The sequence below is a fragment of the Electrona antarctica genome, assembly GCF_951216825.1.
Source record: "Electrona antarctica genome assembly, chromosome: 5".
Taxonomy (NCBI): Eukaryota; Metazoa; Chordata; class Actinopteri; order Myctophiformes; family Myctophidae; genus Electrona; species Electrona antarctica.
In genome coordinates this window covers 55089277-55233455 of record NC_136810.1, presented here as the reverse complement: position 1 = coordinate 55233455, position 144179 = coordinate 55089277, and the positions used below count along the sequence as shown (strand labels likewise).

General features: G+C 43.2%; 3 protein-coding genes across 4 annotated transcripts; all 3 read right to left on the bottom strand.

The window, feature by feature from the left end:
* Positions 1 to 7768: 7768 nt before the first annotated feature.
* Positions 7769 to 11570, bottom strand: LOC306924052 (sal-like protein 1; the record flags this gene model as incomplete). The annotated part of the gene is made up of 3 exons (XM_079502393.1): positions 7769 to 7987; positions 8475 to 10540; positions 11045 to 11570. The coding sequence occupies 3 exons, from the start codon at positions 11568 to 11570 to the stop codon at positions 7769 to 7771; spliced, it is 2811 nt and encodes a 936-aa protein (XP_079358519.1).
* Positions 11571 to 28607: 17037 nt separating this feature from the next.
* Positions 28608 to 64728, bottom strand: rbl2 (retinoblastoma-like 2 (p130)). Of its 2 annotated transcripts, none has more exons than XM_079501885.1 (22): positions 64403 to 64728; positions 63799 to 63929; positions 62711 to 62911; positions 61563 to 61627; positions 59964 to 60092; positions 53961 to 54121; positions 53133 to 53197; positions 52213 to 52384; positions 50355 to 50518; positions 47087 to 47199; positions 45786 to 45892; positions 45496 to 45633; positions 40899 to 41063; positions 40112 to 40235; positions 39001 to 39261; positions 36677 to 36870; positions 35951 to 36127; positions 34196 to 34267; positions 32284 to 32374; positions 31206 to 31450; positions 29642 to 29812; positions 28608 to 28796 (listed from the first exon to the last, which is right to left on the bottom strand). In XM_079501885.1, the coding sequence occupies exons 1-22, from the start codon at positions 64541 to 64543 to the stop codon at positions 28623 to 28625; spliced, it is 3261 nt and encodes a 1086-aa protein (XP_079358011.1). In that variant the 5' UTR covers positions 64544 to 64728; the 3' UTR covers positions 28608 to 28622. The 2 variants fall into 2 exon arrangements, with proteins under 2 accessions (XP_079358011.1, XP_079358012.1); XM_079501886.1 differs by having other exon boundaries at positions 40124 to 40235.
* Positions 64729 to 67937: 3209 nt separating this feature from the next.
* Positions 67938 to 101077, bottom strand: rpgrip1l (RPGRIP1 like). Its single transcript, XM_079501884.1, has 27 exons — positions 100995 to 101077; positions 100309 to 100409; positions 99336 to 99480; positions 97345 to 97495; positions 96674 to 96854; positions 95862 to 95967; positions 95636 to 95779; positions 94820 to 94925; positions 93904 to 94050; positions 93389 to 93462; positions 91621 to 91760; positions 91417 to 91523; positions 91254 to 91304; positions 90201 to 90380; positions 86702 to 86819; positions 85648 to 86103; positions 84852 to 84994; positions 83473 to 83842; positions 82324 to 82634; positions 81567 to 81662; positions 80857 to 80925; positions 80207 to 80471; positions 78555 to 78664; positions 72941 to 73127; positions 71308 to 71392; positions 70325 to 70461; positions 67938 to 68648 (listed from the first exon to the last, which is right to left on the bottom strand). Exons 2-27 carry the CDS (start codon positions 100391 to 100393, stop codon positions 68500 to 68502), a joined length of 4113 nt encoding a protein of 1370 aa, XP_079358010.1. The 5' UTR covers positions 100394 to 100409; positions 100995 to 101077; the 3' UTR covers positions 67938 to 68499.
* Between the last annotated feature and the right edge of the window lie 43102 nt (positions 101078 to 144179).

The following is a 144179-nucleotide window of genomic DNA, read 5'->3' as shown; positions in this document are numbered from 1 at the left end:
TATAAAACGTCTTAATATAAATATATAAAATATAAATATATAAAATATAAATATATAAAATATAAATATATAAAATATAAATATATAAAATATAAATATAAATATATTGGATTCCCAATCCAATATACTAATGTATAATATAATGGATAAATATATTGGATTATATTGGATATAAATATAAATATATAAAACGTCTTCTGAAAGAATATATATTCAAAGATCTGTGCCACATTTTCACGATTTTTCAAAAATAGCAGACCTACAAGCTCGTAGCGCGCCACTCGGTGGCGCGCTATGAGCTTGTAGATCTGCTATTTTTCAATAGCTAAATAATGCTTAGTTAAAACAACCAAAACGGGTTCCCGTCCAGAATGGGATAATCACAATGTTATCAACGGACAGTTGGGCCCTGCAGAGGGGGAGAGAGAGAGAGAGAGAGAGAGAGGGGGGAGATTTTCGGCCCCCCGGCCCGGCACAGATTTGGCAGGGTCTTTCTGTTATTGAATATTTCCATTGTCAGTGCTAACAAAAGTGCCATGATCGCTGTGTTGAAACGCTTTACAAAGGAAATGCCATCTTGCAAACAGCGTGCTGACCCCGGCAGTTTTGAAGTGAAATATGCAATGATTAGAAAAGCGACCATTGTTCCGTCAGCAATGAGTTTTTTAAGTCATTCCGGACGGGAACCCCCTTTTGGTGTTTTAACTTAAGCATTGTGTTATACTTTAGCTATTGAAAAACAGCAGATCTACAAGCTCATATAGCGCGCCACCGCACCGAGTGGCGCGCTATGAACTTGTAGGGCTGCTATTTTTGAAAAATCGTGAAAATGTGCCTCAAATCTTTGAATATATATTTATTATATTATTACATTACATTTTAACTCAAATCTTTGCTTCTGGGGAGGTCCCTGGAACATATTTTCAGATGGGGGGGCGGAGGCATATTACATCTAATTTTTGGGGTCCTTGACATGAAATATTGAGAACCACTGATATAGAAACATGAGGTTTTTCAGAAAAAAATACATTTTAGAAAGACATTTTTTAAATTTCGACGTCAGGCCTAAATGCGTTAAAGTAAGCCGCCGCCGGGAGTATTGTGTGTGTGGCCGGTACATCCCACACACACACACACACACACACACACACACACACACACACACACACACACACACACACACACACCGTGCTTCTGTTATGTAGTGGTAACAAAACACAGACACACTAAATGCAAATTTTAAAACAATACCTATGAGACGGAAAGGGCTGATATGTGATGTCTGATTACATTCTGTAAATATCCAGGTTTTTCTATACACTTTCAGCAGTGAATATATAGGATAGTCCAGTTTGGAACAGCTCGTTCAATGTTAATTACAATTTGTAATAAAATGAGTCATAATGAATCAATGTTTTTCGGGTATGGCACCCTTTTTTTCCCTTTTTCTTAATATTATAACAAAGATTTCTGTGGAGGATAAAGTCAAGAACAGCTGTTTCAATGTTAATTACAATTTGTATTTAAAAATAAATCAATTGGGATCTGCGTGTGTGCGTCTGTGCGTGTGTGCATGTGTAATGCATGTATATGATCTGTACATGACTGTCAGTGTTGATTTCGTCGACTAAAACTATGACGAAAAATGTCCGTCGACTACCTTTTTTCACTGAGGAAAACTAAATGGAAACTATATGAAAACTAAGCTATGATGACTAAAACTAAGACTAATATATTGACAATTTCGTCAACAAATGAAAACTAGACAAAAATGTTAGGAAGGGACTAGTGGACAAGAGATCCAGTATAAGTCATTTTACACTTGGTTGCAACGTGTCGCGCTGCGACGCGGTGTGAGCTTGTAGATCTGCTATTTCCAGCAAGTGTAAAAACAGTCATTACGACGGCATCAAGGCCCGCCAAAATACATTTTAGTCGACTAAATCAACTGCAGATTTAGTCGACTAAAATATGATATTTAGTCGACTAAAACATTCCGGGTGACTAAAATGTGACTAAAACTAAATTAAAACTATTCAAGAGACTATGACTAAAACTAAAAATCTAAATGTGCTGCCAAAAACAACACTGGTGACTGTATGTAATGGTTTAACCACATGAACCCGGGGCCTATAGCATCCCTATTCTGGGCCTATGCCATAATAGCATAATATATTCTGTTGAAAACAGTTGAACAATCTGCAGAAATAACAGATATACACATCACAAAATGTAGCTCGACGATTTCGACTGAAAATATCCGGGGCATATGTTGGATTTAGGTGGTTAATATCAACAGTCTTTGTATAACTGCCTATGTCGGCCTATACGTGTCTGTCTGTGTGTCTGTATGAGATCTATATCTATGAATGGCTTTGACAGGGATTTGGTTTGGGCTTATCCTTGCTGTACACCAGCTGATTACTCATCGTTCCGATGCTAACGGCAGACAAGGAGAGATGGGTTCACTTTTTAGCCCCCGTAAGCTGGCTATACTGGGACTGGGACAGATATGTACAGTTGGGTGCCACCGATATTGTCCCTTATCATTTGACCCATTTAGGCCTGACCTCAAAATTTAAAAAAATCCTTCTAAATCCTCCAGTTTTCTGAAATAAATATTTTCACGTTTTTTCAAAAATAGCAGACCTACAAGCTCGTAGCGCGCCACTCGGTGGCGCGCTATGAGCTTGTAGATCTGCTATTTTTCAATAGCTAAATTATAACATAATGTTTAAAACACCAAAAGGGGTTCCCGCCCAAAAGGGGTTAACTGTCCTTTTGCGCAGATCACGCAAACCTCAGCAAAAAGAAAAGGACAATATCGATGGCCTCCAACTGTAATAGGTTGTGACAGAAAAGGGGTGGTGTCGTTGCTCTTTGACCCCCGAGGAAATGTGTCATGATGTAGTATAGCATATTATAACTATCTATGGAACTAAAACATGTGTTTCTTGATTGCATATTGTTCTATATATGAATGTACAAATAAAGTTATTGTTGCCAGCAACCAATCACCCACTTTGGGTGTTGGCCTGATTGACGACACTCCCTGATCCCTTGTCCCAATCTTTATAAATATCTGGTGTAACTCCTTGTATGTCATTCCCTGAAGAAGGCAACTTGTTGCCGAAACGTTGGGAATTTTTTTTTGATGGCATCGTGACTACGAGCTGTGCGTCCTCTCTCCTTTCTCAGTCATAGTTGTATCTCCTGCGGTCAGCACCTCCCCACTACTGGTGTGCGCTCCTATACCTTCCTGTTTGTTTGATTTATATACAGGCATTTCAAACGAGTCACACACACACACACATACACAGAGGTTAATTGACGTTTAACACTTACTGAGCGTGTGGAAATGTGTTATTGAGGGAATAGGGAGGGACAGATGTCACATGTGTAGAGGTATAAGGCTGGATCATATGCCCTACACTACAGGTATACTGACGTGAAGTCACCTGTAGGACTGTCTGACTTATAGGGCATCACCAGTGTTTTGAATTTGACACAACATAACTCTCTAATACACTAGGGCAGTATTATGCGTGTGTTAAGTACCAGGTCTTATTACTTAACTTAAGACCTGGAGGCGTGATCAATGCCATTTGGCTATTCTGAGTGGCCAAACAGCATTGACCACCAAAAGGGGTTCCCGCCCAAAATGAGTTAAAGCCACACACAAAATGGGTTAAAACTAAATAATGTCATCGTCTTTCTATTGTCGTGAGGGCATTCGGTTCACGCAAAGGTAGCAGTACAGTACAGTAGTGCATGCACCAAGGCATGCATGCACACACACTCTAGAAACACCAATGGGTCCTCTGGAGAAACAAAATATTATTTTATTGTGTGTATATGTAAGAGCCAAAGTGGTTACAATGTGTAATTCACATGTTTTTTGTATTTCACTACAAATACAGTGTGCCCCACCTGTGGCTACGTGTCATAAGCCTATCTCACAGAATTTCCCCGCCCCCTTAATACGCCCCCTTTCGGGGTTAGTGGTGATAGCGTGACGTCACTCCATAGACGCTACATGTTAACAGAGGTAATTTAAGAAGTCTACAACTTTTGTTTTTTCAAGGTAAGGTTTGTTCTATCTGTTCGAGCTGATTTACCATCTTGTTTGCTTCATAATAATATTGGTCTGTCACATTTTTACATTAGAAAATGTACTCCAGAGAAAAAAAACGTGTAAATGCTAATGTTAAATGACACCACTATTTACCGGAAGTGGGCGTGGAAAGCGGGCTGTGAGATAGGCCTATTACAAGCCTGCTTCAAACTGGTGAATGTGGCTATTGGAAATTTTGGAAATATTATTTTTTGGAAATGAATGCCACTACAGTATAAGTGTATAATTTGTATCAACTGTTACCAGTATATAGGGTGTCACGAACAGGAAGAATGAGTGTAATTCGTTCTAAGTACAACCACATCATCTACTATGCAGATGTTAAACGAGGGGAGAGATGATGGACTCTATCCTTTATCAAGCCCTCTATTAGGACACAAGGCTTTTATGAGGATTCCACAGCTGCACAGTTACACAGTCCCAATCTGTGATTACCCACTGGCTGTGATATGAGGTGATTAGCGGTGATTTTGTGCACCTGCACCATGTCACCACTCCTTTAAAAGGAACCTACATTCAGTCACACTCCACACTGATGAAGGCTGGATAGCTGAAACGTTTGTCCGTATTTGTTGAAATATGAAATAAACTATTTGAACTGCAGTCTTGGTGTGTGAGACCCACTACCTTTATTTTGATTTCACAGCTGAGCCATTTCTGAGTTGAGAATTTTGAAAAAGCAATGTTTGTTAAAAGTGCATGTAATAAGCAAGCAACTTCTATCATAGCAATAGTATAAGAATAAGTTATAAAACTGTTTGGGATGACCACCACACACACTCGCGCACGCACACACGCACGCACGCACGCACAGACACACGCACACACACTGATATGAACTCTGCTGCTATTCTCCCTTTGTTTTCTATTTCTGTTAACTTAAACATGTAATTATTTGTTAATGTTACCGGCAACATGCCGAGTTATAACTTGTACGCAAAAACATACTGATAAGCAAGCAATGCTACAGTAAAGGGGCTTCGTTCTCCAAATGTTGTTATGGCACTGCTAACAAGAAGCTTGTGTCAATGTCCTGAATACAAAATAATACAAAACAATGCTGTGGTATGTTCTTATAAACTGGACTTGTGGGAACCCCTTTTGGTGTTAGCATTATGTTATGCTTTAGCTATTGGAAAATAGCAGATCTACAAGCTCATAGCGCACCACTGGCGCGCTATGAGCTTGAAGGTCTGCTATTTTTTGAAAAATCGAAGAACCACTGACATAGAAACATAGCTTTTTCAGAAAACTGTCAGGATGTAGAAGACATTTTTAGAATCTGATCTCAGGTCAAAATGGGTTAAAACAGACAATAAGAGAACAACTATTCGTTGATGATTACTATATTTCGTAACCCATTGGCTGCAAAGAAAGTTATCTGTGTGTACAATGAAACAAGATTGTTGTCTTATGTGTGATGAATTAATTGATCTAATAATTATAGGCAAAGCTCTCTGTCTACTGAGCAATCTTCGTTCCGACTCTCACCTATCGTCAATCATGAAGTGTGGGTCACGACCGAAAGAATAAGGTTGCGAGGATACAAGCGGACAAAATGAGTTTTCTCCGACGGGTGGCTGGCATCTCCCTTATAGATAGGGTGAGAAGTTCAGTCACTGCTTCTTCGTGTGGAAAGGAACCAGCTTAGGTGGTTCGGGCATCTGGTTAGGATGCCTCTCGAGCGGGGGGGGGGACAAGGATTACAGGTGGTATTATAATAGCCTACAATATCTGGGTACACATCTGTGAGAATTCAATGGCTATAAGTTTAGAATATAAACAACTAAGTATGCAAGACAAGTACGTATTTTTCTAGACACTGTTATGTGATTTATTTCCTCATTATGGAGCATACTATAGCCAATAGTATGCGAATCATGTCAATCATGTAATGTTGCAAAACTGTTCATTACAAAGCATGAATGAAATGAAAAAAAAAAAAGAGTATAAATCGGTATAAAGTTACAATTGACAAAAAAAAATATATTTAACTTAACTAAAATCGCCACAGCTCTCGAGCTTCCCCCTAGGGAGGTCCTCGATGCACGTCCCACTGGGAGGAGACCCCAGGAGGCAGACCAAGGATATACCTCTAAACATGGCCCTGGAACGCCTCAGGATCCCCCAGGAGGAAGTTTTACTAATGTTGCTCTGGTGAGGGAAATTTGGAGCTCTCTGGTGGAGCTGTTGCCACACGCGACCCGACTACAGATAAGCGGTTGAAGATGGATGGATGAATGGATGGATGGATGGATGAATTACTGTAATATTGATACAACAGAACAGAGCAGAACAACAGAACTCAATGCTGTTCACAATTATGACTAATATAAATGTACGGTAGTAAAATCTCTGCATTATGAAAACTGCAACAGGTCATACACTTATTTCCAAAATGCATGTAAATAATATATATTATAATTTATAACAAGTAGGCTTACAGTTGCTCTAGTCTACAACATACTTCCAATCGTCTCAGTCAGCAACCAGTGGTGGAGACTCAGTAACTACTGTAGCCTACTTAAAGGGGCATTCCACTAATTTTCAACATTTTACTATGTCATTAATATACCTTAGACTGTTGAAAATGAGTGGAATGCCCCTTTAAGGACAGTTTCATGGCACTTTTACTTTACTTGAGTATATACATCTCAGAGGCAAATGGTGTACTTTTTACTCGACAGCTTTAGATACAAGTCACTTTACAGATTTAGATTATTATTATTATTATTACAAAACCTAAATTGAACAATTACGGCCTGTACTTCAGCTATTCAAAAGTTCACAATGCGTGTATGACGTGTTGTATGTCTATTTTCATAAATTGTTTGGTACTTTTTGCACTTTTTTTTTACGTCAATACTTTTGTATTTTTACTCAAATAAAATGACCATCCCCAAAAACAAATATTTCCATGAATTAAAAACTAAAATCAATTATATTTTCAGTAATTTCATGAAGAAATCAAAGAAAAATCTAAGAAATTCCATAATTTCAAAAAACAAATGTTTAAAGATGGAGTGCCATGATTTTTTTCCACCCTAAAACATGATCATCAGGTCTTATTGTTATATAAAGAGGAATAATGTCGTTTTTATGTGGGCACGCCCACCAGTTCATTAAGTATGCCTGGTTTGCCTGGTGGGTGGTGATGGATGGTGATCCACCTGAACTGAAGCCGCACCCACAGCTGTAGTTGTATGATAAAGGGGGAGGGGTTAGGGGAGGGGCTGATAATGTGATGCCACTATATTACTGTTTATTTCATTGGCACGTTTGACTGTCAAGGGTTCAGCCTCCAGGAAGAAACCCTAAATACAAAGGGAATACATCATTGCACATAAAAACGACTCCAGGGTGTCTAATGAAGTACTGTCACCTCATAGACACATGAAAAACTGGAAAAATACAAAAATTGTGGCACTCCATCTTTAAAAAGTAGTGAAAATAGCCGATCTACAAGCTCACAACGCGGTGTGAAGCGACGCGTTGTGAGCTTGAGGTCATCCCCGGGGCAAAAATCTAATCTCTCATTTGGGTCTTGACCTGAAAGGTTTGGGAGCCACTGCTCTATTGGACTGGACAGGTAGGCTAGTCCTCTACTCTGAATGACAGAAATATCGGTAAATATCAATGGTGTTTGTGGTCAAACTTGTGGAAAGAGCTCCTCCAGCGGTTCCAGTGATACATGGACTCTCCGGTGTTGCTCATGACCGCTGCTGAATTCCTCTGTGGTGGTTCTGGCAGTTTTACAGCGCGGCTTCCTATCAGCACCAGTGGTCCGTCTAGAGACAGTCTGCGGCCTCTCCTGGTGGGGGCGCTGTTCCACATGTGAGTCCCCATATGGACCTGGAGGAAGAGGGTAATCAATAGTTTTTTTTATCCAAAGGAAACCATTGCCGTGACGTTCCGTGTTGAGCTAAATCCAGCTGGAAGATATTGGACAAAAACAAAAAAGGTGTATAACAATAACAGACAACATAATGGTGTACAATGAAGAAGAACCAACAACCCAAAAAAAACAGGAAAAACAATGAACCAAAACTGAAAAACAACGAACCAAAAGTCTTAGTTATTTGGGACCAGGTAGCCTACCATAATTTAAAGGGGAGCTAAACACTTGCTGCCATCTATAGGTTAAAATCCTCTAAAGGGCACTGTGATGTAATCAAGTTAAGCAACACAGCTGCACCAAATACAATTAATACAAGGTGTGTTAGATGTAGGCCTAGCCTACACGCGTGTGGATATTTTCTATCTTTAGATGGCAGCAAATAAACTTTTTTCATAAAAAGGTGTCGACATTTAATATCACCAAATAACCCATGAAATATACCTTTAGATTTCCCTTAGTTGTAAAAGCCCGTCCACAGACGTTGCAGGCAAAGGGCTTCTCCCCGGTGTGAGTCCTCTCGTGTATCTGCAGAGCGCTGGAAGACGAGAAGGTCTTCCCACACGTGTGACAGTAGTGCTGTTTGGGCGTGCGTCGAGGCGGCGGAGGCGGCGCAGTGGTATGGACCGCAGGCGTCGATAACAAAGAGTTTAAAGACATGCCGGAAGAAGTGACCGTATCATTGCCAAAGGAGGTTCCAAGGAAACCATTGGCCTCTGTCTTGACGACTGGTGGTGAGCTCACAGACAACACAGAAGGATTGGGGTTGATGGATACATGGTTGGGATTGGAGGCTTCAAAGAGCAGGGAAGGCAGGTCCCTCATTTGGTGGGTCAGCATGTGCTGCTTCAGGTTTCCTTTTGTGGAAAATCCCCTGTTGCACGCCGTGCAGATAAATGGTCTTTCCTTGGTGTGACTTCGATAATGGATGTCCAAAGCACTTTGGCAGGCAAAGTTCTTCCCGCATATGTCACAAATGGTGTTCTTGAAGATGCTCCTTTCACGGAGCAGCGCGTTTGGGGGGTCCTTCAGGTGGCTAAATGGTTTCAGGTCAGGGGGTCCACCACCGCTGGTTCCAGTGAGCGTCAAAGCGCCTGTAATGACCTGTGGCTGGTGTGGTACCAAAAAGCCAGCTGTCTTATTATTATTATTATTATTATTATTTGGAGACAAAACATAATTGGAGGTTAAGTCTTGATGAATGGGAAGCTCTAGTGGACACTGATCAGACAAAGCTGGTTTCGTGTGGTATGTGGGGAAACCTTCTTTGCTGGCTTCCTCATTCCTTTCCATCTTAATCCAGTTAGTCTGACTCTGAGGCTCCCCGTTTGGCCCTTGGAAGTTGGCTTTCTTGTGGTCATCATCAAATGCACAGTTATCATATGGAGATGGAGACAAGCTGCTCGACATTGAATGTAACACCCCGCCCTTTTGTGGGCTCTCTGTGTTATCATTGGAGTAGCTCCTTGGGTCACTCAAGTTGTGTTTGACCATGACTCCATCACCACAACCAATTGCATATTTCTGGTTTAAAAGTGGGGCATTTGGTAAGTGGCCGTCCATATGCATGCGGATGTGTTGCTGCAAGACCACAGCATTGGTGAACTTCCTTTGGCAGATGGGGCAGGAGTGCTGGATCCTCACCGGTGGCGTAGCGTGGTGAACGGCTTGGTGCGTCTTGAGGTTTCCTTTGGTGGAGAAGGCTCTGCAACAGACTTTACAACGGTGGGGACGCTCCCCCGTGTGGGTCCGGTAGTGCATCTTAAGGGCACTCTGACAGCTGAGTATACGGTGGCATATGATGCACCTATTCGATTCAGATGGCTTCGTGTCAATGTTCTCCACCAGTTGCTGGAGTTTTGAGGTCACAGAGGTTCGCAACGGATTGATTCCTTTGAATGAATTGGATTGAGTACAGGTGGATTGAATGTCATCAGATGCAAGGTTGGTCGATTCGTCTAGCTTGGCGTTCATCTTGGAGACAATGTCCAAAGGAGGTTTGATATCTTCACATTTAAGGTTCACCATGAGCGAGCCTCCTTCCCCAGTTCTTGCCAAGTCAGTTGTCTTTGGGGTTGCATCAAAGTGTTCCCTTTGACTACATGACGTGGGCATTGATCTAGAAGAGAGATTCTCTTTCTTGATGAGTGAATACAAGCTGGTTGATCCCAATAGAGCAAAGTCATTTATGGAGGACAGTGGTGGCTTACTGTCTAGCAAGCATGTGGATGTTTTCTCTGGTCGCATGATCATGCCATAAGGAATACCATTGGTGGTCGGGATATTATCGAGGTGCTCTGGAACAGGGTAAGGGTTCATCTGGATGTGAGGATACCTCTCCTTGTGTCTCTGAAAGTGGACCTTTAAGTTCCCCCGGGTGGAGAACCTGTTTCCGCAGATGTTGCATTTGTACGGCCTTTCCCCGGTGTGCGATCGCAAGTGGATTTGCAATGCACTGTCACTCCCAAATATTTTTGCACAAAATCTACATTTGTGTTTGAAGAAAGAGTCTTTGTTTGGTGTGTTTTGTTCAGAAAGGGGCAGCTTTGTTGTCTTCTCTCTCTGTTGGGCCAAAAATGTCAATGCATCCAGGTCTTCAACGATGGCACTCATGCTTGGTATTGAATTGGAATCAGTTTGTACACTGGTGGAGTTAGGTTGAGATAAGCACAAGCTATTTGAGGTCTTGCTGACAAAGCTGTCACTAAAAGCCAAAGAGGACATTTTGGCTTGGGACAAAACACTGAGTTGGGGATAAGTGCAGCCGGAATGCATGTAATGGTTTTTGTGAAGCAGTTTGCGAGCTGTGGACGTCAATATCTTGCCAACACTTGGTGAGGGCTCAAAACTAGACGGCACATCTCCACTGCCAGGATGGCTTTCAGGTAACTGCTCTGCTGCTGTCAAATGCTTGAATTGAGCTATTTTAGCAGACTGGTTAGCCAGGCACTGAGCAATGCCAGCAGCTGCAGCTAGTTGCTGAGACAGGTGAGAACTGAGGAGAGTCAGCTGACCGACATGTTTCGAAGACGACGGGTCTTGAGCGGAGCTCGAGGGAGTCTCTTTTATCTCCAGCTTCTGAGAGGCAAACATCAGCACCTGGTGACGAATCTGGTCAATCAGCTGCAGCTGCTGGATCTGCTGGATCTGCAGGGCCAGGAGCTGCTCCACCAGAGAGGAGATGCCAATCTTACCTGCACTCCCGCTGTGATGATAAGCGTCCAAATCCACCTGTTGCGAGAACTGAGCCACGGCCACTTTCGTGCTCTGCAGGTTTTCAATGACGACGTTGCTGTCTGACCATGAGCACTTTTCAAGTTCAGGAGATTGACCGAGTCGGGGAAAGGATCCCGGGAGAGTCGAGGTGCCAAATACAGACTCGGCCACATGGTCAGAGCCACTGCTTTTGCCACTATCATCTTGGCTACTGCTGGTGCTACTGGGACTGTCCAAGCTGCCGTCATGGCTAGTCCTCCTACGAGGGTAATAAATGAAATCCACGCGACCCTCATTTTTGTCTTGTGATACGTTGTGTTCCATTTCAAAGTTTTCGGCCACATCAGCCTGTTCCCCTGTTGGGCTGCAGGGCGGCGAGGAGCCCGCAGGGAATATTTGCCCATAGGAGAGTGGATTGGCATTATCACTCACAATCACAACCACTGAATGGTGAGAGCTGCAGTCCGTCTGATGCCACTGCAATTCTGCTGATGAGTTAAACTCAGCACAGCATCTGGTGCAGACATAAATACTGTGATCCATGAAATCCAGACCCAAACGGCCATCATCTGTAGGAGATAAAGGATGATCAATTTACATATAGTCGAACAGTATTGGATTAAAAATAATAATAATATATATTTTTAAAAAGTTGAAAAGTCAGAGTGTTAATTTAATTCTGAAAGTTACAGGTAAATCTTTACAAAGTTCCGAGTTAAATTAACAGCTGTGTACATAATTGTTGAAGTGAAATAGGGCTAGGCTATACATAATAATTGAGCTCATTTGTTTTTGCATTTATTATGATTATTCTAAAGCCACATTATGAATACATTTTGATAGGATCTAATTATTAGACAACAAATAAGCAACAATTTATCTCTTGCCTGTCCAAAGCTTCTTTAAAATGACCGCAAAATGTATCAATTAATCATATGGTTTCAGTTCAATATTAATACACTTAAAGGCATTTCAAATCATAGCCTAATACTGACACACCTTTACTGGAATTAGCCACGTGCATACAGTCATCATGTCATGCTTTATGCGGTGGAATGTGTAGCCTACCACACTAATAAAAAATAATTTATATACACCGACCTCTATAGTTTGTTCCTATATTCTTCTATCTCATCTCATTCATAGATGAAAACTCGACTGTAATAGTTGTAGCCTACTTCAAAACAAGCCAACAAGCCAACTTCCAGTCAAAGTTCTTTAAAAAAAATGATTTAACATCACAGCAGGAACCATAGCAAGCATATTTTCTCCCCAACTTTTTTACGCAGCTTTAAGAAATAATGTTAAAACTTACCGATGTATTCCCCACAGCCGGACAAATCATCCGATTGGATATGTTGCGGTTTCGTTTGCTTCCTCCTGCGCGACATGCTTGTACACTGACTCTCACATGAGCGCTCATAGACAGAGAGAGGGAGGGAGGGAGGAATCGCGGCTACTACATGCTGTAGAGTTGTGAACGTTTAAATCCACACGCCCAGTCTGTCGTTCTGTGTCCGAGATGGTCACTCAGCTCAGCTCTTGTGTGATCTTTGAATTAATAGCCTGCCATTTTTCGAACTGGGTGCGTGTCGTTTTTAATGTCCCACCACATTGCATTAGCCTATTTGTTTGTGTATCCTTAAAACGTCTGTAGTTGTCAGTTTTGTTATATTGCCCCTTTTACAGATAGTTAGCCGGTAAACGTGAACAACATTATGATTTATAGACTGGTGGTGGAGCTCAGCTGCTGTAGTAGGCTGAAAGCTGTAGGCCTATAGGCTAAAGCGCATGATAATAGAACATTTCCTACACAGATTTATACAGGCTGATGCAAAAGTCCACTTCAGAGGCTCTATAGCCTACATCCACGTATGATAACAGCATCCCTAGGTTAGCAAGGAATATCACCTCTAGCCAATGTAGCCATGTTTTGTATGGACAGTAGGCCTATAGGTTGCTGCCTTCAGGAAGGAGATATATGCTGTTCCAGCATACAATAAGGTCAGACTGAAGAGGTATTTTTGTCCATCAGTCGACTTTGAGGCTTAATCAGGATTTTGGCCAGGACTAGACTGAGCTGTGGACATTGCTCTCTGCCCTTATGTTTCTACGTATGTAATTGTATTTTCTGTATTTTTTTGTCCTGTGTTATGTCAAATGTGTACGTATATGTGTTGCATACAAGGGTCGCAAGACAAATTTCAGTGCAAACTGACAATAAAGCACTATATTTTCTTTATGATAATATAACATTATAATATTATTGCGACCGAAGGTTGCAGATAACTATGAAACCTTGCCCCCAGGTGCAGGTCATCATGACATCACGTGACATCAGCCCCCTGGTCACCCCAGGCAAGCCCCCAGGTGCCCAAGTCATCGTGACATCACGTGACATCTGTCACAACACCTAACTCGCAATCCCCGTCACTCACCAATCCCCATATACGGGAATGTCCCCATATATGGTCACGCATTGTGATATCACGTCTACGTCTAGTCACGGTCTCCAAGACATGCTATAGGCTATGGCCATGAACCCTTGTCCATACCGGTTTTCATTGTGCATTTATTGGTCAAAGTTCATCCCATGCCAAAGCGACCGCACTCGCCCAGCAGTCTGACGTCACCCAGGCGGATGCGTGCACACGCCGATCTGCCCCAGCAGTACGACCTCCACACTCTCACGGAGGAGACTGCCGAGACTAGTCAGAGACTAGCTGCTAAGCAGAATCTGCAACCTCGAGAGCGGCGCCATCGTCTGGCCAGGGAACGCCAGAGGCGCCGCCGTCGGATACTAGCTGCATGCCGGGCCTAGACGGGCCTGCCCCACAGTTATTTGTGCAGCCGCGCCAGGCAGCCGGCGAAAACTAGAGTTCTTCTCAATAGGCCCGAAAATTAAGGCCTGGCCCTACCTGGGCCCTCGATCATCAAACCCTGTATATTCAATACACTGCCCCCGCTGCCACCCATAGATCTCCATATATGGAGCTGACCTGTTCTGACATTCCATATCTTGATGTGACCTTGATCACACCCTGTACACTCAAGATACGCTCCATGGCCAGTGCACGCGATTTACTGTAGGCAAAGTAAGGCATTTGCCTTACTTGTTTACGTTCGAGCGGATTTTTGTGTATTATTTGCTATATATTTTGCCCTATTCAAGGCTGACAGACGGTGTATCAGACAGGAGAATACACTATTCTCTCTGTGAATCTATTCTCTCTGTGTCCTGCGTGTCTGGAAGGTTTTTGGGTCTTTTCACACTCTATTGTGAAACGTGTCTTCTGCAGTAGATGCCTGTATGGCTGCATCCCGCCATGAACCGGTTTTCACGTCACGACATATAAACACCACACAATCGATGTCCCGACCTCATTCTTCATTTGATTCTTGAGACAGCAGAGACACGTGATGGCACAGGAGAAAGAAAAAAGTTTGTCTAGGGCAAACTTATTTTTGACGTGAGGACGCCTACACCTGTAGGCGTACTAGGCTATCACCGCTAAGCTTACACCACCACCACCACCCCCACCACCCGCACTGGGGGGAGAACCAGAAGTCCCTCGTTTGTTGCTTTTGCACGCTTCTGTCGCCGGTCTCCACAGAAAATTGGGGATCTATAATAGCTATGATCGAGGAGCCACCAACTCAACCAATCAATGGGAAATGTAATTACGAGCAAGGGAGCTAATGATTATGACGTGATTATCAGTGTTTGTGGTTCAAGAAAGTACAAAATAAAAGTGTATGTCGTTGTCATGGTTAATGCATTTACCAACCATCTAATTATTGTACCCTATATATAAGCTAAAACATAAATATAAATAGTATTTTGGTAACTTGTCATTTTTTCAAGGTTATTCAATTCTCTCCACTCCAGCTGTCTATCAATCTGGGGGGGGGGGGGGGGGGGGGGGGCTGCCTGGTCTGCCTACCTCGTATTGGCGTTGCCTTACTCATAAAGAGTTCCTGGCTCCGCCCCTGCCCACCATGCCAAAGCGCCAGCGCTCACCCAGCAGTCTGCCATCACCCTGCAGCAGATGCGTGCACGCGACCTCGCCCTCAGGGCGTCTTACTGGTATAAATATATATTTATAAAATATATATATATATATATATATATATATATAAAATGTATTTGAATTGAAACCTTGAAAAATCTGTTTTCATTGTGATACAATAAATATAATTGAATTGCTTGATCACTAAAATAAACTCTTTATTAAAAAAAACCTGAACACGGCTGCCGTGTTAAGTGGTCAGATGGGTGGGCCACGAACACTTTCGAGATTTCCAAGTGGCAATTGGCAGACCAATACTGACCATGATACTGACTGACATCATCAGTGTCATGGTCAGTACATGGTCAGTATCATGGCAGTCGGGTATATATATGTCAGGTCGGTTTCATGGTCGGTTTCATGTATCCTACGATATGTCAGTATCGAATCGTGGTCAGTATCCTGTCAGTATCGTGGTAGGTGTGCTGTCAGTATATCATGGTCAGTGTCATGTCACATGAAACAATTCAGAAACCATTTGACAGCAGAGTTAATGAAAAAAAAAGTCTTGGATGTAATGAAGAAAATGTAGGTACCCTCACAAAAAACATGCAGTAATCCTGGTCTCTAAACTGCCTCCCCCTGGCCAGCCGGGGCGCCTGATGGAGGGGAAAGGAACTGGTTGGGATAACGTGTTCCTTCCATGCACGTGTCCAACCAGGGAAACTCCCCTCTGTCAGGTGCAAAGGAGCAACTTGGACACTCAGGCATGAAGGAAGCATGAGTTCAAGTCCGTTGCTCTCCCCAGGTTGGCGGAGGGTGTGTAGAGCCCAGGATCACATTAGATAATTGACACAGGGGGGAAAAATGGGTTACAAAATCGTGGGATAAAAATTATAAAAAAAATTAAAACAGAAAATGTGCTCTTGAATATATTAAACTGCAACCCCAACTAAAAATAATGTGTATGATACGCAATGTCATACTTAAAGTAGGCTTAAAAAGATCACCGAATAAGCTGTACTTATTTAACTGCAAAGAGTAATATAAAACACCCTGTATTGTTCACGCGTGCAACGCTCAGGTCATTTAATGACCATGAGATAGTGCTATTCCTTTACCTTGGCAGGATGGAATTCACCCCCCTCGCTTTGAAGTCGGGCGAAGGTGACAATTACTGTCCACCGGATCCTTTGATTCACGGCTGATTCATTTCTGGGCTCTAATGCACAAATACATATCTGTCTGTCTGTCTGGGCTCTTCTCTTGCTCAGGTACAAGAGGGGCGGCCGGCTGACTGAGTGGGATCCAGGTGCGCTCACTCCATCCTATGACTCACCCCCCTCTGCCGTCATTAGATATGATGAAGACACAAACATTCCAGCAGGCCCCGGGGCCTTAGTAACAGACTGAAGGGCCAAAACCACACGGTGAGTCGTGTGTGTCAACAATAAAGTCCAGCATCCTGTTGCCAATACTGGAATATGATATAATAATACGGTAGAATATACATGTGAACTACTTGTAGTGTGTGTGTGTGTGTGTGTGTGTGTGTGGGTGTGTGTGTGTGTGTGTGTGTGTGTGTGTGTGTGTGTGTGTGTGTGTGGACTGTGCGTGCGTGCGTGCGTGCGTGCGTGCGTGCGTGCGTGCGGAAGTACTCTCTTGAGGTTTAATACACTGGACTGAGACTGACAAAAATAACCTTTTCTATCAAACTGAGCAGGAAAATAAGTTTCAAGAAATGTGCGGTTGTGCGCTTTCCATAAACATAGCTGGTTCCAAACTGAAATACCCCTCTGTCTTGTCAATAATCATAGATATAATTTCATAGACAGATTGACAACTAACACAGTTTTTACAGAACATCCCATAAACATGGTACAATACCAGCAGGACGTCACATATACATGCAGTGCAGAGGGATAGTGCAAAACATACTGTGGACAAAAGACCACTCATGTCTCTCTATAAGCACGCTCGACAATCTACAGTATGGCTTTGTTGGTTCTTACAGCGTGACGGGATCCTCAAATGGAGAAAACAGAGTATAAATTCAACGGCCTATGTCATGTCAATTGTTTTAAAGAGATGCGTGTCTGGTGATGCCAGATGAGTAATACAAGACAATTATACGTAACAGCAAATGTATGTATTGAGTCATTTTGTTAGATTTTATTCAACTGTCATCGCTTCACGTTCACACGACCCTTAGACCAAGCAGAACAATAACACGGATTGTCTGGAATGGACGGCATTCAGGTCATTTTTAGCTGATTAAAAATATTATATTGACGAGTTCTCGAACTAAAGTACACAACCGTAACATGTTGACCCTAAACTATAGAGGACAACAGAAGTCAGGGGAAGGATTCAATCCTCGAGCGAAAGGGATACATACATGCAAGTCCAAAGATGAATGTCTTGGCCTGTGCCGTGGCTCAGCGGTCCAGGCACCTTGGCTGGTAACCCAGTCTGGCAGTGTGCCGCGGGTTCGACTCCCGATCCCGACGGCCTTTACTGCATGCCATCCCCCCCCCTCTCTCCCCATTTCCTGTCAGCCTACTGTCTGTCCCTCCATAAAAAATATAAAAATAAAGGCGAAAGCCACAAAAAAAAAGAAAAAAAAGATGAATGTCTTCACCATTTTAACGTGCACTAGTCAGTGCACGTTAGTAAAAAATCAGTTATATTTCACTTTTACTTAATTACTGTTCCAGTAAAGTAGAAAGGAGGTTTTTGTTAAGCTTCTATGCCTTTCCCCACCTGCCTGCATGGAGAAGAAAAAAAAGAAAAACTTCTAAGGGACTTAGAAGACTGTAGAGATGATGTCACCTGACGGCTGTTGATAGATGACACCTTGATCAGGTTCTGCCCGTCCTGTTTATGAAACAACCAAATTGAACCGTACCTCGTGACATAAATGCCCCGGACAGCCATTGTGTAGCTCGCCTTTTAGCATAACAACAACACCAAATTTACGGTTTGTCATTTTTGAAGTATAGACATGAAGTTTGTGGCATAGTAAATCATGCCTTGGAGATGAAGCCTAGAGATGGCTCATAGACAGTGACAATTTGACAAACAAGATGTTTCCATTTCAGGCAACTCTAGGTTTTATACGGTGCTGTCAATATTTGATGGTCAGTCTTAAAATCGACCATGTTCACAGCATTACGCTTGGGATCCATGGGCCGCTGGAGGCGGTTGTTAGCGTATGGAAACCAATGCTTTTAGGATTTATGAACGAGATGCCACTCAACATGGCCTGGTAGATTTACCTGTCCATATAACAAAGCTTTCGATACACATGTTAAACTTTCATATGTATGCATGCAAAAAGGAAACAACTTGCAACTTTTCTTTGTAGTCTCTTATAATTAGGAATGAATGAAAACATCTCCATACCAAAACCCCTGAGAAGTTACAACCTTTGCACAATTGTTTCCCCGATGTGCGTGTGTGTGTGTGTGTGTGTGTGTGTGTGTGTGTGTGTGTGTGTGTGTGTGTGTGTGTGTGTGTGTGTGTGTGTGTGTGTGTGTGTGTGTGTGTCTGTGTGTGTGTGTGTGTGTGTGTGTGTAATACCAGACACCCCTTACCAACTCGCCCCGGACGTACAGCCGGCGGAACTGCACGGCCTGGTATTCCTAAAGTAACCTATGGAAATTATGCTTAAAGGGGCATTCCACTCATTTTCAACATTTTACTATGTCATTAATATACCTTAGAGCTGTTGTGTGGAAATAATAAAAAAAAGTCCTCCCCATGCTGTGTTTCCTAGAACTGGAGGTCTGAAAAAAATCAACATGATGGTGAATCACATCTTGATGACAAGATGTGATTCACCACGTTAATGATTTTTTGCACGTTTCTGCACTGAGGTTACCAATTACCAGAAGTATATATATTTTTAGCACATGAACCCTAGCGTCCCAATAATAGGAGAACATTCCATATGGGCACTTTGGGTTCTTTTTAGCTCCACAGAACATTTCCCTGCTAATCCGAATGAAATAAATGGTGTCTAAAAAGATTAGTGTTTTATTGTTGGTGAGAAGGGCAGCTGAAAAGTGCAATTGTGTGTAAAGCAGCAACAATGCGCTAGATTGGCTGTCACTCTGGGGGGGGTAGGCGACCGGAAATATGCCAATATAACGGCATAAAACTGCCCCAAAACGGCTCCAAAACAGCAAAAATGTTGCGTGCGCGTGAAGGGGGGCCCTTCGAGCTTCAGTGCCCAGGGGCCCTCAGAGGTGTTAATCGGGCCCTGGCAACTGTGAGCTTAGATGTGTTATTTTCCGCAAAGAGATCAAGAGCAGCAGGGGTGCCCAAAAGGTAGATCGCAATCTACCAGTAGATCACAACAGCTGTGCAGGTAGATCACATGATGGCACTTACACCCGCCTTCTAATGAGAGCGCAAAATCTGTCTTGGAAGAGCCACCCATCGACTAATCTAATATACGGCAACCTTCCCCGTGTTTCTTCACTGGTCCGATCCAGAAGAGTGCAGTTTTCCGGCCACTGCTACAGTCTACAGAGCTGACAAGAGGTTATATCTTCCCTTCTTCTCTGGAGTCCTGCCTCAGGGCGGACCAGAAGTAGAAAGCTGCCGTTCCCTGATGTCATCGCTAGGGACACATGCTTCAGTAGGCAGGAACTGGGGGTGGCAATGAAGGACGTAGCATTGTGGAATCCATGATCTCGACCGCGGTCGAAAAATGATGATGAGATCACATGACATGCCCCTAAAAATATATAATTAAAATATATATATTTTTAATAAATGGCATCTGCCACTTGAATTTATGTGACTTGATTGATTGACATCAAAAAGGGCGTGTCCGCTCAAATGTCAGTAGCATTACAAAGTTATATACAAAAAAAAGAAAACCTACCAATTCCGTTTCCCCGCTCTATTATTCCATGTGTGTTTGTCTAATAGAGGGTATGCGCGTGACATCATCATCAAACCCGGAAGTTATGCAGGAATGCCTAATGAGTGGCAAAAAACTACTTTCTGGCCTTGACAGCCCATACATCCAAACAGAAAAGTCCTATTTGATTGCATTAAACAACGTTAAACAATGTTAAACTCACTTTGCATGTTGCTTTGCTACTCGATTTGCCATTCGATGTGCCATTCACTTTAAGCATGCGCATACCCTCTAATTCTTTTTTGTTTTTGTTAAGATTTGTTTTTGGCTTTTTGTGCCTTTATTGATAGTTACAGTGAAGATAGACAGGAAAGAGGGAGAGAGAGAAGGGGAGAGGGGGAGAGACATGCAGCAAAGGTCGTCATGAATGGGACTCGAACACTCAACGTGCTGTCAGGCCAGAGCCTATATGTGGCATGATGCGCCTGGACCACTAGGCCAGCGGGCGCCCCATATCCTCTAATTCTATATGAAATGCCAGCGCTGCTATTCCAAAACCTCCTCAGGTAAATTTTTAAACCATTTTCAGCAATGGGATTATTGGGATAATATATATTTTTGGTGGGAATCTTGTTGAGCTGGTCATTTTGAAAGGAGCTCTCAAGTAAAAAAAAAAAAAAAAAGTGTGGGCACCCCATGTAGAAAGGAGGGGGCAGAGAACAGCCCCCTGCAGGGGACCCCAAGCAATGAAGAGAAGCCTTTTAAGTGTTTAATCTTGTCACAGCGTGTGGGTTTACACACACACACACACACACACACACACACACACACACACACACACACACACACACACACACACACACACACACACACACACACACACACACACACACACACACACACACACTACAAAGTTATATACAAAAAAAAACCCTACCAATTCCGTTTCCCCGCTCTATTTCCCATTCCATGTGTGCCCCCTCAGGTACCTTTTTAAACCATTTTCAGCAATGGGATTATTGGGATAATATATATATGTTTTGGTGGGAATCTTGTTGAGCTGGTCATTTTGAAAGTAGCTGGAAAGAAGTCAGGCCTGGGCCGGCCTAGCGGACGTCCAGGCACCTATGCTGGTATCCCAGCCTGACAGCGTGTCGTGGGTTCGAGTCCCGATCCTGACGACCTTTGCTGCGTCTCCCCCCCCCAAAAAAATCTCTCTCCCTCTTTCCTGTCAAACTACTGTAGGCTAATCTATCAATAACGGCAAAAAGGCCCAAATATATCTTTAAAAAAAAGCAGGAAAAAGAAGCTCTCAAGTCAAAAAAGGTGTGGGGATGTAGAGGAGAAAGGAAGGGCAGAGAACAGCCCTCTGGGGGCTCCCATAGGGCTGGACCTATGGGAGTGCAGGGCCTCTGACCTGCACTCTGACCTTCCTCCTGCATGTCATCCCTCCAGCATCCTTAAATCTCCTCTTTGGTCTTCCTCTTCTCCTCTCACCTGGCAGCAACATCTTCAGCATCCTTCTCCTAATGTACCCTAGCTGCTCATCCTTCTCCCAATGTACCCTAGCTGCTCATCCTTCTCCCAATGTACCCTAGCTGCTCATCCTTCTCCCAATGTACCCTATAGCTGCTCATCCTTCTCCCAATGTACCCTATAGCTGCTCATCCTTCTCCCAATGTACCCTAGCTGCTCATCCTTCTCCCAATGTACCCTAGCTGCTCATCCTTCTCCCAATGTACCCTAGCTGCTCATCCTTCTCCCAATGTACCCTAGCTGCTCATCCTTCTCCCAATGTACCCTAGCTGCTCATCCTTCTCCCAATGTACCCTAGCTGCTCATCCTTCTCCCAATGTACCCTATAGCTGCTCATCCTTCTCCCAATGTACCCTAGCTGCTCATCCTTCTCCCAATGTACCCTAGCTGCTCATCCTTCTCCCAATGTACCCTAGCTGCTCATCCTTCTCCCAATGTACCCTAGCTGCTCATCCTTCTCCCAATGTACCCTATAGCTGCTCATCCTTCTCCCAATGTACCCTAGCTGCTCATCCTTCTCCCAATGTACCCTAGCTGCTCATCCTTCTCCCAATGTACCCTATAGCTGCTCATCCTTCTCCCAATGTACCCTAGCTGCTCATCCTTCTCTCAATGTACCCTATAGCTGCTCATCCTTCTCCCAATGTACCCTAGCTGCTCATCCTTCTCCCAATGTACCCTATAGCTGCTCATCCTTCTCCCAATGTACCCTAGCTGCTCATCCTTCTCCCAATGTACCCTAGCTGCTCATCCTTCTCCCAATGCACCCTAGCTGATCATCCTTCTCTCAATGTACCCTAGCTGCTCATCCTTCTCCCAATGTACCCTATAGCTGCTCATCCTTCTCCCAATGTACCCTAGCTGCTCATCCTTCTCCCAATGTACCCTAGCTGCTCATACTTCTCCCAATGTACCCTATAGCTGCTCATCCTTCTCCCAATGTACCCTAGCTGCTCATCCTTCTCCCAATGTACCCTAGCTGCTCATCCTTCTCCCAATGTACCCTAGCTGCTCATCCTTCTCCCAATGTACCCTAGCTGCTCATCCTTCTCTCAATGTACCCTAGCTGCTCATCCTTCTCTCAATGTACCCTAGCTGCTCATCCTTCTCCCAATGTACCCTATAGCTGCTCATCCTTCTCCCAATGTACCCTAGCTGCTCATCCTTCTCCCAATGTACCCTAGCTGCTCATCCTTCTCCCAATGTACCCTATAGCTGCTCATCCTTCTCCCAATGTACCCTAGCTGCTCATCCTTCTCCCAATGTACCCTGCATGCTCATCCTTTCTTTTCACAAGTCCAAACCATCTCAACCTCTCCTCTCTTGCTTTATCCCAGGGGTAGGCAACCTGCTGCTCTTAGGCCCTCTCCCGTGGCTCCCAGTTGCTTGGGCAAAGAAGTATGAAAAGGAATAAGGTTTTCTTTTAATCATAATTTATTATCATAGTACGCATGATGTTATTCTGGAAACACAATGAAGGGAAATAAAGAATGTATTAATGCTAAGACATATTTATTTGTTTTCACCACCAATGCTGCTGGCTTACTGGTATACTTGATTTGCTTTGAGAAATTAGCAAACAATACAATGTAATATTGAAAGACCAGAAAAATCACAAATAATAAAAGTTTGCTTTATTAATTAAAGCAAACATATGTTGCGGCTCCAGATAGAATTCTAATAAGGCTCTTTTTATAATAAAGGTTGCCTACACCTGCTTTATCCCCATACCTTTGAACATGGGCTGATCCTGTAATTTAGTCATTTCTGGTAATGATCCTTGTCACTCCTATAGCATCCTCAATTCTGCCACCTCCAGCTGTACCTCCATGTCATCAGTGCCACCATTTCCAAGCCGTCCAGCATGGCTGGTCTCACTACTATCTACTATCTTATACATCTTCCCTCTCACTGGTACCCTTGTCACATAACTGAGTCCTGACACATTCCATATTCTCTCTCACTGGTACCCAATTATGTCACATAACTCCTGACACATTCCATATTCTCTCTCACTGGTACCCTTATGTCACAAAACTCCTGACACATTCCATATTCTCTCTCACTGGTACCCTTATGTCACATAACTCCTGACACATTCCATATTCTCTCTCACTGGTACCCTTATGTCACAAAACTCCTGACACATTCCATATTCTCAACACACTGGCTTTGCTTGCTAGAACATTTCTAGCAAGCAAAGCCAGTCTCTAGCCTCACCATAACCTGTTGCACTAATGGTCTATCCAATTGGTACAAATCAGGCCCTTTTCTCCATCACCACCTCCCTCTTCTTCGCCTTATCCCTCATCTCCTTTTACGCCTGCATGCTTACTTCCTTCATGACTCCGTCTCCCTTTACTCCTGCTTACTTCCTTCATGGCTCTGGCTGCCTTTCTTATCTCCTAACTGAACTCCCACACACACAGCATTGTTCTTTCTTCATCTTCCACCATTTGATATATTTCTCTGTTAACACACCTAACATCAGCTTCCATCACTTACCACAGGAATTAAGCCATGGTGCTACAGTGAGTTCAAGGTGCCTGGGTTTGAACCCATGACCACTTGCTGAAAATAGCCAATCTACAAGCTCACAACGCGTCGCAGCATGCAACCAAACATAAAATGACTTGTCTTTTACTCATACTGCATCTCTTGTCCACTAGTCCCTTCCTAACATTTTAGTCTTATTGTTTTGTTGACGAAAGTGTCAATATATTTAGTCTTAGTGATCATAGCTTAGTTTTCAATTCGTTTCCATTTAGTTTGTCAGTGAAAAAAGGTATAGTTGACGAACATCTTTCGTCATGGTTTGTCGATAAAAATCAACACCGACGTTATGGGCATTGTGCATTTTATTGTCATATTGTGGTTCGTTGGTTTACAATGAAGACATACCTGTAGATGTATTGCTTGGTGAATTGAAATGTACAGATGATCCAGGTGATTACAAGTCAGATGTAAAAAAAAAAAGGCACTTGCTTAACTTACACAGCCCACCATAAAATATCTGTCTTCTATCTTTTCTCTTTTGTACAAATATATACAGTACAAACATTTTTGTCAAGGAGGGTCACAAATAATACGAGTTAACGATGCATGATTGCAAGGGAAGTTTTAGAAACTGAGCATGTATGCAAGTATGAACCTACAATAATTACATTACCTTTTCTATGGTTAATTAAAGGGGTTATGCTTTTGTAAAATAAGGACAACTTTGTTTTTTTTTTCCAACCAAGGTTCATGTTTTAGGCTGAAAGTAAAAGATGAGTGTGTGTTAATCTTTTTTCATTTGCTGCTTTCTTTCGTTTTAACGATTTTTAGCTATTTCTGACAAGGGGGCGGGGGCATGTCAGTTTGTCACCTCCCCCTTCACATTCAATAGATCCCGTGATCTTTTGTGGCCAGATGTAATTTCCTGGGGTCTAGTAGGACTATAGTAAATAATAAAGAATTCGCCGTATTATTTTGCTAAAATCGCTAAAACTAAAGAAAGCAGCAAATTAAAAATATATTAACACTCTTACTTTCTCTAATAACAACGTAAATCATTTCCCTGGGTTGAAAAAACAAAAACAAAGTTGTCCTTTAAATGAAAAGGTTATAGCTCTACATTCCGATGGTGATCATTGCTACAGTGTTTTGTCAGTAATGGGCGAGTCTCCCCTAATGTTGTCCAGCAGGGGGAGTGGTTTTACCAGGTTAGGTCTCCCCATCTCTACCGCTCCTCAAGAACTTCAAAATGTATATTGTATACTATACCATTTTCACCTGTTCATCCTTTATGCTAAGAGCTTAACGAAATGGGGATACCACTTTTGTGGAACAAACACTTCATAGCAACGATTGGTATTGGAATATAGAGCTATTTAACATTGATCTCTTAACAAAATAAATATCACTCACACACCCCCTTTAAATAAGACGGGAAATTTAGTTCTACTGTAATCACTCGTCTAGTAAATAACAGAAAACATTACGTTGGCTACCAAAGCAACTAATTAAATATTAAAATATAACAATCATAGAAAGCATACCACACAAAATAAGAATATAAGCATAATGTTTTTCCTGCTTTGTAAAACCAAGGGGGATTTAATATATATATATATATTATATAAAACGTTTTTTTTTTTAAATGATTTCCGCTACACGCTCTTCACACGTTGACACCGTACAACGTCGTTAGACAAAAGTAAGACAAAGTCATCAGAGTGTTTTCAGCGAGCTACTTCATAACACCATCCATTTAGTAAGATAGTAAGGCCCCCACCCCTCTCCCATTTGTTTATTTATCACTTTGAAAGAATATATATATTCAAAGATTTGCGCCACATTTTTATGATTTTTCAAAAATAGCAGACCTACAAGCTCGTAGCGCGCCACTCGGTGGCGCGCTATGAGCTTGTAGATCTGCTATTTTTCAATAGCTAAATTATAACATAATGTTTAAAACACCAAAGGGTTCCCGCCCAAAATGGGTTAAGGTTCCAAGATGGCCCCAGCACCAGGAGGGGGTAGTAGGGCGGAGGTGAGCGGGTGGGGTCGACATATATATGCCCTTACTGGGCTGCGTTCACACATTCAAGACACCTGTCTTGTGTTTGTCTTGTGTCTGCGTTCAATGGTTGCTCCAATGCATTTCCAATGGAAGCCCATATGGTTTGACCAAACATTTTGTTTGATGGGGGGGAAGGGGGGGCAGAACACGTCCATCAAAGCTGTGTTCAGACACAAGTCAGGTGTCAGACACAAGGCAAGTGTCTTGAATGCAGCCCAGTATAAGGGCACAGGGTCGACCCCACCCGCTCACTTCCGCCCCAGCCCCAAGGACTGTCTAAAGAGGACGAGACGCGAAGACCGTACGGGCGATGCCATGTTGCCTATGGTGCTCCATGGAAGGAAAGAAACATGCGCAATGGGCAATATTCAGCCAACACTTCCGCGTTCAGCTTCCTTGGTCTCAACTGCACATGTTTCTTTCCTTCCATGGAGCACCATGGAGCAACATGGCGTCGCCCGTACGGTCTTCGCGTCTCGTCCTCTTTAGACAGTCCTTGCCCAGCCCCTCCTGGTGCTGCGGCCATCTTGGAAACTAAACACAATATAAACAATGGGAGAAGGGTGGGGCCGGGAAAGGCCCTTTGTTGTTCTGCCAATAGTGACATTTGAAACACAGCTCCATCCATACTATACAGAACTATATATGGAATGATGTGAGAAGAAGGAAGTCATGACGAGATGGGTCATGATTTAGAGCCGCAGAATTCAGACGATGCGGCATTAGTTCTGTGAAAGGATATTTTCTGTAACATTCATAGTATAAATGTTCTATAACACAAGATGCATAATACTGACAGCCTATACTGTTCATACAGTACAATACGCTGTAGGTGAAACGACTAACGTCTATCTACCATCGATCAAACACCAACTGATCCTGAATATTTCCAGTCAAACTAAAATTGGAGTGCTGTTGACAGCTTATTGGGTAAAAAACAAACAAAAAAACATTGTCTCAGTATTGTTACTGTAATCAAACTGAAACAGCAAACACCTCTCTCTTGGTGGACACTTGAGGCCTTTTCAATGCGGGAGGCGTGCGTTTATTCTTTACGCTATACGCGTCCCGCAGACCCTCACGGGCAGACCTGCCGCTGATCCGGCCGACAATGCCTGCGTCACTCGCTCCCCGTCTGAAGCCTGAACATCGATCGAGTCATTTTAAAGCAGACGGCGCACTGGATTGGACTCTAGATGCTCAGCCATCGTTATTGTAGTTCGGACATTGTTGCAATCCGAACTATGACTATCCACCGGGAGGGAGAGACAGAGAGAACATTTATGGATCATGATTTTCTCTCTCTAATACGTTATGTGTTCTCTAAATGAAGCCAAAGCATCATTACCTTTTGCACTTAACTTACAAACCGGACTCAACCCTTCCTGTAGATGGATGGATAAGAAATGAATATTTCCGCTGCCTCAGTTATGAATTAATGTTGATAATACCTGATGTCTCGTCATCAGTGCTTGGTATACTGTATGTCATCTGTCCTGGTTATGCCCGTTTCATTGTCAGTGGGCGGGTCTAGTCGTGTCTCAGTGGGCGGGTCTAGTCGTGTCTCAGTGGGTGCGTCAAGTCGTGTCTCGGTGGGCGGGTCTAGTCGTGTCTCAGTGGGCGGGTCTAGTCGTGTCTCAGTGGGCGGGTCTAGTCGTGTCTCAGTGGGTGTGTCAAGTCGTGTCTCAGTGGGCGGGTCTAGTCGTGTCTCAGTGGGCGTGTCTAGTCGTGTCTCAGTGGGTGTGTCTGGTCGTGTCTCAGTGGGTGCGTCTAGTTGCTTTTCTGTGTCAGTGGGTGTGTCTAGTTGCTTTTCTGTGTCAGTGGGTGTGTCTAGTTGCTTTTCTGTGTCAGTGGGTGTGTCTAGTCGTGTCTCAGTGGGTGTGTCTTGTCGTGTCTCAGTGGGTGTGTCTAGTCGTGTCTCAGTGGGTGTGTCTAGTCGTGTCTCAGTGGGCGTGTCTTGTCGTGTCTCAGTGGGTGTGTCTAGTCGTGTCTCAGTGGGTGTGTCTAGTCGTGTCTCAGTGGGTGTGTCTAGTTGCTTTTCTGTGTCAGTGGGTGTGTCTAGTCGTGTCTCAGTGGGTGCGTCTAGTTGCTTTTCTGTGTCAGTGGGTGTGTCTAGTCGTGTCTCAGTGGGTGTGTCTAGTTGCTTTTCTGTGTCAGTGGGTGTGTCTAGTCGTGTCTCAGTGGGTGTGTCTAGTTGCTTTTCTGTGTCAGTGGGTGTGTCTAGTTGCTTTTCTGTGTCAGTGGGTGTGTCTGGTCGTGTCTCAGTGGGTGTGTCTAGTTGCTTTTCTGTGTCAGTGGGTGTGTCTAGTTGCTTTTCTGTCTCAGTGGGTGTGTCTGGTCGTGTCTCAGTGGGTGTGTCTACTCGTGTCTCAGTGGGTGTGTCTACTCGTGTCTCAGTGGTTGGAGCTTCGGTCATTGGCCACGTCCTGCAGCCTGCGGAGGAGGGCGGAGTGGTTGTCTGGACACACCCTCTTGGGGGATAGCTCCTCCTCCTCCTCCAGAGGCATGCTGCGCTTCCTGGGCGGAGTCTCTCCAGTGCGGATCATGCTGTTGATCTCTTGAAGACGCTAGGGGGGGTCAGAGGTCATGAGAGATTTAGCATACAGTAGGTTGTTGGCGTGCGTGCGTGCGTGTCTGCTAGAATTAACTCCAAATGCCCTCCCCGCCGAGAACGCCTTTTGACGCCTATTTTAATTATTTTATTGCCATCTACGCTTATATACGTAGCTAGGCTATTGGGACCTAATTATGCCAGCTACGCGTATATTCGTAGACAACTGTTTATTCCATATATGAACGCGCCGTCCGTCTGTTTACCTTTTAGCATTGCTCCGGCTAGTATGGACCTCCTCCGTCACCACCAGTGATGCGATTTTTAAATCCAGCTCCGTTGAGCCTCTATTATAACCCGATTTTCAAAGCTGTGTTCTCTACGTGCCCATAACCCTCCGGTTAAAATTCAGCTGGCTTGTGCCGTCTATATCTCTGATTCTTCTTTTTGGATCAAAATAAGCTTTATTTGCCACTCACTTCTCTAAACGATATGATCCCCGGTTACAAAATGTATGTTTTGAGTGAATTAAATAACATTTGCGGAACCGGTGAAACGGCTTCCAAACTAAACGTGTCCCCATACACATTTTGTGACCAAGACGTCCACAGACATCCTGGGAATTACCGTATGCGGTGCCCAGGACGTCTGAGGGTGTTTTTGGAGAAAAAAAAAAACATTTTCTTTTTTTTTTGTGATTTTCATAAAAAATAAAATAAATTACAAAAATAACATTGGGCACCCTGGTCACTATTTTGAAAGTGTTGTGTGGGCACACAAAGCGTTAAATGACTGGTGGCTCTGGAGTACACAATTCAGACACCAGATGGGGGTGTTGGCGGTAAATGAATTGCTACTTACATTGGGTGGGCTGCTGCAGATGTAGTAGTAGATCTTGTCCCGAGGGGTGGGTGTGGGCGGCGAGCCGGTCTTGTGAGGCGAGATGTAGATGGAGTGATTGTGTGACAGCAGAAGTCTGCGCGGGGAACCGCTCCTCAGGCTGGGGTACGGGCACAGTTTTGGAGACTCCACCTGAAACACGCAAATTAAATCAGTTAAAGCAGTGTGCCAATGTAGTGGTACCAAGGACCTCCTCTGGTGGTGCCTTAGAGTATATATTAATAGAGACGGCACCCGGAGGAAACCCTGAGGAGAAATGGACATAGTGGCCAAATTTGGTATTGCAGCGCTGGGCCAGCTCTGGTCCGTTGACTATCCTTGCGCACGTTCATGATGACACGTGAGCGCTGTTTCATGCGTGAACGTGTGCTCGGGCTTTGTGCCGAGCACTGCCGACCAACAGCATCAACTTCGGGAGTGCTTGAGGGCTCAAGCACCCACAATTACGCTATTATTGCTGAAACAATTTAATTCTTTACCGTTTATCATTGATCATGCTGAAATGTTGAAACAAGATGCTGAAACAATTGAATGTGTTCGTTGTGAAATGAAAGAGCACTGTGTTTATTAGCAAACTGTAAATAAAGTACCAAACGAAAAAAAGAACCTTCCGCCACTGCTGCCGACGATGCGTTCACGGATCACAACAAACTAAACGGTGGCAACGCAGTGGCTTAAAATGGAACTATAAAAGTGTAAAGAGAATATTTTCTGAGGTGGTACTTGGTGAAAATAGGTTGCAAACCACTGCCCTATAGACGCCTTAACAGACGACGTCACACTGATAAGAAACAGCATGCGCGCGCATAAAGGCAGCAGAACAATACCTCTCATAAGATGCAATGGAAAAGTTCTAACTGCACTCACGTGTAAAAAATGCCCCATTAAACTTTCAGATGCTGTTTTTCTCCCAGTGTGGAGGAAGAATGATTAGGATTTGTATTGTATTCTCTCACTCTTGAAATATATAATCCATTGGTTTCTGTTGTGTTTGAACAATAATAGAAATTCAAAACAGTTGTCCTCAAAACCACACCTTCAGTCGCTGTCATAAGAACGGGAGGTGCGCTCATGATCACGGCAGCAGAGCCTGTTTGTCCATGGCTGCACGCGCACCTGCAGCCCATCAAGTATAATTTATGCTTCGTCCCGCGATGGTGTCGCGCACACTCACAATAGTCGCATCCGCGATGCGATGTGAGCTTGTATATCAGCTGTTCTCTGTGCGCAACACTGTTGCGCTTTGAAGTATAAATGTCTCCTAGGGTGCATCTCACTAGCCAACTCACAAGAGGAGGTTGAATGGACTGAAACCAGCGCTCCCCAAAACAACAGGTTTGGAGATCTGTTGGGAATTGATTACATGAAACAGTCACCCGTGCGCCCAGTCCCAATGTTTGTAAACAAATAATTGGTCTATACAATATTCATACATGCACAGGATATGAATCATAATTAGATCAGACACGCACACAACCACACGCACACACACACACACACACACTCCACCAGCACACGTACGTACCCCTGTAGACGGTGAACTGGGCGAGTAGCGAAGGGCAAAGGTGCGCATCTGTTTGATGTAGACCTGGTTGTAGAAGCGGATGAGGTCTCCCCTCTCCTCGATACCTCCCCCCCCTGGAGGGGAGGGTGCAGAGGAGGAGTTGACCTGGGGGGAATTGTTGACGGGAGTGGTGGGGGCACTGCCAGGCTGCGGGACTGGCAGGGTGCTACTGGAACGCATAGGAACTGGGCTGTTGTCTTCGCTCACTGGAGATACAGAAATATAACGCGGTTCCTTGTCAATGACAATTAATAAGACGATGATAGAGGGACCAAGGAAATTAATGATGAAGGACAGAGAACAAAGTTATAGTGTTTTTTTTTGTTTTGGGCTGGCTTTTGTGAGATTAAAAGTTGATATGATCCTATAGGCTGAGAAGGTGCACATGTAGCAACACGCATATAGTTCTATATAGTATTTGTACCTCTTTTAAGTCATAAATGCTGTTGCAGCATTCTACAGGCTCAACTTGCAATAAGGAGCCCCAACCGGGAGGACGTAGAGCCCCAGTCCTACTCTCCCCGTTCGACATGCTCTGCTGACGGGTGCCGCCCCAGCACTGTAGGAGGAGTATGTGCACTAACAATAGTAATCCCCGCTTTCAAGAACACGCATCAGTGCGCGCCACGAGGATGGGGCTAGTGTTGTCACTATTAAAAACGCAAATATTACGATTTTGTCACCTTTATTCAATATACCGGTAGTCAGTGTGGTCTGACAACACACTAGGGCTTTCACTTCTAGTCATTTTTACTAGCTGACTAGTTGCCTAGTTTACTAGTCGACTAGTTGTTTAACTACTTTTTAACTATATTTTTTGGAAATAAATATTTGTACATTTAAAAACATTGGTGTCTACATTGGTGACTATAACTATAATCTACCTGGCCTACAAAATCGAAAAAAAATAAACGTTTTTTTTTTATGCTTAATGCCCTACAACACACTCTGGGTAAAACAAATCCATGTCGCTTCCGTTCAACTTATAAACAACAGATGTCATAATAAAAAAAATGTGTCGGTGAGACGTTGTGTTCACCTGGTTCATCAGTGGGAGAGCTCTGTCTGTTGCCCTCTGTGTTGCTCGAGTTGCGCCTCTTTCTCCCCGAGATCAGCACACTCCTGTACACCTGGGTCACACAGGAACAGCAATTAGCCCGACAGTACGTTTTAACAACGGGCGACAGCCAGACGAATTATTTTTTGTCAATGGGACCCTACAGGCAACTACTGGCGATAGAGGCGATATCAGGCGAACAGGCGATGGTCGAAAAGTGGGCGGAGGAACGTCGGCCGAAAAGATAAAAATAATTCATCTTTAGTGGCGATAGTGGGCGATTGAGCGATAGCCAATGGAATTCAAGCGATGCTCGCCATTGGTCTCCCGCTGTTAACCCATTTTGGGCAGGAACCCCTTTTGGTGTTGTAATGTTATAATTTAGCTATTGAAAAATAGAAGATCTACAAGCTCATACGAGCTTGTAGGTCTGCTATTTTTGAAAAATAGCAGACCCTGACACGCACTATAAACACTGACACAATACACTGTCAAAGATGAATCTCCATACATGATTTAGGATGATTAGAAAACCAAATCTACAATTGAACCCATTTTGAGCGGGAACCCCTTTTGGTGGTTACATACATTATGTTATAATTTAGCTATTGAAAAATAGCAGATCTACAAGCTCATAGCGCGCCACCGAGTGGCGCGCTACGAGCTTGTAGGTCTGCTATTTTTGAAAAACCGTAAAAATGTGCCTCAAATCTTTCAGAAAATTGTCATGATTTAGAAAACTTTTTTTTTAATTTCGACGTCAAGCCTGAATGGGTTAAGCAGTTTTTTTTGCGATTGGTTTTTCGAGATGATAGGGATTAGGGGTTTCACAGATCTGGCTTGCTACGCTGGAGGTAACTGTTGTTTATCCACAGTGACGGCATCACCAGTGAGTTGCTTCTTATCGTCAGGAGGATATGCAGTACATGGAAGAGGTGCTCTACAACAGGGGTTCTCAACCCGTGGGTCGCGACCCCTCGGGGGGGTCGCCAAATTATTTTGGGGGTCCCCAAATAAATTAACCCCCCCCCCACCCTTTTTTTTAATGCAACTGAATGGCTGTAAAATGGAAATGAAGAGTTTACATATAGTACACATAGTACATGCATACACCTTCCCTAATGATTATATCTGGTTTCAGTATTTATTTATGGTGTATTGTCTCTATTATTAAGGTTATTGTAGCAGTCAATTTATATTGGGGGTCGGGCGGGGCGGGGGTCCCGAGACGTTGCCAAAGCATTTTGGGAGTCCCCGGCCAAAAACGTTGAGAACCCCTGCTCTACAACAGTGCAGTGTTGTTTTTGGCAGCAAATTATGATTTTAGTTTTAGTCATAGTCTCTTCAATAGTTTATTTAGTTTCAGTCACATTTTAGTCACCTGGAATGTTTTAGTGTTAGTCTAGTTTTAGTCGACTAAATATCATAAGATTTTAGTCGACTAAATCTACAGTTAATTTGGTCGACTAAAATGTGTTTTGGTGGGCCTTGATGCCGTCGTAATGAAAGATTTTACACTTTGCGACACGTTGTGAGCTTGTAGATCTGCTATTTTCAGCATGCAACCAAGTGTAAAATGTCATATACTGGATCTCTTGTCCACTAGTCCCTTCCTAACATTTTAGTCTAGTTTTTATCTGTTGACGAAATTGTCAGTATATTTAGTCTTCGTTTCGATTTCGTTTTCATCAGTGAAAAAAGGTAGTTGACGAACATTTTTCGTCTTAGTTTTAGTCGACGACGAAATCAACACTGCAACAGTGGTTCTCAAAGTGTTGCTCAGGGACATTTCGAGACAAGCTTCTTTTAGACTTTTTGACAGTTCATGAATATGCATTTTTCGTCACATAAAAACGTCAATCAATCAATCAATCAATCAATCAAAGATACTTACAGAGCTGCTGGCCTGAGGCTGTGTACGATAAGACTTCATTATGTCCTGGAAGGACTTGTCCTCTTTGGTCACCTACACACAACGTGATGTACACACAGTCACACATGCATTCAGTTGACACATAACATGGACGCTCGGCTACGGAGAGAGAGAACGTATATGAGCAAGAGAGGCACAGATCAACAATGGGACAGACAGCAGCCCACATGCACATCCATGTGCACGCGCACACACACAGTACCAGTGTGGTACATTGGCACACTGCTTTAACTGGTTTCATTTGTGTACCCCAGCCTGAGGAGCGGTTCCCCCACGCAGACTTCTGCTGTCACACAACCACTCCATCTACATCTCACCTCACAAGACCGGCTCGCCGCCCACACCCACCCCTCGGGACAAAATCTACTACTGCACCCCCATCTGGTGTCTGAATTGTGTACTCCAGACAGAGCCACCAGCCAGTCATTTAAACAAAGTCTACTACTGCATTGCACGCACGCGCACATGCATGCGCCCACACAAACACACGATAGACCCTTTTTGATGATAAGATAGTGGGACACTGGGACGGGCAACATTAGTTTCAGCTGAAAGTGACTTCAACTGTGGGTGTGTTACAATTTACAATTTAGGCATTTAGCAGACGCTCTTAATCCAGAGCGACTTACATCAAGCAATAACAAAAGCATGGCATACATCACATATATAAAAAGTAGTTATCATGAATCATGCGTAAACTAAGAACGTAACAGTGGAGTATCTATGTTAACTATACATACTATACTATATAATATATTATACATGTGTACTATAAAGTGCTATGACTACATAAAGTGCAATTCTAGAGCTGTCTACGTAACAAGCTATAAGTCTGTTTAAAATACTATCTAAGTCTACATAATGTGCTATCTAAGGGGCTAGGCTAGGGCAAGTGCTTACTGTGTGCTAGCATGGACTGCTCTTGTACCGTTAACCTCATACTGGCACACAGTAAATGAAACACACCTACAATGAGGGTTATTAACCCATTTTGGGGCGGGAACCCCTTTTGGTGTTTTAAGCATTACGTTATACTTTAGCTATTGAAAAATAGCAGACCTACAAGCTCATAGCGCGGCACCGAGTGCCGCGCTACGAGCTTGTAGGTCTGCTATTTTTGAAAAATCGTGAAAATGTGGTGCAAATCTTTGAATATATATATATATATCAGAGCGAACGTTTTTAACTAAATCTTTGCTTTTCGGAGGTCCCTGGAACTACATATTTTTGGGAGTCCTTGACATGAAAATGTATGAAAACGACTGACATAGAAACATGGATTTTTTTCAAGAATCTCAGGTCTAAATGGGTTAATCTCAGGTCAAAAATGTCTGCTGTAGAAAAGGGTCCATTATATTCCCCTGCCGTGTTGAGTCTCATTATGATGAATTCCTGTACTGTTCTTTGTCTATATAGAAGTGTCTATTTGTACGTCTCTAAATGTTTTGATGATTTGAACATGGTGGACCCTGTTGTAAACAAGTGTAATGCTTAATTGGGTCGTCCACTCACAGTTAACAGCCTTTGTATTGAGTTTGTGCTTGAAATGTACTGTAATTCTGCAAACTGTTAATACAATTTTCAATCAATCAATCAATCAATCAATCAATCAATCAATCAATCAATCAATCAATCAAAACAGCCATGATGAGATGCAGGGCACACTTTCTTACGAACACGCCGCTTATACAAAAAGCACAGGCATGCGTGCAGTACCTTGGTCATGACATAGACGGCGCACATGAGCAGCTGGTCGAGGTGTCGGTCCATCATGAGCTGGCAGCAGTGCACCAGGGAATACTCGAAACACGTCCAGATCTTCCTCCGCAGCTCCGACGAGATGTCCAGCTGGACGCACAGGTCTCTGAGACGCACGCTGGCCAGGTGGTACACCTGCACAAGAAAAAACATATTCCAAAACGTGTTATTAATATTTTTTGAGCAAGGCTGTTGCACAAAGCAGACTTTTTAGGGCTTCGACTGTACATTACAGATGTATGCAGCTTATTGAATTATTGGTAGCAGTAACCTAACGTAGACTAAGAGAGTTGGCCTTGTTCAACGTTCAGATCCCTGGCTGGGAAAGTTAATAAAACAAATGCTCTCTAACCCTCACACAGCTTCTGTTGAGCTGTTCTTCACCAAGGCACTTACTTAGCCTACTTTTGTTCTTGTACAGTTGCTGTGTGTGTGTGTGTGTGTGTGTGTGTGTGTGTGTGTGTACTGTGTGTGTGTACTGTGTGCATGCGTGCATGCGTACATTATGTACATTTTGTCAAGAGTGACAAAACTCCAGGATGAATCAAAGTTAAAATCTTTTTCCAATGCCATTGTACAGCTGAGGCCTAGGCTACAGTGTCCTCCCATGCTTTGGTTCTCCCTTTCTATTTACAGTACATACTATTTGTACAGTACGTCACATGACTTCAACTCTCATATTACCTTTCTGAAGAACAGCGACAGGGAGCCTTTCCTCAGTGGAGCCGTGGCCGGCTTCGCCCGCCTGGCCACGGCCACCGGGTGGCCGGTGATGGTGCCGGTCAGAGACTGGGCCGTTATGGTCTGCAGAGTGGCTCCGCTCGCCTGCACCACTTGGACCGGGATGAACGTGATGCCGCCACTCTCGTTGGCTATTCCTGTTGAGGATGTCATCATTTAGCTATTGAAAAATAGCAGATCTACAAGCTCATAGCGCGCCACTCGGTGGCACGCTATGAGCTTGTAGATCTGCTATTTTTGAAAGATCGTGAAAATGTGCCTGAAATCTTTGAATATATATTGTTACAGAGCGAGTTTTTAACTCAAATCTTTGCTACTGGGAGGGTCACTGGAACAACATATTTTCAGATGGGGGTCGGCGGCCAATGTCATATATATTTGGGGTCCTTGACATGAATATGTTTGAGAACGACTGACATGGTTTTTCAGAAAACTGTCAGGATTTAGAGGACATTTTTTAAATTTCGACGTCAGGCCTAAATGGGTTAATCCATTGAGACCTGGAACGCATCCATGTCACGTTAGCGTTTAACCACATTAACCATTAACCCATTTTGGGGCGGGAACCCCTTTTGGTGTTTTAAACATTGTTATAATTTAGCTATTGAAAAATAGCAGATCTACAAGCTCATAGCGCGCCACCGAGTGGCACGCTATGAACTTGTAGGTCTGCTATTTTTGAAAAATCGTTAAAATGTGCCTCAAATCTTTCCGAAAATTGTCATGATTTAGAAAACTTTTTTTTTAAAATTTCGACGTCAGGCCTAAATGGGTTAAGAGTGGCACGATTACATACAAAGTCAATGCGAAGACGAGAAGTTGCGCGAACGGGTGCGACGCGAACGGCGCTAACGGGGCAATGCGAACGAACCAATCAGCGGTGATGTTGTCCCGAACCCCGGACATGTTTTGGCTGTTAGATTAGGTTTTATTCATCCTGACTGCCGGGACTCACGGACGCAACGATGGAAAAAACAATATAAAAAAACTCTTTGCAAAGACATAGGAGCTCGTTTTGCTACTCATAAATGATATAGCAGCAGCAATTATGTTAAAATATATTGAAGCGAGCCGTCTTGTGTTAAATGACGGCGTCTATAGCCAAATCGGTGGGCGACGCGAGCGAAGGGACCTTTTTTTTTGTATCAACGCTGACCTGCGCGACCAAAGTGAAGGGATTGAAGCAACTGGAAACAAATATATCTCTTCAGGTTTTAAACGCACCTTAACCTATTTTGGGCGGGAACCCCTTTTGGTGTTAGCATTATGTTATGCTTTAGCTATTGAAAAATAGCAGATCTACAAGCTCATAGCGCGCCACCGAGTGGCGCGCTACGAGCTTGTAGGTCTGCTATTTTTGAAAAATCGTGAAAATGTGCCTCAAATTTGGAATATATCTTTATCGTTTTTAACTCAAATCTTTGCTTCTGGAGGGTCCTGGAACAACATATTTTCAGATGGGGGGGTCTCGGAGGCCAATTACAGATCATTTTTGGGGTCCTTGACATGAAATATTGAGTGATATAGGCCTAGAAACATAGGTATTTCAGAAAACTGTCAGGATTTAGAAGACATTTTTTTCTTCAGGCCTAAATGGATTAATGAAGCTGGTTAGATGCTGACTGCTAGTGGGTCTATAAAGGGTTCAGCGTCTCTGTGTTACATTGCAAATCCCTGAGCAAAGATTTAACACTAAAGGTGGCCTTACACTAGCCGATTTTTTTCAATCTGAAATCTGACACACTACAGGATAATCGGAGCGGGGCAGAGCAAATATCAAACATTCTTGATGTTGATCGGGCCGATCCCGATCGCGCTTTGAGCGGTCGGGGCACCCCCCGAGCGTCAAAAATGCCCGATTATCGGCTAGTGTAAGGCCACCTTTAGGTGTACAAATTGACCAGCAAGGGAGAAGTGCTGTAAGGTGTGCGATAGGGCATTAAGCAACTAGTAAATCCACTAGTCGGCCTTGCTGGTACTAGTTGACTAGTTGATAAGAAAAAAAGAAAAAAAAGTTTATTTTTTTTAATGTTTTTATTTTTTCCCCGATTTTGTAGGCCTCAAGATCAGGTAGATTATAGTTATAGTCACCAATGTACACATTTTTTAAATGTACAAATATTTATTTCCCAAAAAAGAAAATAGGTGGTTAAACAACTAGTCGACTAGTCGACTAGTAAACTAGTCAACTAGTAAAAATGACTAGAAGTGAATGCCCTAGTGTGCGACCGACGGTCTGAGATGAACCCAGAGTAGACGACGCTCACCTTGTACAGGTATGGTGACCGTCTGGCCGTTGTTTGCGGTGACAGTGGCGGTCGCCATGGTGACCACGGTCTGTCCGGCTGGGATGGTGGTGACCAGGTTGCCGCTTCGGGCTGGGATGGTGGTGACCGTGGTTACCGTGGTGGTGCCGGAGGTGGTGGATATGGTACCGTCCCCCGGGTCCACAAACAGCCTCCTCCGAGCCGTGCCGGCGGGCGGGGAGCTGTAGCGACCGAACAGGGTCGTAGGAGACGGAGACACGCCTGGGAAAAGGGCAGCGATGGAAGAAGTAAGGGAAAAGTATCAATACCATGGTGTAGAAATAGTCTCTTGCAAGTCCAAGTTCCGTATTAAAAATGTACTCGTGTAAAAGTACAACTACTGGTATCAAAATGTACTTAAAGTAAAAGTACTCATTATGCACAAGGTCCTATTTCATCACAAGCTCACAAAGCGACGCGTTGTGAGCTTTTAGATCTGCTATTTTCAAGTTGTCATATATATACATATATATATATATAAGTATATGTATAAAGGGGGCACGGTGGCAAATCGTGGGATAAAAAAAAAAGAGAAAAAAAAAGAAAAAGTATATGTATAGATTTGAAGGGGTTTTGTTATAATAATCAAAATATCTGTAACACACTTTTAGCTCCTTTTCCACCAGGGTTGAACCGGTTCAGTTATTTTTCCCTCCTAATATTGAACCAGTTCAGAGTGTTTCCACTTTTCAAAAGAAAATCATGCATTTGTTAGTTTCTTGTACTAGGAAGGGTCGGGGAAGGGTTGGGGTTGTTTAGTTAGGAAATGTATTTATTTATAGGTTGCATTTTATAACTATGTAAATGAAATGTTAAAAGTAAATAAAAGATAATAATACAAAAAAAGTGTTTCCACTAAACATGAATTGGTTCAGAACCATAAAAGTTGGTTCAGAACTGGAACCAAAAAATGGCCGCCGGTTCCGTGAAAGCACCCAAGGTTCCAAGAATGTGGAACGGAACCAGTTCTAAAACCAAAGTTCTTTTTAGTGGAAAAGGGACCTTACTTCCAAGAATGTGGAATGGTACCAGTTCTAAAACCAAAGTTATTTTGGTGGAAAAGGGGCCTTACAAAGTTGCAGACCTTTGATAATACTGTTGGTGGTGAGGTCAGGCCCATGGCTGAGGGGGGTGAGAGGGGCGCTGCCTGAAGTGCTCGAGCCATCGCCGTCTTCCAGATGCTGTGGAGGCATCACCTATAACACGCACGCACGCACGCACGCACGCACGCACGCACGCATGCACGCACACACAAATAACAGTTGTATCGTTTAGGTTAACGCCTAGTACCACAAACTTTAAATAAGATTAAAAAAAATAAGTGAAGGAGCTAGGGATGTTAATAGTTCATCGTTAATTGCCGTTAAGAAATTAATCAATTAAACTTAACAGTTTAATAATTAAATCAGAATTTCTGCGGTTCCATCATTGGCTGGTTTTCTGTGCTGAAATAGCAGATCTACAAGCTCATAGCGCGGCACCGAGTGCCGCGCTATGAGCTTGTAGATCTGCTATTTGTCCGACAGCTAAAGTTTAAAAATAATGGTTTAGTGGTTAAAAGCTATAAGGTGATGCGTCCTCAGGTCTAAATGGGTTTTTAACCCATTCTGACCTGAGATCAGATTCTAAAAATGTCTTCTACATCCTGACAGTTTTCTGAAAAAGCTGTTTCTATGTCAGTGGTTCTTCGATTTTTAAAAAATAGCAGATCTACAAGCTCGTAGCGCGCCACCGAGTGGCGCGCTACGAGCTTGTAGATCTGCTATTTTTCAATAGCTAAAGCATAACATGATGCTAACACCAAAAGAGGTTCCCGCCCAAAATGGGTTTTTAAGTGTTTGACAGACAGACAGACAGACCTCCTGGCAGGTGGGCACTCGGTCCTTGGCCTGGCGGAGGCTCTCCCACAGCGGGGAGCCTCCGCTCCAGGCCAGGCTCTCCAGAACCTGCTCCTCCACCTGGTTCAGGTGCTTCACCACCTCCCGAAACAGACCCTGCTCCGCTCGCACCAGCACCTCTATAACCTGGAGTACACACACACGCACACGCACACGAAAAGAAAAATAGAGATGCACCGTGTTTTGAGCTCGAAAACCGGCTATTTCCGGCATAGGGCACCACAATACAATACAATGAAGTATACTAGAGACCTCTTTACAGCATATCTGGAACCATAGCAGATTTAATACATTGTATTCATAAGGCGACCTTTCAGGGCACTCAAGGTCGCCGTACAACAAGTTAAAAACACAGTTAAAAGCAAAAGCAGACAATAATGTATAGCTTGCAGCAGAAAACACAGATCAATCATAAGCCTGCCTAAACAGGTGGGTTTTGAGGTGGGTTTGAAATGAGGTGAGTCCATGTTTCTTATATCAGGTGGGGGAGAGAGTTCCAGAGGTGAGGGGCAGAGCGGCTGAAAGCTCTTGACCCCATGGTGGACAGACGGGGCAGGGAGCACTTTCAGTTTTAGCCTTTCAGATTTAGCTTCAGTTTAGGCCGACACTCAGCCTGGAATTATAATTTTGTTTCACTCCTCGTTAACTCCTGCCAAATTGGTCAGAGCTGTGTTGGCAGATCAGGAGAATTACAGTTATGTGCGTGATGTCACCTTATTAACCCATTCAGGCCTGAAATTAAAAAAAAAAAGTTTTCGAAATCATGACAATTTTCGGAAAGATTTGAGGCACATTTTTAAAAAAATTCAAAAATAGCAGATCTACAAGTTCATAGCGCGCCGCTCGGTGGCGCGCTATGAGCTTGTAGATCTGCTATTTTTCAATAGCTAAATTATAACAATGTTTAAAACACCAAAAGGGGTTCCCGCCCCAAAATGGGTTAATGGTTAATGTGGTTAAACGCTAACGTGACATGGATGCGTTCCAGGTCTCAATGGATTAACAGCTTATAACACCTTGGATGTCCAAGCCGGAGTTCTCCGCCCAAGTTCAAGGTCACGGTCAAAGTGCCCAACACGGAGATTGATAAACAAGACGGAGATTAATGAAAACAAAACCGTTCGCAACGCTCTAGAGCCTTGGAGCGCTTGTTGCCCGATCCGATGACGTGTCAAAAAGTGACACGTCATCGAAAATCTCCCCTGCCTGTTTAGCTGACGAAAACGAAAATCTTAAAACGATCATAACTCCCGATCTAAATCATCCCGTCTAATTCTGAAAAGATATCCTGTGTTAGACGGTCGCGATGGATTTATTATTACCTCCCGTTGTCGATCGACTCGACTCTGGTGTGGCTATTGTTAGCTGCTACACAGACATGCACACCAGCTTCCGGTGCGCCGGTAAAAGTGGTCCGTGCGCTACAAATGATGGGCACCCTGGATGAAATGGATTAAATAGTTTCCGGGCTTCTAAGGTGTGTACCTTAATAACTCTAATGTCATGTTCCAGTGAAAGTGGTTTTGCCCCCTTGAATTCACACACACACACCGGGGACCAGCTCCACACTGCATGCCATACCTTACAAGCATGTCTCAATGGTCTGTGAGGCACATGGGGCACTCAGCGCTTAATGTACATGTCTCATGTCAGAGTGATTTGTGGCGCATGTACCTTGTAGAAGTGGAAGGCAGGGAGCTTTATGGTGTATCTGTGTACCTTGTAGAAGTGGTACACAGCTTCATGGTGTATCTGTGTACCTTGTAGAAGTGGTAGGCAGCTTTATGGAGTATCTGTGTACCTTGTAGAAGTGGTACACAGCTTCATGGTGTATCTGTGTACCTTGTAGAAGAGTGGTACACAGCTTTATGGTGCATCTGTGTACCTTGTAGAAGTGGTACACAGCTTTATGGGGTATCTGTGTACCTTGTAGAAGTGGTACACAGCTTTATGGGGTATCTGTGTACCTTGTAGAAGTGGTACACAGCTTTATGGTGTATCTGTGTACCTTGTAGAAGTGGTACACAGCTTCATGGTGTATCTGTGTACCTTGTAGACGTGGTACACAGCTTCATGGTGTATCTGTGTACCTTGTAGAAGTGGTACACAGCTTCATGGTGTATCTGTGTACCTTGTAGAAGTGGTACACAGCTTTATGGGGTATCTGTGTACCTTGTAGAAGTGGTACACAGCTTTATGGGGTATCTGTGTACCTTGTAGAAGTGGTACACAGCTTCATGGTGTATCTGTGTAACTTGTAGAAGTGGTACACAGCGTCATGGTGTATCTGTGTACCTTGTAGAAGTGGTAGACAGCTTTATGGTGTATCTGTGTACCTTGTAGAAGTGGTAGACAGCTTTATGGTGTATCTGTGTACCTTGTAGAAGTGGTACACAGCTTCATGGTGTATCTGTGTACCTTGTAGAAGTGGTACACAGCTTCATGGGGTATCTGTGTACCTTGTAGAAGTGGTACACAGCTTTATGGGGTATCTGTGTACCTTGTAGAAGTGGTACACAGCTTTATGGGGTATCTGTGTACCTTGTAGAAGTGGAAGGCAGGGAGCTTTATGGTGTATCTGTGTACCTTGTAGAAGTGGAAGGCAGGGAGCTTTATGGTGTATCTGTGTACCTTGTAGAAGTGGTACACAGCTTTATGGGGTATCTGTGTACCTTGTAGAAGTGGGAGACAGCTTCATGGTGTATCTGTTAGAGATGCAACGATACTGATTTTTCAATTCCGATCCGATCCGATATATTAATTTTTGAAATTTCCCGATACACTCCCGATATCCGATATTTTACATAGCAAAAAAATGTAATACAAAATGCGCATTGACATTTTTGGTAGCGTGGCATTGGTTAGAGATCTCAATTTAGTCAGACCATTATTAACACTATCCTAAACCCTAACCTAACCCAAGCCACGATGATTTGTAACCCGCAGCATGGGTCTGACTAACGAGTGGTTTGACTTGAGGGAAGTCCCCTTATTTTTGAGGGGCGCAAGCCCCTCCTATATTCAGCTAAGTGTAGATTTTTGTCTTACACAAACATTAAATTCCTGTTGACAATGAATGGAGAATTTACATCATAGTGTCTGAGCAAATAGACATGTTACGTCATGATGATGTACAATGATAAGAGTGCCCCTCACTTCACACGGGTGTGATTTTTTTAATTGTAGAATAGGCTTCAAATAATAGAGCAGTCATACTATTAATATTGTTTGTTGTGTAATGTTACACAAGGGTGTAATACACAGCATATCTCTAAATAGCAAATAATGTACAAATGCCTTACATTTAAATTCAAAGAGGGGATGTTTATGGTTAAGTGTTTAAAAATAAGAATAAGAAGTGTTTAACCTGTAAACCTTAAGGAAATGGCAACCTGTTAATTAATAGTATGTTTTTTTTAAATTATTATTATTATTATGTGCAAAGGTACTTTTTTACCCCTAAAGTGATGCCTGCATGTAACCTGTTAATTAATACTATGGTCTATTAATAATAATAATAGTAATTATTATTATTGCTATGTACAGTGGTACCTTTTACCCCTAATGTGATGCCTGGAATCAGCTGCGCTATCATGTGACAAAATAGCCTGGCTAACAAGCCTTGAGCCTTACCGACAGAACTCGGGGAGAAAAAAAATACCTCAGGTCTCAGGACGTTTGTTATGGTGCTGGTGTTGTGTTTATGCAACTTTAGTTTGCAAACTCTGTCTTTGTCTTAAGAATTGCACTAAACTTACAATCTGAATCAATATTTGAGCTTCTGAGTTCTGACAACAATGTCGTGGTTTGATAACTGAGCCAATTATATAAAGACGGATTTAACCGCGACGACGACGTGCGCTTATTCTTCATCATCGTCACAGCAGCATTTCCAATGGCAATAATAAAGTTACAAAGATTGAATCACATAGCGCTAAACAGCACGTGTGTGCAGTTAATATATAGCAGAAGAATGGATTACAAGAGCAATATCATCAACAACAATGTCAGAACGCAGCTGTGGTGTGGAGATGATCGAGTCTCCACCACACAACTGCGCATGCAGTGACTTGACTGATCCGTGCGACGACGGGTAAACTTTATACTTCTAATACTGTTAAGTCTGTAAGTGATTCCATTCTCTTGCATATTGCACCTTAGTGGGTCTTTTTTTCTATAGTCTCTGTTTGCAGTCTGTACATACTGGAGGTTGGATTCGCTCACTGCACTGTCTGTGAAGAACGGACTGTAGTAAACGTTAAACACGTTTCCCCCTCCTGTATCGGAGCGTGTATCGGTGGCGTCAAATCCGATCTCCGATACATTAATTAAGCTGGATCGGAGGCCGATCCCGATATAATATCGGATCGGTTGCATCTCTAGTATCTGTGTACCTTGTAGAAGTGGTACACAGCTTTATGGAGTATCTGTGTACCTTGTAGAAGTGGTACACAGCTTTATGGGGTATCTGTGTACCTTGTAGAAGTGGTACACAGCTTCATGGTGTATCTGTGTACCTTGTAGAAGTGGTACACAGCTTCATGGTGTATCTGTGTACCTTGTAGAAGTGGTAGGCAGGGAGTTGGAAGATGCTGATGACAGTAGGAAAGTCTCCCGGCGGCCGATAGGAGAAGATGACCACTTCTAGGCAGCACGCCAGCAGGGAGCGATGAAACACTTCCTGCTCTAGAATCCCCTGTAGCGCGCGCACACACACACACACACACACACACACACACACACACAGACACGTACGCACGCACACACGAACGAACACACAAATCGTATTTTCGACAGTGTCACAAAAAAAAAAAGGTAAAATTGTCGATTGGGTGAAGTTGGGCTTACAGAAAGGTCAGCCACGCCTCCCAGGATTCTCTTCTCTCTCTCAATGATGGCCTCCAATATCTTGTAGTACAGCGCCTCCGCCAGGCGGAAATACTTCATGGCCATGTCTGCGGCACATCAGAGCCCAGAGGAATAGATGGTTTTATATTAGCCTATTTAGACCCGACGTCGAAATTTAAAAGAAAATCTCTTCTAAATCCTGACAGTTTTCTGTTCTCAAACATATTCATGTCAAGGACCCCAAATATATATGACATTGGCCAGCCGACCCCCCATCTGAAAATATGTTGTTCCAGGGACCCTCCCAGTAGCAGAGATTAGAGTTAAAAACTCACCCTGAAAGAATATATATTTCAAAGATTTCAGGCACATTTTCACGATTTTTCAAAAATAGCAGACCTACAAGCTCGGTGCCACGCTACGAGCTTGTAGATCTGCTATTTTTCAACAGCTAAAGTGTAACATAATGCTTAAAACACCAAAAGGGGGTTCCCGCCCAGAATGGGTTAGAGACGCTAAATGTATCATCCGTATCATCGCTTTCTTTTTGGTCATTATGCCAATCCCCCCCCCCCCCATGTGTATATAGTGCCTGTCAGGCTGTCACTGCCAAGTTTGCCAACCCCTATTGCTAGGTCAGGGGAAGGTGTAGACAACCATATGTTTCCTCACATCTAATACACAAGAGTTGCCAGCTTATTTCTTTTCAACCGGACAGTGAAGTGAACACTACGTAACACGTACAGAGGAACATGTTACCCCTCCCAGACTATAGTTCCACTCCCCCCGCTCAACATCACAGGGGTCCTCGTCAAAATGTAGGAGTTGCTAGATGTAAAAGGAAGAAGCAAGCTGCAGCGAATAGTAAACCTAGCCTCAAAAATCATTGGGAAGAGACAGCAACAATTAGGCTGTATCTACAAGGAGGTACTTCGTAAAAAAGCTGTCAAGATAGCAAACGACCCCTCTCATCCACTCTGCAGGGAGTTCGAACTACTTCCCTCTGGTAGAAGGTACAAAGTACCAAAAGCTAACCGTAATATTTAAAAAGAAATCCTTCATACCAAAGGCACTACATGATACCATGTCTCGCTAGATTTGTTTGTTTTTTACAATGTATTTGCCACTGTTGTCCTGCACTTGTTGTTGCTGTTGTTGTAACTAACTAACTAACTAGTGCAGCGTCGGAGAACACACTCGTCTTCCAACCCACGAATAGTTTGAATACCCTATATCACACTATCTTACTCTGTGTGCGTGTGTGTGTGTGTGTGTGTGTGCGTGCGTATGCACGTGCATACCTTTCCCCATTCCCTTGTTCTCCTCCATTCTGTCCTCGTAGTGCTGACTGAAGACCTGGAACATGTCCTTCAGTCGGTTTGAGATGGCCTCACTGGGGTCTCTGGCACAGGCACTGAAAGCAAAACGGCCGTCAAAATCACTCACTAAAACCTTTGATGTCTGTCAGAGGTCACGTCTTAGCCCCACTATAGTGGACGTACTCTAAAGCACTGGTTACCAAATACCGGGTCGGGACCCATTTGTGGTTCGCTGACACGTTGTTATGGGTCCCCTTATTTTCTGTTTCCTACATTTGGTTTTAATTATTATTATCATTTCAAAATATGTTGGAAAAAAGCAAAAAATATTTTTTTTCATTAATTTCAGGAAGAAATAAAAGAAAAATCTAAGAAATTACATAATAACAATGAATTGCATTTTATAGCGCTTTTCCAAGTGCTCAAAGCGCTTTACAATGGTTAATTCATTCATACATTGGGAGGTGAAGCGGCGAACAGTCGACGTCAGCGTCCTCACTTCCCACACCAATGGTGGCGAGCTCACACCGACCGACTCATTGGAAGCAATGTAGTGTTCAGTGTCTTGCCCAAGGACACTTCGACATGTGGACAGGAGGAGGAGCCGGGATTCGAACCGCCGACCCAGGGATCATTGGACGACCTGCTCTACCTCCTGAGCCACAGCCGCCCATACATTAGATTGTTTTCATACATTAGAAAACAAACGTTTAAGTAGTAGTGATCATAGCTGATCTACAAGCTCGCAACGTGGCACGAAGCGCCGCGTTGTGAGCTTGTAGATCTGCTATTTTCACTAGTTCTAGGTCCCGGGGGCAAACGTCTAACTTCTCTTTAGGGTCTTGACCTGAAAAGTTTGAGAACCACTGCTACTAAAGTCTACCACTTTGGTCTCAAACAACATAATGTAAAAAAAAAAACTACTGTCTGGATTTGCATGAACTTCACCTTCATGCTCTAAAAGATTTGAGTGACCCCCATGCCCTTTTCTCTAGCGCCAGCATTAGGCCATTTTGGGCGGGAACCCCTTTTGGTGTTAGCATTATGTTATGCTTTAGCTATTGAAAAGTAGCAGATCTACAAGCTCATAGCGCGCCACCGAGTGGCGCGCTACGAGCTTGTAGGTCTGCTATTTTTGAAAAATCGAAGATAGACTGACATAGAAACATAGCTTTTTCAGAAAACTGTCAGGATTTAGAAGACATTTTTAGAATCTGATCTCAGGTCAAAATGGGTTAAGCCAAAACTTTGTCCAATTTGCACACAAGATATAAAAAATAAATCGAATGGGCAGATTGCCCTGAAACTTCTTTGCGTGGTGGATGAACATTTGAAGGACGCCGAGCATCCTCCGGCCCGAAACGGTAACTTTCCATGCAAGATATCTCATAATTATAAAATGGTGAACCCATGGCCCTTCCTCTAGCCCATTTACAGTAGGTCTGACGTAAAAAAAAAAAACTAAAAAGAAACGTTCGCTCTGAAAGAATATATATTCAAAGAGTTTCATGATTTTTCAAAAATATCAGACCTAGAAGCTCGTAGCGCGCCACTCGGTGAGCTTGTACATCTGATATTTTTCAATAGCTATAAAGTATAACATAATGCTTAAAACACCAAAAGGGGTTCCCGTTCAGAATGGGCTAGAATCTCCCTCAGTGAATATAGAATATGAAACTACCCAATTGTTACTTTTAATGATGATAACTTTTACAATGCAGGAAGGGACTATTTTACACACATTCACATCCGCGAGTACAACTGTAGCCTTTTACCTTTTAAGTTTTTAAGTAGTGATATTATGGGATGAGTGTGTGTGAAAAATGTACTGGTAATTTGCTCAATTAATAACTACTGCTAGCAATGGTGCCTTATGTACGGCAAAAACCTTTTCATCTACCAACACTACAGTACAATATTATTTATTACTATTTTAATCCATTATTTTTCTTTCATAATAAATTAAAATGGATTAGTTTGATTAGCCAGACAATTCTACAATCTCCGAATGCTATATGGAGTCTGGAACTACACATCCGAGTAAGGAAGCTGCCATTTCCGTTCAAGCAAGCTATATATGCTTAGATGATTTTGATTTATATTAGGATAAATTTGCGCGACTCTAAAGACGAAACAGAAGTGGCAAGGAGGCTCCGCTTTATATTTTACTCATGATCAGAGCTTACGTTGCTCCAGAGGCAACAGTCTGGCAACGTGAATCCCCCCCACCGCCCACCCCTTTTTTTTCCCTCACTGTATATGTTTCTTTTCCCTTTTTACCTCCTTTATGATGAATTCCTGTTCTGTCTATAGAAGTGTCTATTTGTACGTCTCTAAATGTTTTGATGATTTGAACATGGTGGACCCTATTGGAAACAAGTGTAATGCTTAATTGGGTCGTCCACTCACAGTTAACAGCCTTTGTATTGAGTTTGTGCTTGAAATGTACTGTAATTCTGCAAACTGTTAATAAATTCTTCAATCAATCAATCAAAACGCGAGACTAATTTGTTGCACCCATATTTTGTGTGACTCAAATGAACACTACCGGGCCCTATTTTCTTCAGTGCCTTACCCCTTATCCCTAAACTTCTTTGCCTTTTTTTTACTATCTTGAAAAACATTTTAAAATTGTCAAACAAGCCGATCTACATCAACATGTTGTGAGCTTGTAGATCGGCTATTTGAACTATTAAAAAATGTTTTTTTTTGTTAAGTTTTTTTCCCACCAACATTGCCATCTAGTGGCTGAAATGGAACTCACAGATTGTCACCCGTTCACTTCAACGTTAAACCGTCTTAGTTTGAATGCCATTTTACCCGTAAACTGCGAGTCAGGAAGTGAAAAACCGATATATCCCGCGAATGTTATTTAATTCACCCAAATCATACATTTTGTAACCGAGGATCATATCGTTTAGAGAAATTAAATGAGCCGCAAAAAGGCGTGAAAAGGCGATCTTGGCCAGGTGGGCGTTTGGACCAGAAGGCGTCAAAAGGCGATCTCTGCGGTAAAAAAGGCAAATAAGTTTAGGGATTAACGGATAAGGCGCTGACGAAAATAGGGCCCTTTAGTACCTGAGTATTTCAGTGAGCCTGGCGCTGGGCCCCGTGTCTGAGTATTTCAGTGAGCTTGGGGCTGGGCCCGTGTTTAAGTACCTGAGTATTTCAGTGAGCTTGGGGCTGGGCCCGTGTTTAAGTACCTGAGTATTTCAGTGAGCTTGGAGCTTGGGGCCGTGTTTAAGTATACCTGAGTATTTCAGTGAGCTTGGGGCTGGGCCCGTGTCTGAGTCCGGTGAGCAGGCTGTGGAGCCGTCCCACACTCTGCATGGCGGTGGAGACCGGAGAGGCCAGGCTGTTGTCTTGAATGTACTTCCTGCCCGTCAGGGGAGTGGACACCTTCAGGGCTGAGGCCTTGAGGGAGGGAGGGGAGAGGGAGAACACATTGTTTCAATCTCTGTCGGGTGGAAACCTTGTTATGTCCAAAACCTGTTCCTTTTTTCCATTATTATTTTCAACAGTGAAAATAGCCGATTTCTGTACAGTCCCTTTTAATTGAACAAAAACATTCTATATATCTATGTAATTTCCGTTGCTTGCCAATTTTGACACTGACGAAGGCCTGCGCGCCGAAACGTGTTTGTCTGTCTGGTATGACTGCTGATGCGGAGCACTTTGATCATTAAACAAAGACTCTTACTCGACTGGATGTGCGGATTTTATTCATTTTCTATATGTTCATTTTGAATCTGCACCCAGCACACGCCTGAAACTATATGAAACTGTCTGAGTAGAGCGGGCCTTTTCCCTTGAAATAGCCGATCTACAACATCACAATGCGTTGCACCGCAGCACATCATGAGCTTGTAGAGCTACTGTTTTCACTACATTTCTGCGACACTCTTATGTAGGATGAAGTAGGGCGTTAAAATATGAAAAAACATAACAAGCTGAAATATGGAGATATGAGGTTACTGCCCGAAGGCGACGGTTTGCTGCGTCGACACATTTCCTACTGGTGGTGGTCATATCTGGTGGTCAGGTCATTTAGTATCGGTATTTCAAAGTGATACAAAGAAAGACTGGCTTTAATGTAAATGGAGGGGGGAAACTGTCAGGGATAATGTAAAAACTAATAAATAATAAGATTTGAATGGAACCTTGTGCTTACACAAGTAGTTGCCAAACCTTTTTTTAGAGAGATTAGAGGGACTTACCACTAACTAGGCATGTAACAATATATCGTATATCGCGATATATCGATATTATATCCCGACGATATGTATCGATTTATTAAAAACAAAAAATGTTTTTAGGGGGGGCTAGTGTGTGATATGAAATGTGAGCTGTAATCATATTCCATCATATTCACATGCTTTTGGAGAGAAATGAGACAGACTCCTGCATGCAGTCACTTTCAGTAGTAGAGGCCTGCAGAGGGCAGCTGTACTGTATGTGTCTGACTGTGCCCAGGTGATGGTCGTTATTGATGCTCTTTAATACATCAAGGAAGGCAATTATGTTTGCAATGTAGTTAAATAAAAATTGTGAAAAAAGCTTGGGGGGGGGGAAGATAAATCATAAAAAAAAAAAAATGTCTGGAAAATAATTGTGTTGAAAATATCGTGAAAAATCGTATCGTGAACCTCATATCGTGATACGTATCGTATCGTGAGTTGAGTGTATCGTTACATGCTTATCACTAACACATACCGTCTTTTATGTTTCTTTGAGCGAGTGTGTGCTATCATTTAGCCTGCTGGCTTTGTTCCATATGTGTACGACGGGCATTAAGCAACTAGTCGACTAGTAAATCCACTAGTCGACCTTGTTGGTACTAGTTGACAAGAAAAAAAAAGAAAAAAGGGGGGGGGGGGGGGGGGGGGGGGTTCACGATTTTGTAGGCCTCAAGATCAGGTAGATTATAGTTATAGTCACCATGTACACAGTTTTTCAATGTACAAATATGTATTTTTTAATTTATTTGATGTTTTACATAATAGGTAGTTAAACAACTAGTCGACTAGTAAACTAGGCAACTAGTCAACTAGTAAAAATGACTAGAAGTGAATGCCCTAGTGTACGTGCATGCCAATGTGTTCGCTTACATTCAGTTTACTGTGTAGCCTGTAGGCTGAAGAGCCCTGGTTCTCCACCCCCTCACACAGACAATGACCCGTGGTCCCAATGTCCTCGTTGGCCCCCTCCCCTGTAAAGATCCTCTCATCCAGACTGCCAGTGGATAGTATGTGCTCCTCATACACGCGGCCCAGAGATGCGCTGGACATGGAGGAAAGCACAAGGTATAGCTAATATCGTTTTCGCTCAGAAGCCAACAAGCCATATTGGCTATCCATCAATTTCAGTAGTGTGAACAACTAGCTAAGATTTTAAACTTTTAAACGTCCATGACTTCCTATCCATGCGACGATATCTTGCCAACACTGACACAATTATTCAGGTTAACCCATTTAGGCCTGACGTCAAAATTTAAAAAAAAGTAAGTCTTCTGAAGGAATATATATTCAAAGTTCTGTGCTGCATTTTCATGATTTTTCAAAAATAGCAGACCTACAAGCTCGTAGCGCGCCACTCGGTGGCGCTTATGTTTGCAATGTAGTTAAATAAAAATTGTGAAAAAAGCTTGGGGGGGGGAAAAAAATGTCTGGAAAATGTTGTGAAAAATCTTATCACACATGCTTTTGCGCCACTCGGTGGCGCGCTATGAGCTTGTAGATCTGCTATTTTTCAATAGCTAAAGTATAACATAATGCTTAGTCAAAACACCAAAAGGGGTTCTCGTCCAGAATGGGTTAAGCAATGCTTTAATGACTAAGGAAGTTTGTAACTTTTTTAACTGTCCATTTTGGTTCCTAACTACTCTATCAAATCATTTAGCTTGGGACTCCCTGGACCCCAAACTGAGAAACATTGCTTTAAAGAAACCCACAAACCTCTATTCAAACATATAAACGTGTAGCGACGTGAGATTAACACAGAGCAGTGAAACGTGACAACTGACACTTACAAACCATCTCCAAAGTTCATGGGATCCAGGAAGCCGGTCAAACTGTCCTCTTTGCCTTTAAGTATCTGTGAAAGAAAAGCATAGCGATGTCAGGGAGTTTAGTTGCAGAACATGGGCCATGTCCCCTCAAAACCTTTGTAACGGCCAGTCACTTTGGTGGCGGGCTGGGGGTCACCGGAGCTTCTGTCTCCTCGGGGTGCGAGCAAGGGCTTGGATGCAGGCCGGGCTTTATTGTGACAATTAATGTTATATATCTGCTGTATATTGTGAGTCATGTCTCCTGCTCTTCCCTACCTTGCCTTACACTATTTGAAAAAATGCTGTATTTTTGAAGTTTATGTCAAGCTGTTTTTCTGTTTACCTTTGGATTTATTTTATTGTCTCTGTTTTTGTTATGTATTTTTGTTTTCTTGCATTTATATTTATGTTTGATTTCTGTTCATTCATTATTTGGTGACAAACATTTTTTGAAATAAAAACAAAGTTAAACAAAAACGAAAGAAAAAACGTTCATTTTTGAGTAGAAAATAGAGATGCCAAGGTTACTGTGGTTAATAAGACAACTTTGAAACAAGTTTAATTGAGAAAGTGTTTGTGGTATACGTGTGTTGCACGCGTGCGTGCGTGCGTGCGTAAATGCATGTGTGCCGGTGTGGTTTCGAATACGCACATGCAACAACAACTGCCTTGGGCTATATTTATGTGTATGTGGGCGGTGCAGGAAACTAACCAACTGACAGCGAAATGCAACACGTGTTTAGTGTGTACAGTACATGACTGCATATGTGTGTGTGTGTGTGTGTGTGTGTGTGTGTGTGTGTGTAGTACCTTTTTATGGAAGAGCTTCTTGACAAAGGGTTTCCAGAAGTGTTCTTTGACTCCTTTGGCCTCCAACACCAGGCCTTCGTGAAGCTTACACAGCTGCTCTATGAAACAGTAGGGACCCGGGCCTGGCTTGTAGTCCTTACTGCTGAAGTCCTCTGGAAGACCTAGGGATATGACAGACAGGGAGATAGTGGCTTTATTTTGAAACAGGTTATTCCTATGATTTTTCAAAGTTAAGCTCTATTTGGTTAGGTCAGTTCAGTTAAATTAGGCTCAGTTTTAATCTTAAAATGTATTTACTACAATCTTCTCTCCAAGGGTCTAAGACTGTCCCTAAATACCAGGGTCCAGTTAACCCATTTAGACCTGACGTCGAAATATAAAAAATGTCTTCTAAATCATGACAATTTTCTGAAAAACCTTGTGTTTCTATATCAGAGGTTCTCAATATTTCATGTCAAGGACCCCAAAAATTATGTAATTTTCCGCCGACCCTCCATCTGAAATTATGTTGTTCCAGGGACTCCCCCAGAAGCAAAGATTAGCGTTAAAAACGTTCGCTCAGAAAGAATATATATTCAAAGATTTGTGCCACATTTTCATGATTTTTCAAAAATAGCAGACCTACAAGCTCGTAGCGCGCCACTCGGTGGCGCGCTATGAGCTTGTAGATCTGCTATTTTTCAATAGCTAAATTATAACAAAAAGGGTTCCTGCCCAAAATGGGTTAAAATCCAAAGAAAGAAATGGTCTGTTACTGCACTGCAGTTAAATGTAGTCAAATGTTACTATGAAACATTATAGCGTACATTGTTTTGTTGTACATTTTTAGTTTATCGATGGAGGTGGATGGAGGGGAAACACTATAAACATAATTTATCTCCATCTCTGGCTCTCTGTATGTATACCGTTGCAGTCGGGTAGAAATCTTGCAACTACTGTACAAGATCACAACGCATCGCGTCATGTTGTGAGCTTGTACGTCTGCTTTTGTTTTTCACTACTTACGTAAGACACTCTTGTATTACGGTCACGGTCGCAGAGACAAGGAGATAAACAGCTACACAGCTGTTTAAACTTTGAATCTCTGCACACACACACACAGGTAGAGGAACACACTCTGTTCTTTTTGCACTTATTCTATTCTAACCACTTAAAAACTATCTCTCTCATTCTCACTCCTTTTCTTACCACTCTGCCTTTCTGTGTTTTTGTTATAGCTTGTTTCTGTTTGTCTGCATTGTTTTTTACCCTCTCTGCTAATATTCTGTCATCTTGTATTTTCTCTGTTTTGTCTTTCTATACTCTGTGGGTACTTTAAGTCCTTGTGGGAGTGACTCTTTTGATCTGAATTTTGAATCAGCCATCAGACAGAATCAAACAGACCACTCACTGAGTGATCTACTTGAGTCCCTCTGCTGGCCAGATCAAGGCTTTAATTAAAGGCCTCAGGCAGTATATATCTGCTCTCAAATCACTCAGTCACTCACTCACGGTCGCAGAGACAAGGAGATAAACAGCTACACAGCTGTTTAAACTTTGAATCTCTGCACACACACACACAGGTAGAGGAACACACTCTGTTCTTTTTGCACTTATTCTATTCTAACCCCTATAAACTATCCATTAAAGCTACCCCTCTACTCTTCAACCATCTCTGCGGTTGGTTCTTTTACTTCCTCCCTTTCTTCCATACATACTGCCCTAGTACGCGCGTGAATGAACCTTGATCCGTAGCTCATTCCGGCTAACCAACGACCACTTTAGCCTGGTGCCCAAGCCAAAGACCCGGACATCCAGACACATCTAACGAAGGAGGCAGCCTCCCAGGGTTTTGTATCAATCTTCTTCTTCTTCTTCTTCTTACTATTATTATTATTATTTTTTACTATTATTACGCTCTTATTTCTTTTTTATTTAACTGTGTACTATGTGTTTTCCCACCATCCCTATCCTGCCCTTTTCATGTCGCCCTAGACACTACTTCCCCCGCCACAGAAATCCCTCAAATCTCATATACCCAGCTCGTTCACCCAGTCACCACATTGTGGTGGAGGGAGGCCTTTGGAACTGCCACGCAGCTACCAAAGAGGAAATGCCTGAATTTATCTCAGCCCACGCCACCCTCAAGTCTCTACATTTCCTTGCTCTAACCGAAACCTGGATTACCCCTGATAACACAGCTACCCCCGCCGCCCTCTCTGTTTCACACAAATTCACACACACCCCTCGCTCAACAGGTAGGGGGGGTGGTACAGGGATACTCATGTCCCCGAAATGGAATTTCCGTGTCTTAAATCTCTCTCACCTTTCTCTCACCACATGTGAATTTCATGCTATCTCAATATCACAACCAGTCCCCCTCACCCTCATTGTGCTCTATCGCCCCCCAGGAACCCTTGGGAACTTCCTGGAAGAACTAGACTCTCTGATCAGCTCGTTTCCGGAGGATGGCACCCCCCTGATTCTACTGGGTGACTTTAACCTACCTACGGCAGAGAAGTATCTTCCCGTTACGTCCCTCCTATCCTCGTTTGACCTCTCCCTTTCTCCCTCCCCTCCCACTCACAAGGCTGGTAATGTTTTGGACCTCGTGTTCTGCAGAGCCTGCTCCCCCTCCACACTCTCTGTTACTCCCTTAATTAGGTCTGACCACCACTTCATAACCTTCTCCCTCTCTCTCTCTACTCTCCCACCTAAACCTACTCACCCTCCGACCGTCACCACCCGACGCAATCTCAAGTCCCTAAACCCCTCCTCCCTCTCATCCTCTATTCTCTCCTCTCTACCCTCCCTAGAGTCCTTCCTCTCTCTCTCACCCGACCCCGCAACCACATCCTTCCTCTCCTCTATCTCATCTGCATTTGACCAACACTGCCCTCTCTCGACCAGGCCAGCTCGCTCATCCCCACCGGCCCCCTGGTTATCTGAAACCCTCAGATCTGAACGAACACCTCTCAGGGCAGCTGAAAGGAAGTGGCACAAGACAAAGCTACCAGATGATCTCTCCCACTTTCATTCACTCCTCTCTGCCTTCTCCCTCTCACTAACCACCGCTAAAACCTCCTTCTACCACACCAAAATCCAATCCTGCACTTCTAACCCAAGGAAACTCTTCTCCACTTTCTCCTCCCTCCTTAAACCCCCTCCCCCCACTCAACCCTCATCCCTCACCGCGGAGGCCTTTGCCAACTACTTCGAAAAGAAGGTTGATGATATCAGTAGCTCCTTTACCCCCCTCCCCCATAAAGAAGCACTCGACTCAACCAATGCTAACCATAACATACCATGCATGTCCTCCTTCTCTCCTCTATCCCCAGATGAGGTCCTGAAACTAGTCACATCCACTAGACCTACCACCTGTCCTCTTGACCCCGCCCCGTCTCCAATCTTCCAGACCATCGCACCTGACTTGCTCCCCTTCATCACTTCCATTATCAACACCTCAGTAACCTCAGGCTGCGTCCCATCTGCCTTCAAGTCAGCCAGGGTATCACCACTCCTCAAAAAACCAACTCTTGACCCCTCAGATGTCAAGAACTACAGACCGGTATCACTCCTTTCCTTTCTTTCCAAAACCCTTGAACGTGTTGTCTCTAACCAGCTTTCTCTCCATCTCTCAGAGAACAACCTGCTGGATCCCAACCAGTCAGGATTCAAGAAGGCACACTCCACGGAAACTGCACTCCTCGCAGTCACAGAAGCACTACATGCTGCCCAGGCTGCTTCCCACTCTGCAGTCCTGATTCTCCTAGACCTATCGGCGGCATTTGACACAGTGAACCACCAGCTGCTCCTAGGCACCCTAGCTGATCTAGGCATAGGCGGGACGGCGCTGAAGTGGTTCTCCTCCTACCTCTCTGACCGGACTTACCAGGTTTCTTGGAAAGGTTTGCTATCACCCCCCCGCACCCTCCAAACTGGGGTCCCACAGGGATCTGTACTTGGTCCCCTCCTCTTCTCACTGTACACTAAATCCCTTGGCACCATCATCTCTGCTCACAATATATCCTATCACTGCTATGCCGATGACACACAACTGTTTCTATCCTTCCCCCCCTCTGCCACCCAGGTAGAAGAGCGCATCACTGCATGCCTGGCTGACATCTCACAGTGGATGTCTTCCAACCACCTCAAGCTGAACCCAGACAAGACTGAGCTTCTGTTCTTCCCAGCTAAGTCCTGCCCTATGCGGGAGCTAACTATCTCCGTAGACAACGCCCTGGTAAAGTCTGTCCCGACAGCCAGGAACCTTGGTGTTGTCCTGGACAGTCAGCTCTCGTTCAAAACACACATCACAGCTGTCACTAGATCCTGTAGGTTTACACTCTACAACATACGACGAATTAGACCGTTCCTCACCCAGGAGTCAGCCCAGCTCCTAATCCAGACAACAGTCTTGTCAAAACTTGACTATTGCAACTCCCTCCTTACTGGCCTACCGGCATGTGCACTTAAGCCCCTCCAACTGATCCAAAATGCCGCAGCACGCTTGGTCTTCAACCAGCCAAAATTCTCACACGTCTCCCCCCTTCTCCGCTCGCTCCATTGGCTCCCGGTCGCTGCCCGCACAGAATACAAAACTCTGATGCTGGCATTCAAAGCAACCAAAGGCATGGCCCCCCCATATCTCACAAGTATGATCGTACCCTACAAACCCTCCCGCTCACTCAGATCAGCCAACGCAGGGAAGCTGGAGGTACCTTCACTAAAAACGCCGGGACAACGCTCCACACGTCCCAAACTCTTCTCCCTTCTGGCTCCAAAACTATGGAATGCACTTCCCATTGCAGTCAGAACTGCAGCCTCACTCCCAATCTTCCGCCGTAGTCTGAAAACCCACCTCTTCAGACTCCACCATGGCCCGTAGCACTTGCCCTAGCCTAGCCCCTTAGATAGCACATTATGTAGACTTAGATAGTATTTTAAACAGACTTATAGCTTGTTATGTAGACAGCTCTAGAATTGCACTTTATGTAGTCATAGCACTTTATAGTACACATGTATAATATATTATATAGTATAGTATGTATAGTTTACATAGATACTCCACTGTTACGTTCTTAGTTTACGCATGATTCATGATAACTACTTTTTATACATGTGATGTATGCCATGCTTTTTGTTTTTGCTAAATGTAAGTCGCTCTGGATTAAGAGCGTCTGCTAAATGCCTAAATTGTAAATTGTAAATTGTATTATGAAGTAGGGCATTCATTTACCCCAAAATGTTAAAAGTTGAAATATGGCGATACGGTGTCTGCCTACGATATGCTTTGGCAGGGGCGGGGGTCTTAACCACGGCACAGAACTTGACTTTTTTAGATGGGCAGTACAATAGGCATGTAATGTAATGTTTACACAGAGAGGATGTGGCATGCATGGGGTTCTTGAATCCTGTGGTGTAGTCGGGAAGTGAGTGCCATCGTGGAAATAAAGTTTAGTTCTTGCTTGGGAGTCATTTGTTTCACAAAGGTTTAGCGTATTCTGGACGGGAACCCCTTTTGGTGTTTTAACTAAGCATTTTGTTATACTTTAGCTATTGAAAAATAGCAGATCTACAAGCTCATAGCGCGCCACCGAGTGGCGCGCTACGAGCTTGTAGGTCTGCTATTTTTGAAAAATCGTGAAAATGCGGCACAAATCTTTGAATATATATTCTTTCAGAGGGAACGTTTTTTTTTTAATCAGGCCTAAAATGGGTTAAGAACACAGAAAATAAGTTGTACATGAACAGAAACTCATGAATGCATGTACTATATGCACATGGGGTAGTAATAACTAACCTGACTCCGCCAGATGGGGCAGCAGAGAGTACACTGGGTTCCCCCCCTCCTGCTCCCATCTGGGAACTCTCAGGCAGACTTGATGCCCGGCCACAAAACGGCCTGGCCAATCAGCAGCAGCTAGAGGCGGGATAGCTGTTTAGTGTACTCTCTGCTGCCCCATCTGGCGGAGTCAGGTTAAGTAATAACATGTTCTACAAGGATTCTGTGGGACTAAGAACCTTTGAAATGAGGGTTGAGCAGGTCCTTCCTGGCGTTGCACAGCAGCGCGTTGGTGAAGACCAGGTCCAACGCACACAGCAGCAGGTGGTAGGAGTTCACCAGGTCATCGCTAATCATAGGGAAGTTACCTGCGTGTGTGTGTGTGTGTGTGTGTGTGTGTGTGTGTGTGAGAGAGAGAGAGAGTGAGAGTGAATAATTGGAGAAAATAAAGGAGGGAGAAGTGTAGTAAAAAAACAGAAAAGCAGGGAAGAGCAAATAGGAGAAAACGGAAATAAAGACATTTATATTTGTCTTCTAGATTCAAGAATTATAAAAACTTATATATAACAAATACTCATGTCATAAATACCATACTAATCCCAAACAAACAGCCAGGTCCTTAGCTTACTATCTAATGACAATGTGTCGCCAAGATAACGTGTACACTGGCAATGTGTGTGCATGTAATTAAGATTTGTTTGTTTTGCTGAGGCCAAGTTACAAAAGGAATGACTTCTGGTGACATGTTTGCAGGCAGACTGAAACAAATGATGTCCAGCTGATGCAAGTCTGTGCTTGCCCTCTCATTAGTCCACCGGCCTCCCTCTCTCTCTCTCTCTCTCTCTCTCTCTCTCTCTTTCTCTACCCTCCCATTTCTTCATTCCATTCATCCATGCTGATCCTAAAATCTCTTTTGGCCCCTTGCGGTTTGCTAAGCAAACTGGACCAAAGCCAGTTTGACTTCACTCACACATGCTCTCCATAACCACAATTGTGCCCTTAACAACAACCTCCTTGTGTCAAGGTATAAAGTTAGATTTGCATCACTTTATTCTTTCTGATGAATAAAGGTGGCCTTACACTAGCCGATTGAAATCTGATAGCACCACACACTACAGGATAATCGGAGCAGGGGCAGAGCAAATATCAAACATTCTTGATGTTGATCGGGCCGATCCCCGATCGCGCTTTGAGCGGTCGGGCACCCCCCGAGCGTCAAAAATGCCCGATTATCGGCTAGTGTAAGGCCACCTTAAGGCAGGGTTCAATTTGCTCTGGATGGGGGATAATCCATGGCTGTGCTTTTGATATCCCCACTCTGGGCATTTCCTTTGTTTTTTAATCAGTGGTGGAGTTATGTTTTATTGATACTTCTGGTCAGACTGAATTAAATGCATGCATTTGGAAATGTGGACTGTGTGTTTGATATTTAATGTTTGATAATATCACAATATCAAAAGGTTTCAAAATAGCAGATCTACAAGCTCACGACGCATCATTATCTTTTGCTAATTATTGTACAAAGTCAAAGAACTATAATAGAGAAACATAATCGATTTGCAATTACCATATTTAACCCATTTTGGGCGGGAACCCCTTTTGGTGTTTTAAACATGTTATAATTTAGCTATTGAAAAATAGCAGATCTAAAAGCTCATAGCGCGCCACCGAGTGGCGCGCTACGAGCTTGTAGGTCTGCTATTTTTGAAAAATCAGTTAAAATGTGCCTCAAATCTTTCAGAAAATTGTCAGGATTTAGAAGACATTTTTTTAAATTTCGACGTCAGGCCTGAATGGGTTAAACACTTCTTGTACATTATTAAAGGACAACGGGTTACCTTTAGCATGGACAAACAGAATCCAACAGAAGTTAAAGACCTCAGTCACTGTGCATGGATGCCGTCTGCAAAACAAAACATCACAACAAACTCGTCAACATGTGATAAGTTGGCCTGGGCCATGGCTCAGTGGTCCAGGCACCTTGGCTGGTAATCCAGTCTGGCAGTGTGCCGCGGGTTCGACTCCCGATCCCGACAGCCTTTACTGCATGTCTTCCCCCCATCTCTCTCCCCATTTCCTGTCAGCCTACTGTCTGTCCCTCCATAAAAAATATAAAATAAAGGCGAAAACCACAAAAAAAACATTTAAAAAAAAAAACATGTGATAAGTTCCAAAATCACATGTTATGAGGATATGTCTCAATGTAATAATGTGTGCATTCTTACATTGCTACAGATTCAATAGAATGCAATTTATGTTTTATGGCAGCCATATACGTTTATTGCATAAACGTATAGCATGCGATAAGATAAGGTGTGTGGCAAACTGAGGACAACTGTAAATGTTTTGAAAAAAAGGACAACTTTAGTTTTTTTCAACCAAGGTTCATGTTTTAGGTTGTTATTAGAGAAAGTAAAAGATGAGTGTTATTTTTTTTTCATTTGCTGCTTTCTTTTGTTTTAGGGATTTTAGCTGTTTTTGACAGGGGGGCGGGGGCATTCGAGCATGGGGCTAAATATGTATTTTTTTTACAAAATATTATGGTGATTTATAATTTTATTATTTACTATAGTCCTAATAAACCCCAGGAAATTACATCTGGCCACAAAAAAAAAATCACAGGATCTACTGAATGTGAAGGTAGCCTACTGGGGGGAAGCCACACTGTGTGTCATAGGCTCAATATGTCAGTTTGACACATTCAGTAGATCTCGTGATGTTTTGTGGCCAGATGAAATTTCCTGGGGTTTATTAGGACTATAGTAAATAATTACAAAAGAAATCGCTATAAAATGTTGTAAAAAAAATACATATTTAGCCCCATGCTCGAATGCCCCCCCTGTCAAAAACCGCTAAAATCCCTAAAACGAAAGAAAGCAGCAAATGGAAAAAAAAATAACACTCATCTTTTAGTTTCTCTAATAACAACCTAAAACATGAACCTTGGTTGAAAAAAACTAAAGTTGTCCTTTAAGTTAAAACGTACCTTTGTTTGCGGCTCCTATGAAGTCGTGGAGGGTCATCCGAGGGGGCCTTGAAGATGACTTTAAATATGGGCACGTACTTCTTGAAAATGACCGCAGTCACCGTGAAGTTTCTCTCCAGATTCTCTGTGCTTTGTCTAAACTCTTGTGGCAGGTTGGCCATGTCCTGCCACTTCTTCATCTTGTTGAAGAATTCAATCAGGCTGGGGTGGGAGAAAGGCGTAAAAAGAATAGATGATTTATTTTTATTACACAGGAGAGTTCTTAGTATTACATTTTTTGCACAGTCAGTGAGAGTTAAACTAACCGATCAGCATATCAAAAGGTATGTATCACTATTGAATTAAATTAGCCTAACGCTACAACCACCTAAAAGCTCTCTCTCTTTGTACAATAATTTGCAAAAATACTGATGCGTTGTGAGCTTGTACTGTAGATCTGTTATTTTGAAAACTTTAAGTTAAAAACCAAACAATAGGCTAATTCACCAACAAGACAATGGTACCACAGAATGTAAATTTACCCAGATTTAAGTAACACTTTGAGAGTGTACTAATGTAACCAAATTAACCCATTTAGACCTGAGGTCGATTCCACAAAATGTCTTCTAATATCCTGATAGTTTTCTGAAAAACCTCATGTTTCTATGTCAGTCTTTCTCAAACATTTTCATGTCAAGGACCCCCGAACAAATATAGGCTATGTATTTGGCCGCCGACCCTCATCTGAAAATATGTTGCACCACATTTTCAAGATTTTTCAATAAATAGCAGATCTACAAGCTCGTAGTGCAGCACTCGGTGCCGCGCTATGAGCGTGTAGATCTGCTATTTTTCAATAGCAATAATAACACATTTGCATTCAGGGTTTTATTGTTTATGATAGATATATCTACGGACCAAAATAGTCAGGGAACGCCTCAGGATCCCCCAGAATGAAGTTACTAATGTTTGCGCCGGAAAGGGAAGACTGGAGCTCTCTGGTGGAGACCCCCACGACCCGACTAGTGACTACGGATAAAGCGTTGAAGATGGATGGATGATAGATTTGAGGGTGACTGTGCAGGTGTATTATTGTGGATGGGTCTTACCTCTGTTCTGAGCAGCGCAGGATCTTGGTCAGAGAGACGTAGTTCCCCTCCGACGTGCCCTTGCCAACGGTTGGCACCGAAGATCTGCATGCCACATAGAGGGCACAGGCCAGCCAATGCAGCTCACTCCCCTGTGTGTGTGTGTGTGTGTGTGTGTGTGTGTGTGTGTGTGTGTGAGTGAGAGAGAGAGAGAACAGAAACAGGGTGAAGAGAGGGGAGATACTTTATACTAAGCAAAGTGGGGGACATATCATCTGACATTTTGGGCACAGGAGGTCAAATGGGGTCAGTGAGTGTCCGACTGTCCGTCACTGTGCGCACCAGCCACCATGTTGGAAATCCTACCCTCTAGTGGTCTTTCTTTGTTCACCCATATTTATTATAATACAGTATTTACAAGACAATAAACTGTACTGTCAGTATCTATTCGTATTGGAGTACCAATAACAGGTCTGTAGATCGACTCCACTGATTCACTTAATGACTTAATTGCACTCCAATATACTCGAGTGATGCAACGAGCAGGAAATAAAAGCCGGTGGTTGCACCGTACCGTACGCGGCGTATAGGAATGAACATTTATTAAGCTATTAAAATGATTTACCTCTAACGTGAAATTTCTACTTATGTTTTCATAGGTCTTCCATGCTTCGTTGCTGGCCTCCTCGTCCATGTTTAAAGCTCGACACAGATCTTCAAATGCAATCCTTGCTTTCTGCAAAAAGTCGTCCTCTTCGCTGCTCATGTTGAATTCTTCTCGAACAACAACAAGGAACAGAAATGGCAGCAGCGGAACGTATTGGAAAATAAAATACAATAAAATAAAATAACAATTACAAAACAGAGGCCTGGTTACAAAGATATTCACGTATTAAACAACAACAGTGTTGTTGTCGTTGTACAAAATACAGTCGTGTGTAGTAGTGGCCATTTAAATGTCCTTTGAGTGACAGCTACTATTATTGCGCAGACGTTGCGTAGCGCAGTTGCGCTCAGGGCGCTCCTGGCGCTTTGTCGGCGAGCGAGTGACGTCATTTCTGAGCGCATCTTCGTTTCGTGAATGGGAGAGGATGAGCTTAACGCCAGACCACGCCCACTAAATGTGCGTTGCAAAACATGAATGGGTGGGCCGTGCGGTCTTAGACCCCATAGCCCGGAGGGCCGGTTAGTAGCGCTGTGATTGGCTACTTTGGTTGGTTGTCCCAGCAACCGCTGGCTTTAGGCAGACTGTTTTTTTCAGGTCATCTTGTCCATTGTCCGGCTATAATAAACGAAATTGGACAATGATGTCCCCTCGAAATGTTCAATTTATTCGATCATCGATATCGATGTTAAATCAATTTATTTACCATTTTACCAACTGTTGCTACTGACAACAAATGAACCAGTCATAGTGCAATCCCTTCAGGCAATGGGAACTTGGGAAGGAAATTACTTCCGGTTGTTTACGTTTTTCACTTGTTTCTAAAAAAACTGGATGTGTCATGTTGTTGTGTGCGTTATATTGAGTAGGTTGATAAACTGATATATCCACTCATTAGTCACGATACAAATAATGCCCGATTTATAAAGTAGTTTTGACCATAAAATCATCAATGGATTTTCCTTACAATACATGATTTCCTGTTTTTTATATAGAAGTGTACGTCTCTAAAAGTTCTGATTAATTGAAAATGGTGGACCCTGTTGTAAACAAACAAGTGTAATGCTTTATCAGTGTGTCGTCCACAGTATCAGTCTTCGTATTGAGTTGTGCTTTCATGTGAAATGTACCCATTCTGCAAACTGTTAATAAATACTTCAATCTATGATGAATTCCTGTTCTGTTCTTTGACTATATAGAAGTGTCTATTTGCGTCTGGAGTACTCTGGACCCTCTTGTAAACAAGTATAATGCTTAATTGGGTCGTCCACTCACAGTTAACAGTCTTTGTATTGAGTTTGTGCTTGAAATGTACTGTAATTCTGCAAACTGTTAATAAATATTTCAATCAAAAATCAAATCAGGACAAAGGATGGTGCTTGAATTCATCAAACTTAGCAGAGAAATGCCATGCACAATACTAGCATACTGCAAAAATACCCCCTCACATTATTTATTACCAGTTCACTGTGCTAAGATTAACCTAGATTATTTTATTTGCGTTCAAGGCCTATTGTAAACTAATCTGTTTATTGCTAAATGAAAATACAAAATAATATCAACTTCCAAGTTGAAACAAAAATGTGTAACAGTTTCTACTCAAAACTTTAACTTAAGTTTTTAATTGCAGCACATACACACATACACAGTAGTAAAAAAAAATATTCAAATTACAATGCACACAAGTACATTTAGACTTTCACAAGCTGCAATCATCGAATGCCATTTGAGAACCATCTATTATGTACAGTTACTAGGCTACAGACGCACAACTGTAATCCTAACATCTGCAGTATCATGCAGTGAATCTGACAAAATACTATGAGTAAAAAATATAACTATTTCACATCTGAGGATATACAGTATTCAACAGTTCAAGTGTATGTCTTACAAAAACAACAGAAGGCCAAAGTTATTCTGTGTTTCGTAAACTGCATTAAAGAAATATCCATTGTTTTTAAAGTTGTTTTCGATATAGGCCTACAGGTAGGCTATAGTCTCCAACGGGTGCCCTATGGGGTGCCCCCTCCTTTTTACTCTCCACACCAAATCTCTTCAGCGAAAATAGTCAATCTGCAAGCTTGATGTTCGCCTATTCTATAGGTGCTGCCACACGGTCGAAAGAGCTGCGCACGTTCTCGGCTGCGCGCAGCTTAAAGCTTGAGTTTTTAGACAGCTGGTGGATGGAAATTAAGCTCCACCTCCGCCGAAGACTTGCGCGACGGCCAGATTCCCGGAAACGCTCTCCTCCGCTCAAGTCTTCCGCGGAGGTGGAGCTTCTTTTCCATCCACCAGCTGTCTAAAAACTCAGAATTTAAGCTGCGCGCAGCTTAAGAAGTGCGCAGCTTAAAACCGTTTTGCGCTAAGGTGTGGAGACGGTGTATGAAAGGCCCAGGTAACAGACACGTGGTTAAATCCTTAAAGGATTTGTTGATTTTTAACTTGAATCCTATCGTTCCATTTTGAGGGGCATGGCCATCCTAACACTATAACACCCCCCCCCCCCCCCTCTCTCTCTATGTAAAACAGTGTGTTTTACAGTATGTGATATGTCAGATTTTCATGAGATATCCCAACACACCTGATGAAGGCCAGTCATGGCGAAACGTCACTATATGTCGGTGTTTAAATAAATAAAACACTGTGGAGCAGAGCTGTTGTGCGGACTTCCCTTTCATTTACACTGTATCTATGTACTGTATCTTTGTCCAGCACCGGCGAGGGACTAGCCTCGGTCCCAGGCTCACTTAACTGCGAAAAAGAAGAGCCTGGTCACAACCTAGGACAAATAAGCTATCTAAGGCAGGACTTCCGCCGTGTAACCCCCCCCCCCCCGGAAGTTAACGTTTTTTGACCAATTGCCGCGTTGTGTTCCCGAAAATGTATTCCCGCTGAAATGATCATTGGGTGGGGACTAGTAAACACAGCCGCACCGCGTGACGTAGTTATCTTACACGCAACACTTCCGCCACTTCCGCTGATAGTCTTTTCAGCGTAGGTCCTGCCCAGGGTGGCGAGGGACTGGGTGTGCGCAACCCTCTTGTTTTTGAGTGGTGCAACCACTCCAAGGAACAGCAATGTCCGTGTTCAACCGTGTTTGTGTGTGACAACCGTGTTTGTGTGACTATGAGCAACAGTACCAATGAGTACCAAAAGTGGCGCTGTTGTGCCAGAAACAGAGAGAGAGAGATAGTGCTGCACTGTTGCCTGCTAATGAGAGAGAGAGAGGGGGATTTGCACCACTCAGTTCACACAGGTGTGATTTTTTTAACCCATTCAGGCCTGACCTCAACATTTAAAAAAAAATCTTCTAAATCCTCCAGTTTTCTGAAATAAATATTTTTACGATTTTTCAAAAATAGCAGACCTACAAGCTCGTAGCGCGCCACTCGGTGGCGCGCTATGAGCTTGTAGATCTGCTATTTTTCAATAGCTAAATTATAACATAATGTTTAAAACACCAAAAGGGGTTAAACATCCGAAAACATAACAATAGGATTCAGGAGGACAGTTACAAATCATTCAAGTAGTTGCCCTGTAAATAATTAGCGATTAAGTTATTGAACAGTTGTGGGAAGAAAAACAATGTATTGTACCGATGTATTCAACACTGTGGCCCCTTTTCCACCGGTTGGTTCCCAATGGGAACCTGTTCAGTTCTTAGTCCATGAGCCAGAGCTCCAAAATTGGAACGTTAATTATGAATTGAGTGGGCAAAACCATACCTATATTAGATTGTTATCACAATGAAACTTCCCCAATTGAGTACTTACACAAAGACAATGATTTATTGTATTAGAAATTTTACATTTTTAAATATGCAAATTAGGCATTAGCCTATGTAGGAAAATATGCAAAATAATCGAAAATATGAAAAAGCTACTACTGTGGAAGGGTTATCATGTATTTATTTACTTGTATTGATCCTATAAACAATTTAATATAGGTCTAGTTATTCAGAGCTTTTTTTTGGAGCTCTGGCTCATGGACTAAGAACCAAAAAGAACAGGTTCCCATTGGGAACCAACCGGTGGAAAGGCGGTCTGTGAGTGTTAATTTCAGAACTCATTTGAAGTCAGTGTCTGCAGAGAGGAGACAGGTGTGTAGTCATGGTCCGGGTCTTCCATGATGGATTGCAGAGCCTCCAGTCCCTCTACAGACACCATTAGACTTCCTACCACCGAGCTGCTGTCCTCTGCATCCACCACTAGAGGGAACACAGGAACACATTTTATTACATCGGCTCACCCTAAAGCCTAAAACATGCCAAGTATTACATGGTACTCGTTTTGTAATTGTGTGCATGCCTGTAATGCTTTTTGCTTTGTTGAAGCTCTCAACAAAGCAAAAAGTGTGACGTACGCTGTACAGTTGATATACAACCTGGAAAAGTGTACTGGAAAATACCATACTTGAATACTTGACATGTAGACAGCACGGAGGTACATTTAGGCTAAACAAAAAATATTCATGCATCAACAGAGCATAGAATATGCACATTAATACATGTCATGAACAAATACAAAAGGAGAAAAGGGAGTGTAGGTTCCGAGATCAGAAAGACATAAATATTATTGTAGGATCCAAATACTACAGTATGTGTGGACAGGGGAGAAGAATAGGAGAGGAACATCCAGATTGAGATAGTAGATAGTATACATCACTGCATAATATGCTGTGACACAAAACAGTTATTGATTTATTTCTATACTTTAGGCCATAGATGGGCAGGTGGCAGACGGGGGGCCACATGTGGCCCCCAGCACCCACCTTCACTTAATGCGTCCCGCAGTTAATATCCAAGTATTGATATAGTAATTATTTCAGCTGTTACAATTCCAAACATGCAAGCTGAATGACTAGTATTAGAATTGCAAGCGGAATGACTAGTATTAGAATTGTATTGTATTTTCTACGTCCATTGTATTTGTATTTAGTTCATAAAGTTAACACAACTATAATTAAAGGCATTTGAAATTAAAAATCTAAAAAAAAAAATAATCTAAAAATAGCAAAAAATTATTCAGGATTTCAGTTCAAACTAGAAAAAGTGCCCCTCGGGCACAGGTCTCCACCAGGTCAGGTTGTGGCCTCCTGGTGGCGCTATACTAGGCCAATGTGAAAAAGGTGCCATTCTTACACCATTGATGGCAATTGGATGATTTGAGGCATTTTGTTCCAAAAATGTGTTTAGCAAAAATCCACCTGTTGGTGGCGCTATAACAGGCCAATGTGAAAAGGGTGGGATATATTCCTCAGCCTAGTAGGAAAGTCTGTGAAAGATTTCACGTAAATTGCACGCTGCGTTCACGATTTGAGGCTTTTTGTTTCAAAGGGTCAATCCTGCAAACTTTGAAAGCCAATGTTAGCCAATTAGGATGGAATATGAAATATCGGACAGATGCATCTTGAACACATGACTATAGAGATAGTGTGTAACGATTTGCAGGATTTTTGGACTCAAAAGTTGGCCTCCTGGTGGCGCTATAACAGGCCGTTCTGGAAATTGTGGGGCAGAGGTTCATCGTTGGCATCCAGGGAGTGTGTGTGCAAAATGTGGCATCAACCGGGTTAACGGTGCCGGAGATTAGCTGTTCACAGACGGACAGACACAGGGACGAACGGACGGAGTGCGAAACATACTCTCTTCCCATGCCTTCGGCCTGGTGGAGACAACAATAGCAAAAACAGCTGATCTACAAGCTCAAAACGCGTCGCAGTGCGACGCGTTTTGAGCTTGTAGATCGGCTGTTTTTGCTATATGCAATGTGGCCCTCTGGAGTGAGTGTGGAACTATTGTGGCCCTCTCCATCGTCAAAGTTGCCCCACCCCTGGTGTAGGCTATACATGTGTGTGTGTGTGTGTGTGTGTGTGTGCACCAACCGTTCAGCTTGGTCTCAATCAGGTCCCGCTGCTTCTCCAAGATGTCAGGGATTCTGAGATAGGCCACGCCCACATCCTCACACTCCCTTTCCTGTTCCTCCTCCTCTGGCGGCTCGCTCACCACGGTGAACCGGATGCTGTTCATTAAAACAACCCCAGGGCCAGAAGCTTGAGAAGGTGGTTGACTAGTGCTAACTCCATTCAACTGCCATTTAAGTGCCAATCCATACATTTTTAACCCATTTAGACCTCAAAATATTAAAAAAATCTCCAGTTTTCTGAAATAAATATTTTCACGATTTTTCAAAAATAGCAGACCTACAAGCTCATAGCGCGCCACTCGGTGGCGCGCTATGAGCTTGTGGATCTGATATTTTTCAATAGCTAAATTATAACATAATGTTTAAAACACCAAAAGGTTTCCCGCCCAAAATGGGTTAAATAACACTGGTATTTGTAGTCCAAAAGCAATAAGATGTCTTTCAAACATAATGGCATTCCTTTGTCTGAGCTGGAAAATGACATATTTTGTGAGGAAAAATTGGCTTCTATCTAGAACCCGACCGGCGATGCCAGATTAGCTTAGCCTGGCTAATAAGCCAGACCGAATCAGCCGTTGGCTTATTAGCCAGGCTAAGATTAGCTAGCCCACTGATTTTGAACACTTTCTGATCAATTTATTTATTATTAACCACTTTCAACTTGACATCCCTATTTTGGGCAAGTAAGAAAAACCTTTCAAATAGCAGCTCGCAATCCATGGCGATGCATGCAACGCATTGCGAGCTTGTAGAACGACCATTCTTTTCAAGTGTTCGAATAGAGCTTAAAAAAAGAAAAGTTAAATGATGGCCCGATATATCGGCTCTTCTTCCATCACTTACAAATACAGACAACAGGCTGTATAAAAGAACATCTTTCGGAGATGTTGCGATCAGTCAGAAGGCGTATACTTCTCTTGTCAGACCACTTTCTACCAGTACCTGTCCATTTGTGGGTTGCGTCCCTCGAGGACCGCCTTCAACAGCTCTCGTCTCGCCCTGTTCTTCTCCACGTCCACGTGAATCACTGTGAAGGAGAAACGACGTAACGGCACGGCACAGCCTGCTGGATCATTGACAGTCAGGACAGGACAAAGCAAGCACGCACGGCGCACGCATTACTAGACAAGACTAGACCAGGAAAATTAGCACAGCACTGGTGGTGTGTTTGCGAACGCAGTGAGCATTTACTATGAGACCCAGCAGATCATGTCTGTCTGTCTGTCTGTGTGTGTGTCTGTCACGCTGTAACACCACCCGCCCACCACCAGAGGGCGCAGCTGTATCAAACACAAAAACACACACACACATGCACGCACACACACACACACACGCACGCACGCACGCACAAAACTTAACTTAAAAAAAACTTAACTTAAAAAAACGTAACTTAAAAAAAAACTTAACTTAAAAAAAAAACTTAAAAAGGAAAAACTTAACTTAAAAAAAAACTTAAAAGGAAAAACTTTAAAAGGAAAAACTTAAAAAAAACGTAACTTAAAAAAAATCTTAAAAACACAAAAAAAGAGAACTTAAAAAAAAACCTTAAAAAATTACGTAATTTATTCCAATTGTTGTTTTTGCAATTTACGAGCTGCGTTTGCTTCCCGCGTTCGCGCGTCTTACTTGTTTAAGCCAACATACAGTATGTGCTAGGTGAATGGTGTTTCCCAAATATGTCAATATACTGATTGGTAAATTTAGAGTTGTGTAAAGAAGGGAAGCCATGGTTCCAAGAGGTTGGGAGTTATGTAAACATGCAGTACTGTAATATAATTTGCTATTTTACATAAAAAACACACTCTCCCTGTATTCATATTTTCTGTCATAGAGCTCCCTGTATTCATATTTTCGGTCATAGAACTTCAATAAGTCTTTCATTTTTCATCAGTAACTTTTAAGTACAGTATGATCCGTAACTGTCAGATAATAACACTCCCAAACGGACCATGAGGATTTCTGGTCATTATAGATAGACTCTCTTAACTCCACAACTATAGTGATGATTCACTATTAATGTCAACAGCAATATATAATATTAATTAAGCATTTAGACTAGCATTTAAGAGTTTCATAAATAGCATGATAAATTCAAATATTGTAGGTCCCAACGTTTTTCCTCTCTTCAAGATAGAACCCACGATCTCATCATATGCAATTGTTGTTGAAATATTCAACAATACAACCAAGAAATCTTGGTGTAGTCATGGACTCGGACCTGAGTTCCAACAGCAAGACAGCCACAGACATTTACAAAGTCAGCCTAGTATCACCTCAAATATCAAGGATGAAAGTACTTCATGTCTCAGTAGGATTTGGAAAAACGTGTCTATGCATGCATACTGTAATGGGGTCTTTACAAGCCTCCCTAAAAATTGACCAGACAGCTGCAGATAGAATGCTGCTCCTCGAGTCCAAAGCAATGCCAAGAAAGTGGATCATATCACGGTAGTTCTCAGATGTTTACACTGGCTCCCTGTCTGTCAATTCATTGATTTCAAAATACTACAGTTGTAGTCCAGGAGACAAAGGGCCTTTGTTTTTGGCTGAAGTGGGTAATGCGGTTGTATATTACCGTTGCTGTAGTGATAGTGGCTGCTTTTGCCCGGTTGGGGTTTCGGCAGGGACAGAGGGGTCTCCTCCGAGGGCAGGTCCAGGAGGGAGTACTCCACAAACAGACGTACCACGCTGGGGTCCCGGGCCGCCCGGGATTCTGGCCTCAGGCTCAGAGACGCTATCTCCACGCGCAGGCACTGCGCCGGCTGAGGAAGAGCATGGAAAGCAGCTCAGTCAAAAAACATTTTAAGTTATTTGTGTGTATGTGTGCGTGCGTGTGTGTTTTTTGTTTTTTGTAGTTATCTTTAATTTGTTTTGTTTTTTATGATTTGTACTTTATTCAATTTCTTTTGTATGTGAAACTGACATAGACATAGACAAAACACAACAAAATAAATGCATAACAAAACAAAACAAAACAATATAACAGAGATGCACAGAAATATCCCGCAGTCCACCCCAGCCCCAATTCCAGACATATTCCTTCAGTGTATTATTCTAAAGTTGCAGCCTGTTCAGAGCTCACTCAGAGCCAGAAACGAATCAGAGTCTTTTAAAGTTTTCCTTTTCATTTTTTTTTAAGTTAAGTTTTTTTTTAAGTTAAGTTTTTTTAAGTTAAGTTTTGTGTGTGTGTGTGTGTGTGTGTGTGTGTGTGTGTGTGATACAGCTGCGCCCTCTGGTGGCGGGCGGGTGGTGTTACAGCGTGACACACAGACACACACACACACAGACAGACATGTTCTGCTAGGTCTCATAGTTAGTGCTCACTGCGTTCGCAATCGAACACAGCTCACGAAGGGACACGTCCCAAGGCAAGCCCAAGTCCTTGAGTCCCAAAATAGTCATAATCAGTGGTGGACTAGTACATTTACTACTGTATACTGTACTTAACTCTTAACCCATTCTGACCTGAGATCAGATTCTAAAAATGTCTTCTACATCCTGAAAAAAAAATAGCTGAAAAAGCTATGTTTCTATGTCAGTGTTTCTTCGATTTTTCAAAAATAGCAGACCTACAAGCTCGTAGCGCGCCACTCGGTGGCGCGCTATGAGCTTGTAGATCTGCTATTTTTCAATAGCTAAAGCATAACATAATGCTAACACCAAAAGGGGTTCCCGTCCAAAATGGGTTAAACCCCAGGGGGGTAAAGGGGGGTAAATTCGCAACATCGGAGTTGGAAACGGAGACCAATTGGGTCTCCATTGACCCGCTGAGAGCTGTTCAGAGGTGGACAGTCGCTGCCCCCCGCCAGCGGGGGCAATGGGGCTCAAGAGGTTTTAAGTACAATTTTGAGGCATTTTTTACTTTTTCCAATTTCCAGTACTTCTACTCCACAGAGGCAAATATTGTACTTTTACTCCACTACAATTATTTGAAAACTTTAGTTACTAGTTACTTTGTAGATTTTGATTATAATTAGAAAACATACATTATCAACTTCAGCCCTATATATACATTTTGGCCATTTGAAAATAGCTGATATCCCGGACGGTTAGCTCAAGCGTCTGGGCGCCAAGCCATGCCGGACGGCGCGCCACCGGGGTTCCACTCCCGAGCCCGACGGCCTTTGCCGCGTGTCACCCCCCATCTCTCTCCCCCTTTCCTGTCCGTCTACTGTTCCCTATATCAATAAAGGCAAAAAGCCAAAAACAAATCTAAAAACAAAAAAAAGAAAGAAAATAGCCGATCTATAAGCTCACTGTGAGCTTGTAGATCTGCCATTTTCAAAAGATTATTATACATTTGAAAACTTTAAAATGGCACATTCTGCACAATTAGTACTTTTACTTTTGGTACTTCAAGTACATTTTTAAGCCAATACGTTTCTACGTTTGCCCAAGTAGATTTTGAATGACAGCGTTTTACTTGTAACAGAGTAGTTCTACATTGCAGTATTTATACTTTTACTTAAGTACTGTCCTGTCCTCCTTGAGGACAGGTTTGAACACAACCATTGTACTCTTAAGGGGCCTTAGATTAATCTATCCATCCTATCTAGGCTGCCATGATTGATCTAGTACCTTTGGAGCATAACGCCGAAGGATTTGCAGCTTTGATCAGCAAAAAAAGATAGTCCCATGGTTTGTTGTTGAAGAGAAAAACATGCCGCCATTACAATGCGAAACCAAAACAGCCCGCACAGCATGTTGTAGTCCAAACAACCCCCTCGTTCACTTGCATTGAACTCATTTTCCCAGAAGCCCTAGCAGCCCAGAGCATGGCGACTGTGGCTCAAGAGGTAGAGCAGGTCGTCCAATGATCCATGGGTTGGCGGTTCGAATCCCGGCTCCTCCTGTCTACATGTCGAAGTGTCCTTGGGCAAGACACTGAACCCCAAATTGCTCCCGATGTGCTGGTTGGTACCTTGCATGGCTTCCGCCGCAATCGGTGTATGAATGTGTGTGTGAATGGGTGAATGTAATGCACAATCTATGTAAAGCGCCTTGGATAAAGGCGCTATATAAATGCACCATTTACCATTTACTTGATTTCCGGTTTCGTCATCATAACGCGACGGCCTCGTCACCAGGTCCGCGACAAATCCGCTCTTTTTAATTACTAAAAAACAGCGAATTAAACACATTAAACAAATAGCGTGTTTAGCGTATTACGCAGCACCGACACATGGATTAAATAGCGGGGAACACGGGTTACGCAGTAGAACTGTTAACATGTAATACAGTGTAGCACTATAGTATTGACCATTACAACACAATACATTTTGTATGTTCAGGCTCCTGACACTAGGTGTCACTGACGGGATTTCTGACTAAATACTGTAGCATTACTAGTTAGTTGATGAAGTCAGTGGGGTGATATGAATTGATGTTGTGTCTTTGTGTGTGACAAGTTTTAAACATTAAGTCCAAGTGAAGTCACGAGTCATTAGTGTACAGGGTTAGCATTAGTCGAGTCTAAAGTAATCAAATTTGTGACTCAAGGTGAGCCCACAAGACGTAATATATTTTAAGCAGAACCCTATCGGACAACAAAGCATTCCTTTTAGTTGCATTCCCTATCTAGTATAGTCATGTTTTCCTTATTTCTTACTCAAAATACATGATATTTATACTGGAATTAGTATACTGTACATACTTAAAAAGTTCAAGTTGGAGTTGTCTGTCTACAAGGTATCTTCGTTCGTACTCTCACATTATGGTCATGAAGTGACCAAAAGAACAAGGTCACGGATACAAGCGGGCAAAATGTGTTTTCTCCGGCAGGTGGCTGGCATCTCCCTTAGAGCAGGGGTTCTCAACCCGTGGGTCGCGACCCCTCGGGGGGGTCGCCAAATTATTTTAGGGGGTCCCCAAATTATTTAAAAAAAAAAAAAAAAAAAGATTTTTTTTCCCTTTTTTTTCACGATTTTTCAAAAATAGCAGACCTACAAGCTCGTAGCGCGCCACTAGGTGGCGTGCTATGAGCTTGTAGATCTGCTATTTTTAAATAGCTAAATTATAACAATGCTTAAAACACCAAAAGGGGTTCCCGCCCAAAATGGTTTAAGGTTATTGTAGCAGTCGATTTATATTGGGGGTCGGGAGGGGGCGGGGCGGGGGTCCCGAGACGTTGCCAAAGCATTTTCGGGGGTCCCCGGCCAAAAACGTTGAGAACCCCTGCCTTAGAGATAGGGTGAGAAAAGTTAGAATTGCTGCTTCTTCGCTTGGAAAGGAGCCAGCTTAGGTGGTTATATTAGGGCATCTGGTTAGGATGCCTCTCGAGCGGTCCTCGATGCACGTCCCACTGGGAGGAGACCCCAGGGAAGACCAAGGATCAGGTGGAGGGATTACATCTCTAAACATGGCCCTGGAACCGCCCGGGATCCCCCCAGGAGGAAGTTACTAATGTTGCTCTGGAGAGGGAAGTCTGGAGCTCTCTGGTGGAGCTGTTGCCACCGTGACCCGACTACGGATAAGCAGTTGAAGATGGATGGATGGATGGAAGTTCATGGGTTGCATGAATATGGTGATTCATTTGTGTATTATCTACATTAGTATATGGAATTACTTTCTTGTGGACTGTTACACCTAACAATTAAATGTCATTGGTCTCTGCATTCATATGTGTTGTGGTTCACATTGTGAATGTCACAAAAAATAAAATGCAAGAGAGTAGCAATCCAAAGCGTGGGATATATTATATAATGGTCTTTGGTCTTATCCATATTGCATTTATATTCCGTATTTGTTTTATGGAATACAACGCACAGATTGATATATTGGTGCATTGTCCCTGGTAAAAAAACAACAACAACAACAACAAAGTGAAATAAATAAATAAATAAAACATGTAATAGTTTGTCCTGTTAAAGGGGAAAACCACCCATTTTCAACATTTTACTATGTCATTAATATACCTTAGAGCTGTTGTGTGGAAATAATAAAAAAGTCCCCCCATTCTGTGTTTCCTAGAACTGTAAGTATGAAAAAAATCATTAACATGGTGAAACACATCTTGATGACATCATCAAGATGTATTTCACCATGTTAATGATTTTTTTCAGACCTCTAGTTCTAGTAAACACAGAATGGGGGGACTTTTTTATTATTTCCACACAACAGCTCTAAGGTATATTAATGACATAGTAAAATGTTGAAAATAAGTGGAATGCCCCTTTAAATAGATGAGCTCCATATTAAGTGCTGCACCTCTTCTGCAGGTCTGCTTGGGCTCATTTTGCAACTTTTTTTTGCAACAACAACTAGCACTATTTCACCAGTCAAACCCAACCACATTTAGAATAATGCCTCTATATATACAGATCGATCATATAACCCTGACAAAACATAAACTAAGGTTCAACTTTGTTTTCCGGCACCGAAGATCAACTCCTTCCTTCCCCCTCTCTGTTGTGTAGTATATGTGTACTCCCTTGCCACCAGACCCCGGCGCCCTGTGTACACGATGTACTACATATCACAATACAATAATCCATTTTGGCCGGGAACCCCCTTTTGATGTTAGCATTATGTTATGCTTTAGCTATTGAAAAATAGCAGATCTATTGTAAATACTTTCGTTTCTTGATTGTTGTTTTTTTTGTCGTCTTTTTCTTTTGTCTGTCTTTTTCTTTTGTCTGCCCACTCTTTCTTCTTTTTCTCCTCCTGAAATGTACACTCTGAAGCGATATTGCCCTTTGCCCCTGTTAAGTGTTGACCTGATGCCATATGTAGTCCTGAAGAAAACAAGGACACAGAGACACTGGAGATGGAGTCACTTGGAGGGGGAGGGAGGGAAGAGGGGTGGAAAAAAAAATCCTGGGAACTGCACTTGTGTCCTATGTACGCATAGAAATTATGTTTTTGTACTGCTTTTTCCAAATAAAAAAAATATTAAAAAAAAGAAAAAAAGAAAAAAAAGCAGATCTACAAGCTCACGAGCTTGTAAGTCTGCTATTTTTGAAAAATCGAAGAACGACTGACATAGAAAAACATAGCTTTTTCAGAAAACTGTCAGGATGTAGAAGACAATTTTTTGAATCTGATCTCAGGTCAAAATGGGATAATCCCAGTAACCTTGATTCCATCCTTGTACACACACAACAATGCCTCTGAGGTCCAGTCCGACTGCGTGAGGTAAACAAGAGTCATGGCTTTTTGAGTGTGTGTGTTGCGCTCTGGCTTCTACCCACCTTCCTCCCCGCAGACGCCTGTCCAGGAACAATGCAGTCATCACTGTCAGACTGGATCGATCCGATGCTCTGATCCTCCTCCCCCTCGGCGGCGGGAGCCCCCTCGATGTCTGGAGGGAGAGACAGTCATGAGGGACGAGAAGGAAAGGGGATGGCGGGCCGGCCGGTGGGGGTATTCAGATAAGGAAGGAGACGAGTCACAAAGTATTTATGTGTAAAGAGAAATGGTTAACCCATTTCGACCTGAGGCCGATTCTAAAAAATGGCTTCTAAATCCTAACGGTTTTCTGAAATACCTCATGTTTCTGTATCAGTGGTGCTTAATATTTCATGTCAACGACCCCTATAATTATATGTATTTGGCCGCCGACCCCCCATCTGGAAATATGTTGTTCCAGGAACCCCCCAGAAGCAAAGATTTGAGTTAAAAACTTTCACTCTGATGAAATGATTTAAGGCACATTTTCATGATTTTTCAAAAATAGCAGATCTACAAGCTCGTAGCGCGCCACTCGGTGGCGCGCTATGAGCTTGTAGATCTGCTATTTTTCAATAGCTAAAGCATGACATAATGCTAACACCAAAAGGGGTTCCCGCCCAAATTGTGTTAAAACAGGGAGTAGTAGGTACAATGATCCCCCCGGCTCTCTCCGTATGAAAAGGCAGAACAGATAGGGATGGCACTGGAATTGGCAATGAGCTCTGTTTAGGAAGGAGGGAGAATTGAAACAAAATGGAGTGTGATACGTTGATTAGAACAGACAGTCTCTGCTTTAGTCATTAGCAACGGGACAGCTGTAGCCTGTTAATATTGACCATTGTTGCGTCGGGCGAATAAGACGTATACACAAGGTCAACGCCATTAACATTTATGAAGTCGGAAACATCTCGGTCTTAACCCATTTTGGGCGGGAACCCCTTTTGGTGTTAGCATTATGTTATGCTTTAGCTATTGAAAAATAGCAGATCTACAAGCTCATAGCGCGCCACCGAGTGGCGCGCTACGAGCTTGTAGATCTGCTATTTCTTTGAAAAAATTGTGATAATGCGGCACAAATCTTTGAATATATAATCATTCAGAGCGAACGTTTTTAACTCAAATCTTTGCTTCTGGGAACAACATAATTTCAGATGGGGGTCGGCGGCCAAATTCATATATTTTTGGGGGTCCTTGACATGAAAATGTTTGAGAACCACTGATATAGAAACAGGGTATAGGTTTTTCAGGATTTAGAAGGCATTTGTAGAATCTTTTCTCAGGTCTAAATGGGTTAAGATTATTGGCAGAATCATTTAATATTTATGGTCGTTCTGGAAATATCGTGAGGAAACATTGTCCATTTGCACAAACAAGATCCGTTTCCTAAACCCCCCCCCCACACACACACACACACACACACACACACACACACACACACACACACACACACACCGCAGATTCAGAGGGAGTACTGCAGAACCCGACCAGTGTGAAATTGATTTAGTTTTTTTACCTGTTTAGCTATGTGAGAAAGGAAAAATGCCTGCGAAATGACCAGGGAATTCCGATAGCAACAAGTAAATAAATAATGCTGCGTACATGTAATTACCGTAGTAAACAACACCTTTAGTTAACCACCTTACAAAACATCAAAATCTACCGGCGTACGTACCTTCTTCAATGATATCTTCTGAAATTTCAGAGTCATCCGAGTAGGAACGAGCGCTCGGTCCGCTCACGCTTGGGATCAGCTGTCCTTCGGAGAAGTGAGTCACCTCCTCGTCTTCGTCCTCTGGCTCCTCTTTTTCTTCTGCGCGTGGAGGTGCTGGGGTTACGTCTTCTGTGCGTGGATGTGTTGGGGTTATGTCTTCTGTGCGTGGATGTGCTGGGGTTACGTCTTCTGCGCGTGGAGGTGCTGGGGTTACGTCTGGGCTAACCTGGGTCCACACACAGTGCAATATCACGTAAACCACCCCCCACACACACACACACACACCTCAAACTCGTTTCACACAGAAGCACCTTGACAATTTTGCCAAGTGACACAACTAACTAATAAAATACGGAAAGGATTGATACTCTTGAGGGCATATCAATGTGTAATGTTATCGTGATGTTAATTTCAATGCAAACTGCTATCGAGCGAAATTCATTTCCACGGTTACTCTTTAAATAACTCCTACAATTCAAGATCAATATCCCCTTTCGAAAAGTTCAGCTTTGCTGAGCTGAACAATGCGACGGCGACGCATTGAAATTCAGTTATTTTCAGGGGGCCTCATGCAATGAAGTATCACATGTTGCGTTAGTCTTTCAGCTTACCTTGACAGGTGGTAGCTTTGCATTTCCTCCTTTGTCTAGTGGTACATTCTCCATACTTCTTTCTGCAACCTAACCGAGAGAAGCAGCATGAACCGCCTGTACACACCCATGCCTTGCCCGTGCGTGACCCAAAGAATGGTGGATAATGAAGTTGTGTGCGAAGTTATGTGTCCGTGTAGTCGGTGGAGCACACTACCAATAGCCTAACGATGTCTTAGAATTCAACAAATAACGGAAAGCGTTGCCTTTAACTGGAAAGAATATTGCACATGTAGTCCTTTCGAGGAACCCAATATTTCATTGTAGCCCCTCATCCTTAGGGGGCAGTGGTGGCCTAAGGGTTAGAGGAGCGCCCTTGTTGCCGAAAGGTTGCCGGTTCGATTCCCCGGACGGGCAGGAAAAATCTGGGTGGGGAAGTGATTGTCATCACTCACCCAACACCGCTGAAGTGCCCTTGAGCAAGGCACTGAACCCCCAAACTGCTCCCCCTGGAGCTGCTTAGTGGCCAACAGTATAAGACTGTGGTTGTACTGGTCAGCTCCCAGGTTTTAATGTGTGTGCGTGTGTTTCTATGTGCAGGGCGTTGCTGAAAATGAGCACCTGTGCTCAGCTACTTCCCTGGGTAAATAAAGAATAAAAAAAATAATAATCCTCATCCATGCCCAGAGCAACATGTTTCTTCGAGGTTCATTTGTGCAGTGGAGTCTCACCTGCTCCTCTGTGGCCGTGTTGTCAATGAAGGTCACTCTCTTAGAAACCGCTTTTTGTTTGGTCTGGGGCTTCAGCCTGGGCTTTGGTAGCGGAGCCTATGATAACAACAGAGTCTCAGTCAGGAGAGAATGGCTGTGTTGAAGACTATCAACATACAGTCAGGAGAGAATGGCTGTGTTGAAGACTATCAACATACAGTCAGGAGAGAATGGCTGTGTTGAAGACTATCAACATACAGTCAGGAGAGAATGGCTGTGTTGAAGACTATCAACATACAATAGCTGATATGATGGATGTCGAAGATATTTGAATCAATGTCCATGCACAGTATATTACTGTTCCAAGAACAGCTAAACGTTGCCTCATTCATCATTAATCCATTTTGGGCGGGAACCCCTTTTGGTGTTTTGAGCATTATGTTATGCTTTAGCTATTGAAAAAAATAGCAGATCTACAAGCTTGTAGGTCTGCTATTTTTGAAAAATCGTGGAAATGTGGCGCAAATCTTTGAATATTCTTTCAGAGCAAACGTTTTTAACTAAAATATTGGCTTCTGGGGGGTCCCTGGAATTACATATTTTGAGATGGGGTCCGTGGCCCAATAGAGATAATTCTGGGGGTCCTTGACATGAAAAAGGTTGAGCACCACTGAAACATAGAAACATGGGTTTTTCAGAAAAATTTTAGGATTTAGAAGCCATTTTTTTTTAATTGACCTCAGTCCAAAATGTGTTAATTCAAGGTCCTCACTCTTACCTTTGCGCTCGACATAGCGGGGAGCGAAGCGGAGAGATGAGGAGTTGTCTCCGTTTCCTTCTCCTCCTCCTCCTCCTCCTTCAGTTCAACTTCTTTCGTGTTCTTCTCTTCCCTCTTCCCTTCTTTCGCATCGTGCCGCCGAGTCCCATCGGCCTCATTAGTTAACTTGACCGCTCTGTCTCTCGGGATGAACTTGGCCTGTTCTACAGTCATGGTGGAGCCTGGCGGAGGGAGGTACGTAAACTTCCATTTCAGCGTGAGTTCAATGTGGCCGACGGAGCGCCCGGACAGGTCGATCAACTCAAACACACCTGTGGAACAAAAGAGAGGCTGTTAACCCATTTTGACCTGGGAACGATTCTGCAAATGTCTTCTAAATCCTGACTGTTTTCTTGAAAAGGCTATGTTTTTCTATGTCAGTCGTTCTCAAACACTTTCATGTCACTTTTCACGATTCTTCAAAAATAGCAGACCTACAAGCTTATAGCGCGCCACTCGGTGGCGCGCTATGAGCTTGTAGATCTGCTATTTTTCAATAGCTAAAGCATAACATAATGCTAACACCAAAAGGGGTTCCCGCCCAAAACGGGTTAATCTGATATAAAACTGTTTTATATCAGGTTTATTGCTCACATTAGCCACTTGACGACATGAACCTTAGCCTCCCTATTCTGGGCAGTGTGCATATCATATTAGGCAAACATTTGACGAAAATAGGCGAGCGGATAGTCGGCAACTATAGCAGATCTACAAGCTCAGAATGTGTTCCGCTGCAATGCATTACATTGTGAGCTTATACTGTAGATCTGCTATTTACAAGCGGTAAGACGTTTGGTGTACTGTACGTGGACGAAAGCGGAGGACCAAGAAGTACAGACCCCTGTGGGACTCCGGTCAACCCAAATATATAGGGTTTGAGTGGTGAAGCCCTGTTTTCAAATAATTAAAATGTTCTAACATGGACTATCTACAAGCTCACAATGCAACGTCTCACCAATAATTATATTCCAAAAATAGGGATGAGAGTTGTGGGGATCAAATCTGTGACTAACAGCTCAATGTAGCCCTTCGATCAGGCAATCACCTTGCCTTGGTGATGGTGATGAAGTGCTAAATCTCTAAGTCAGTCAAGCAGGCGTTCTTACTTACCGGTGATGGCCTTGTCGTGGGCCAGCGAGAGCAGTGGCACCTGGGCCTTGCCCAGGTACGTGTCCACCTGCTCCTCCTGGTCGTCAAACACGTACAGCTGCAGCGACTTGGCCTTCAGGTAGCCGTCCAGGTCCGCGTCCATGGCCACCGGGTAGGACACGTGGTCGTCGAACCGCGGCTCGCAGCAGTCCGGGACGACGCGGGTGTCGTGGTCGGGGAAATCGAAGAACCGATAGACGACGTAAGAGCTGGGCGGCGGTCTGCCGCCCTGGGCCGAGAGGTCGCAGCAGCAACGGATCGTGACGTCGAGCTCATTGGTGGAGCTGCTGCCGGGCGACGCCGGCTGGGGTGTGAGGTTCGTGGCTGAGGCCTAAAAGATCATGACACAAATTAAGAGTTTTAATGTGTTTCTTTTACGCAGTGCATGTGGGCGTCAGGGGGTTAGGGTTAAGGTTGTATCCTATATGAATACAGTTTTAACACATTTTAACTTGGCAGTTACCTGGAACAATAAAGAAGAAGAGGAAGTCCGCACAACAGCTCAGCTCCGCAGTGTGTTTATTTAGTAACACCGACATACAATAGTGAGTCTAGGGATGGAGCTCGGTAATCTTTATTGATAACGATCACCTTATCGAGCCGGGTCCTTATCGAGCCCACTATCGAGCATTTGCTATTATTTTGTGGAAAGCTGGGAGACAATACATTCTGAACAGAACCCTGCACACACACACACACACACACACACACACACACACACACACACACACACACACACACACACACACACACACACACACACACACACACACACACACACACACACACACACACACACACACACACACACACACACACACACACACACACACACACAAACACACACACTATTGTTTTTAATGGTAGCGATTCAGGACTGGAGCCAGGCTACAGGTGCAGGTGGTGCGTCACTCGATATTATATAACAAGTAAGACGCGCGAACGCGGGAAGCGAACGCAGCTCGTAAATTGCAATAACAACAATCAGAATAAATTATGTCCTTTTTTTAAGTTATTGTTTTGTAAGTTTCCTTTTTTTTCTTAAAAAAAAAAGTTTTCTACTGTGTGTGTGTGTGTGTGTGTGTGTGTGTGTGTGTGTGTGTGTGTGTGTGTGTGTGTGCATGTGTTTTTGTGTGATACAGCTGCGCCCTCTGGTGGCGGGCGGGTGGTGTCACAGCGTGACACACAGAGACAGGCACACAGTTCTGCCTGGGTTACATAGTAATGGCTCAGTGTGTTCGCAATCATGACTACTCACTATTTCATACCACACATTTTCTAATGTCACCACAGTTTAGGTATGTCTGTTGGTACATTAGTAAGTACTTTACATAATGTACCTGTTTCTCCTCATTGAGTGTAGTGCTGATATATCCCAGGGCCTTCACTCTCTCCTTATATAGTTGGATGGCCTGTTCCATGGGTACCCTCAGTCTCGCCCAGTACTCAACAGAACCAAAGGACTGAACCTCACCATATACTCCTGAGGCAAAAAAAGGCAAAAATTACATTCTACACATAATTCATTTCAGTTGCTCCTCCTTTGAATTATACCAGGGACGATTTAGTGCACACATTATGTTCCCTTTACATTCCTAGTTAGACAGATTCCCCATCTGGCAGCCGCACAGTATGATAAACTAACTATGACAAACTCCACTACTGGCCATTGATAAACATCATCACAGCAATAACTGCTGAGGGAGCTACTTATCGATGTTCCGTGTCAGTCTCAAGAATTAACGATGTTCCGTGTCAGTCTCAAGAATTAAATAGACATTTCTCTAAAAGAGAAAACCAGCACTCACGGAACTCATGTTTTAAGGCACTCTTAATTTATTTAATTGTCAACAATTAAATAAATTAAGAGTGCCTTAAAACATGAGTTCCGTGAGTGCTGGTTTTCTCTTTTAGAGAAATGTCTATTTAAGTTATTTACCCGACCGCGCACCCGGTAAGAATGCTCAAGTAGTTTGAGACTGTTTGGAGTTGTGCGGGCTATACCTTGATAAAAAGTCTCAAGAATTAAACCATAAAGAATTCAACGAAACCCACTCTCTCTCTGAACTTTAAACTAATCCACACCAAGCGACAGAACCAGAGGAGGGATGAAGTCCGTCTGTGTCGAGTACTCACCGACCAGCTGCACTTCACCATAAACCTTCCCGTCTTTCTCCAGTAACTGCTGCAGCTGCAGCTGCCCGGCGGCCACCGTCTGGAAGTCCATTCCCTTGGCCAGGTGGAGCTCCACCGTGACCGACCTCGTGTGGAGGTACTGGAGGAAGACGTCGTCCACGCGCACCACGTACTGCGACGTGAACCCGTACGCCGGCCGCGAGCCGGGCACCACCGGCGTGGCGTGCAGCTCGAAGTCATAGAAGGCGTGGGTGCAGAACGTGGAAGGTTCGCGGTCGCCGAGAGCCTCCAGGGCCGACGAGGAGAGCGCGCCGTTGCCTATGTGTATCTCCAGGAGGTTCTCGCCGCGCTCCAGGTGCACCGTTTCGTCGAACTCGTCCGCCACGTCATCGTCGTCCGTGATGTCCGGTGTGAAAACATAGGCTTTGGTGCCGTAGGCGATGTTTTTGAGCTGGGCTAGGAGGGAGTACAAAATGTACAAAGTTCAATCAAATCCGTAAATGAAACAATTGCGATGAATCAAGTTAGCTAGGTGTGTTGTTTTTGAGTGGTGCAACCACTCCAAGGAACAGCAATGTCCGTGTTAACCTATGTGTGCGACTATGTGTGTGACTATGAGTACCACTAGGGGCAAAAGTGGCGCTGTTGTGCCAGAGAGAGAGATAGTGCTGCACTGTTGCCTGCTAATGAGAGAGAGAGGGGGGGGGGGGGGGGGGGGGGGGGGGGGGGGGTGCGGGGGGAGTTGCACCACTCAGTTCACACGGGTGTGATTTTTTTTGTAAAGTGGGCCCAGCCCACAAATGATGGAAGCTAATTGCAGCCAATTGGAATGAAATCTGAAAAATCTGACACATTTTGATCACAACACTCCAGAGATACATAATGTGTACTGATTCGCTTCAGTTTTTGGCAAAAATTGGCATGGAATGAGTTGCGTACTTTCCTTTTACTATACGACTGTTCCAAGAGTTAATGCAGGCCATGATTATAAACCTGACAAACAAAGAAAGACACCCAGACACTATAGGGTCTTCAAAGATAAACTTTGACATACCCTCCAGTTTCTTGATTTTAGCCGCCCTCATGTCAAGCAGCTGAGCCTGCTGGTCCAACCGAAGCTCAGACTCAATCTTGGCGCTTTCCAATTTCTGTGTGGCAGCTTCAACCTCTGCCTGTTGGGTGAGAGTAGAACGGATTTGCCGCATAACTCTTAGCCTGCCGCCATTAATTAATCCCTCGATTGCGTATTGCCATGGTTTAATCACGCGTGACACTTACTTTGAAGAGCCAAATATCCGTAATCGCATTTTACTATGAAACCATTCCGTGTGTGTTGACGAAGCTGGTGCTCGTTCTCTCGGTCGGTGGTGGAAAAAGTGGACCGCGAGTATCACAGCGCCTGCTACAGGCCGTTGAAAACGCTTGTCTGGGACAAAGCGTCCTCTGCAATGTCGCTTCTGTGAGATAAAGCCGTCTGAAACCAGAGCCGGCAATGTAAGTGGATGCGCGCGCATTTTCAAAATGGCCGCGCCCATTGTGTCAGAAGCATAACAAAGCTAACTGACGGTAGATTTCGATACGATCATATCAAAACATGCATTAATGAATACATCGCTGTTAAAACGGCTTTTCCGTTTGTGGCAGGCTACAAGATTCTACGTTTTAAAATTCCTATGTTCCTGGCGGGTAAACGATTAAGAGTTACTCACATGGGTTCGCATGAGAAACCAGATCAGTTAAACGTGTTCATGGAGAGCGACGCCATCGTATAAATTAGTTTCATTACCAATTAATGTAATGAGATTGTAAAATGACTGATAAAAGTAGATTACTGATGGCCATTGGCTGATAAATCAAGTGTTTTGTTTTGTAAATGGGAAGCAAAATAAGCTTTCAGTAGATGTATTGCACTTATATGGTGATATGCCCTTATATGGTGATATGCCAACAATGCCAAACGGGTTTTAAGCCAATCGAAAAATGGGTCTTTAACCCATTTATACCTGAGAAATGGCTTCTAAATCCTAATAGTTTTCTGAAAAACCTCTGTTTCTATGTCAGTGGTGCTCAACCCTTTTCATGTCAAGGACCCCCAGAATTTGGCTGCGGACCCCCATCTGAAAATATGTTGTTCCAGGGACCCCCCCCCCCCCCCCCCCCCCCCCCAGAAGCAAAGATGCGAGTTAAAAACGTTCGCTCTGAAAGAATATATTCAAATATTTGCACCACATTTTCACGATTTTTCAAAAATAGCAGATCTACAAGCTTGTAGCGAGGCACTCGGTGCTGCGCTATGAGCTTGTATATCTGCTATTTTTCAATAGCTAAAGTAAGGTATACAATAATGCTTAAAAACACCAAAAGGGGTTCTCGCCCAAAATGGGTTAAGAAAGCATTCATGTTAAAATGTTAACCTTGTGTGCTCGTGTACTGTACATTAGTCACCTCATTACTATTCAATTGCAAAAGGCCTTGATTATAATATAATGAATTGCCAATATTATTGGCAATTTTGACAATTTCTGGAAAAGATAATAAGCTTTAAATCATAGAAGAACCATCTCTTCCCATCCAAATGGATACCATCCTTCTGGCAAGGAACTCACTGAAATCTGTGTAAACTGACTACCATCTGCTCCATTCCAGGTATGGCTTTAAAGGTCCTCCTTACACACCGGGAAAGCTTTTTGCGATTAATTCGCCAGAATAAATATATTTTTCGGCCTGGGCCATGGCTCAGTGGTCCAGGCACCAGCCAAGGTGCCTGGACCAGTCTGGCAGTGTGGCAGTGTGCCGCGGGTTCGACTCCCGATCCCGATGGCCTTTACTGCATGTCTTCCCCCCCATCTCTCTCCCCATTTCCTGTCAGCCTACTGTCTATCCCTCCATAAAAAAATATAAAATAAAGGCGAAAGCAAAAAAACATTTAATTTTTTTATTTTATTTTTATTTAAGAAATATATTTTTCAAGTGTTGGCTTCATCGTGAGTACACAGAACGCTAATATTACGTGGTAAATTATTCAAAGCAAGGTCGATTTCTCACCTCAAATAACATTATCAACCTGTATGAATGAAGCATAAACACATTTATATGAATAGTTTGATCCAAAATATCTGCATTTTTGGGATGTTTATCCGTCATGCTGTCGGTGTGTAAAGACCCTAACTTTGCACAGCCACCATTCCTGTAGCATTTAATTTTAGACCAGGATGCACACTCATCTAAACAGTAAAATACTGTAGATGTACGTTTAGGTCCATTGTGGTAGCCTCTCTTGGTTCATAACCACTTTAGACCTGAGGACGATCAAAAAAAAGGCTTCTAAACCCTAAAAGTTTTCTGAGAAACCCATGTTTCTATGTCAGTGGTGCTCAACCTTTTCCATGTCAAGGACCCCCAGAATTATCTGTATTTGGTCGCGGACCCCCATCTGAAAATATGTAGTTCCAGGGACCTCCCAGAAGTAAAGATTTGAGTTAAAATTAGAGTGCAGCTCTATGAGCTTGTAGATCTGCTATTTTTCAACAGCTAAATGCTTAAAACACCAAAAGGGGTTCCGCCCAGAATGGGTTAATAATCTGCGATTCTGCAAGTTACAAATTATGCTTATTTCCCTGGCAGGAGCTAAAAGCAGCCGCCTGGGGCCCCATTCAATCCCCTGGTCCACATGCTTTTGTGGCCAAGTGTCCTTAAGCAAGGCAATTAACACCTAACTCTATACGAACACAATTGACCATATGCAGACCGCGGCCATCTTGCCATTAAGTGAATGGCAGGGTGGTAACTAGGTGCAATTTGCCATTGACAGACCCTACATCCAAACAGAAAAGTTTGTAATTAAACAACGTCAAACTCACCAACATTGCAGCTGTACGAAAAGCTTGAATTAGCCTCTATCTGCAAAGTGTTTGTTTCATAAAAATCCACCGTATAGCTACTTTCTGTCAAGAAATCCCTTGCAGTGTGAGATGATTATTTTTGTGTTTGAGTTTGGAAGCGCTCGTTGGGTATAACTCAACACAGCCCTGTGTACCACAGCCATGCTCTAAATCGAAAGTTATAACTAAGGTTCCATGAATACCGGATGACCGGTGTTTTCAACACCTGGTGTTTTCAACACCTGGATATACATCCCATGCGCGTGTTGAAAACACCGCCTCTGGCGGTCAGTAGGTATGAAATAGAACAGTGGTTCCCAAACCTTTTCATGTCAAGGACCCCCAAATCGACATTTATTAGCCCGCGGACCCCCATTTGAAAATATATGCCAGGGAGCCCGACAAGAGAGCATTTGTTTTACCTCTAGCAGTGTTTCGCAACCATTTTCATTTTAAGGACCACAAGTTTGATATGTAATAGGCTACGGACCCCCATTTAATGGCATTTCTATATTGTGAAATCAATGTCAATTTAACTCTAAGAGTGGAACCAAATGGACCCGTTAGGGTCCAAACTATCATTTAGCTGGGGACCCCCTGGAACGCCCTCATGGACCCCTAGCCACTGCTATAAGAGAGCCCTATAAATAAACCTGACATGTGTTCCTCTACCTGGTAGTCTTTGTTGATCTTGTGCTGAACAATCAGCATGTCTCTGGTCTTCTCCAGTTCCTGGTAGGTCTCCACGTACATGGCCTGCAGCTCCGCCATGGAGCGCGCCGTGTCTCCCTGCGCCTCCTCCTCCACCTGTTGCAGGAAACCCAGCTCGCCACGCTTCTGTGACCTCCGTACCTGTGAGGGAGAAAACCTTGAAACATTTGGGCAACTTTGGTGATGGAGGGGGCCACTATATTTCCACACTCCCTAGGGCCATATGTCGTAGGAAAAATAGCCGATCTACAAGCTCAAAACGCGTTGCGCTGCGACGCGTTTTGAGCTTGTAGATCGGCTATTTTTTGCTATATTCGAATTGAAATCTTGAACTTTTGCTATTTTTGAATTGGAATCCTGAAAATTAACATTTTTATGTAATTTCAAATGCCTTTAATTATACTTGTGTTGAAGCAATGAGCTACTAATTTAGACTGAAGTAATAACAGCGGGTCATGTTTGCATGTTGTGGAATAGTAACAGCTGAAACCAATATTATATCAGTATTCTGACATTAACCTGAGGGCCACCTTAAGTGAAGGTGGCCCCCGGCCGCCAGTTGCCCACCCCTGAACTATATGCATCTTAGCCTGCCAAGCCAGGGAGAGGCCCCAAGATATTCTATTATACAACAGCGTCATGACACGAGAACGCACCGATACCCTTGCAGAAACGCACAATACACACATACAGTGGGACAACGCATTAGTAGAGAAAAGGCGACACCCATGCCAGGCATCTCTAACCCATTTTGACCTGAGATCAGATTCTAAAAATGTCTTCTACATCCTGACAGTTTTCTGAAAAGGCTATGTTTCTATGTCAGTCGTTCTTTGATTTTTCAAAAATAGCAGACCTACAAGCTCGTAGCGCGCCACTCGGTGGCGTGCTATGAGCTTGTAGATCTGCTATTTTTCAATAGCTAAAGCATAACATAATGCTAACACCAAAAGGGGTTCCCGCCCCAAAATGGGCTAAACTAAAACAGTAAAAACACGGTGTTGTTGTATTTACCTTGATCAGCATCAGTGCCTCGCTCAGTTCCGACGCGTCTAACTCGCTCTCCTTAACAACAAGTGTATATAGACAGATTATTATTGTACATGACATGTTATCACTGCGATTTCATGATTCGAAATTTTTTCAAATACAACGTGAGAGAGTTCCAGGCCTATACCTTAGTGTAGAACGCCAAACGCTCGCCTATTTCCTCCAGCTGCTGTTTCTGCTCCAGGAACTGGATCTCAAGCCTCTTGTTTTCGTCTGTCAACTTCTCATTTACATCTGAAATACAAATACACCAAAAATAAGAACCCCAACATTTTGTATTTCTAAATACAGCAGGACCGAAACCAAATTACCGTAGATAGGTGTACTGTACCTCTCTCAGCCTTGATTTTATCCAGGATTTCGTTTTTGTCCGTGAGGTCAGCCTTCAGAGCCACCTCCAGCTGAGCTATCTGGAGCTTCAGCTGCTGCTCTCGTAAACGCCACTTCTGTTCCTGAGATACATCAAAGGCACTGGGAGCACACACACATTATACACAAGTAAGACGCACGAACGCGGGAAGCGAACGCAGCTCGTAAATTGCAATAACAATTAGAACTAGAAAAAGTGCCCTTCTGGGCACAGGTCTCCACCAGGAGGATAGGAGTGTGTGTGTGAAAACAGGTACAAGGCGGGCTACTCCTGAAAAGTTTAGAAGCCAATTGTAGCCAATGAGGGTGGATTATGAGAAATCAAACAAACCCGTCTTGATCACATGACTATGGAGAGCATGTGTACCGATTTGCGTGGAATTTGGATAAAATCTGAAGGAGTAATATTAGAAAATGTGTTTAATATATGTCGGCCTCCTGGTGGCGCTATAAAGAGCAGATGTGAAAAATTCCAGGCAAAGGTTTTTCCTTGGCTTCTAGGGAGTTGGCATACAAAGTTATCCACAGATCCGTGCAGTTAGAGGTAAAACACTTTTTGGCCAGTTATAGCGCCACCATGAGGCTGAGTTGAAAATGTTCATGTGGCATTTCTTCCTCGGCCTAGTGGGAATGTGCGTGCACAATTTCACGGATATCACACGATGTGTTCATGATTTGCAGCATTTTGTTTGAAACTGAGCACTCCTGCGAACTTTGGAAGCCAATCTTAGCCAATCAGGATGGAGTCTGAGAAATCTGAAACACCCGTTTCGTTGAATGGCTCTAGAGAGACTGTGTACCAATTTGCGTGATGTTTGGACCAAATCTGTAGGTGTACTGTCCAAAAACTTGTTTTGCACAAAGCGGCCTCCTGGTGGTGCTATAACAGGCCGTTCTGGAAATTTTGGGGCAGAGGTTCATCGTTGGCATCCAGGGAGTGTGTGTGCAAAATGTGGCATCGACCGGGTTAACGGTGCCGGAGATTAGCTGTTCACAGACGGATGGACGGACGGACACACACACACACACACGGACACACGGACGGACGGACGGAGTGCAAAACATACTCTCTCCCCATGCCTTCGGCCTGGTGGAGACAATAAATTACGTACTTTAAGGTTTTTTTAAGATTTTCTTTTAAGTCAAGTTTTTTTAAGTTAAGTTAAGTTTTAGTGTGTGTATGTGTGCGTGTGTGTGAGTTTTGTTTAAGTTTTTTTTATGATTTATTTTTTGTACGTTTTTTTTTAAAGTTTTTTCTTTTAAAGTTTTTTCTTTTTAAGTTTTTTTTTAAGTTAAGTTTTTTTAAGTTAAGTTTTTTGTGTTTGTGTGCGTGTGTGTTTTGTGTGTGATACAGCTGCGCCCTCTGGTGGCGGGCGGGTGGTGTTACAGCGTGACACACACACACACACACACAGACAGACAGACAGACACACAGACATGTTCTGCTAGGTCTCATAGTTAGTGCTCACTGCGTTCGCAATTATATGTGTAGTTTTACTGGTTAGCGGAAATAAAACTGCGTTGATTGATCAACAACATCAAAGCGATCAATACACAATCAAAGGAGGTGCAGTATTGTTATCGTATTGTTGATTTTCCAAGTTCTTCCACGTCATTTTTGTCAAGCAGCAAGATTGTACGATGAACGACGATAAACCTACCTCCGTAGCTCATTTGGATACTCAATATAGCCAATCCAAGTAAAGGATTTCAAATTCAGATGTATTTACCTGTTAACAAGTTTATCACAATTCTCCTTCAGTAGGTCACGCTCCTTCTCGAGATCATTAATCTGCTCTTGTAACTGTAAAATGAAAAGATCAGAGAGAATCAAACTTTATTGTCACATCACATTACAAGTAACATGGGTGGAATTCTTGTTTTTGCAGGCTCATCGTTGCAGTTAAAAGAAAAACATAAAGTGCATAGTACATGACTAATCTACATGAAAATAAATAATAGTGATGTAGCCTACGTGTATATATAAAGTAGTCTCTACTAAAAGAAGACCAATTCAGTTCAGTCTGTGCAGTGTCACCAGACCTAGTTCTTGTTCAGCAGTCTAATTGTTGACAAGTAGAAACTGTTCAAGAGTCTGGAGGTGCTGCTCTTGATGCTCATGTAACGTTTGCCCGGCCATGGGCGCGGCAGTGGCTTGAACAGGCACACAGCTAGTTGCCATTAGTCGATTAGTTAGTTGTGTTATGATTCCGTGTTTTGAGATGGGGGAGAGGGTACTAGTCACCTCCTCTGTCCGTCTCTGTGAGATTGAGGCAGTCTGTAGCTGGCTCTCCAGTCCCACACTCTTCAGTCGCTCGTCTTTCAGCTGGACCATAAGCTCATCCACTTTGGCCATCACCGCGTCATGACTGGCCTTCATCGTCTTCTGACTCTGGAAATCCAAAGTGTGGATATTGGATATAGAGATTTGAAACCAGTGTTGATTTTGACGGTACATTTTGATTTTAGTTTTTTAGTCTTAGGGCTCTATTTTCGTCCATGCTATATCCCTAAACTACTTTGCCTTTTTTTTTACCATTTTGAAAAACATTTTTGAATAGTTAAAATAAACTATTCAAAAATGTTTTTCAAAATAGTAAAAAGTAGTTGATGAAAATATAGCCCATAGTCTCTTGAATAGTTTAGTTTAATTTAGTTTTAGTCACATCTTAGTCACCTGTAATGTCTTAGATTTTAGTCGACTAAATCTACAGTTGATTTAGTCGACAAAATGTATTTTGGGCAGACCTTGATGCCGTCGTAATGACTTATTTTAAACTTGCTGTAAATAGCCGATCTACAAGCTCACAACGCGTTGCGAGCTTGTAGATCTCCTATTTTCAGCATGCAACCAAGCGTAAAATGACTTGTGTCTTTTACTTATACTGGATCTCTTGTCCACTAGTCTCTTCCTAACATTTTAGTCAAGTTTGTATTTGTTGACAAAACTGTCAGTATATTTAGTCTTAGTTTTAGTCATTGTAGCTTAGTTTTCATTTAGTTCCCATTTAGTTTTCGTCAGTGAAAAAAGCTAGTCTGCGAACATTTTTCGTCATGGTTTTAGTCGACGAAATCAACACTGTTTGAAACTGACATTTGTGCCATACATTGACAGAATCGCAGACGGATTCTGACTATTATTGTCCTCATTGATGTCTCACGTCTTGCAATTGGAGGAACCTGCCCTCCAAGACCGTCGTGGCGTTGGCTTTCTCCGTCAACTGTTTCTGCAGTTTGATCATCTCCACGTTATTCTGGATGGTGGATCTGCAAGAGACCGCAACAACGCAATGCGTCAGATACACTGATATACTTCAGGGGTTCTCAACGTTTTTGGCCGGGGACCCCCGGAAATGCTTTGGCAACGTCTCGGGACCCCCGCCCCCTCCCGACCCCCAATATAAATTGACTGCTACAATAACCTTAACCCATTTTGGGCGGGAACCCCTTTTGGTGTTTTAAGCATTGTTATAATTTAGCTATTTAAAAATAGCAGATCTACAAGCTCATAGCGCGCCACCGAGTGGCGCGCTACGAGCTTGTAGGTCTGCTATTTTTGAAAAATCGTGAAAATAAAATTTAAAAGAAAATCTTTTTTTTTTTTTTTTTTTTAATAATTTGGGGACCCCCTAAAATAATTTGGCGACCCCCTAAAATAATTTGGCGACCCCCCGAGGGGTCGCGACCCACGGGTTGAGAACCCCTGATATACTTGATGATTTCTGTCCGTTTCTGTGGTCTTTGTGTACAGCATGGTGTTATTGATTTCAAGATGTGGAGTGTTTCAAACTTGTACCATGCCTGTGTACACTGAATATGGTTGCTTTCCCAAAAATAAATAGTTCACTTTCAATCCTCTGACAAACCTTCTGTATAATACTTTGTAGGCTTATTACAAAAGGACAATGCACGTTAAATTCTCAAAAGGTTAATTGATGAGGGGCTGGAAAAAAAAGAATCCTGTGATTATTAATTACCTCTGTCCAGTGGTCTGTCGTTCCCTGAGCTGCAGGAGAGATTCCTCGTACTCTTTCTCCTTCCTCCTCAGCTTGTCTCTGAGGAACTCCGACTCTCTCATCATGTCTTCTATGTCTCCTTGCTGTCTCTCCATCACGTTCTCTCTGTTACACACACAGAGAGATATGGGGATATAGGGCTGCATCTAGCAATGATCTATAGGTTATGGTAATGTACTATACTTACAGGTTGCGTATCTCCGCCCTGGCTTCTTCCAGCAAGCTGTGTCCATATCTGGGCAGCAGGCCTGTTGGAGGTCTTCCACTTCCCTCTACCTCTACATTCCTGGTACCTGCACACAACAAATGTAGTTTTTGAGTGGTGCAACCACTCCCTTACAGAGTTATGTGTGTGTGTGGGTGGCTGGCTGGGTGGGTGGGTGCCTGCCTGCCTGGCTGGGTGGGTGCCTGGCTGGGTATGAGCACGAAAACAGAATGGTTGTTTTTCACCACCTGTGCGCAACCTAACACACACACAAACACACACGCACATATTAACTGTATGTATGATGATTTCAGGTGTGACAGTACAGTACAGTACAGTACAGTACAGTACAGTACAGTACAGTACAGTACAGTACAGTACAGTACAGTACAGTACAGTACAGTACAGTACAGTACAGTACAGGGACCGGCACACGGTAACTCTGTCATTTCTCAACCGTTTCGGACGCGGGGCGGAAATCCCCCCACCCCCCCGGGAACCCCCACACGGAGTTGCACCACTCACTTCACATGGGTGTGATTTTTTTCTTTGCATGCAACCAAGTGTAAAATGACTTACACTGGATCTCTTGTCCACTTGTCCCTCCCTAACATTGTAGTCTAGTTTTTATTTGTTGATGAAATTGTCAATAGTCTTAGCTTCAGTCTTCATAGCTTAGTTTTCATTTAGCTTCCATTTAGTTGTCAGCAGTGAAAAAAAAGGTAGTCGCCGAAAACATTTCGTCATAGTGTTAGTCGACCAAATCAACCACTGACACACACACACACACACACCTCTGGGCGGCATCGGGGACGGAGTGGGCGAGTCGTCGCGCTGCCTCTTCAGGCCCGTGTTGACGCGCGACTGGACGCGGCCGTAAGGGCCCGCGGGCTTCCTGCTTTGCACCTGGAGCTGCTGCTTGGCCACCAGGAGGCGCTGTTTCAGTCCCTCGTTCTGCTGCTGCAGTGCCCGCACCTTGATTGATTGATTGAAATTTTTAGAATGGGTACATTTCAAACGAAAGCACAAGTCAATACAAAAACTGTTACTTTGTGGACGATCCATGATTAAGCATTACACTTCCATGATTACACTTATTTACAACAGGGTCCACCATGTTCAATTCATCAGAACATTTAGAGACGTACAAATATATTAAAAAATAAATAAAGAAATAAAGAAAAAGGAACATCATCATAAAAAGAGAGAAAAAAAGAACAGTAAGGGGAGAAAGGGGTGGGGGAGCTCAGACTTAACCCAATAAAGGCCAGGAACGTGGCATTACGTTAATTTCTCCTCCCCCTGCCTGTGCCAGAACGTAATATTACGTCTTTCTTTAATCTAATTGAATCCGTTATTATTATTATTATTATGTATTTTTTTACTCATGTTAGACAGCCTCGCGGCTGTGCGCGCGCTTAGTAGTCCTTATTCCGTGCCGGTCAGTATTTAGACACAGGTATACCTTGTCCTGCAGTTCCTCCATCATCTCCTCCATTTCCACGTCGCGGCCTGCTGCCGGGGCGGGGGGCCGCGGCACCCCGCCGCCGCCGCCGGCCACCAGCTGCTCCATGCGACGCCTGTCCTTGACCAGCTTCACCAGCTTGGTGGCCAACCTGGGGGGGGGTTGGCGGTGCGGGAGGATGGAAGTTAGAATGGCCCATTAAAGACCTGAGACCAGATTCTACAAAACGTCTTCGAATTTCTGAACAGTTTTCTGAAAAACGTGTGGTGCTCAATCTTTTTCATGTCATGTAACAATTTAACGTGATGAGGAATCTATTCCCATAACATATTTAAAGGTATATTCAGTGATTTGACTTAATTCAAATATCACTTATTTTTTCTTTTTTTATGGATAATCCTCCCTACTATAGAGTGTGCTGACTATATAAGGAGTTCCTCCCTGTCCCCAGTGAGCCCCTGGGGTCAAAAAACCCTAGTTTCAGTTTTGGTGGCGGGTGGCAAAGCCTTCATCCAATCAGGATGAGAGGGGCCTTCCTCCAATCATGATCGAGTGGGGGCGGGCCTTGGTGCACATGCTGTTGGCCTGTTGCACTTCCCCCCACTGTAGAGCGTGCATGTGCACATTTTGTTACCGGGGCGGACTGGGTGGTTTTCAAAATTACCCAAATCACTGAATGCTCCTTTAATTTGGGCTTGAGGGAAGATGCCTGAGTGAGAGCAGGTAACATCATTTTGGCTGCCTTGGTTTGCCTCGTCTAATATAATGGCCCTCCCTGCCAGGGACTTCAGCTAGAAAGACCCCAAAAATTCACCCGGTGAACCCGGAAGTAGTTATTGTCGGCCATTACGGATCTACCGCCGGACACTTTAGCTTTTATCAGAAGCATTAACCCATTTAGGCCTGACGTCGACATTTTAAAAATGTCTTCTAAATCCTGAAAAACCCATGTTTCTATGTCAGTGGTTCTCAAACATATTCATGTCAAGGACTCCAAATATATATGACATTGGCCGATCCCCATCTGAAAATATGTTGTTCCAGGGACCCTCCCCAGTAGCAAAGATTTGAGTTATAAACTCGCTCTGAAAGAATATATATTCAATGATTTCAGGCACATTTTCCAGATTTTTCAAAAATAGCAGACCTACAAGCTTGTAGATCTGCTATTTTTCAATAGCTAAAGTATAACATAATGCTTAAAACACCAAAAGGGGTTCCCGAACAGAATGGGTTAATATAGTAATCTTGAGGTCGAGCAGATTGTGTATTGAGCTCCTAAACATCCACCTCAATCTGAGATTCAATTCAGAGAAAAACGCAGCTAAAGATCGCGATTATAATGGAAGTGGACGGAGGGGAGACATTTAATCGGCCGACCACAGCGTAAGAAAGCGTTGCCTATAGCGACGGGGAAGCTAATGTACGGTAAATATAAAAGAGGCTATTCTGGATTAATAATGACCCCCCCCAAAAAGACGTCAAACCTATTGAAAAATAGCAGATCTACAAGCTCATAGCGCGCCTGACCAAGTGGCGCGCTATGAGCTTGTAGGTCTGCTATTTTTGAAAAATCGTGAAATTTTCAGAGCGAACGTTTTTTTTTTTTTTTTTTGTGGCTTTCGCCTTTATTTTATATATTTTATGGAGGGACAGACAGTAGGCTGACAGGAAATGGGGAGAGAGATGGGGGGGAAGACATGCAGTAAAGGCCGTCAGGATCGGGAGTCGAACCCACGGCACACTGCCAGACTGGATTACCAGCCAAGGTGCCTGGACCGCTGAGCCATGGCCCAGGCCAGAGCGAACGTTTTTAACTCAAATCTTTGCTTCTGGGAGGCTCCCTGGAACAACATATTTTCAGATGTGGGTCGGCGGCCAATTACATATAGTTTTTGGGGTCCTTGACATGAAATATTGAGCACCACTGAAACATGGGTACTTAAAAAAACTGGAGGATTTAGACTTAATGTAGACTGTGTTTGTCTCACCTCTTAATCTTGTCCTCCTGGTTGTGGCCATGCTGCTTGAGGAGCAGGTTCTCCTCATGGAGGCGCAGGAATTTGTCCTCCAGTTCCTCCCTGGACACCCGCGAGATGGCCTGCCTCTCTCTGGCATTCTGATTCACCAGTGACTCTGTCAGTAGAAAGAAGGGTTTGGGGTAAATGATGAGGTCTGTGTAAGCCAATACACGGTATTGTATGTACTCACAAGTGGTGCCAAAACAAACCTCTACAATGTAAGAAAGGGAAAAAAAGGTGAATAGGCGATAAAAGGAAAATTATTGAAAACTAGTCCATATACCCGTTGGGGGCTATGAACAGGAAAAGTAACACTTACGCAGGCTCGTGCACAGCGATGCGTTGTGAGCTTGCAGATGTGTTATTTTCAAATAGCCACTGTATTATATGTATGAAGGGTTTGTTTGGGCTTGTTTTCATAGACCTGGTTGCTTGTTTCTGGCACAAAAGCTAACCTGGCAAGTTGGCAACCCTGGACTGCAAGCAGCACCCATAGTTGCTTGGGAAATGAAATGAAATGAAATGAAATCTATATTTACCCAGGGTATCTGGGCTAAGCTCAAGAACTTGTTTCCAGCCAGGCCCTGCTCATAGAACACATTTCATCGTAGTGGTTCAATGCCTTGTTCAAGGGCACTTCAGCGGTGGTAATTTTAACGTGTCGGACGGCTGATTCGAACTAGGAACCTTCCGGTATCAAGGCCGCGCCGCTATCCGTTCGGCCACCGCTGCCTAACCTGGCGCCATAGTTTCACAAAACGCTATGTTTTCAAAGACCCAGTTGTTACTTAGCTAACCTGGCAAAAACGCTTAAAAAAACAGCGTTGAAATTTGGTAAAAGTGAAAAAAGGGCTTTGCAGTAATACTGTAGGTTGATGCAGGTGTAATAGGTTGATGGCAGGTGATCTGGGTTCCATGATTACAGCAGGGATAATTCACTAACCTTGTGCCCCAGCTTGGGAGAAGAAACTCAGGTTAATGTCTTTGACTGGCACATCTGCTGCGGTCTCGTCAACAAACATGGACATGGTGCTGCACTTCACCCTGAGAAGAATCAGTTCACATGATGTCGTCAATCCAACACAACCTTGGCGTCAGAGCGTAGCCTACACTAAAAATAAACAGTAAGTTGAAGTGCCTATTTTGTTATTAAGTTCTACTACTGTTGTAGCGTCTTGCTCTTGATTCACTGAACACTCTTTCTCCAATCTTTGCACTTTGCAAATCGCTCTGGATAATAATAACAATAAAATAGTATTTCTTTGTAAATCAGATTCAGCGTTGATCCATCAGTTTATTCTGCACTGTTTTGAGGAATTGACCCTGATGTAAACAAGTCTTAGTGCTTTTTCTGGTTTATCCTTGTAGCAGTCGCTGTGCTTTCGTTTGAAATGTATCCATTCTGCTAACTGAATACAAATTTCAATCAATACTGTAAGATAACGGTCATGTAGGCTGTAACGGTACACATTGTGCATTTGTGCTTGGCTAATGGCTTAGCATTATTTGCAACAATATTATTAAACAAGTCGCAGCTCAAACGAAATACAACAGTTAGATATAACTTCAAAGACAATCGTGGTACTATTTTAGGCATTCCATTTTTATTTCTTTGTTACATTTTCTTACCGTTCTGGCAGTTATCATCTTTATACTCCACAACCATAAAGTCCACAACGACCGTTGCTAGTATAAACAACAACACATTTCCTGTATTCGTCGACATTCAACGCATGCGCGGTGCTGAATTGTGGGATGTGTAGTTCTTTCCTGAATAATCTGTTTCTCTGGGCTCTGCAGTAGAGAATCTCTGCTTTGATTGATTGAAATTTTAAACAGGTTGCAGAATGAGTACAGTTCAAGGATAGTACAGGTTTTGATTGATTCAATTGTATTCACAGTATATTCACAGTATGTAGAATGGGTACATTTCAAAAGAAAGCACAAGTCAATACAAAAACCGAGCATGAAACCAGAAAAGCACTGAGACTTGTTTACATCAGGGTCCTCCATTTTCAATTCATCAGAACATTTAAAGACGTACAAATATACACTTCTATGAAAAAGGAAATAATCATATATACTACAGTTAAAGAAAGCAAAAAATGGTACAGTATGGAAAAGGGGGGGGGGGGGGGGGGGCTTTGGCTTTTTTACAGGGGCCAGTTTTGAATTGCAGCCGTCCGTATAGGTGTTGAAGGAGTCTAGAGATTCACATTTCTTACCAGCTGTTGGTAGGGCGTTCCACATTTTAGTGGCATAGGAGCGAAATTAATTTAACCCCTTGTTTGAGCCGAATCTGGGGTGAACGTGATTTGTTGAACTCCCTCTGGTGTTGTGGGTGTGCACTTCGTTGACATTAAGGAAGTATTTAGACAGGTACATGGGTATCTTGGTGGTGTAGCGAATCTTGTAGACCAGGCCCATTGCAAGATGCTGTCGTCAACCCTAAGCCATTCCAAGTGCTCTGACACTATCATTAATATGGACCGAAGGCATGGTGGCCGAGACATGGTTTTGCCCGTGTGTGTGTGTGTGTGTATGCTTGCGTGCTTCTGTCTGTGAGCAGCTAATCTCGGGCACCGTTTGACCGATCGGTGTGAAACCGTGCACAGACTAGTGCACACACGTACACTCCCCGGAGGCCAGAGCAGAACCTTTGCCCAAAGTTTCGTCACATCGCCCAGTTATAGCGTCACCGTGAGAACGATTATACACATTTTTTGTTACTACTACTCCTACAGATTTTTCCCAAAACCTCACTCATAACGGTATACCTGTACATTATCTCCGTAGCCATGTGATCAAGAGCGAGGGGGCGCGGTGGTGCAGTCGGTAGTGCTGTCGCCTCACAGCTAGAAGGTCCTGGGTTCGATTCCCGCTCGGGACGCTCACATGTGGGTGGGTGCTGGCGGCGTGTTTCCGCCTCCGTGTCATAAGTGCCCATTCCCGAGGCGGGGTTGGCGAAAAGGGCCTTTCTGTGTGGAGTTTGCATGTTCTCCCCGTGTCCCCTAGGGTAGGTACCCTCACAAAAACATGCAGTAATCCTGGTCTCTAAACTACCTGGCCAGCCGAGGCACCTGATGGAGGGGAAAGGAACTGTTTGGAATAACGTGTTCCTTCCACGCGATACGTCCGGCCCGGGAAAACTCTCCCATGGGATATCGTGGGATAAAAAGAGGTGTCATCAAGAGTATGTCCAGCTTTGAGAGTTTGTGTGAACACAAACATTGGATGATGATTGGCGATTATTTTGATTGGCTGAGCAAAAGTACATATTGAGGATAAATGTGAGGGCAGAAAAGTGAAGACGCCAAAAGTGATTGGCCGGAATGACATAATTGTGACGATTTGATTGGCTGAGTACGGAATGTGAGTGACTATAGTGGCCTAATGCAAACAATTCATTTTCATTGCAGACCGTTCCTAACCATAATGTTGGCAAAGAAAAGGTACTGTTCACTGTATATTTGACCTACAGTATATTATGCGCCCTAAATTGCACTTCCAAAAAGAATTCCTTCATTTCCTTTACCAATAATCATGTTTCTATAAGGAGCCACTTGGCCGATTTTCAGTGCTCCATCCGAGGCTAACTTTACATGTGTAGGCCTATATTTATGAAGAGCTTCACTGGTTTACATCCAGGGGAATTTGACAGGCAAACTGTCAGATATGTCTTGTCTTGTCTTGTCTTTTCATGAATTGGCAATGGGTCTAATTTAGTTGCCTGCCGTGAGATGAGCTGCATGGCTTCTGGCCGGACAGACAGAATGAGTTCACTACATGTCAGGCCAACGGGGGCTCTTGGCCTTGCTACACAGCAATCACTGGGCCGTAACGTTCTCTTCTCATGGCTGCTTCTTTAAGCCCTAACCTCTGACCCAGTCCCCCCCCCCCTCACTCTTTAGCAGGAGCGCAGGGTTGAGGCGGGTCATGGCGGTTTGGTGCGCTGGCGGTTAGGCTGGCGGCTTGGTCGTCGATGAAGTGAAATGTGTGTCTGTCAGCGCCGGACCTGTCAGGGAGTCGGCCTGTCGTTGAGTTCCATGATGCCTGCCGACCTTTTGTTCAACAGGCCGTGCCAGACCTCCGCGCGCGGAACTGTCAAGCACATGATCAGACGAGCATGGAGAGCCCACACCGCTTTTTCTTTTTTTTACCTTCCCCTCTCCACCCATTGTAATATAGGGAGATTTCCCCTTTCAAAACATCTCCTGTCTTGGCTTTTATTCAATTTATTCAGATGAGTGTCACTGGGAGCAGCGGGTCAGATTCTGTTGCTGAGCAAAATCAAAAAATGGTTGGTTCTTGTTACAGAGCTCGGGGTAGACAGGAGAGTCATGTCATTTAAGGTGGTGTGTCATTTCAGATGCTGAAATTATAAATATCAGACTTGTTCCCCCACTTCCATCCTTCAGGCCCACAGTCAGGTTTCTATTGCCAGGAGCCAGCTGTGACAAGACATGGTGCTTTTATTTTTTGGGTTAGTATTGTACGAATACGAGACTGCTCGCCCCTTTACCAACTCGCCCCGGGCGTACAGCCGGCGGAATAGCGCGGCCTGGTATTCCTAAAGTAATCTAAGTAAATTATGCTTAAACGGTTAAACCTAACCTTATTCCTAACCTCAACCTCAGTAAAACAATGCCTAAACCTAACCCTATTCCTAAACTTAAACCCAGTAAAACTATGCCTAACCCTAAACTTATTTCTAACCTTATTCTCAGTAAAACAAAATAAAGAATACAAGAACCGCCGCACCGAGCTGTCGGCGTGAGGTCGGTGGAAAAAAGCTGGGGCGAGATGGAATTGGGGCGACCTGACCTGTTACCGTATTGTACAGTGTTGGGGGGGGGGGGGTCGGTAGGTGTACAATTATCCTATCTTTGAATTTCAGCATGACACTAAAAGCCTGCTATCCAGACTCAGAGTACTGAATCCCAGAAGGATCACAGAATTGACACTAGGTGGCACTTGGTTAACACACACTGATGTTTAACTTGTATATTCAGTCACGTGATAGTGTCACTGAAAATAACAGATCTGTAAGTTCAGGAAAAGTACAAATCAGGCTTGGAAAAATATCTTATCTTCTTGCATTCCGACTTGGGGATTGCTATGCGAAGTGTTCATTAGTCATTTGTAGAACAACGGTGGCACGGTGGTTTTACTGCCAAAGTGATAACATTCTGCTGCTTATACAGAAATATGCCACTATCGTGTACAGCAGACCTGCCCAGCAAATGTTTGTGTACACTGTACCTTTGTCAGTGTTTAATAAAACTTGAAAGGATTCGGCAATCTAAGTTTACAAAATCTTTAGGCCATAAAATCACTCAAGTAGGACAACATTGAGTTATGTCTAGTCAGTCAGTACTCAGTCCTGTAGTCAAGTGTTTACATATGTACTGTAATGTATATTACAATGTAATTCACTAAATCAAATAATGAAAGGGGAATGGAGATCTGTGGAAAAGGAAAAAAATGTTCAAAATGAAACACCTAAATCTATTCTAGGTGATCCGGACTACAGACCGGATATGATCAACTCATCTTGATAAACTGTTGAGACAGTAATTGCAGCTGTCCTTTTGTAAGAGTGGAACAAAACCTCACACAGAAGGTCAGAATAACAGGATGACCTGTACCCAACAAAAGACAGATTCACACTGTCAACATAGCCTATCTATTATACATTTGAGAAGTTGTACCCAACCCAGGAAAAGGGACCCAAAGTCAACAGCTACGTCACTACTGCAACGCACTGCAACGCCGTCTTACACACTACACTCACACGGCACTGCCGGACAGAGGCTCCCTTTTAATTGACCATTTGGTTTCCGTCTGGCTTCAGCACCTTATACCCAAGTCTACTGGCAGAGGATGTGTTTCTTTTTTGTTTGTTTAGACTATTTACAGTACACTCTCTGAGTTAAATTGACACTGTGGATTTTACTGTGTAGGAATTCTGTGGGGAGCCTAACAGACAATATAGGCCACACCAACCACTCAGAATGATAGAGTGATCTGTCTTCATAGGAGCGATTCCACCTCGGCCAACTCTGCTGTTTAGGGCAATGAATAACACTTCCCTCCAGTCTAAAAGAACAATTAGTATACTCCTGTGTCGCGCATCATGGTGAGAAGGCAGAAGATTTTGTTTGGCAGAATCATTTTTCATCCTGATTTTACAGTATAAACGCCAAGTTGATTGAGTAGTTTCTTTTGCCATGTAGGAGTGTGCTTAAGCGCATTCCCCCTGTGCGTGCGTGCGTGCGTGCGTGCGTGCGTGCGTGCGTGCGTGCGTGCGTGCGTGCGTGCGTGCGTGCGTGCGTGCGTGCGTGCGTGCGTGCGTGCGCGCATTCCCCCTCTGTGTGTTTGTGTGTGTGTGCGCGTGTAGGTGGATCGGCAAAGGGCGCTATATGATTTATGGATATGGCTGACTGCTCTTACAATTTAAAAGTATACATCTGAATCAGACACCCGTGCATTGTAACTATAGGCCTGTAATTACTGTCCGTGTAGAATTAGGAATCTGTTTAGAATTTGTCAACAGGATGAAACAACTTATTCCAAACTTTTAATCAAATTAACTTTTAATCAAATTCAAATTTCCAAATGTTTTGTTCTAATTGTCATAACCTGTCCATTGCACAATCATTTTGTAATAACTTCCATCCAATTCTAACTCTAAAATATGGTTGTTATACAAGCAACGGTATTCATTAATGCATTTTAGTTTCACATTAGTAATAGTTTAGTATGGTATTGTATAGTCTTTTTTTTACCAGCAGCTTGGAAAGCAGCTGGTTAAAGAATGACCAAGAAATGTACGCGACCAGTCACGACCTAGTCGACTCCGGGGTTGCCAAGTCCGTTTATTTCCAGTAAAACTTGGATAGTATTTTCCCCACAGTTGCTTGCCTGGTTTTTGGAGGTTGGTTAGCTTATTTCTGTCACGACAGTTGCCAACACTGACAACAACTCAGAACATCCCATCGTCTGCACGGCATGGACTAGTCGAGCAGTTCTGATTGGCTGCCTCGTCTCCAGCCGTGTTGCCTCAGAATTCCTTAGGGGCACTAATTTGAGCATAACAGTGGAGCGCAGCTAAAAAGTGGCGTAACGTCAGCAGCAGCAGACCCGCAGATTTAATGGGTAACAGAACACAGTGACACATTTGAGTCTCAGTCACTGTACTTGCGGACACCCCACGCATACTACCGCGGTCCCCCGCCGCCCCGCGCCGAACTCCGTGGGGACCCCCACAGCCTGTACCCCGCGGACCCCCACGCAGGCTACCGCGGGACTTCTTCATATATACCTGCCAAGCCTGTCAACACTACCGACAGCCTGTGCGTGACGAGCGATGCGAATCATGCGATATATGATGGTTTGGAGAATGGGCTACCTGAGCGTGTACGAATACAACCAAATGGATCCATAACTCGCATAAAATTTAGACTCTCGTTTTAGGAAAGATTGACATGTCAACGTGTTCGGGTGTAAATCAAATCAACTGCGTGAGTGAGTCGGACATTTCCCGCTGTTAAAACCCCCCCCCCAAAAAAAACCTTGGAGGTTGGAGTAGCTTAATTAAAACAATGTCCGACTTTGTCATAGTAGCCAATTTGAATGGAATCTGCTCAAACTGACATACTGTTGCAGAACAATATATTGCTGTCACATGGAAAACTTGTATGAAAACCATTCCTTCACAAAATATATAATAATATCAACAAATAAATAAAATTCTACAAGCTCACAATGCATCATATTCATATCTCGACACGTTGAGAGCTTGTAGATCTATTTTATTTACTGTGGACCACCACCGCCGCAAATATAAAAGCAAATATTAAAAGCTCAATATAATAATGACTATGTCATCATTTCTTGTTTCTTTGAAATTTGACTTTGGGGCAAAACTCATCACTTCCCTTCTTTGAATAAGTTCTACTGACTGACTTCTTTTCATGCCAAGTGAGAAGTAGGCAGCAGTACAGACTATTCTGCTTTTGTTATTTTTAGGCGCTTGAAATGAATGCTTTAAATGGGATGTGTCTGACACTGACACAGTAGTGCTCTGGCACGTTGTGTGAAAGACAATGAAATGTCAGATTTGACATATTGGTGATATAACTAAATGTGTTTTCAGCATCTCACTGCATTTTAAAATCTATAATATTTCTTAAGTCTACTAGTCTAGACAGACAAGCTGACACACACACACACACACACACACACACACACACACACACACACACACACACACACACACACACACACACACACACACACACACACTACTGTATACGTACTGTATATGGAGCTCGATAACCGATACCCGAAAACATCTGATAACAAGCTTATTGAGTACCTGTTAATCAATAAGCTTTAATTGTGCTTATTAGGTGATCAAGAAATACATTTAATCATCCATGCTGGCACAAACATGTCAGACTAAAAGTGTATTGATACCTGCCAACCTGCAGTGATGTCCAGGGAAACAAAACGCTTTTAAAGTGACGGTACACACACGCACGCAGCGCGCACACACGCACGCACGCACGCGCGCGCGCGCGCGCGTGCACACACACACACACACACACACACACACACATTCAAGTGGAGCTTTGTTATACCTTGATGCTTAACCACAATGTTTACATGAGACATACACATACACATACACATACACATACACACACACACACACACACACACACACACACACACACACACACATTCAAGTGGAGCTTCGTTATACCCTGATGCTTAACCACAATGTTTACATGAGGCAGACAGGCACACACACACACACACACACACACTGTATACATACACACACATATACATACACGTACACACACACACGCACATGCGTGCGCGCACCAACCAACACTAATTACTGGTGGTTATTGACCTGCTCTTTAAGTGGATAGGGACTGGGTTAAGGTCAGTGTCAACGTGAATGTGAATGTTAATTCGGACTGCACTCGTCTGCCCAAGGCCACGGAGAGGTTAAGTATGTTGCTCTGCAGTTGTCACAGTTCTGACATCTGCAGAATGCCGCAGGAACAATGGCCACATGACAACGGTGTATCCGTGCATCTCATTTCTTTAACCCATTTTGACCTGAGATCAGATTCTAAAAATGTCTTCTACATCCTGACAGTTTTCTGAAAAAGCTATGTTTCTATGTCAGTGGTTCTTCGATTTTTCAAAAATAGCAGACCTACAAGCTCGTAGCGCGCCACTCGGTGGCGCGCTATGAGCTTGTAGATCTGCTATTTTTCAATAGCTAAAGCATAACATGATTTAGACCTGAGTTTTCTGAAAAACCCATGTTTCTATATCGTTCTCAAACATTTTCATGTCAAGGACCCCCAAAAATATATGTAATTGGCCGCCGACGCCCCATCTGAAAATATGTTGTTCCACGGACCTCCCCAGAAGCAAAGATTTGAGTTAAAAACGTTCGCTCTGAAAGAATATATATTCAAAGATTTGCGCCACATTTTCACAAATTTTCAAAAATAGCAGACCTACAAGCTTGTAGCGCGGCACTCGGTGCCGCGCTATGAGCTTGTAGATCTGCTATTTTTCAATAGCTGAAGTACAACGTGATGCTTGAAACACCAAAAGGGGTTCCCTTCCCGCTAAGGCTGAACGATTTTGAGAAAAAATCTAATTGCGATTTTTCTGACCAATATTGCGATTGCGATTTGACTCGCGATATATTTTTTTTAAATCACACCCGTGTGAAGTAAGTGGTGCAACTCCGTGTGGGCGCCCCCGGGGGGGGTCCCCGAAACTTCCAGACCCACAGGAACGTGCCCAGGGTGCCGGCCCGGTTTAGGCGAGCCGCCCCGCGTCCGAAACGGTCGAGAAAGAGTTACCGTGTGTGGGTCCCCAGGCGGTCCCTGTACTGTACTGTACTGTACTGTACTGTACTGTACTGTACTGTACTGTACTGTACTGTACTGTACTGTACTGTACTGTAATGTCACACCTAAAATCATCATATAGGGCCTATACAGTTAGGCTGCGCAACAGTGACACTTGGTTGTGAAAACCAACCAAATGCTATTTTCGTGCTCGGACAGACCCAGCCAGCCAGCCACCCACCCACCCACAGACACACAAAGCTCCATAATGAAGTGGTTGCACCACTTAAAAAGTAAAGCTTCAATTTAGTATTCACTGTGTCCATTTAAAAAGTAATGAAACATTACCAAATGGCATACCATTCATTTACTTTACCAGGCAGTGATGTCAGGATTCACAGGATGTGAGACAGCTCAAAATAATGTAGGCTAACTAACCAAATTGACTTGTGTTTAATTAACTACAATAAGAATGTAAGAATTGTAAATAGCTCTCTGGATACAGACCATAAATGCAATGTAATTTCCAGACTTTCTATTTAAGTGCAATTGCTATTAGGCTACAGTTATCTAATCATCAGAGCACAATATTGTGATTCTCATTTAATATTCACATTTAGATATAATGTTCAATTGATTTATTTGTTTTTGAGGGGCAAATCCAGTGCACGTATGTTCACAAACGTCCTACACAAACATTTAATTCCCATTGACAATTTTATGTCATTGTCTGAGCAAAGAAATAGGCCTAGTGTCTATTTTACGTCATGATGATGTACGATGATAAGAGCGCCCCTCACTTCACACGGGTGGGATTTTTGTAACCAAATAAAAGCATATGCATTGCATAAGTGTAGGCTACATTTTGACAGATGTGATGACAGAATTAGGCTATCAATTATTAGAGATAATTTTCTCTGAGGTTTAAGACAAGCTCATAACTTTAACTTTAATGTTTATGAGCTTGTTGGCCGGCTATTTTCCCACCACGGGTCCTGGTGTAAGCTTTTTTTTAATGATGGCTCTCGGATCTCGGTACAATTTCGCGGACCTCGCTCAGACAAATCATTACAAATGTACATGCACCACAATGGGGACCGGTTCACTAGAATCGGGGACGACGACGACAATGTAGCATTAATAAAATAAACAGGGGACAGGACAGCAGGACAGCGCCCGTGCCATGCGAAGGTTTGTGGTGTTGCTGCGGGATGTTTTGACTGTCGCTGTACCATGACAGGTCTTGCACAAAACTCTCTTGTTGGACGTCTGTAACGTCAAAACCAAAATAATGCCATATCCCCGAAGTGCCTGATCTCTTTGGGATTAAATTGTGCGGATTTAAGAAAGTTTATTCGGGCTCCGCAGACGCTATCTGCTCCTCAGCTGCTGCTGACTTGCATGGTAGCAACGTAGCATTAGCATCAACGCACTGGACACAGAGCAGAGTAGACGTAAATGATGACTTTGTTTTGGGCACTGCGCGAGCGTGTACACATGCACTGCAGTCACATGCACTGCAGGGACACTTCTGATTGGTTAGAATAGAGAGCACAGTATAGCCGTGTTGTAAATACTGGATCAGACGCGCTCCGGGTTGATTATGATTTTTTTTTTTTTATCGCAGCCTTTGCGATTTGCTAATCGCGTGGTTTCAAATCGCAATTTCGGTTTGAAAACGATTAATCGTTCAGCCTTACTTCCCGCCCAGAATGGGTTAAGACATTTTGCATCAAAACCGTGACAGCAAATGTCAGTCATGAGATTTATGACGGGGGTTGCAGTATAGGCTTAACCACTTAACCGCCGAAAGACTCTTGACCACAAAGACATTCTGAATTATTATAAAACGTAACCGATCTGCCAGTTCACAATATGTCTCGCTGCAATGGAATGCCAGGGTTAAAGTGGTTATAAAGCCCCATATATGAGAGGATATGTTTTATATAAATTACAGCAGAATGTAACATACAGAATCACTGCATGTTACCGTACTGTATGTAATGTTTTATTTGTTAATGCTCTACATTGCTGTCATAAAAGTACGTAAACGTATTTAACTTAAATGGTCCATAAGTAGAGACATTGGATATAAATTCCTACATAATGCCACATACGTGACATTGTTTTAGATTTGATAATAGGAACGTAAATGGAAAACGCATGTTCTTCATAGGAAACACTAAACTTGATCTCAACAGATGATCATAATATATTTTGTAATGCTACAGATTTTAAAAACACACAATGTTCTTTGGATTCATATATACTGTATCTACTATTAATTTGGTCCACAAACTTTTCCAAAAACCAAGGGTTTGAAACGGGTTCCCACAGAGCCCATAATAATGAATGAAAAATAAATCAATGTAAGCAGTCAATGCAGAACATTGGCAAGTAAAGTACAGTACTATAGTACAGTACAGTATCAAAAAGGCAAACATCAGCGCTGCACTGTGATAAAACTACAGTACAGCGAAGCAGTGAGCTGCATGCTCATCTCATTGTTAACCCATTTTGACCTGGGAACGATTCTACAAAATGTCTTCTAAATCCTGACAGTTTTCTGAAAAACCCTATGTTTTTATGTCAGTTATTGTTCTCAAACATTTTCATGTCATGGTCAATATATGTAATTGGCCACGGACCCCCATCTGAAAATATGTTGTTCCAGGAAGAAAAGATTTGAGTGAAATTAAAATGTTCGCTCTGAAAGAATATATATTCAAAGATATGCACCACATTTTCACAAATTTTCAAAAAATAGCAGACCTACAAGCTCGTAGAGCGGCACTCGGTGCCGCGCTATGAGCTTGTAGATCTGCTATTTTCCAATAGCTAAAGTATAAAATAATGCTTATAAACACCAAAAGGGGGTTCCCTTCCCGCCCAGAACGGGTTAACTTGTCCCAGCTCATCTCACGGTGAGCATATTGTCTGTTCAAGGCTTCCGGAGCTGGGTCATAAATTATGTTGAAGGTGAACTATGACTTGGGGATAGGTGGTTATGAAAATTTCATCAATCTGGTGAGGGGGAGGAGGAGGGGTGGGAGAGGGGGGGGGGGCGGGAGCCCCAGCTGCTGCTGTCAGAGGCCACTTCTGGTGGACGAGCAGGGGGTCAGATCAGATCTGGAGCTGTGTGTGTGTGCGTGTGTGCGTGTGTGCGTGCGTGCGTGCGTGCGTGCGTGCGTGCGTGCGTGCGTGCGTGCGTGCGCGCGAGCGCTTGTTAATGGTTCTGTTATAAACACACCATTTTCACAGAACAGAGTCTGTATATATCGGTATATTCAAAGTAGAGTGAACATAGAGCGGTGAGGCTCCTAAATTAAGTACTTAAAGTCCGAGCAATGACGACTGCATTTTGGAAACAAATCTCCCGAGTTCAATCTTGCATTTTCTTTTTTTGCTAAAATGCCCTGAAGGCCTCCCAACAACGTCTTTTAGGATGATCTCGGGTTATCCCATTTTGGGCGGGAACCCCTTTTGGTGTTTTAAACATGTTATAATTTAGCTATTGAAAAATAGCAGATCTACAAGCTCATAGCGCGCCACCGAGTGGCGCGCTACGAGCTTGTAGGTCTGCTATTTTTGAAAAATCGTGAAAATATTTATTTCAGAAAAAAAAAATAATAATAATTTTGAGGTCAGGTCTAAATGGGTTAATTAACGTTTCACTCGGATGCCCTTCTGTGTGCACAATATCAAGTATAGGCCTATAAAACAGCAGTGGGAAAAGCGTTGCTTTATTATTTTTTGGGGTAAATCCACCTTATTGCTCTTCAGGACTCCCTGCAGAGCGAGGAGGGCCTTCCCGAAGCAGGGGGGGGACAGACATACGACCTTATATATGACTGGGGTCACGTATACTCCCACTGACGCTGCGTCTCTCCTCCTCCTCCTCTTGAAGACGGCGTGCATGCATAGTACTAGCAACTCTTGACAGACGTGTAAACAGATGCAGCCGTTGTGTTTTGCCGTGACAGGTGATTATAGTTGGCACCGGTGCCAAGGCAATTAAACTCGAGGGCTGACAGCGCCATTTGGTGGGCTGTTATTTCCCGACGCCAGAATAATTGTAGCAGCACATTTTCACCTGCTAGGCCGAGGCCTCGGAACATCATTAAGCCATTTAAACCTGAGTTCGATTCTACAAAATGTCTTCTAAAATCCTGACGGTTTTCATGAGAAACCTCATGTTTCTATGTCCTTTTTCCTGTCAAGGACCCTCAGAATGATCTGTATTTGGCCGCCGACCCCCATCTTAAAATATGCTGGTTTGAGTTAAAAGCGTTCGCTCTGAAAGAATATATATTCAAAGATCTGTGCCACATTTTTTTTTAAGATATTTTTTTGCGGCTTACGCCTTTTATTGTTTGTTTTTTTTGAAGGGACAGACAGTAGGCTGACAGGAAACGGGAGAGAGATGGGGGAAGACATGCAGTAAAGGCCGTGTCGGGCTCGGGAGTCGAACCCGCGGCACACTGCGACTGGATTACCAGTCGGGTGCCCAGACGGTTACGCCACCGCCTGGCCCCTGTGCCACATTTTAAGGATTTTTCAAAAATAGCAGACCTACAAGCTCGTAGTGCGGCACTCGGTGCCGCGCTACGAGCTTGTAGATCTGCTGTTTTGAAATAGCTAAAGCATAACATAATGCTTGAAAGAAACACCAAAAGGGGTTCCCGCCCAGAATGGGTTAATCTAAGGCAGGAACAACGGCCCGGCCCGAGGTGTTGGGTTGTCTGAACACTGGCTCTGGCCCGTGTTGGTTTGATGTACAGTAATGAGACGACGAGTGAGGACATGGGAATGAGATTCTGTTTATGGTAATTAGACTCGGGGTGCGCGTCGACGGGGTGTGGTTCTTATAATATTTGAAGGCTCCACTGTGAGTCCACTCTCAGTCCACCCGGCCGGCACGGCATGGTGAGGTAGGCCTTATATCCAGTAAGAAAAAGGGCCATGGTCGTATAAAATCTTAATATTTATTGGACAATAACAATGCAAAGCAAACACTGATGACTGATGTTTGTCAGTGTAATGCTGTGATTTGGTATTGACTCGACTTCATGTAAAGTGTTGTCACAAACAGATGAAATGACAGTGGTGGGAAGTAACTACCGGTAAGCACATTTATTCAAGTAGTACACTTAATTATCTTTTAATTAGCTTCACGTATTTCTATGTTGTGGTATTGCTACTTTATACTTAAGTAAAAAAATCTGAGTATTTCCTCCACCATTATTGGGAATGCGGGAACTCGTATATTGTGCATATACGTTTTTTTTTTATTGAAATGGCATCCTGTCATTAGCATGAAGAGGGTAGTTTTGATTGATTGCTTGATTGATTGATTGATTGAAATATTTATTAACAGTTTGCAGAATTACAGTACATTTCAAGCACAAACTCAATACAAAGACTGTTAACTGTGAGTGGACGACCCAATTAAGCATTACACTTGTTTACAAGAGGGTCCACCTTGTTCAATTCATCAAAACCGTCCTAAAGTATAGGCCTACACATCCAGCAGTAATACTAGGTTATACCTGACGTAGCCTACTATGGAGAGTAATAATTATACATATCGCTCTAGATTTAGACTCCACATTTTATGCTTGTTTCCCAGTGGTGAAAATATAACTAATACATTTAGTTAAGTACTGTACTTATAAGTAGCCTACAATTTTGAGGTATTTGTACTTCAGTATTTCCAATTTCCAATATTTTTCCTTCTACATCGTGGATGCAAATATTATACTTTCGGTTCGGCCATTGGAAAATAGCAGATGTACTGCTCACAACACGCGATGCGACGCATTGTGAGCTTGTAGATCTGCTATTTTCAAAAGACTATTATACATTTGAAAACTTGAAATGGCCCATTCTGCATGATGAGCAGTACTAGTTACTTTTGGTACTTTAAGTACATTTTGTACTTTTACTCAAGTACATTTTGAAATCCTTTACTCCCGGGATTTTCTACTGGTGAAAATTCCGGGAGGAAAAACGGGTCGCGGAGCTTCCGTATAACATGAAAGTTACTTATTACTACCAGTAGGTAGTTGCGAACGCAGTGAGCATTTACTATGAGACCCAGCAGATCATGTCTGTCTGTGTGTGTGTCTGTCTGTGTGTCACGCTGTAACACCACCCGCCCGCCACCAGAGGGCGCAGCTGTATCACACACAAAAACACATGCACGCACGCACGTGCATCGTACGCACGTGCATCGCACGCACGTGCATCGCACGCATGACAAAAACCCCTAAAAGAAATAAAATAAAAAAATACTAATAATAAGAAATAATAATAAATAAAAAGAAAAGAAAAAAAATTAAGAGGAAAAAAAGCTCTCTGTGTGTATGTGTGTCAGACTGCCACAACAGCTGCGTTCGCTTCCCGCGTTCACGCGTCTTACTTGTCTAGGTACTATAATAAGGATTTGTATTGTACATGGTGAGGTGTCTGATTGATATGTTTACTTAAGTAAAACACGTGAGTACTTTTTTCCACCACTGTTGTTTCCTACACTAAATTAACTCATACTGGACACTGACATACTCAAGTTGCAAATCCAGTGACACCCACATTAAGGAACATGCCAGGAAGGAGCTCCAGTATATCCACACGCTGCCCCTGTGCTGATCTAATGTGGAAGGACCCCTTGGCATTACAAGACGGTTAACTTGCACATTCCCGGGACCTCGCTTGGTAAATCCTCCACCGGTTAAGTGTTAGTCCCACTACCAGCTGGTCCGAGATGAGCGCATGACACCCAGTTGTTGGCACGGAATGATGCACGCTGTTTTTCTTTAATTACGGTGCTGAGACTCAGTTGGCCTCCGCTAACAACATTTAATCGTCTGAGATTTAACTAATAGGCAAGACTTTGATGAGACTCGGTCAGTGCAGACCAAGTCACGACACTGTGTAAGAAAGCATGTGCATGTCACTGCCCTCTCTCTTTTACAAACGTTTACTATCCTTGATACAGTACAGTGTACTGTACAGTACAGTGTACTGTATCAAGTACAATGTACTGTATCAAAGATATCATGTACTGAGTACGTGTTACATGTTATAGATTTGCCTTTATTGCCTCTTTCTTTCATCCTGAGGGGCAATTAAGTCAATTACTAAGAGGAGAAAGTTTGTCTTTAGTGGCATTCTTGGACTGATGAGTAGATATTAAAAGTTTGTCAGTTGTTTTTTTGTCTGGATGTCTCAAAAGCATGGAGGATCCAGTTTATAGAAGTGTTATGGGCAGGTATTCAAAGACTTATTAACTATATCTTTCAAAAAAAAGTACCACTTATATTAAAATGTTGTGGTATTAACCCATTTTGGGCGGGAACCCCTTTTGGTGTTAGCATTATGTTATGCTTTAGCTATTGAAAAATAGCAGATCTACAAGCTCATAGCGCGCGCTACGAGCTTGTAGGTCTGCTATTTTTGAAAAATCGAAGAACGACAAACATTTTTAGAATCTGATCTCAGGTCAAAATGGGTTAATCAGTAAATATCATACTGTACATGATTTGTTTCTGCCGGCATGTATTTCATCCTGGAAGGAAACTCGACAAAGTGTATATATATAGGCAAGGCCAATTTATACTTGCATGTGGGTTGCATGAAGAATACATTAACCTTAGTGGTATTTGTGTCTCTCGGTTTGGGGAAATGGACTCTGTGCGGTCAGAGAGACGACACCTGTTCCCGAAAATGTCACCCGACATACTTAACAAAGCCCTCAAATCCCTCCCTCATCATCTCTACACTAATTGGATTAGTACGCTAATGTCAATTGTGTCTGTAAAATTAGACCGTAATTCTGCTCGTAACTGCAAAAGCGTATTGTTTTACTCCAAAGGAATGTGAGACATGGTCAGGTGTTATGGTACTGCTATTGTTGCCCACTGTAGAAACGTGCCAATGCCGAGGTGATAATCTTAACTGATCGCAGTTCCATTTGTCCAAAGGATTACTGGCTAATAAAACAGACTGAAGCAACCACAATAGTCTATAAGTATCTCTATGGGATGGGCAGAAGTAAGTGTCTGGACTAACAAATGGAAGTTAAGTGAGATTATACTATTTCTTTGACTGAACCTGTCACAGATGGAGCAGTGTGACACAAATGGGTTGTGGCAGTCATTGCCTTTGGAAGAATAAAGGAAAGAAAAATCCTCTGATCATAAAAGATGAATGAAGTGTAACTATGGCAAATTTTGATTTCTCAAACCAAAAAAAAGAGGATAGACATTTTGTCATTTCGATAAGTTATTGGTAAGGTATTTTCCTTTTCAAGTTTTGATGATTAAGTCATGTGGGTTACTTTTTTGCCTTCTCATTTCTCAGCTATCATCTTTCAAAGTGCATTCTCAAACTCTTCAAAGAAATGCCAACAGCTAAAACAATGTTTAATCTCGGCCTCCCCTGGGGGATTGTCAAACAATGCTTTAAGTAGATGAAAGTGTCAATTAAAGAGAAAAACTTCAAAATGGAGCCGATTAAACTTTGAAATCCTTAAATCGCTCCCCACTGAATTGTCTCAGCCGTGGAAAAGGTTGTCCAAAGTGCACAACTTTATTTTGAATCACGCAAAGAAGAAAAGACAAGTGGTATTTATTTACTATGCTTTAGCTGTCAACATGCCTTTGCCTGGCTGCATCGCATGCCTCTCCTCTGTCAGGGATCTGTTTTCAAGATTTGGTATGAGATGTCAGGCTCCAAAGAGACCATATCTCTTGTATGTGAGTGACTTTAAGGGAAGATATAGATGCAAGAGGCACGCACGCACGCACGCGCACACACAGAGAGAAAGGGAGACGTACATGTGCGTGTCTCTCTGCAATTACCTCCTCAACTTCACTGGGTTAAAATATTGTACCTGGTTGGTGTTCAAGCAAACAGTGCCCCTATACTGAAATTTAATGGGGCTGGTTTTGTGTGTGTGTGTGTGTGTGTGTGTGTGTGTGTGTGTGTGTGTGTGTGTGTGTGTGTGTGTGTGTGTGTGTGTGTGTGTGTGTGTGTGTGTGTGTGTGTGTGTGTGTGTGTGTGTGTGTGTGTGTGTGTGTGTGTGTGTGTGTGTGTGTGTGTGTGTGTGTGTGTGTGTGTGTGTGTGTGTGTGTGTGTGTGTTGCAGACCTCAATTATCAGCAGCAAGAGCTGTGTGCCTGAGCAAGTTAAAAGGACTGTCATCATGGAAAAAGACAATAAGAAGGAGACAATAACCCATTTTGACCTGAGATCAGATTCTAAAAATGTCTTCTACATCCTGACAGTTTTCTGAAAAAGCTATGTTTCTATGTCAGTGGTTCTTCGATTTTTCAAAAATAGCAGACCTACAAGCTCGTAGCGCGCCACTCGGTGGCACGCTATGAGCTTGTAGATCTGCTATTTTTCAATAGCTAACACCAAAAGGGGTTCCCGCCCAAAATAGGATAACCCACAAAAGTGCCCTGAGATGACTGAATACATACAGAGAGTGGATAATGTTGCCACTAAATTGAGCCTGGCTGAATCTCGAAGGCAGTCGTGGTTTGCAATAATAGAGTTATCTATTCATTTGCTATATTCATTTGATATATTTACTATACTTAAAAGAACACTCTTTCTATCAGATAAAATTGCTTAGCTCCAAAGGCAAAATAATATATAACAATAATAATTCAGAAATCCAGTTATAGTTAATATTAATAATGCAATGAAATCACAATGAAACATTAAATGGCTATTTTGCTCTTTCTTGTCTTGTATCTCCTGTTATCCCTTTGTATCTTACCTGCCGTAGCCTTTACGTGTCTCTCTTCGCTCCTTTTGTCATTTGTATTTCTTTTGTTCCAGCGTCACAGCATTAAAACCCCCAAATTAATAATATTAATAATGCATGTGGTGTTGAGATAAACATCATTCACTTATTTTAGTTCGGTTTGCTAAACTGCCATTGGCGATGGTGTCTCCCACCTTGAGGGCTTACTCAGCTGTAACTAATTATTTAGATCACTATCGAGCTGTTATAGCAAATTCAACGTTCAGAGGCATTGTTGAAATTCTATAATATGTAAATAGGCGAATAATGCATCTTGCTTGTTTTCTCTTTCACTCATTCATTCATAGTATACCTTCATTTGTTTGTGCATTCCTTTACCTACTTATCTCTATGTAATAGCTGTAAATATATAAATACAGTTGTAAAGATCGCCACATACTTAAAGGACGACTTCACCACTTTTCAACCCGTCTTCATATAATTGGTCCTAAAATAAATTATAAATCTATCTACTCGGTCTGTGTCTCATATAAGGAGAGTTATGGGCAGTTCAGAAACCTGTCTTCCAGTGACATCATCGATGGGGAATCCAAGCTAATAGAAACGGCAGGCTTTCTATTCTTGAAAAGTTGCAATGCGAAAATGGAAGCCATCATTCTCAACTTCTCAGGATAATAAATATCTAAATATGTTTTCAAAAAACTTCCCGCTCGGGACGCTGTGGGCGCTGGGCGTAATCAGTGCCCATACCCGAGGCGGGGTTGGCGAAAGGGCCTTTCTGTGTGGAGTTTGTATGTTCTCCCCATGTCCCCTAGGGTAGGTACCCTCACAAAAAATGCAGTAACCCTGGTCTCTAAACTGATGGAGGGGAAAGGAACTGGTTGGAATAACGTGTTCCTTCCACACGCTACGTCCAACCAGGGAAACTCCCCCCTGTCAGGTGTAAAGGAGCGACTTGGACACTCATGCATGAAGGAAGCATGAGTTCAAGTCCGTTGCTCTCCCCAGGTTGGCGGAGGGTGTGTAGAGCTCAGGATCACATTAGATAATTGATAATATAAAATCGTGGAAAGAAATTATTACAAAATATATATACGTTTTCAAAAAATCTTTCTGAACTGCCCACAGCCCTCCTATGAGAGACAGACTGAGTAGGATGCTATTTTATCATGAACATAAGCTGAGGAGGACCAATTATATGACGATAGGTTGAAAAGTGGTGAAGTGGTCTTTTAGTTGCTCAACACGACCACATCGGGGCTATACCTGCATTTTGCAGACAACTCCGGCACACCTAGGCGATTTTAGGGGGATGCCCCTTAAGGCTCATACATAGTCTAGATTTTCGGTGGTGAGGTGACCACCGAACTACAACATGATGTCACGAGCCGCGGTGAAGAGCAAACCACCGCCACCGCTCCAGCCCTTCTCTCTGTTTTTACTCACCACCGCTCAATGTTATTTCAGCTCCGGTGGTCACCTCACCGCCGAAAATCCAGACTATGAATAGGCCTTTAACTTATTTATACGTTATTTTAACTGTTAACATCTGCTTCTAGATCGCATGTGAGAACATCCCAATATTTCCATTTTACAGAAAACTGTATTCATACATTCCCGTGGCCTGTTGCTTTGCGCCCGCGCGAGGGGATAAAACCCCCTCTGCGACTTCCGCTTCTCAACCCATTTCCTTTTCTTCTGCCTTTACAGAACGAACCAGGCTGTGTTCTCACTAAGAGAGAAAGATTACTTGTCCAAATAGCCTCACAAGCTGGACGAGTGGCCGCACACTTTCAGAAAAACTGAAAAAGCGTTAGCCACACTAGCTTATCATTGCCCCCGCTTTCATGGCCAGGGCAGCATAAGCTGGCAAACCAAACTAAGCATATATGCTATCAAACCAAACTATAAGCGAGTGTTAAGCGAGTGTTAACATTGCTACGGCGAGGGTTAGCATGCAACTGCAAACACTATATATAGCTCGTAGCCAAAACGAGCTGGTTGCCGCTACATATAGCTCGTACCCAAACGAGCTAGCTACCGTAACACATAGCTATTATGGAGGTTATATAATAACCTTGGTTATTTAACCATAACATCTGCGATAGATTCGCGGGTGGCCCTTCTCGCTTGCTTTTGCAGAAGAAAAGGGTTTACCTGAGGTGAGAAGCGGAAGTCGCAGAGGGGTTTTAGCTCGTGGCCCGTTTTAGCCCGTGGCCTTAAAGCAACAGGCAAATTGGGCCTGGGCTCAGCGGTCCAGGCATCTTGGCCGGTAGCCCGAGTCTGGCAGTGTGCCGCGGGTTCGGCTCCCGATCCCGACGGCCCTTACTGCATGTCACCCCCCATCTCTCTCCCCCATTTCCTGTCAGCCTGTCAGTCTGTTCCTGTATAAACAAGTGAGACGCGGGAAGCGAACAAAGCTGGTGTGGCAGTCTGACTGACACACACACACACACACACACACACACACACACACACACACACACACACCTCTGTATCGTTCCAATTTCAGTTGCCCTCTGGTGGCGGGTGGGTGGCGTTACAGCGTGACACACAGACAGACACACAGACAGACAGTTTTGGCCAGCTTCTATAGTTAGTGCTCACTTCGTTCGCAAAAAGCCGCACAAAATAAATACAAAAATGGAACAATTGGGATGTTCTCACATGCGATCTATCGCAGATGTTATGGTTAAATAACCATGATTATTATATAACCTCCAGTTTCTTTTCATTCATGCCTGGTAATGAACAGTTTTGCAACATTACAGGATTGACATTGACATGACTCGCATGTTGATTGGCTCCAAAATGAGTAAATAAATCATAGTGTCTAGAAAAATACATACTTGTCTTGCATACTTAGTTGTTTATATTCCATAACTTAGCCATTAATTGTGAATAAAATAGTATGTTGAAGGAGCCATTCTGCCTAGGTGCCTTGAGCCGGTTGTGGGCGGGTTCACCTTGGGGGGAGGAGTGCCGCATGAATGGTGATAAGGATCACAGGTGAAGGAGCCGAGGGAGGCATGGCACGGGTACACAAAGGGGGAGATTATGTGGTTTTTACCGTTATTTACATGCATTTGATAAACTATGCTGTTTCCTGGTGGTAAACATAATAAATGGGAACCTCACCCAACAGCGGTTGCACTGTTTGGACATTCAATGATTTACTTAACGCGTCAAAGACGGTTTCCCTATGCCCCGACTAGCCGAGTGGCAAGTTTGTTTGTTAGCCACTACATAATGTGTTTGGTATCCCTAAGAAAAAATCACTCCCGTGTGAACTGAGTGGTGCAACTCCCCCCACTCTCTCTCTCATTAGCAGGCAACAGTGCAGCACTATCTCTCTGTCTCTGTTTCTGGCACAACAGTGCCACTTTTGCCCCTACTGGTACTCATAGTCACACACATAGTCACATACCTAGGTTAACACGGACATTAACACGGACATTAACACGGACATTGCTGTTCCTTGGAGTGGTTGCGCACCACTCAAAAATAATAATAATCTGTGCCCCCCCCCCCCCCCCCCCCCCTGCTGGGAGAGCCTAAAATCACCCTAGCCTAATAAGCACAAAACTTCCACACCCTTTTTCAACTTTAGTGGTCCTCTAAATTGCAGTTGACACCGTGGAGAAGCGTCTCATATCAATCTGTAATGGAGTCTGATGACAAACTACATGGTTGAAAGACCATGTAATCTCTCCTCCAATTAATTAAAGCACACAGGGCTTTCCAGCCCATCTACCGCTGCCTGCCGGGCACACTCCAACCAGCTGCCACTAAATGGCTTCACTTGCACCGCCGCTGTCAAGTGGAAAAGATTGAGCTCCTCATACGCGAGCTAAAGGAAGGTGCTTTTTATAGCTGAGGCCAGCAGATGCTGCGTGTGCGTGTGCGCGTGTGCGTGTGCGTGCGTGCGTGTGTGTGTGTGTGTGTGTGTGTGTGTGTGTGTGTGTGTGTGTGTGTGTGTGTGTGTGTGTGTGTGTGTGTGTGTGTGTGTGTGTGTGTGTGTGTGTGTGTGTGTGTGTGTGTGTGTGTGTGTGTGTGTGTGTGTGTGTGTGTGTGTGTGTGTGTGTGTGTGCGTGTGTGTGTGTGGGGGGGGTCACTTGCATGCAGCGACACCATGACTTCTTAGCAACATCTGCACTTTCAGTAAGTTAATTATCTGCACTACTTCCCCAGTCTGACTGACACACGCACACACACACACACGTGTACACACACACGTGTACACACTCACACACTGAAAAGAAAGAAGCGTGACACAATGTCACAATAAAGCAGAATGGCACGCCAGAAACTGTGAACGTTACATTTCAGTGTTGCTGTCAAAACTCCAAATACCCCCATTCTCCCTCTTTCAAGGTTCGTCGTTCTTCTCTTCTTCTCTCTATCATGCTCTTCTTTATCTCCATCGGTCTCTGCTATATCCAAGACTGCTAAACTGTTGAGACAAACATCTTCATTTTCTTCTTTTCCTCAAGCAGGCCAAATCCCAGGCCCCGGCTTTCTACTTGTAATTAACCAATTTTGACCTGAGATCAGATTCTAAAAATGTCTTCTACATCCTGACAGTTTTCTGAAAAAGCTGTTTCTATGTCAGTCGTTCGTCAATTTTTCAAAAATAGCAGACCTACAAGCTCGTAGCGCGCCACTCGGTGGCGCGCTATGAGCTTGTAGATCTGCTATTTTTCAATAGCTAAAGCATAACATAATGCTAACACCAAAAGGGGTTCCCGCCCAAAATGAATTAAATGAGAAAAGACTGGAGCTTTACTCAGGCTTTGATAAGAGCTATCAGTTTGGAGTTACTTTGGCTATTGATTTGATTAAGAAGCTTATACATTGTTTAATGAGTTTTCCACTCCACTGCACTGTTTCTAATCAGGCATATTGCCAGGCTCTCTCGGATGCCTTGCACTCCCTCTCCTCTCTCTCTCTCTCTCTCTCTCTCTCTCTCTCAGCGTCTTCTCAAATGTGTGCCACACAAAATGCCCAGATTGAGGAGGAGGCATGGAGGAAATCAATGGAGCGATTTACTTTCAACGAGAAGTTTAAAGAGGGATTTATGTCCCAATTGTTGTTAACTTTCGATTGACTTGCGGTGCGAAATCATACAAACGTCCAAGCTTTGTTTAGGATTTACTGTATACTGATGTTGTACATTATACATTAGAGGGGGAGGAAAAAAGCAACAGCATTTATTGCGAATACAGTGAGCACTAACTATGAGACCTAGCAGAACATGTCTGTCTGTGTGTCACGCTGTAACACCACCCGCCCGCCACCAGAGGGCGCAGCTGTATCACAAAACACACACACACACACACACACACATCTTAACTTTAAAAAAAAACCTTAACTTTAAAAAAAACGTAAAGAAAACTTTAAAAAAAACACACACGCACACACATACACACTAAAAAAATAACTTACAAAAAACTTAAAATCTTAATCTTAAAAAAACACTTAAAAAATAAAAAAAATAACTTTACGAGCTGCGTTCGCTTCCCACGTTTGCGCGTCTTACTTGTAATATTCAGGAAATATAAGATGTGCATGGGGGCCATATAGTAGGCTCAGTGAATTTTCATTTTCTGTGCATCTTAACCAGCTGACCATTTTAACCCCTCTACAATTTTCTTTTTTCCTAAAATGGCTGATCTACAAGCTCACGACGCGTCGCAACACAATGAGCTTGCGAGCTTTTAGATCTGAATGTTTTACCCCAGAATAGGGTTCATTCATGCGGTTAAAGAAGTACAGTATACAGCAGTGTTGTTTTTGGCAGCAAATTTCTATTTTAGTTTTAGTCATAAGTCTCTTGAAAACGTTTTCATTTAGTTTTAGTCACATTTTAGTCACCTGGAAAGTTTTAGTGTTAGTCTAGTTTTAGTCGACTAAATATTATGATTTTTGTCGACTAAATTTACAGTTGATTTAGTCGCCTAAAATTGTATTTTGGCTGGCCTTGATGCCGTCGTAATGGCTGATTTTACACTTGCTGAAAATAGCCGATCTACAACGCGATGCGACGCGTTGTGAGCTTGTAGATCTGCTATTTTCAGCATGCAACCAAGTCCCTTCCTAACATTTTAGTCTGGTTTTTATTTGTTGACAAAATCGACAGTATATTTAGTCATAGTTTTAGTCACCACAGGTTAGTTTTCATTTAGTTTCCATTTAGTTTTCGCCAGTGAAAAGAAAGGTAGTCGACGAACATTTTTCGTCATAGTTTTAAATCGACGAAAACAACACAGGTACACAGCTCGATCTGCTCTCAGCCCTACCATGAATGATGGGTGTCTGAATGCCATTTGCACATACAATATAAGCTCTGTTCCACTGTGTGTAGGGTGAGGAGGGTTAGGCCCTGAGATTGCCCTGGGTTCTAGCCAAACGCTAAGCAGATCACCCCTGTCACAGACGGTGGGGCTGAAGAAAATAATATGAATATTATTCTCATTTGAGGCACGGTTATCTAAGCATATATATTTATATATCTATAATGTGGATATCATTCTCATTTAAGAGGCCTCCCCCCTTGCCCTCCCGCGATAGCTCTAAGCACCTCCGTTATGAAAACAGCCCTCACTCTGCACTCAATCTCCGCCATGATTGACAATTATGGCTGCATAATTCTCTCCCCCGTCAAACCACCTCGTCTCCTCCTTCATTCCGATGGCGGGCTGGTGACAGCACCTCAGATATGGCAGACAGATAAATATGTCATAAATCACAGTGACGGAGGCTCCTAAGGCTCTCCGGGGAGTAATCTCCCTCTGCCTCGCCGGGCCCACTATTCATCATTAGATGAAGAGTCACTCACAGCCCTCTTTTTTACCCCGGCACTGACAGAGGGAGCCAGAGAGGAGAGCCGTACGTTGGACTCAAAAGCCACAGCAAATGGTCGGGAACAAAGCCCCCCACTCGCCAGTTCCAATAACCGAGCATTAAATATGAGATTGCCGCACCGCTTTTCTCTCTTCCTTCCTCCTTTCTGCGTTCACTCTGCAGTGTCCTCTCTCTCCCTCTCTCTCTCTCTCTCTCTCTCTTTCTGTGTCTGTCTGCATCCACACCCCCCCCCCCTCCATCCCCCCCTCCTCCTCCCCCGTAGTGAGATAACTCGATTTGATGTCAGCGGAGTCCCTTTTTTCTCCCTGGCTTCCAAGTGGGGCTGGTGTCAGCCATTGTTAGCCTCTTGAGTTATTAGCAGCCTTCAGCTGCTATCGTTCCTCGCTGTCACTTTCGTTAGCCGGAGCTAGCTTGACAGTTGCAAAGTTAATTAGCCCAGCTAATGGGGAAGCTGGTGTTTGGCCGGATGTGACATTTGGAGGTCTGTCGCGAGAGAAAACAAACAAATCAAGCATTTCATTAGGCGATTGTGACAGGTTTCCCCCCCTTTTTTTTCTCCCTTTCCTTTCCTTTCGTTTTCTTCTTTTTTTTTTCTTTCTTTTACCTTCACCGTGCTCAAAGGGCCTGCATTGTTTGTGTCGAGGCGATAATGAACTTCACACACCGACTGGTTTTCCGCGAGCTTCATCCTCTCAGCAAACAGGCTGCAGAAAAGAAAAGTCGCTTCTCATTCCACTTATTAACGCCGAAAAACAAATAAAAAAAACACACACCCGCGCCCGAGTCTAACAACGCACACATTAACCCATTTAGGCCTGACGTCGATATTTTAAAAAATGTCTTCAAAATCCTGACGTTTTCTGAAATACCTCATGTTTCTGTATCAGTGGTGCGCAATATTTCATGTCAAGGACCCCAAATAAATTATATGTAATTGGCCGCCGACACCCATCTGAAAATATGTTTTTTCCAGGGACACCCCCCCCCCCCCCCCCCGGAAGCAAAGATTTGAGTTAAAAACTGAAACTCTGAAAGAATATATATTCAAAGATTTGAGGCACATTTTCACGATTTTTCAAAAATAGCAGACCTACAAGCTCATAAGCGCGCCACTCGGTGGCCGCTATGAGCTTGTAGATCTGCTATTTTTCAATAGCTAAATAATGCTTGGGACTTACCCCCAATCCAACTGTGACATACTAGCGTCATGTCCAGGGGGTGTACTTGTACATCAAGCTGCCTCACGCTACAGAAACAGGAGATAGGCTCCTGCCCTATGGGCCTCATGGCTCGGCAAGGCTACTTACTTACTTACTACTAAATAATGCTTAGTTAAAACACCAAAAGGGATTCCCTCCCGCCCAAAATGGGTTAATAATGTATTGTTGTAATAGTTCAGCACGGGGCCCCCCCTTTTCACCAGGAAGAGAACGCCCGAGTCGATTTGAAGGTAGATAATGATCAATGGAGCATGAAGACACTGTGGCTGTGTGTGACGGTCCTGATTATATTTACAGAGCCTTTTTCACCGGTTATAGTCGGTATACGTGTTATTTGAGTGGTAATGAGTGCCGGAGGCCTCGAGAAATATCGTGCGGTCGTCTGGGGGGGGAGTTCAGCGGAGAAAGAAAAGATCTGCTCGAGTAATTAGACGCCATGGCGGTGACAGGAACTGAGTGGCGTGACCATGTTGAGTTAACCCATTTTGGGCGGGAACCCCTTTTGGTGTTAGCATTATGTTATGCTTTAGCTGTTGAAAAATAGCAGATCTACAAGCTCATAGCGTGCCACCGAGTGGCGCGCTACGAGCTTGTAGGTCTGTTTTTTTTTTTTTTTTTAACAATATATTTATTGCATTTCTTTTTTTTTTACAAACAGACAATACAACAGAACAATACATAATACATCAGACAATACAATTACTTAAAAAACAAAACTAAAAAAACAAAACAAACATACAGTACATACATATAAATACAGTATATTAACATAAGGGCACTTAGACTGGTAACAACAACAGAGTCCTTATGGCAGGTCTGCTATTTTTGAAAAATCGAAGAACGACTGACATGAAAACTGTCTCTAGAATCTGATCTCAGGTCAGAATGGGTTAACGTCTTTGACTCGGAATCGGTTGGACTCGACGCTCTCTCATGTTCCATCGGCGTTCAGAAGAGATGGTATACCTATACAAGAATCTGCTGACAACGACAACAGTGTCAGAAATCTTGAGAACTTACGTTACACTGCCTGTGAGCATCGAATCATTACCACCATCTAACTTGAAACGCGTAATTATGCAAGTTTGTGTCAGAGTCAGGTTTGGGGACGGGTTCTTTTTCCACGTTCTTTCAATGCTTTTGGCTTACATGTATATACAGTAGGGCTACTGTGTAAGCTCAAAATATCCCTTATCTGATGGAATAAAAAGCCTGTAATGAAGACAATAGACAAGAGAGAGTTCATAATGGAACAATTAATAAACACGACGTGTTTTGGCCTCTTCATCGGAGTGATGAATCAGTGAAGAAACGAATGCTAACTAACCATGCACTATGAGCTGTGAAACAAATTGGTTTTGCTAAACATCATTATGTTATGGCAAAACATTTGAATGATTAATTGTCACAAAGATTAGACCGACTCTTTCACAGCTTTAGGTCTAGTAGACCACATTCCTTTAACTAGTAAAAGAGTTGACAGAATTCAGCACTCGGTCAGAAAGATACTTGCTGGATTGGCCAACATCAGGCTTTTGATTGATTGATTGATTGATTGATTGGCCACTATATCCTGGCCTTTAATAATTAATCTAGCGGCGGCGGTGGCTCAAGGGTAGAGTGGCTGGATGGTAACCACAAGGTTGCCAGTTCGAACCCGGGCTCCCCCAGAGTTAGTGTCGAAGTGTCCTTGAGCAAGACTCTGAACCCCTAATTGCTCCTGGTTGGTACCTTGCATGGTTTCCCCTGTCATCGGTGTGTGAATGTGTTTGTGAATGGGTGAATGTAATGCACAATCTATGTAAAGCGCCTTGGATAAAGGCGCTATATAAATGCAACATTTACCATTTTGTAAAAGAGTTCAGAATTCAGCACTCGGTCAGAAAGAGACTCGCTGGTTTGGCCAACATCAGGCCACTATATCCTGGCCTCATTAATCTAGATTGTTTTGTTCTTCCAAAACAAACTAAATTAGACCAGTATACCTGTGCTGTGTATCGTTTGGTAGACATCTCCAGTTTTGAGATGTACTTTGTGCTGAATCTGTTTAACAGCGGGAGACCAACTGCGAGCATCGCTTGAATTACATAGGCTATCGCACAATCGCCCACTATCGCCGGGCGACGTCGCCCAAAAGATGAATTATTTGTATCTTTTCGGCCGACGTTCCTCCGCCCACTTTTCGACCATCGCCTGTTCTCCTGCTATCGCCTCTATCGCCAGTAGTTGCCACCGGGTCCCATTGACAAATAATGCACTTCCGGAATTTTCGTCTGGCTGTCGCCCGCTGTTAAAACGTACTGTTAGACTTTACGGTTAACACCTTGAGGGCCCGGACCTATTTAATCCATTAATAAAATGTGCCCATCATTTATAGCGCCCGGACCACTTTTACCGGGGGACCGGAAGTTGTTGTGAATGTCTGTGTAGCAGCTAACAATAGCCACACCACTCTAGAGTCGATCGACAACAACGGGAGGTAAGAATAAATCTATCACGACTAGCGACTGGACCGCGGAGCGCCGTCTAACACAGGATATTTTTTCATAATTAGACGGGATGATTTAGATCGCGAGTTATGAACGCTTTAAGATTTTCGTTGTCGTCAGCTAAACAGGCAGGGGACATTTTCGATGACGTGTCACTGCAACACCGAGGATTGGGCAACAAGCGCTCCGAGGCTGTGGAGCAATGCGGCCGGTTTTGATATCATTAATCCATCCCATTTATCAATCTCCGTCCTGGGCAACTGACCATGAACTTGAACTTGACGGTGATCTCCGTCTGGGGCCCTTAAACTGTTTAAGGACTGCCTTTCTTGCGATGATCAGGCCATATGCAGGTAGCCTGGCTAATAAGCCAGACCGAATCAGCCATTGGCAAAAATAAATTGCCTGCCGGCGGATTACGGTCTGGAGAGGCTCAATTGTACGCCCATTTCCTACACCAGAGAACTGGTGTGGCCAATCGGGACACGGTATGCAATATGGGCGGGCTTTGGTACAGTGACGTTCAATGCTTGAGACCTTTGACTGACAGTAGCTCTGACCAATTGCGTCAAAGAGAAAATGTTTGAACCCGCCCCCCGGGAAACAAGATCCATACACAGCATCTCCAGACTCAAATACCACACGACAGTGTGATTTGAGTCTGGCTTATTAGCCAGGCTAATATGCAGGCAGCAACTATACTGTAATTTTCCCAGCTGATTGGGACAATTTCTTTATGGTATTTGTTTGTTCACTTGTTTACTTCCTGATCGTGATGAAGGCTGTTGGAGTGTTTTTAATTGTTCAGCCATGAACTCCCCCTTTTATACAAAAAAACTATCTATGAAGGAATAGATTGTCTCCCTGTTTGGTCAAGGAGCACCATCAATCACTTCCTCATTTATAGATGCTGCAACCCTCTTCACTTGTTTTCAATATCACTTAGTCACAAAGACGCAATAATCACTGGCACCTCTTCATATATAAAGCCCTGGTCGGGAAATTACCATCATATATTTCATCCATGTTACATCAGAAACCTAGTCGCATTGTAACTCGCTCCAGTGATTGGCTAGGCCTTCTGGTCCCTTTTGCCAACTCTGAACTTGGAAAGGCTGCTTTCAGCATCGGTGCACCTGATTCTTGGAATCTCTTGCAACAAGAACTTAAACGTAATACCCTGGCATCCATTGGTCATTTTAGGAATTTACTCAATAACCGTCCATCACCTGTATGTTGCTGTTTTAACTGACTGCTGAATATATCATTGTATTAACTGTTTGTTGTAACTAATATTCTTGTTATATTACTGTTTTTTGTATGTAATCTCGGCATCATTGTAAATGAGGGGTTCCCTCAATGATCTCTCCGAGAATTTAAATAAAGGTTGAATGAATGAATGAATGAAAAGTTGACATTAAGATGTGTACAGCAAACAACGTCAAATGAGCCTCTTGCTGTCCACAACATAAGACCAATTTTCAAAGTGGTAATGCATTCTACTTTTAATTAAATGTATTTCAACACTTTCTGTGGCTGGCTCTTCCCATTTCCTGTCCATCCCAAAAATGGCATCCTCAATCCTGAAATTATTTTATTTTCCCCATTCCGTCACTTCTTGTCTCCCGTAATGGCTCTTCTTGCCCCCCCGTCACTTATAAATCACCGACTGAGATGCCACTCTCTGTCAGGGATGCAGTCGCGTCGCTTTCTGCCTTGCTGCGATAAACCGCTGCATCTTTGCCTGAAGCGCTGGAGATTTATAATGCTTTGATAAGCACCAAACCTAGCCATCATTCTCTGCCAAATAGACCCATCAGTGCCACTCGCATTTATGCGTTTATGTTTATTGTGTTTGTGTGGGGTTCCTTTTTCAGTATCCTCGGAGGGCCCCACATCACTTACACAGGGGGGGCCGCCAAAGAGGAGTCCGTCTGTGCCATTACTTTCTATTAGATAAAGAAATAAATGGGCCACAATAGGTTTTCGGCTTTTGATGGAGAAGAAAGAGGTGATGGACTTATCGCCCGAGACGTCTTTCATCATCGCCGCATTCTTAAGCCATTTTGGGCGGGAACCCTTTTTGGTGTTATGTTATGCTTTAGCTACTGAAAAATAGCAGATCTACAAGCTCATAGCGCGGCACCGAGTGCCGCGCTATGAGCTTGTAGGTCTGCTATTTTTTTGTAAAATCGTGAAAATGTAGTGCAAAGCTTTGAATATATTCTTTCAGAGCCAGAAAACTCAAATCTTTGCTTCTGGGGGGGGGGGTCCATCCATGGAACAACATATTTTCAGATGGGGGTCGGCGGCATATTACATATAATCTTTGGGGTCCTTGACATGAAATATTGAGAACCACTGATATAAAAACATGAGGTTTTTCAGAAAAAAATACATTTTAAAAATACTTTTTTTTAAATTTCGACGTCGGGCCTAAATGGGTTAAAGGCTTGATGCCCGGGCCGCTTATTGTTGCCTTGATATTTGTGTCGTTTTTGAGAGAGACCTCGAGGGGAATGGACACCTCGCTGCTGTTTTGCGGTTTTCCGCCTGGGTTTCCACACCGCGTGCATTGTTTATTTTGCTCTTGATTAACCGGCCGCCGGATGAATTCATTAGCTCTGGACATTTGACAGGCAGCCATTCCACCTCGTTGCGTTGGCCGTGGTCACATAATTTGTCCATATTTTGACGGTGTCACACGCCACGGTATCGCACATACAATTACGACGGCGGCGTCTGCATGAGCATTTGGCCGCGCGGCTGCATATGGCGGGGTTATTGTGCGGCGGTCCCCATACATCCGTCAGAGCTATCATCTCTGTTCACAGGAAGCATATTTAATGCTTACTGTGTTAACCCATTTTGGGCGGGAACCCCTTTTGGTGTTTTAAACATTGTTATAATTTAGCTATTGAAAAATAGCAGATCTACAAGCTCATAGCGCGCCACCGAGTGGCGCGCTACGAGCTTGTAGGTCTGCTATTTTTGAAAAATCGTGAAAATGTGGCACAAATCTTTGAATATATATTCTTTCAGAGTGAACGTTTTTAAACTCAAATCTTTGCTACTGGGGGGGGTCCCTGGAACAACATATTTTCAGATGGGGGTCGGCGGCCAATTACATGTAATTTTTGGGGTCCTTGACATGAAATATTGAGAACCACTGATATAGAAACATAGAAACATACATACATACATACAACAACATATAAAAACATACATACATACATACATACATAACACAATATTTCAGAATCAGAAAACTGTCATGATTTAGAGGACATTTTTTAAATTTCGATGTCAGGTCAAAATGGGTTAATAGCCATTTGTTATCAGTGCACACAGATGTCTGTTGACATCTAAATGGTTCCACGGTGAGCCCTTTACTTTACTGGGGGGGGGGGGGGGGGCTGAGCTGAGGGATCAGCAGCTAATGTTGCATGAAGGGAGCGTATGGCACGGCGGAGACCAAGGGTGTTATTTACATTTGAAAGATATATGTTATGACGGTAGCCCCCAAAACCCCTCATTTCTACTTATCCCATTTTGGGCGGGAACCCCTATTTGGTGTTAGCATTATGTTATGCTTTAGCTATTGGAAAAATAGCAGATCTACAAGCTCGTAGCGCGCCACCGAGTGGCGCGCTACGAGCTTGTAGGTCTGCTATTTTTGAAAAATCGAAGAAGAAAACTGTCAGGATGTAGAAGACATTTTTAGGAGGGGGGAGGGAGGGAAGAGGGGTAAAAAAAAAATATATATATCCTGGGAATTGCACTTGTGTCATATGTTTACATAGAAATGCTGTCTATACTGTACTGCTTTTTCCAAATAAAATAAATATTATAAAAAAAAAAAGAATCTGATCTCAGGTCAAAATGGGTTATTATCATGTCATCCTGTTAGACCCCCCCCCCTCTTCTCTCATTGCCCTCCCTCTCTCTCTCTCTCTCTCTCTCTCTCTCTCTCTCTCTCTCTCGCCCATGTTGTGTGTATGTCCTGCTCCCTTTTCCTACGCCTCTGTCGTCTTTCTCTCAAAGGTAAATTAGCCGTCGTGTGATTTATTCCCCATATTGCGACGGTAATGTCACACAAGCCAGCGGCTTCATGGCCAATGAGGCAGAGTCACTTTGGAACGGTTAGGTAGTAAATCTGAGCTGTGTTCACTCTGCGCTACAAACTGAGGCGACACGATTAGGAAATTGTGCTAATTATCATGAAAATACTCACCGTGCACACACTGGTACAGCGTTTTTTTTCTCCACGCATTTTACTCCAATGCGTTTGCCTGTGACAAAGTATCACATTAATGTTGGACTTGACCAGGGTCAAGTGACCAAGCCTAATATTACACACTGCACATTATCTCTCTCTTGATAGCAAGCCAATTTAAGATAATGTGAAAATATATGACCTGTGCCTGGCAACAAAACATTACTATTATATATTTACTTTAGTCTGTGTTCTTTGGCACTCCTCTGATTTAACCCATTTTGACCTGAGATCAGATTCTAAAAATGTCTTCTACATCCTGACAGTTTTCTGAAAAAGCTATGTTTCTATGTCAGTCGTTCGATTTTTCAAAAATAGCAGACCTACAAGCTCGTAGCGCGCCACTCGGTGGCGCGCTATGAGCTTGTAGATCTGCTATTTTTCAATAGCTAAAGCATAACATAATGCACCAAAAACACCAAAAGGGTTTCCCGCCCAAAATTGGTTAATTTCAGCTAGACACTGAACAACACAGTTGATTTGGCATCAGACAAAAGTCTGTTGAAATTAAATTGACATTCGCTTGATTTCATTATTTGTTTTTATCCCAGGGAATATAGACCAAATGAGTGAATAAGCTTCGAAAAAGGGAGGACTTCTGTTCTTTCGCTGGGGTGAAAGACGCCTCATTATGCCGTCATACATGAAAACCGTGTTAGCAGCTTTATTGTGTTTGTCTAACCTTGCCAGATTCTCAAGCGAGATCTTGAGTTTCATCATGTTATTAGGGGGAAGTTTCTTCAGTGATGCCAAAGGTGTTCATGGACTGAAGAGACTCCCCATCTGTCTACCGCGCGATTCCAGACCAATATCACCGCAGCTTATTAGGCTGGGAAGAAGAAACGAGGCAATTCAAAATTCCATGCCTCCGGAGTGTCTCAATATTGTATAATCACATAAGAAATGCCTGAACATATGTGCCTCAAAGGAACCACGTCGGATAAACATTTGTTTTCCTCTTGACAACAATTATTCATCAGATGCTAATTTCATTCGACAAGTTCCTCAAAGGGAATAGAAATGAAGGGAACATATGTCAGCTTTTTGATTCCCCCGGTATAACCCATCTTGGGCGGGAACCCCTTTTTGACTTTAGCTATTGAAAAATAGAAGATCTACACGCTCGTAGCGCGGCACCGAGTGCCGCGCTACAAGCTTGTAGATCTGCTATTTTTTGAAAAATCATGAAAATGTGGCACAAATCTTTGAATATATATTCTTTCAGAGCGAATGTTTGTACGTTGCTTCTGGGAGATCCCTGGAACAAACATATTTTCAGACGGGGGTCGGTGGGCCAATTGCATATATTTTTGGGGGTCCTTGACATGAAAATGTTTGAGAACGACTGACATATAGAAACATGGATTTTTCAAGAAAACTGTCAAGATTTTTGTATAGAACCGTCCTCAGGTCTAAACGGGATAAGCACATTTGGCTGTCAGCAATATGTGAAGACCACCGAGCTGCGATTGATCATGAGGAAATTGGTTCGCATTGCGTTTCATATCGGACAGCGTGTTTTCACCGGTGCAGATGACGAGGCCGGAAGGTCGTCCGTTCCTGAGAGTTCAGAACTGCCAAATCAAGGCCTTTTTCAAAGGGAGACGTAGAGGCATGTGTTCTTTAGTTTAGTCCATAGTACTGCATGTACCTATATAGGCAATAATGTGAAATATCTAATGATGCGATTGATAACACGACATGATATAATTCACATGAGAGAGGCTTGTAGAAATGTAATGTAAAACACAAGTGCGAAGGTTAGCATGTTATGGTAGTGGATATTCAACGCCGGTCACTGACACACCCACCTTGTTCTATTATACCATCTGATTGGTCGGGGGTCGTGATCAAACAAATTGTTGTAGCTTGCAGCTGGTTCAATTTAGATAACAGCCTATTATTGGCTTGTTGGGCCAGGTGACATAACGTTGGAGTACAAATTATTCTATAATAATGAATTGCATTTTTATAGCGCTTTTCCAAGTGCTCAAAGCGCTTTACAATAGTTCATTCATTCATACATTGGGAGGTGAAGCGGCGAACAGTCGACGCCAGCGTCGTCACTTCCCACATTCACACACCAATGGTGGCGAGCTCACACCGACCAACTCATTGGAGGCAATGTAGGGTTCAGTGTCTTGCCCAAGGACACTTCGACATGTGGACAGGAGGAGCCGGGATTCGAACCGCCGACCCAGGGATCATTGGACAACCTGCTCTACCTCCTGAGCCACAGTCGCCCCAAATTCTAGATTGGTATATCACTTATATAACATAAGTTTTACCATCAGATCAATCTCTTACACAAACTTGAATGTGTCTTGAATGCCCTTACAAACTAGACGCACATACTGTACACACACAAGCACGCATGCACACACGCACTCAGGCAGGCACAATCTCGCTTGTGATTGTGATCACACTATGACAAAAACGCTGAATAATTGTGCGTGTCCTGCTGGTCAGTGGTAGTGAGTAGTGAGTAGTGACTACCCAACACATTTTCTTACCTCAGCCCAGTCAACCTTCTGTTCTCAGAAGTTCATTCAGTCATAGAATTGTGGCACTGGCAGATCACGATGAGTTCAGTTAAGTCTCCCGCTTGGCCAATTTAGATAGATAGATAGATAGAATACTTTATTGGCAGTTTAAGAAAATTACAGAAAATGACATCATTTTAAAAACGCCAAATGGACTTGGACACAAAAAAGCCTCCCGCTTGGCCAATTTCTGTCATAAATAGCCCGATTTTGTGAGCAGGTTTGCACTAGATACGACTGTTTACTCAGTTTAACAATCGACTTGCTGTAGATTTCCCAGAAGGACATACATGGCACTTTTTCTGGTAATCTTTATTTTTGGTTGATTATTTTATGGTAGTTTCAAGGCTCTTAATAGGCTGTGTACACCTATAGCTCGGTCGGTAGAGCACTTGCCTTTTGGACCACAAGGTCACTCACCACCAACTCAACATATGAGAGATATAGAGTTGGGTGTGGCAAGTTGTGCGGTAAGTCTTGGGAGCTGATGGTAGGTGTTGCGCTCCTCCTCAGCAATCTCAGGGGTCCAAAACAGGGTTAGACTCCTGCGTTCATGACTGATACCGACAATAAGCCTCCACCACCAACCAAGCCTCTACTCACCAAATGACAGCTTTAAATGATCTAATAAATCCCGCTTGTTGCTTGTCTCTCTGTCAAATATATTGATTTTATTAAACCAATAAAGAGATGAAACTTCTTATTAAAAATGAATAGTAAAGGATTTATACCAGAGAAAATATCTTACAAGCGTCGGAAATGCTTCCAGAGATAGTTCTCTGAAGTTTTAGAGTACAGAGATTTAGACACATTTCGTGATAAACGGTGGTCTATTGCTTCCTGATTTTGACGTCATTATAGTTTATAATCTAATAAAGATATTGTAAGCAGTGTAAGGGGATTTATATTCATTTATGACACACTGTGAGGATTAAGCGGGGGAACACATTATTTTTACGTCCAGTTACACCAGTTTTGTGACCGTTACATACCAGACCATGGGGTTCCAGAGGTTTTGTTTTCGGATCAGGGAAGACCGTATGAATCGGAGATCATACAGACAATATGTCAGAGATTGAATATTGACAGGTTCCGTCCATCTGACGTGTCCACACGTCCTAGGGAATCCAATCGACGGATGCATAGGACGTGTGTACACGTCCTAGCGCATCCTCAATGATATCAGGCGAGAGAATAATATTCTGTTTTTTTTCCTTTTTTTATTTTTGAGTGAGACTCTAAGGCCACCGTACGCTTCGCTCTTCATTCATATTAGCATCCCGTTCACTTAGCTTTTAGCGCGGCCTCGTATCTGCTAATCCAGGGTGCTCTCCGTGGTTTTGATCTGATGGATATACTAAGCGCTTCATTTCTGACTTCTCATCCGCCTCTCGTTCAAAATATGAATGCCTTGGAGCTTTTAGCGATATAATAGAATCGAGAGCGAGGTAAGCTAGCCAAATATTTATCTGTTTATTTTCCGGATTGTTTCCGGGAGGGGGGGTGGGGTTCAGAATAAAAGCGGCCATGTTTTCCCGGCACCCCAGAGCTCCTATTTTGAAGGAATCCCGGGAATGATTGTGTTAAGAAGAGGACAACACCTTATCATCCTCGTGGTAATGGCATGGTGGAGAAGTTTAACTGCACTTTGAAGGGTCAGCTGGCTCCTTTATGATAGAACTGAATGAGATCTGTATTTGTCTGCTGTGGTGCAGCTCATTTAAGTCCACCCCACACTCCAGCACAGGTTACCCACCTTCCTTTCTTACTCGAGATGGTTTGGCGTCTTGACACCCCCCCAGAACTATGGATCGAAACTGGTGAATAGAATGGAAGGCCGTCTTTGGGGAGGTTCTCTCTCACCGTGATGAACAGAGGCGTCGGCGTGAGTACTACTTTGACAGACATGCGAGGTTCAGACCTTATCAATGTGGCGATCTGGTGTGGGTGAATGATTCCACTACACAAAGAGAGAAACTGGATCCTAACTGGACTGGATCATATAAGGTTCTCTCCTCAGATGAGGGGCCGGGCTCATATACATGCTGCTGGATTTAAGGAAACGGACCGCTTCCCCGAAAGTGATTCACTATCCATCCATCCATCCATCCATCTAAAACCGCTTATCCGTAGTCGGGTCGCGGGGGCAACAGCTCTAGCCTGGCTAATAAGCCAGACCGAATCAGCCGTTGGCAAAAAAAAAATTGCCTGCCGGCGGATTACGGTCTGGAGAGGCTCAATTGTACGCCCATTTCCTACACCAGAGAACTGGTGTGGCCAATCGGGACACGGTATGCAATATGGGCGGGCTTTGGTACAGTGACGTTCAATGCTTGAGACCTTTGACTGACAGTAGCTCTAACCAATTGCGTCAAAGAGAAAATGTTTGAACCCGCCCCCCGGGAAACAAGATCCATACACAGCATCTCCAGACTCAAATACCACACGTCTGAGTCTGGCTTATTAACCAGGCTACAACAGCTCCACCAGAGAGCTCCAGACTTCCCTCTCCAGAGCAACATTAGTGACTTCCTCCTGGGGGATCCCGAGACGTTCCAAGGCCAGTGAGTCGACGTAATCCCTCCATCTGCACTTTGGTCTGCCCCGGGGTCTCCTCCCAGTGGGACATGCATCGAGGACCTCCCTATAGGGAGACGCTCGAGAGGCATCCTGACCAGATGCCCGAACCACCTCAGCTGGCTCCTTTCCAGGCGAAGGAGCAGCGGCTCTACTCCGAGTCTCTCCCTCGTGACTGAACTTCTCACCCTATCTCATAAGGGAGATGCCACACTTGAAACCCTATACTGTTCTTGCTGGGATGATCATAATTATGGTGCATGGTCCTCTGGCTCTGGGACAAGCACAGGGCCCGTCAACTTCAGGGAACGTGGATACGCTTCTCATGTATACAGCGTTGTCGTGGTCACTCCCCTTACATCCCGGACCATATGTGACTAAATTTGACTGAGGGACTGCCATTGAATTTTCGTTTTTTCATGTAATATGAAAGCAGGGAATCATAGCTTCAAATTGACATATTGGTTGTTCAGTTTGGCCCACTAGTTTTGGAGATATGGCTTATAGACTAATGTCTTGCAGAAAACAGAGAGTTGAGAAAACAGGCTTGAAAGGTTGACTTCTGTGGTCTCTAACATTACACCTAGCTACATGTTTAAGCATTTATTTCATATTTACATGTCGATTTCAGCTCTGACACTTATTTCAGACATGCTCTAGTATGTGAAGAGTCTGCCTGTGCTATGAACTCATTTTGGAAAAAAATAAACGTTTTTCTCCTCTGAAAAGCTGGAATTTGCGCGATGGCAGTCTCTCAGTCAAATCTGGTCACATATAGCACTGACCATGATCTCTGCCCCTGCTGAGTCTCTCCTGCCCAGCCACAACAGGATTTATACGCTCTGACACCGGTCCTGGGACGTCTGTGAGGGCACCATGCACCCTCTGGCACTTTGACCACTCGTTCGGGAAGAGATGTACAGAAACCACGCCGCTTTGAAACATGATTCACTCTTTTTTTTCTCGCCTTTCGCCTATTTTATATTTTTTATGGAGGGACAGACAGTAGGCTGACAGGAAATGGGGAGAGAGATGGGGGGGAAGACATGCAGTAAAGGCCGTCGGGATCGGGAGTCGAACCCGCGGCACACTGCCAGACTGCATTACCAGCCAAGGTGCCTGGACCACTGAGCCATGGCCCAGGCCTCATGATTCACTCTTCCCGTTCTACAGACATGGCCTGTTACAACTGTCCGTTTGCCCGGCGGAAATAGACTGTCTCCTTGTTTTTTCCCCTTTGCGCCGGTAGAGTGGGACTGTCTCCTCATTCCCTACCCCTCTCTCCCCTGACGGCCATGGACTGTCTCTCTCTCACATTCATGCACGCACACATGCGTGTCTGCCACACATGACGGAATGGACTGTTTGCTGTGCTCTTCCATGTTTGTTTTTTTTTGGAAATTGTTCATGCATGTGGGTATTTGGTTGCTTTTGCTGCTATTAATGTGAACAAATAAAAATAAAAGAAAGGTATTTGTTTGCACTGTGTTACATATTACATGTTGCATTTTGGGTGTTGAATTTCCATTGCTATTCTCTTGATTCTTTTTAAGTGGTGCAACCACTTCATTAAGGAGCTATGTGTGTCTGTCCCTGGCTGGGTCTGTCCGAGCACGAAAATAGCGTTTGGTTTGTTTTCACAACCAAGTTTGCCTGCGGACCCCAACACTGTAACTCTGTCATTTCTCAACCGTTTTGGACGCGGGGCGGCTCGCCGGAACTGGGGGCGTCCCTGGGGGTCTGGATGTCCCGGGGACCCCCACACGGTAACTGTCATTTCTTAACCGTTTTGGACGCGGGGCGGCTCGCCGGAACCGGGCCGGCACCCCGGGCGCGTTCCTGTGGGTCTGGAAGTTCCGGGGACCCCCCGGGGACGCCCACACGGAGTTGCACCACTTACTTTTTTTTATGGTAATTTGGTTGAAATGAGGACATTTATTTTCCATTGGGGAGGGGGAAGTAATTTAAGGGGATTTATTGCGACCGAAGGTCACAGTTAACTATCTGAATCGAGCATTTCCCGTCATTGTGTCGTGCACCATCAGTGTGTCGGGCACCATATATGATGCCCACTTTGCCCAGGTCTCTCTCACCAGTTCGGATGTGCGCACGTTGTGGTTGTAATGTGCCTTGAAATGGAGGGAATATATTTGACAAAACAATAGTTGAATGTCTCAGTGTCTCATTTCAAATACATACTGTATGAAATTAACTTAAGCAAGTATCCTTCAGGATTACAATACCATATTGTTATGGTAACAGGTACTGTACATAGCGATATGAAAAATGAGATAGCATGATGGGAGAATAATAACTTACCTTCCACTATGAATACACAGTACATTCCCTGGAGAACACGCACCACAAGATGTTCTTAATTAAGCTTTTAATCCATTCTGGGCAGGAACCCCTTTTGGTGTTTTAAGCATGTTATACTTTTAGCTATTGAAAAATAGCAGATCTACAATTCTTCACGATTTTTCAAAAGATCTACAATTCTTCACGATTTTTCAAAAATAGCAGACCTACAAGGTCGTAGTGCGGCACAGAGTGCCGCGCTACGAGCTTGTAGGTCTGCTATTTTTGAAAAATCGTGAAAATGTGCCTCAAATCTTTGAATATATATTATTAGAGTCAACGTTTTTAACTCAATTCTTTGCTTCTGGGGGGTCCCTGGAACAACATATTTTCAGATGGGGGTCAGTGGCCAATTACATATCATTTTTGGGGTCCTTGACATGAAATATTGAGCACCACTGATATAGAAACATAGGTATTTCAGAAAACATGATTGAGAAGATATTGTTTTAATTTCGATGTCAGGCCTAAATGGGTTAATCATCTTTTCCAATGTTGACTTAACCGAGCTATACTTGATGCTATTATTTGTCGTCAGATAGTCGTCATGCTTCACAGAAATAATCTCTAGAGTCGGAGGTTTCTTGGATAAACTAAGGTTCACGTAAACATTCAAGGAATGAGGTCTCTTGAGAATTTGTCGAGGACTTCTGGTTAATTTCAGCAATTACATTCCAATTTAGCCGTGCATCTGACATTAGATATGCAATTTCTGATGATGGCATGGTGCATTCCGTTTCCATTGTCTCTTAATCCTTTGAGAGATGCGTACATTCAGTTAGAGGACATCAGATGCCCATGTGCTGTGGGAGCTATTTCACACATGCACACCACACACACATGCATGTGCCCCTCCGCCCCCCCCCCCCCCGCCCATAAACAACATACGCGCACATATTATATCACATACAAATGTATACACACAGTTTGCAGGTTTGAGGTTTTGTAGGGTTTCATTTGCAATGCTGACCTGGCTGCCTGTACTAGTACGATGACTGCACTGCTGGGAATGTATAGGCTATACTTAAAGCTTATCAGCATCTCTATTCTGGTGGGAACGCTCGCCAAAAAAATTACGATCGGTTATTTGGGGCGAAGAGGTTTGTCTACTGAAGGAAATTAAATGAAATCTACTGAATGTTAATTCAGGTTTTTGGGTGCAATCATTGATTGATTGATTGAAATATTTATTAACAGTTTGCAGAATTACAGTACATTTCAAGCACAAACTCAATACAAAGGCTGTTAACTGTGAGTGGACGACCCGATTAAGCATTACACTTGTTTACAAGAGGGTCCACCTTGTTCAATTCATCAAAACATTTAGAGACGTACAAATAGACACTTCTATATAGTCAAAGAACGGAACAAGAACAGAACAGGAATACATCATAAGGGAAAAGAAACATACAGTGAGGGGAAATTCAGATTTTACGGAGGCCAGTTTCGAATTGCAGCCGTCCGTAGCGGTGCCCTTTGAGAACGTTCAAGGTCAAGGACAAGGTTGTACTTTCTTGTTACATCTTGTGTACAGTACAGGTACATAAGAGTAAAACTTATTTTTGTTTGGCTTCCTTACAGACAATGCAGCAGCATTATATAGATAGCATAACATTCAAAACGACAAAACACAGCAAACAAAGGGATAGAATAAGAGTGCAAGAAAGAGCATTCAAAGAGTAGAAAATAAAATAAAATAGTAACATATACTGTACATGTGCATGTTTTCCCTGTGGTAGCAAAGTTATGTAAACGTTATGTGAACAGCTTCACAGTAGGTATGTTCCATATATGCAGCACAATTTAGTTTAAGAAGGTGTGTTTTTTTGTTTTCTATAATTTTTATCCCACGATTTTGTAACCCCTGTGTCAATTATCTAATGTGATCCTGGGCTCTACACACCCTCCGCCAACCTAGTCCCCATATATGGGGGACATGGGGAGAGCAACGGACTTGAACTCATGCTTCCTTCATGCCTGAGTGTCCAAGTTGCTCCTTTACACCTGACAGGGGGGAGTTTCCCTGGTTGGACGTAGCGAGTGGAAGGAACACGTTATTCCAACCAGTTCCTTTCTCCTCCATCAGGCGCCCCGGCTGGCCAGGGGGAGGTAGTTTAGAGACCAGGATTACTGCATGTTTTTGACGCGGGGAGAACATGCAAACTCCACACAGAAAGGCCCTTTCGCCAACCCCGCCTCGGGTATGGGCACTGATGACGCGGAGGAGGAAACACGCCGCCAGCACCCACAGCATCCCGAGCGGGAATCGAACCCAGGACCTAATAGCTGTGAGGCGACAGCACTACCAACTGTGCCACCGTGCCCCCAAAGGTGCAATTTGAGGTTATGTTCCGTATATACAGCAATTTTTTGTTTAAAGGGGCTCAGAAAACCTAAAAAAAATAATAAGAGGAAAAATTACAAAAACCTTTTTTTATGTCACGATCCCTTTAAAATACTACACAAAGATTGTAAAATGCATATCCTTTATTCAGCAGATGAAGCATATGGAGGCTGAATGAATAATCATAGCAGCTGTGGAGGAAAGGGATTCAAAATGTGATGAGTGTTGCAATGAAAATGGCCCGAGAGGGAAAAGGGCCTATATCCAACTGAGATTTTATACCACTGCTTTCATCTTTTATTAATAGATAAAAGATAGGCTAATTAATAGATAGGCTACTTAACCGTATTTCTTTCATCGTACAATGGGTTTTAAATGCATCTCAGAAGAGGCATACAAGTTTCTACATTTTAACCTAATTATAATACCAAAAACATCAACAAGTGTTTCAATGTTTTCACCCGACATTATATTTACAT

What these genes read in the sequence shown, in the direction of transcription:
- rbl2 (XM_079501885.1), bottom strand. Translation starts at nt 64,543, where the DNA reads ATGAGCAGCGAAGAGGACGACTTTTTGCAGAAAGCAAGGATTGCATTT. An exon ending in GTAGAAATTTCACGTTAGAG is followed by an intron (nt 63,930 to 64,402) that starts GTAAATCATTTT and finishes ACACACACACAG; the next exon opens with GGGAGTGAGCTGCATTGGCT. An exon ending in TATCAAAGGTCTGCAACTTT is followed by an intron (nt 39,262 to 40,111) that starts GTAAGGCCCCTT and finishes CCCTTTTCCCAG; the next exon opens with GCGTGTCTCCGTCTCCTACG.
- rpgrip1l (XM_079501884.1), bottom strand. Translation starts at nt 100,393, where the DNA reads ATGTCCATGTTTGTTGACGAGACCGCAGCAGATGTGCCAGTCAAAGAC. An exon ending in CTCCCAAGCTGGGGCACAAG is followed by an intron (nt 99,481 to 100,308) that starts GTTAGTGAATTA and finishes TTCTACTGACAG; the next exon opens with AGTCACTGGTGAATCAGAAT. An exon ending in GGTTCCTCCAATTGCAAGAC is followed by an intron (nt 94,051 to 94,819) that starts GTGAGACATCAA and finishes TTGGATTTCCAG; the next exon opens with AGTCAGAAGACGATGAAGGC.